This window comes from Capricornis sumatraensis, chromosome 8 (assembly GCF_032405125.1).
Source record: "Capricornis sumatraensis isolate serow.1 chromosome 8, serow.2, whole genome shotgun sequence".
NCBI lineage: Eukaryota > Metazoa > Chordata > Mammalia > Artiodactyla > Bovidae > Capricornis > Capricornis sumatraensis.
The window spans coordinates 93,079,903-93,214,687 of NC_091076.1; the positions used below are offsets into that span (position 1 = coordinate 93,079,903).

The window sequence follows — 134,785 nt, forward strand, 5'->3', positions numbered from 1 at the left end:
ATGTCTGTGCCTATGCATGCAGGTCCAGAGTCCCATGTGCATGGAGGCATGAGCCACAGTCCCACCTGAAGTCTGAACGAAGGGCTAGTAGATGTCTGCTGCTGCTGCTGCTGCTAAGTCGCTTCAGTCGTGTCCGACTCTGTGCGACCCCATAGACGGCAGCCCACCAGGCTCCCCCGTCCCTGGGATTCTCCAGGCAAGAACACTGGACTGGGTTGCCATTGCCTTCTCCAGTGCATGAAAGGGAAAAGTGAAAGTGAATTCGCTCAGTCGTGTCCAACTCTTAGCGACCCCATGGACTGCAGGCTACCAGGTTCCTCCGTCCATGGGATTCGTCAGGCAAAAGTACTGGAGTGGGGTGCCATTGCCTTCTCCAGTAGATGTTTGAGATATGTGATATTGAACACATGCAGGAACCTTGTGAGAGAGAGAGTGGGAAGTGGACAGAGGACGAGAGCGAGGCTGGACACCCTAAGACCTTTATGCTCCTTTCCCGTTAGTGTCCTCTCCTCAGTGCAGCTTCAGGCAGCAGGATGGGTCAATGATCTTGTGGGTCTAATCCAAACTCCCTGCAGGTACCAGCTGGCCGTGACCCAGCGGAAGGAGGGGGAGCCCAGCAGCACCAGCATCTATAATTTGAACGACCCCTGGAGCCCCACCCTGGACTTCAGTGACTTCATCAACAATGAGACCATTGCTGGGCAAGTGAGTCGAGAGGGAGCCTGTGGGGGTGAGGGAGGAGGAGGAGGGAGCAAGCACGAGCCTCCTCACTTTCTTCCAAGTCAGAATCCTCCAGGGGTCTTTAGGACTCACTAAGTGAACTGAACTGAACTGAACTGAAGGAAGAAAGTGTTATGATTTCACATTTTTCCTGGCTGATGAGCTCAGTCCTTCCATATGAGGCCACTGTGGGAGGCAGAGGTGTTCTTAGCAGTGCCTGACCTCATGATCTTCTTTCTTCCCCCACTAGGACTTGGTGGCCTGGGTGACAGCCGGTTTCCTGCACATCCCACATGCAGAGGACATTCCCAACACGGTGACAGTGGGGAATGGTGTGGGCTTCTTCTTGCGACCCTACAACTTCTTTGACCAGGAGCCCTCCATGGATTCTGCTGACTCCATCTACTTTCGGGAGGACCAGGATGCTGGGTCCTGTGAGGTCAACTCCTTGGCTTGCCTGTCCCAGGCTCCTGCCTGTGTCCCTGACCTCCCTACCTTCTCCCACGGGGGCTTCTCCCACAACCAGGTGGTTCTTGGAATGGGGAATGTGGCTGGGGCCCCAGAGCCAGGGAGTGTGGAGACGGGAGGGGACGGGCACTGAGCTGGGGAGCCTGTGCCCTCTTCTCCCTCCTCACACCCCGAGGTCCTCTCTTTCCCATCATCCTTCCTTGCCTCCCCTCCCTGCTGGGAGCATCCTGAATCTGTGATGCCTGAGACAGGAGCTTCTCAGTTCTGTGGATCCCAACCTGCTGGGTTCCTGTCACAGAAAGGAAAGGAATTGCCAGCAAGGATTCTGGAGTCATGGCTATACTTTCCCCAGAAGACTATTTTTTTAAAGTTTTTAAAAATCTTATTCTTTAAATAAGATATGATTCATATACCATGAAGTTCATGCTTTTAACATGTACAATTTAATGGGTTTTAATATATTCATAAAGTTGCATAACCATGACTACTATCTAATTCTAGAACATTTTCATCAGCCCACAAATAAACTCCAAATTGTGTTAACTGTGCTTTCTATTTCCCTCCAACCCCTTCCCAGTTCTACATAACCACTAAACCTTTCTGTCATGACCAACGTGCCTAGATCCTGGAAATTTCATATGATAGATTCAGGCAATGAGTGGTCTTTTGTGGTTGGCTTCTTTCCCTCAGTGTAGCATTTCTGAGGGACATCCATGCTGTAGCGTGAGTCAGTACATTACTTTATGGCCAAATAATATTCCATTGTATGGATAGACCATACTATGTTTCCACTTTTTGGTTATGATGGATAATGCTGCTATGAACATGGATAATGCTGCTATTGTGTACAAGTTTTCATGTGAGAGAATGCCTTCATTTCTCTTGGGCATATACCAGGGAATGGAATTGCTAGGTCATATGGTAAAGGACATCAACCCTGAATATTCATTGGAAGGACTGAAGCTGAAGCTCCAATACTTTGGCCACCTGATGCAAACAGTCAACTCATTGGAAAAGGCCCTGATGCTGGGAAAGATTGTGGGCAAGAGGATAAGGCAGTGACAGAGGATGAGATGGTTGGATGGCTCAATGGACATGAGTCTGCGCAGACGCCAGGAGCTAGTAAAGGACAGGGAAGCCTGGTGTGCTGCAATCCATGGGGTTGCAAAAAGTCAGACACGACTGGGCGACTGAACGACAAATGGTAATTCTGTGTTTACCCTTTTGAGGAATTACCAGGCACTTTTCCAAAGAAACTGTACCCTTTCCTTTCATTTTTTTGGTATGACATAGCATAAAACTTTTATTTCAGCTTTTATGCAACATACTTACACACATCATAAAATGTACCATTTGGCCACTAAAATTTTTTTTTCATTCATTCGTTTATTTTTGGCTGTGCTGGATCTTTGTTGCCGCACTGGTTTTTCTCTAGCTGTCGCGAGCGGGGGCTCCTCTCTAGTTGCAGAGCATGGGCCATAGGGCGCACAGGCTTCAGTAGCTGCAGCACATGGGCTGGGTAGTTGTGGCTCCCAGGCTCTAGAGCACAGGCTTAATCATTGTGGCCTATAGCCTTAGTCGCCCGCAGCATGTGGGATCTTCCACGCACCAGGGATCGAACCCATGTCTCCTACATCAGCAGGCAGATTCTTTACCAGTGAGCCACCAGGGAAACCCTCACTGGGCCATTTTTAAATGTACAGTTCAGTTACGTTAAGACCTACAGAAGCTTTCTTGGGTCTTTGCTGACTGGGTAAATCTCCTCTTCTGTACTGACTGGGTCTTAAACATGAAGGTGAGGCGTCTACAGACCACTTGTTCTCTGGAGCCCCAGGACAGGGTCCCCATAGGCCTGTGTCCCAGGTCTTATAAGGTGCTTCCTTCAACTCCCGGTCACCCTGCCGAGCTCCCTCCTTCTCTCTCCTTTCTTCTCTTTCTCTTCCCCCTCCCCTTGTTACTTGTTTCCACTCTGTGGTATTTTCCTCTGTGGTTCTAGGGGAAGTCCCTGCTGCCACAGGTTCCAAAATCCTCACCTCCCCATTTCCTCAGCTTTAGAGTCCTCCTCTGTCCCTGCGCTGAGGATGCCTCCGGCATACGGAGGTGTCCCAGTGGGGACAGTCCCACCTAGTCAAGCAACAGCCACCAGGGCCTCACATCCTGGCTGCCCCTCCCTGCCCATGGACTTCGGATGGACATAAATAAGAACTGGGACATTTTCCAGAAAGGAGTGTAGGGGCAGGAGTAAGGCCAGGGGCAGGTAGGCCTCAAAGACCGAGTTTCTCAGGTGCCTCCAGGCTAAAGGAACCCTTGTGGTGTCTGCATCTATAGTTTGCTTTATCCTGTCTAGTGTTTCCTTCTCGAGGGGGCTGTGAGGTCAGGAGGAGACGGGGTTCTTATCCCAGCTGGAAACCATGACTGCAGACCCAGCCCTCGGGGAGGACACTGGCAAGGGCAGGTCCTGGCAAGAGGAGAGTTCAGGGCACACAGATCTGGGTACAGCTCAGCCTGGGACCAGAAGGAAACCGGAAGTTCAGACTACGTGGAAATCCCGTCATTTCTCACAGGAGCTGCCTGGACCCAGACTCAACCAGGAATTAAGTTTTGGCAAAAGGACTTTCATAGAAAGACTTAAAAGTCACAGGAGGCACATTCTTGATTCAAGAATATCAGCAGCATATGGTGAAAAGTGGAGCTTCCCAGGTGGTGCTAGTGGTAAAGAACTCACCTGCCAATGTAGGTAGATGAAAGAGACACAGGTTCGATCCCTGGGTCGGGAAGATCCCCTGGAGGAGGAAAGGACAACCCATTCCAGTATTCTTGCCTGGAGAATCCCATAGACAGAGGAACCTGGCGGGCTGCAGTCCATAGGATTGCGCAGAGTTAACTTGGCATGCATGCACGCATGGTGAAAAGTGCTGACGGGAAGGGGTTAAAGGCGCAGCTGGTTTGCTATTGACGATTATTTTTATTTTGCTTCTCACCTCAGTGATTCAGCATTTCTTTACTCTCTCACCCCAGGTGAATGTCATATTTTGACTTTCTTGTGTTTTCTTGTTTAAAGAAATTTGAACCATGACAAGTAAAAATGCTCTCATCTTGCCCCCTAAAGATGGGCGGGGCGGGGTGGAGGAGGGTTAGGGTTGCTTCTCCTGGCTGGTCCACCTCTGCTTCTCCATATACAAGGCTGGGGAGAGGGGACCTGTGGCTCTAGGCTGACATCTGTGTGCGGGAGCTCCGCGGCTGATGCTCACTTGCTGACCAAGGAGTGTACAATAGGGCACCCCATTGGGGTCAGAGGGCACAAGGGAGGCTGCACACAGGGAGCACTCAAGAACAGTCATGGAGGAGGTGGCCCTGCTGGAAGGCTTTCCCGGGAACATACCTTTCATCCAAAAGAGAGAGGCAAGCGGCCTAGAGAGATCCAAAGGGTCAGAGCAGCAAAGATAGCAGGGAGCCTGGCGAGTGGGAGGAATGCTTGGGAATGTGGCCCCTCCGGGACCGTTGGACTTACACCTCAGGCACTTACACACTCACACACATACCCACACACACACAGTCGGTGTGAGCTCCCTGGCCTGGCATCTCAGGAGTGTCCGCCTCATGTCCTCGCCCTTCCACTTGGCCTGTGCCAAGGGGTGGCCAGGTTTTCTCCACTCAGGCCCTGCAGGTGGGTGTCTGCAGCTTCTGTTCCATCCCTCCTCCTTACCTCTGTGAAGGGAAAGAGCCTGTAGTGTTCTCAGCGGAGCTTGACTCTCAGTTACCCTCCCACTGAAAATTATTTTTCTTTAGCCAACTGCCCGTGCACCTCATTAAGAAGGGTTTATATTCTTTTTTTTTGGGGGGGTTATATTCTTAATTTGGGTGCACATATTGTTTAACATGGGGCTTTCCTGGTGGCTCAGAAGGTAAAGAATCTGCTTGCAATGCAGGAGACCTGGATTCGATCTCTGGGTCAGGAAGATCTCCTGGAGAAGGAAGTGGCAACCCACTCCAGTATTCTTGCCTGGAGAATTCCATGAACAGAGGAGCTTGGTGGACTACAGTCCATGAGGTTACAAAGAGTCAGACATGACTGAGCAACTAAGAAGCAGCAGCAGCAGCATTGTTTAAAGTATAAACTACTTTGTAAATAAAGTTGTTGATTAATAGAAGGAAATGAACACTGCAGGGACCTCCCTGGGGGTCCAGTGGCTAAGGCTCCACACTCCCAATGCAGGGGGACTGGGTTTGATCCCTGGTCAGGGAACTAGATCCCACATGCCACAGCTAAAGATCCCAAATGGTCTAATGAAGATAGCCAGTTCCATGTGCCACAACTAAGATCTCTCGCAGCCAAATAAATATTAAAAACAAACAAAAACAAAACAAACAAAAAAAACTACCCAAAGTCATTCTTGATGCTTGTAATAAAACAACAACAACAAACATACACCTTGGCCATAGTCCGTGGGCCAGGATATGATGGGGGAGCACCCCACTTTCTCAAGGACCCTCAAAGAATATGACATCTCAGCCTCTCCCACTTCTCCCATTGAATGGAGCCAGGGTGGTGGCAATGACCTGGGCTAGTGGATTTCCATCTGCTGCCTCGTTTACTCCTCACAACTGCCTTAAGAAGCAGATATTGCTATTCCCATTTTACAGATGAGGGCTCAAAGATTCGGAGGGATTAGGTAACTTGCCCCAAGTCACCTGACTGGTAGGCAGTGGGGCTGGGATCAAACCCAGGTCTTCATGGAATAATACCTGACTCCTCCCTCCACGCCATTGCTCTTTTCCACTGCCTGGCAGCCTGGTTAAATAATTAAACAATGTAATGCTTGAGAAGCACTTGGCACCTGATCCATGGGAAGTGACCCTCTAGGAGAAAAATCAGCACTCAGTGGACCAGAGCAGAAATCTGCAGTTGCCTTAAAGCAAAGCCTCTCAACCTTGACAGGACATTGAAATCACTGGGGAGCTTGTAAAACTCCACACACCCAGGCTGCATCTCAGCCCAATAAAATTAGAATTTCTGGAGGTGAAGCTCAGATATTGGCAGCTTTTTCCATTCCCCCCGTTGATTCTAACATGAAACCAAGGTTGAGAAAATCAAAGGACACCAGTTCAGTTGCAAACCTGCCAGAGGAGGCTGACCAGAGAATCTAAATAAGAATGTGGCTGTCTGAAGGCACTGAAAAGGAGCATTGCGGAGCCGCCCTGGCAGAGCCAGTCCACCAGTGTCTGGAGCAGATGGTCTGGCCTGCAGCTGGGTCGCGTCCAGCCCTGGAGGTGCGACAGCCACGTGGATGGAGACTCCAGCCCTCTCAAATCTCTCTCATGACCAGCTGCTGCTTCTGATTCGCAGCTCAGTGGGCCAGCTTCCCACCACATCTCAGTCATGGAGGGAAAACGGGCAAGTCAGTTGTAGCTCTTTTGTAGATGGTATGCATGTATCTCGTGTAAATTGGTATTCTGTAAATGTAAATTGATGTAAATTGATCATTGCTATTGCTTTGACAGTTATTGGAAATGGAGATTAGCCTTCAAGTGTTACTCTGGTAAATTTGGATTTTCCCTAAAAGACCATCCCTCTGGGGGAGCTGATGAGTGTGGTTTCTGATTTAGGCCCCTCCCTTGGACTCTGGTGAATTCACTAGGAAACCATCGTAGGGTACCCCACAGGACAACAGCCAGACTCCCCCGACACAGCACACACCTGCCTCGCCACAGACTTTGCATCTAACGTCCTGTGCACAGACTCACTGTGAACGAATTCCCACCTTCTTCCAACTGCCTCCACAGTTTTCCTTGCCCAAACTGCACTTTATAAATCTCCAGAGCATCCCACTGTCTTTAGGGCATTACAGATCGGGTACAGCAGCCCCCACCATCCTGATGCCCTGCCTGCTAGGTGCTCCCAACTGTGGGACCTTCCCCAATTAGGCTGTTCCCATCCACTCATGCCTCTGCCCATGAGCTCCCCTCCTCCTTTCCTCTGGTTCCTTCCTCTCTTCTTTATTGGGTGACGCTTTATTCATCCTCTAAAACCCAACTCAGAATATTATTCTGTCCCTCTTTCCCTGCTGATGGCTTTGTTCTCCCTGAACCGTTAGTTCTTCAGAAAGAACTGTACAATGGAGGTTCACACACTGAACTCTAGTTAATTATCGACACATTTCCTCCCCTTGCTTCCCTAGGGTTAGAACCATGTCCTGTTGGCCTTGGTGGCTTGGTGCCCAGCATGGTGGCATGCCCAGTGCTTGCGTGCGTGCATGCTTAGTCGCTTCAGTCATGTCTGACTCTGTCTGATTATGGGTGCTTAAAATGTATCTTTGTTGAAATCTGAACAGTGACAATTGTTACATTCAGTGATTCAAGTAAAAAACCATTTCATTTCCCATTTCTCCTTTGACTACCTCAAAAAAGAAAATCTAAAGAAGCCTGATGTCTGTGTAGTTGAAGCTATGGTTTTTCCAGTAGTCACATATGGATGTAAGAGTTGGACCAAAAAAAAGACTGAGCACCAGGAATTGATGCTTTTGAACTGTGGTGCTAGAGAAGACTCTTGAGTCTCTTGGACAGCAGGGAGATCAAACCAGTCAATCCTAAAGGAAATAAACCCTGAAGATTCATTGGAAGGACTGATGCTGAAGCAGAAGCTCCAGTACTTTGGCAACTTGATGTGAAGAGCCGACTCATTGGAAAAACTCCTGATGCTGGGAAAGATTGAAGGCAAAAGGAGAAGGGGGCAGCAGAGGATGAGATGGTTAGAGAGCATCACTGACTCAATGGACATGAATGTGAGCAAACTCAGGGAGATAGTGAAGGACAGGGAAGCCTGGTATGCTGCAGTCCATGGGGTCCCAAGGAACTGGACATGACTTAGCAACTGAACAACAACAAAAGAAGGCTTATGAGACTTCCCTGGCCATCCAGTGGTTAAGACTGAGCTCCCAGTGCAGGGGCATGGGTTCTACCACTGGTCGGGATAAGATCCTGCATGCCTCATCGTGTGGTAAAAAAAAATAATAAAAGAAGACGCCCAAAGATCCTGAGTGAATGATCACCCTGGCTGCACAGGCTAAGCTGGGACACAGGGCCAAAGGGCAATGCTGACACATTAGCCTGAGTATTTCCTTTCCAGATGAGAACTGCACTGCTGGAATCAACAGTCTAGCCAAGGTTGCAGGAGGGAGGGATGGGGCAGAAACGTTTCGGAGCAGGTGGATGTTGGTGGGCCTATAAACCTGTTTCCCATGCTGGGTTTTCCCTGAAACAGGCAGGAGGGGTCCAGAGCCTGGGATGGCATGGAGTGGGAAGGTTTGAAGCATAGACTGGACGTTGGACTCCAAGCAGTAGTAGTAGCGTCACTCAGTCATGTCCAACTCTTTGCAACCCCATGGACTGTAGCCTGCCAGGCTCCTCTGTCCATTGGGTTGTCCAGGCAAGAATATTGGAGTGGAGCCCCATTCCCTTCTCCAGAGGATATTCCCGATCCAGGGATCAAACCCAGGTCTTCTGCATTGCAGGCAGATTCTTTAACATGCTATAGAATTTGACATATACGTAGGAAAGATGTCTGTGAGGCAGCAGGGCAATGAGTTAAAGGTTTCCTCATTCTGTAACACGGTATAGTGTTTTATAGTGTAGTATCTGGAAACAGATTGCTAGGATTTGGAACTGGCAAGTATGTCCCTGAGCAAATTAACTTCTCTGTGCCTCATTTTCCTCACCTGTAAAATGGGAACAGTAATAAAAATCCCACTCAGGATTTTTATGAGGACTAAATGAATTAGCTCATGTAATTTTCCAATACTAGTTCTTGTGCATGCATGCATGGATGTTCAGTCACTTCAGTCATGTCCAACTCTTTGTGATCTTATTGACTGTAGCCCACCAGGCTTCCCTGTCCATGGATTCTCCAGGCAAGAATAATGGAATGGGTTGGCCGGCATTTCCTTTTCCAGGGGATCTTCCCGACTCAGGTATCAAACCCAGGTCTCCTACATTGCAGGTGGATTCTTTACCCACTGAGCCACTTGGGAAGCCCATACTAGTTCTTGGCATATAATAAATGCTCAATGAATGCTAGTTAGTGTTTGGTATCAGTTCAGTTCAGTTCAGTTCAATTCATTCGCTCAGTCGTGTCCAACTCTTTGTGACCCCATGAATCGCAGCACGCCAGGCCTCCCTGTCCATCACCATCTCCCGGAATTCACTCAGACTCACGTCCATTGAGTCCATGATGCCATCCAGCTATCTCATCCTCAGTCGTCCCCTTCTCCTCCTGCCCCCAATCCCTCCCAGCATCAGAGTCTTTTCCAATGAGTCAACTCTTCGCATCAGGTGGCCAAAGTACTGGAGCTTCAGCCTTAGCATCATTCCTTCCAAAGAAATCCCAGGGTTGATCTCCTTCAGAATGGACTGCTTGGATCTCCTTGCAGTCCAAGGGACACTCAAGAGTCTCCTCCAACACCACAGTTCAAATGCATCAATTCTTTGGCGCTCAGCCTTCTTCACAGTCCAACTCTCACATCCATACATGACCACAGGAAAAACCATAGCCTTGACTAGATGGACCTTAGTTGGCAAAGTAATGTCTCTGCTTTGGAATATGCTGTCTAGGTTGGTCATAACTTTTCTTCCAAGGAGCAAGCGTCTTTTAATTTCATGGCTGCAGTCACCATCTGCAGTGATTTTGGAGCCCCCCCCAAAATAAAGTCTGACACTGTTTCCACTGTTTCCCATCTATTTCCCATGAAGTAATGGGACTGGATGCCATGATCTTCATTTTCTGAATGTTGAGCTTTAAGCCAACATTTTCACTCTCCTCTTTCACTTTCAACAAGAGGCTTTTCAGTTCCTCTTCACTTTCTGCCATAAGGGTGGTGTCATCTGCATATCTGAGGTTATTGGTATTTCTCCCGGCAATCTTGATTCCAGCTTGTGTTTCCTCCAGCCCAGCGTTTCTCATGATGTATTCTGCAGAGAAGTTAAATAAGCAGGGTGACAATATACAGCCTTGACATACTTCTTTTCCTATTTGGAACCAGTCTGTTGTTCTATGTCCAGTTCCAACTGTTGCTTCCTGACCTGCATACAGATTTCTCAAGAGGCAGGTTAGGTGGTCTGGTATGCCCATCTCTTTCAGAATTTTCCACAGTTTATTGTGATCCACACAGTCAAAGGCTTTGGCATAGTCAATAAAGCAGAAATAGAGGTTGTTTCTGGAACTCTCTTGCTTTTTCCATGATCCAGCAGATGTTGGCAATTTGATCTCTGGTTCCTCTGCCTTTTCTAAAACCAGCTTGAACATCAGGGAGTTCACGGTTCACGTATTGCTGAAGCCTGGCTTGGAGAATTTTGAGCATTACTTTACTTTCCTAGCATGTGAGGTGAGTGCAATTGTGCGGTAGTTTGAGCATTCTTTGGCATTGCCTTTCTTTGGAATTGGAATGAAAACGGACCTTTTCCAGTCCTGTGGCCACTGCTGAGTTTTCCAAATTTGCTGGCATATTGAGTGCAGCACTTTCACAGCATCATCTTTCAATGTTTGATTTTTTTTTTAATTTAATTTTTTTTGACTGCACTGTCTGACCTGTGGGATCTTAGTTCCATGACCAGGGATCGAACCTATGCCCTTGCACAAGATCAACCCTAAATTCAAAGGATGGAGACATAAACTTCACATCTTGACAGGAAAAGAGGCAAAGTCACAATGCAAAGGATGTACGTCAGTAATGGGAGGAACCACTGCAACTGTCTTATGAAGTAACCATACTGACCCTAGGTATGCAAGCAGAATCAGTTCTGGTGACTAGAAGGGATGCTTTCTTGGCCTCAGAGCTCAGGATAACAGGGAAAGGGTAAAGGTATATGCAAAACAGGTGCAATGCAAGGTTTGAATATGCTAAGTGACCTAAGGCAGGAATCATTAAGGACTAGGGGAGTTCAGGTCTGACTGATCCTTTATGGCTGATGAGGGGTGGGTATCAGTGGGTTGGGAAGGCTTTATTGCTTGGCCTTGAAGTATGTTCAGAATCTGGATATGTGGAGATGGGAGGATTTCTATTCCAGATGAAGGAAATTTAGGTGAATCAAGGCATATTTGGGAAATTAGTATAGTGGGAATGAGGGGGTCCCAGAAAGAGAGCTGCAAGACATAAGGCTGGGAAGATAACTTGAGTTCAGACCCTGGGTGAGCTTGAGTTTGAACTTCATTCTGAAGGTAATGGGGAGCGATGGGATATTTTCCAGGTGATAAGTGGAAAGAACTGCACTGTAAGAAGGATCCTTTGCCTTTGCCAGTGGTCTGCAGGATGGCTCAGGTTGGGGAGTGAGAAAGGACATAGGCCATAGGCATTAGGGCACAGGCATTAGGTAATGAAGGAACCAGCAGGTCTAGGCAGGGGGATTGATGAGTGGCTGCCTGAAAAGAAAATCAGACAAGACCTGATGAGGTGTCAAGGATGATTCAAAGGTGGTCAGGCTCAGTGCCTGTAGGATGACAGAGGAGGAAGAGATGCATCTATAAAGCAGAGAAGTCTGGAGGAAGAACAGGTCTGGAAGGAACTCAGATCTGGGGGGTGTGTGAGGCTTCCTCAGTGGCTCAGTGGTAAAGAATCCACCTGCAATGCAGAAGCACAGGAGACTCAGGTTCAATCCCTGGGTTGGGAAGATCCCCTGGAGGAGGAAATGGCAACTCACTCCAGTATTCTTGCCTGGAGAATCCCATGGACAGGGAGCCTGGTGGGCTACAGTCATGGAGTCACAAAGAGTCGGACACAAGTGACTTAGCATGCATAGCATGAGGCAGCCAGTTGGGGTCCGAGAGGGTGGCCTAACATTAGATTGATGATGGGAGGAGAAAGAGGAGAAAGGAAAACAGAGCTTGCTGGAGCAACACTGAAAACAGTGAGTGTGTGTGTTTCAAGGCAGTTATCTGTCAAAAGCGTCAGTTGTGGCCAAAAGACTAACAAAGAGGAAGAATGAGAAAAGGTCAACCAGCAGATCTGACAGTGGGAAGGTCATGGTGACTTCCCAGTAGAGCAGAGGACGCTGAAGTTGCACAAAGCTGAGGAGGGAGCAACTCACATCCTGATCTCCGGAATTCAAGGTTGGAGAGATCCCCTGAACTTACACGACACTAGCACCTCCCTCCTTCCACTTCAAACGTACTATGGTGCAGAAAAACTAAAATATTCAAAATAAAACACATCTTTCCTTCTATCCTAAAGGAGGGAGGCACAATAGGCTCTTCTTGCCCTTCTCCCTCTCTCTCCCACTCTCTGGCTGGAGATCAGGCGCTGTCAGGACTCGTGTTTAGGGAGACAGGCGTTGGCGGGACAGACAGCTGTTTATTTCCTAGCAGAACCCTGCTGTGTTTTCATAGCTCAGAATAGTTCCTTGGCCCTCTCCAGGCCTGAGGGGAGGGGGAGAAACCTCATTGTTTGTTTTCATGACAATTCAGAGCCTCACCTCTTCCTTTTTCTCTGCATCATGGTTCTCATTTGGGAACTCTCAGAGGGGGTAAGGTGTGGGTTAACAGGGTCCAAGACTACTAATTTCCTAATTATGTCCTCTAGCTGGGCTCCGGAAGAGGGAAGGACTAATAACTGACTGTACAACGTGGGTGTTTTGGTTGGGATGAAAATTCTGAAAATTAAAGAAAGAGTTGATTAAAGGACTACAGGGCAGAGCTGGAAGAGGAAAACAGTAGGGGGAAGAGAATAGGGTGGAAGGAAAGACCCCCTCCCCCAGTCTGGATCACAGCTGGATGCCAGGCTGTCTGTAGGGAGCTGACCTCCACTTGAGAATTGGGGAGTGCTTCTCTGACTCCCCGTGCACCTCAGGTCTTGGCTGAGTCCTGGCAGCACCCAAGTTCGGAAGAAGCCCAGAGATGGAAGGAAGAACTGACTTCATTGAACAATCTTTCAAACTCTGAAGTTTTTGTTAACTATGTGGATACATTACTTTTGAAAATATTTTAATTAAAAAAGATATGCAAATACTATTGTACATAAAATAAACAACATGGACCTACTGGGAACCATATTCAATACCTTTTAATAACCTATGGAGGTGGAGGTTTAGTCGCTAAGTCGTTTCCACCTCTTGCAACCCCATGGACTGTAGCCTGTCGGGCTCCTCTGTCTATGAGATTCTCCAGGCAAGAATACTGGGAGATAATCTGAAAAAAATGACACACATAAATATATTTATAACAGAATCACTTTGCTGTATACCTGAAATGCTGTAAATCAACCATACCTCAGTGTAAAAAAATTCCCCAAAAAAGATATGAACATATTTATCTTTTTCCTACTGTAATAATGAATTATTTGCTTCTATCAAATAAAAGTCAGGCACCATATCATCGGAGCTACTTTCAAATGAGCACCCCAAACTCAAAGAATGTTAAAACAAAGGTGGGTGAGTATCAAGTCTCACTTTACAACTAATAAGAGTGAAACTCAGAGAACTCTAGTGACTTGGCTGAGGTCACACAGCTGTTTAATCATTCTCTCTTTTTTTTCCTTTTAATATTAGTGATGGCAATGGGGGAAGGACAGTCTCCTGGATTGCCTGCTATAAGCTTGAGAATATTTCTGAGTCTTCTTAGGAAAACCAAGATGCTCTTTCTGCCCCATACCCACCTTCTACCCCCCATCCCCTACCTCACTTCACTCCCCATCAGGCTGAGCTAAGGCTGCACAACTGATGTCTCTTCAATTTCCTCCCTTCCTTTAGTTCTTCCAAAGATTTCATGAGTTGAAGCAAGGAGGAATGCAGGTCAGGGTTGGATCCTTAGCTGGAGTCACCCTTCCCGTCTCCCCTCAGCCAGCCCCTCTTTGTCTCTGGAGTACAGACCAAGACAAAGAAGAAAATGAACTTTTTCCAAATAGTCCCAACCAGTTTTTTAGAGCTTTCCTTCCTTTGCTCCTGCCTCTGCCATGCAACATCAACAAAGTTTACCTCCTGGCAAGAAGGATGGAATTTGACAGATAGAATGTGTCCCAGCTGCTAGGGTGGTTTGGCACCACCAAGGGGCTGATGGAGAATGGGAAGTGTCTACCCTCTGGTGGTAAGGGAACTAGTTGACCATTTGTGAAAACAGGATAATCTCTGGAGGGAACAATAGCTTCTTTGGGAGGGGAAGGGGGTTTAAGGAAGAGGGAGGAGAGGAAAAAAATGGTCAGTCTGTACTTCCCATAACAGCTTGGATTGTTAGGGAAAACACTGATTGAAACCGCCCACCCTGGCCAGGCACGATAGTAACCATTTGCATGCATAATTTTATAACAGGAAGTCTTGGTAAGGAACACAGAACTAACAAGCCAAAACCAACCAGAAGAATTCGGGAAAGGTCAAAGGGGGACACCATGTGTCTACAAACCTCCCAGAATCCTCCTTGCTGGAATCCATCTTGGATGTGCAACACGTGCACCATCAGGAAGGACCCTGAGTCAGAATGATTGGCCAGAGACAACCCAGAAACTAACCCCATTACCACAAACCCCTCAAGACTGTGAGCCACGTGAAAAAGCTGTTCTCTTGGGTCCCTTTGCCCTGCTGCTCTCCACCTGGGTGCCTCTTCCCAGTAAAGTCTCTTGCTTTGTCAGCACATTCGTCTCTCTGGACAACTCATTTTTGAGTGTTAGACAACAGCCTGCTCCTGTTCCCTGGAAAGGGTCTCCCTTCCTGCAACAGGATGATTCATTTGATTTTAGTAGAAGGCAGACCCTGGGGTGACAAGAGGTAGGTAATGAGCCAAAGATTCTTAACTGTTTACTGTGAAGCCAGCATCCTGCAGCAATTTTCTGTGGACAAAATGTCCAGCTCATCCTGAGACATGAACCACGCTTCCCTGACCTAGTCAATAGAAGAACAGTTCAAGGTCCAGGCAGCTGAACTTTCCCACCATGCTGGAGATAAGTCAGCCATTTTCACTTGCTAACAATGATTAACCCACCTCTCCCTCCACCTGTTTTTACCAACATGTTTTTGTAAAAAAAAAAAAAAACAATCTGGGTTACTCACATCAAAGGTAACAGCAGCTGATCCAGCCAATTTCTGTCTGCCCCTCAACCCCATCCCCACCCCATGCCCCCATCACTGATCACTTTGGTAAGAAAAAAAGCACCCAAAAAGAAATTTGGTGGAGTGGGAGGAGAGTTCTTATTTTATTTTACTTTGGCTACACTGGGTCTTCATTGCTGCACACAGGCTTTCCTTAGCACAGGCTTAATTGCCCTGAGGCATGTAGGATTTTAGTTCCCCAAACCAGGGATCAAACCTGCATCCCCTGCATTGGAAGGTGAAGTCCTAACCACTGAACCACCAGGGAAGTCCCAAGAAATTAAAAAAAACAAACAAACCAACATTGTACATCTTGCGGTTACAGCTGTCACCCTTCAGAGACGTCTACATTGTACTCAAAGCCTTGGACTGAAGCTGGGTTTGACCTCCCTGCTACTATGTGCAGACAAGATCCATTCTAGTGATCATAGCTGACCAGAAAGGCAGCTCCTCTCTCAATAGGACCTAGAGCCCCAGCCACTAGAAAGGATTTGGCTGTAGATAAAGTCACAATCTCTTTTTGGTAATAAATGTAGTTTTTGGATGAGGTGCATGGTCAATTATGGTTCCTTCCCTTTTGCTTTCCTGTCAGCAAAGAAGCTTGTCTGAGTGAATGAGTCAACCTTGCTCTGGGAAGAAGGTGCCAGATACACTGGAACCAGCTGCTTTTAGTTAACGGCAGACCAGACTGTACTTTCTGGAACCTTGCCTTTATGTTCTTCCCAAACCAAGATCTCCAAGCCTCTGAATTTCTGTTTGTGCAGAGAGTGCCTGGGGAGTGCCCAGCTAATGTGCCTGGTGAAGAGGGAGGGACCTGTATAATTTTCCATCATCACTGTTTCCTAGACTCAGCAGTTGTTCCCCCAGAGAGCATTAAGAAGCCTTGAGTTACTAAACTAAATCTTGTCATATTATTTAGCTAAACTAAATCTTGTCATATTATTTGTATGACTTTGAAGCTCCTTAATAAACTAACATTTGTGTTCCAAAAAACCAAACAGTCTTGAGCCATCTCTGCCAAGGACAAAATAATAGGGAACTCACTGACATTTGTATAAATGGATTCTGTTTTCATCAAAGGATCCCGCACTGGACATAGTTAAGTAAATGGCTTCCCTGCCCCGCTAGAGACAGTGTGGAGATCCCTGAGGACAGCCAGGATTTAACTTTGAATTCCTCTGAGAGCCAGGCATGGTGCTTTGCTCAAGAAATGTTTGTTGAATTAAACTGGAGAACTTCTTGAAAGATGCCAGAAGCTGGAGGGAGATGATGGAATTCTCTCTCTGGAGATAGTTCTTTAAATGAGAATTCTCACCAAAACCTCCAGCCACTCAAATGCTTCTTCCACTGTATTCACCACAAATAGTCACAAGTCCCTGGAGGATTTGAAAGCTCCCAGTTTTTCTCTTCAGTTGGCTTTCTAGCAGGCTCAAGTTCTCGGGCTGGGGGCCTCACCTTTTTATGCACCTGATAAAAATTTGCTGGAGGCAGCAGGTAGGGGCTGGAAGTTAGAAAAGTAGAGACCAGCAAATAGTCTCATGATGTAGGCAACTGGTCCAGACAAGAGAGTCCCCCTGCCAGGCAGGCAATCTGTCAGAAAGACTCCCCAACTGCCCTGTGTGCCCAGAATGGGATATCAGGTCCATCTGCCCTCCTTATCAACTGGCTCATGCTCCCTGAGTTTCCCCCAGAAGATAGAGCTCTCCCCTGGCTCCCCATATGCTGAGCACGTGATGGTACCCCACCCAACTGAGGCTCCTAGCAGCCGGCAAAGGGTGGAGACCCAGATAGTGCCTCTAAATATGTTGTCAGAGCATCTGCCCAACTTGCCCTTGTCTCACCTCTGACCATAGAAACTTCAGTCCTGAGGGATCATTGCAATAGATACTCAATACTTTCTAGGAAGGCTTATCTCGTTAGAGGGAGGGGGTCACCTCTTCTATGGGGCCCACTCCCTGTGAACTGGCAGTCGTGACAGTGTAGAACACCCTCCCCCTCAACACCACAAGGACATCCACCATTTGCAGCCCACTCATGGCCACCAACACCACCATTACCCCAGCTCTCCCTGCAAGGGGTGGCAGGATAGGGATGCCTGGACCAGCAGAGACAGTAGAGTCAAAGGCAGTTAAATTCTGCTCGAGCTGAGGAGGAGCCCAGACGGGTGGGAATGAGACTCCAGATCATTTCTCCTGGATGAGGTTTTAATCATTTCCAGCATGGAATGTGGTCAACCTTTGCTACAAACTCGTTTGCTCTGAGTTTCTTTTCCCTGTCCCCAAACTACCCCTTACAAAGCAATTGTGGACTTGCTAAGGGAGAATTCAGGTGGATTTTAACAAGTTTTATTCCCACCGGCTCTTATCCTTGGAAGTGCATCAGTCTGTCACCTGACTCAGACCCTGCTCTCTTCAGTCCTAGGTCATGTGAGTGTGAGGTTTTGGTCTCTGTGCTGATGCAGGGTGGTTTCTGCCTGTAGGGGTGAGCAGGCAGCATTGCTTTGCATAACCTGATGTTTCTTACTTTATTTCTTGTCTACATCCATGGCTCTAATAGTACTGTTTTGACTTCTTGGTGATTATTCTTATCTATCTATCTGTATATCTCCAAGCACAAATGAAAGAAAACTCAAAGTACAAAGCCCTTTCCAGAGTCCCCAGTGCCCAGTTTGCTTGTTATTTTATTTAGAACCATGTATTCATCGCATGGTCCTCCCAGGGAGCTGAGCAGTAAAGAATCCGCCTGCCAATGCAGGAGATTCGGGTTCAATCCCTGGGTTGGGAAGATTCCCTGGAGAAGGAAATGGCAACCCACTCCAGTATTCTTGCTTAGGAAATCCCATGGAAGGAGGAGCCTGATGGGCTACAGTCCATGGAGTCACAAAGAGTCAGACACGACTTAGTGACTAAACGGCAGCAGCAGCAGTTTGTCATACTGTTTTTGACTAAGCCACCAAGCACAGACATATGCACTCTACTGCTTATACTTATGTGTTAAAACCCCAAAGGTCCTTCCTTTAAGGACGTTAAATGAACTAATCAGTGCATTGAAAGATGATTATTTTCTGGACCTAAGAGATACAGAGCCAATACTGGAAAGAGGGTTTGATCTCCCAAATCAGAAGCATTTTCCAGATCCTAGTGAAATTCAGAAATGTCCAGCAATGTGACAGTCCCCATGACAATAGAACTTATTATATTTTAAAATTTAACTATTTAAAAGTTGAATTGCTAGAGCACCAAGACTTTTCTTTGTTCCCAAATAAGTGCAATTGCAGGCAGGAAGTCAGACATCTTTGCAAGTACCATGGCTGATTTAGACTCTGTCCTGTGTCTCTGACCAGGTTTCAGAACCAGGAGGGCAACCCCTTGTACCGTCAGGCAGCAATGCCAAAGTTAATAATTGGCTGTGCCAGCCCATGGCTGATCAGGCTGTTTTTGTGTGCCGGTTTTTCTATTTTACGTAAATCACGCTTTACATGTTTGCATCAACCTTCTGGTGATGCACCTTTGATCAATAGATTTTAGACAAAAGTGGTTTTTGAGTCCAAAGATCAGGGCTGGGTTGGCCTGCAGACTGGATACAGGGTGTATAAAACAGAGAGGCAAGGCACAGGCTGATAGCAGAGCAATCACCACCCAGTCTGAAATAACTGCAAGGGCACAGCCGAAGGCTTCCTGAGTGAGGATGGAGAAGGGAATGAACGTTCTACATGACTTTGGGATCCAGTCAACACATTACCTCCAGGTGAATTACCAGAACTCCCAGGATTGGTTCATCTTGGTGTCTGTGATTGCAGATCTCAGGAATGCCTTTTATGTCCTCTTCCCCATTTGGTTCCATCTTCGAGAAGCTGTGGGCATCAAACTCCTCTGGGTAGCTGTGATTGGAGATTGGCTCAACCTCGTCTTTAAGTGGTGAGTAAGAGCCGGACAAAGAGGAAATCAGCAAAGAAAGAGGCTGGCATTGTCTTTGGAAATGTCTCTCCATCAGAAGTTGCTTTTTCATGCTATTCATGCAATTATAGTTTACTCCCCTCCTTTCTCTGGATCCTCTATAGAAAGAGAGAAGACAGAGAAAACCCTGTTAGTGAGTGAAGATACAGGAAAGGCTGTTTCATATGGATGCAAGGCCAGCTAGACCTAGTGAATTATAGGCTATAAGCAAAGAAACGCCATTTTTCTGTTTGCTTGTTTTTGTGTGTTTTGTTTGTTTTTATGGCTGCTCTGGGTCTTGGTAGCTGTGTGCAGGGTTTCTCGAGTTGGAGAGAGCAGGCTACTCTCTAGTTGGGATGCACGGGCTTCTTGTTGTGGTGGCTTCCCTTAATGTGGTGCACGGGCTCTAGAGCTCAGGCTTCAGGAATTCTGGCACGTGGGTTTGGTTGCTCGCAGCATGTGGAATCTTCCCGGAGCAGGGATCAAACTCATGTCCCCTGATTTGGCAGGTGAATTCTTAACCAATGGACTACCAGAGAAGTCTGAAACTCCATTTTATTACTTTGAAGCAGCATAGATGACACAAAGATAGATGTGTGAAGGAAGAAAGATGAGGTATGAAAAAAGGAAACAGGCAATTTCAAAACCTGTTGTGTGAGGTCATGAAAAGCAATTCAGACACCTCTCGTGTTCAGCCAGCTTTATGTCTTGGGCAACTCAGAGCAACTCTCTGAGTTTCTGTTTTATAATCTGTAAACCTAGATTATCTCTGGGATCTTAATAATTACTATAGTTATCAATGATTGTTGATCCTGTAGTATGGGCCAGGCCACATGCTAAGCACTTTTTTATAGGGTGTTACTAGTAAGAGACTAAGGCACTGAGTTAAGTGACTACAAAAACGTAGGTAGTAAATGTCAGAGGCAGGATTCAAGCTCAGGCAGGCTGACTTCATAGGCAAGGCTCTTAAGAATTATGTTATATCCAGTGCTGATAAACTGACTTTCAAAAGGTAAAGAAGCCCCAATTTTAGTATTTGCCAGTTTCTGCTGTGTCTATTGTCTAGTTATGACCACTTTCAAGCCAGCAATGGGTCTGGCTTGCAAAAACCCTGAATATTTTACAACTGTTAGCCAGTACCAGTTGACTCCAACACATCACTGTTTTGGTCTTTATTTCTTCATGTAGAAAATGAACAGTTTGGACCAGCTGCCCTCAGAGACTTTTACCAACCCTAAAATTATCTTTGTTCACAGTCAGGTGATTCTTAAGATCTCTTCTAGCTTTAATTTTCTTTGGCCATAAACAAGAAAAGTCTTGAACATTGTTATTGGGCTCAGAAGCCCAAGCCATACTGATGCGATTCTGAAATTTCTGTTGAAAAACCTACCAAGTTTTGTCTATAGCTTCCATTTTCTCTAACTTGGTAGAGGTCAGAGTTAGTGGCTGTCGCCAGTTTTAGTGAGAAGTCACTATTCCTCCATTGCAGAGCAAAAGAAGCATCCTGACTGACCTATCACACCTGTTTCCACAACAAAAAACATGCTTTTAAAGCCGAAGTGGTTGATTTGAGATATTCTGTTTCAAAGCCAGAGGATACAAAACAAGCAAATAGTAGCTATATATGTCCTTACAGAAAGTGATTCTGATGGAAATAGAGACCACATCTCCTGGAGGCTTGTCCCTGGGTCTGGGGCTCAGTCTCTGAAGTCCAGAAGAAACCCAAGACTATGGAGGCCTGAAGAAATGAGCTGTAGGATATGCAAATCTAAGTCACAAACTGTAGTCCCTAGGCATCCTTCTAGGGCAAATTCTTCTCAGGGTTTAAAAAAAAAAGTTACATAGCTGCTGTTAATCTGCCTGCCAATACAGGAGCCTCAGGAGATCTAGGTTCTATCCTTAGGTCAGGAAGATCTCCTCAAGGAGGAAACAGAAACCCACTCCACTATTTTTGCCTGCGAAATCCCATGGACAGAGGAACCTGGTGGGCTACAGTCCATGGGGTCACAAGAGTGGGACACGACTTAGCAACTAAACCACCAGTAGCTGCTGTTAATATGGTTTTGAGGATATGAGATTTATTTATTTATGTTTGAATAAATACTACCTCCAAAGGCAAAATTCACAAGTTCTGTAAAGGATGCTCCATAAACGTCTCCCTCCTCTGCTTTTCCCTAACAGCCCAGTTTCCCTTCTTGGAGGGGCTCGTGTTCTGGGTTGGATCTTATGGATCTTTCTCCTCAAGCTACTCTCTCTTCTTGAAGGTGTGGCATCGGGCCAAAGCATTCCTTCAGTAACTCCAGACCCTCGTTCTGCTTTTTCACAGGATTCTCTTTGGACAGCGCCCATACTGGTGGGTTTTGGACACTGACTACTACAGCAACACCTCGGTGCCGCTGATTAAGCAGTTCCCAGTCACCTGTGAGACCGGCCCAGGTGAGAGGCCCAGCCCTCATCCAGACAGAAGCTGGGTGGGCTGTGCTCATTTTGGACACCTGGTAACATTCGTGCTGGATGAAGCTGTCTTTGAAGGGGATGTGCGCAGAGCCACTCCTTCAAGCTCTGGTCATGGTCTTGGATTTGGTACAACTCCATCTGAATTCACTTCAGCAAGGCCTTCCAGAATAGCCTGTGACCGCCACTTTGGAATCTGCCTAATGTTTTCAGAACAGAAATTGCTAGTTCAGAGAGGCAAGGGCTCCCTCCCAGACAAAGGGCTCATGAGAGTAACTGTGCTGTGGCCCTTTGTCCAGGAAGGGAACACCATAGAGGCCTGAGCCCATGGTCATCCTTCCCAGAAGCCTGGCCAGGGAGATGTGTCCTCCCCAGCTGACCGTTCAGTCCCACACCCTGTCTGTACTTTGCTAGTTACACCCAGACAGGCCTTGTTCAGCCAAGTGATAGGTTTCATTTTTCAGTAAAAAGGAATATTCAACCCCTCCACTCCCCTGCAGGTCTCAGTGTTAGTTAGTTCCTAAACTCAGGGGCCCTATCCCTGACTCCCAGACTAGCGCGTTGTCCTTAGTTATTGTTTTCACAAAACCTTGATTCACTTTAGAGTATATTCACTCATTCAAATGTTATTTATCTAGTATCTGTACCAAACATTGTTCTAGGCACTTGAAATGCCTCAGTGAATAAAACAAAGATCCCGACCCTTGGGAATTCCCTGGGGGTTCGACAGCTCAGCACCTCACTCCGCGCTTTCACTGTGCGTGGCTGCTCAGCTGCTCAGTCATGTCCAACTCTTTGCGACCAGCTCTTTGGACTGTAGCCCGCCAGGCTCCTCTGTCCATGAAATTTTCCAGGCCAGAACACTGGGATGAGTTGCCATTTCCTCCTCCAGGGGATCTTCCCAACCCAGGAATCAAACCCAAGTCTCCGTCGGCTCCTGCACTGGCAGGCAGATTCTTTACCACTGAGCCGTCTGGGAAGCCCTCCCTGTGGTGGCTCAGGTTCAGTCCCTGGAACTAAGATCCCACAAGCTGTGTGGTGCAGCTGAAAAAAAAGGCTCCTACCCTTGCGGAGTTTATATTTAAATGAGATGTGTGTGTGATAAAAATTCATAATGCACAAGTAAAATATTTAGGATATTAGAAGAAGGAGGAGGAAGAGGAAGAAAGGCAAGGGTTTTATGTGGGGCTCCCTGGAAAGCAGACTCAGATGGATATCAGCACGCAGGAGGTGCTACATTCAAGAGCAGTACTTGTGGAAGGAAGGGATGGAAGCCACCTGGGCAGAAGTCTAATTGCCATTCAGTCTCAGCTAACCCCATAGGAGCTCTGAATTGACTCAAGGGGACGAGACCTTATACCCTAATAGAGATGACTGATTGGGTGCAGGATCCCCCCAGGGAAAGGGTAGTAATAGAGATGAGTGATTGGGTGCAGGGGCCCCCAGGGAAAGGGTAGTTTTGATCAAGATTGCTCTCATCAGCCCAGGGCAATGTCCAGTGAAGTCTGAGCACTGAGAGCCACCTGCAACCACACTCTCAACAACAGAAAGGAAAAATAAACTCTTCAGTCCAGAAAAGGAACTGGTGGCACAGGGCCCTCCACCTTTCAGGAAAAGGAGACCAGGAATAGCAATTGGATGCAGTGTTAAATAGAGCGGTCAGGGCAGGACTCACTGAAAAGGAGAAATCTGTGCAAAAACTTGAAGGAGGCAAGAGAATTAGCCAATAAATCCTGGAGGAAGAGGTGTCTGGATAGAAAGACCAATGTCACAGACACTGAGGAGGAAGTGTGTTTAAAGGAGAGCAAGGAGGCCAGCATGGTCAGAGCTGAGTGAGCAAAGAGAGTAGAAGAGAGGTAATGGAGGGCAGATCGATTTTCAATTTTATACCCAGCAGGGGGATTCTGTGTGTAATCTCTAGACTGTGTATAGACTGTCTAATCTCAAGAGCTGAGGCTTTCTTTGACTGTGCCACACACTGTTCTCCCAGAGCCTAGCACATTGCTGGTCATGTAGTAGGAGCTTAATAGATATGTGTTACATAGATAACTAAATAGGTAAATGAATGGATGGCAGGATGGGTAGATGGGTGCATGGCTGGATGGGTGGATGGACAATTGAATCAGCGGATGAAAAGTTAGATGGCTGGCTGGCTGGATGTAAAGATGGATAGATGTCTGGCTGGATAGATGGATGAAAAGATGGAAGAAAGGATGAGTGGATGGATGATGGATAGATGATGGCCCCTAGCAATCTCCCAGATGAAGATTTTTTGGCTTTGATTCATTCATTCATCTCTTTCCTATTCTTCAGGGAGTCCCTCTGGCCACGCCATGGGTACAGCAGGTGTATACTATGTGATGGTCACATCTACCCTCTCTATCTTTCGTGGAAAGAAAAAGCCAACCTACAGATTTCGGTAAGAACTCAGCTCTGGGTTGTGGGTGGTGGATAGCAGGAGGTGTCTCTCTCTGTAGCAGACATACCACTTGCTCTTCCTCCATGCCCCCTGCCCACCTCATGCCTTGGGGTGGTACTAATAAAAGTTGTGGCATTTCTGCTGGGAATGAACATTAGGGTCACAGAATGTTAGGGCTAGAAGGGACCCACATGGGCAACATCTAATTTTAGAGATCAGGAACAAGGCCTAACAGAAGAGGGCTTTCTCAAGATCAGCTAGTGAGGAAGAAGCAGGCGGTAAATAAAAGCCCATTTCTATACCAAACATTGTGATGCCCCATCCAGGTTAAAATAAACAAAGAAGCAGAAAACACCACTTTTACGGGGAATTCTGAGTATGCAGCTACTGAGCAAATCTTTCATTATGAAACATAAAATAGAGAGGTTGAAATTCACACACACAGGGGTTTACCACTTGCCACGGCTATCTTTGAAATTTTGAGTACAGTCTTCAATTTACGAAAAATTCCACTTATGTAACCTGAGTTTGCCAGGCTCCAGTGTTCCTGCTGAGGCCATTCTCTTTGGTGAAGGATCTATATCTGGATTTTCTTATGACTGCCTCTTCCATTGCAGGTGCTTGAATGTCATGTTGTGGTTGGGATTCTGGATCGTGCAACTGAATGTCTGCCTGTCACGAATCTACCTTGCTGCTCATTTTCCCCATCAAGTTGTTGCTGGAGTCTTGTCAGGTACCAGCTGCTCTGGTTCCCTCCCTCCAACCCCCACCTATACCATTCCTTCCTAATCAGGACAAAAAGCCAGCATTCTAGCCATGTTTTGTGTATAATCGATACCGTTAGTATTTCAGCGGGTTGGAAGTCAAGGGTGGGCAATTTAAATGACTTATTTCTATGGGAATGCCCAGATCTACACAATTAAGTGTGCTTCAGAAAAATGACAAGACAGCAAATTAACTCACCCAGTTGATTTTGCCTAAAATCTCTGAGATATTTTTACATTCTTTATTTCTTACAGCTCTTCAGTTGGAAGTGGGCCCTAGGTTAGGGTTAAGAAAACCTATCAAATTTAACAAATTAACACAATGTTCTTGGAAAGCTCTTTAGTTAAATAAATTCATTTGCAAACCTAATAGATACCCACAGCTGGTCTTTATCATAGGTTCTGTGTTTCAAATATGTTGTTTTCTTAGATCCAGCTAATTAGGGGCAGAAAAGACTTAGGTAAGCTAAGTGTAAGAAAGAATTTCTTGACTTTGTGGGAAACACTGGAATATAAGACCTTAGGGGAAACGCAGAATTTTTCCCCTGGAGACCTGAAAAAGCAGAGGAGAGCAGCATTCACAGAAGCATGTTGAGAACAAGAAAAATGATGACTTCCTGGCAACTATGAAATTAACACAGCATTATAGCACTGGGTTCCATGTTTGAGGAAGAGCCTGGAAGCTCATGTTACATGAAAGATCTGGGAAAGTTTAAGTCAGAAAGAAGAATAACTACCTTTATTTTTTGAGTTCCCAATCTGTTTTGTCTAGTCTTTTCCACCCCGTTTATTATTTTTTAATTGAAGTACAGTTGATGTACAATATCATGTTAGTTTCAGGTGTACAGCAGAGTGATTCAATATATATATATTCCTTTTCAGATTCTTTTCCCTTGTAGGTTATTATAAAGTACTGAGCAGAGTTCCCTGTGCTATATCAGTTCAGTTCAGTTCAATTCAGTCGCTCAGTCATGTCTGACTCTTTGCGACCCCATGAATCGCAGCACGCCAGGCCTCCCTGTCCATCACCAACTCCTGGAGTTCACTCAAACTCATGTCCATTGAGTCGGTGATGCCATCCAGCCATCTCATCCTCTGTCATCCCCTTCTCCTCCTGCCCCAAATCCCTCCCAGCATCAGGGTCTTTTCCAATGAATCAACTCTTCGCATCAGGTGGCCAAAGTATTGGAGTTTCAGCTTTAGCATCAGTCCTTCCAATGAACATCCAGACTGGTCTCCTTTAGGATGGACTGGCTGGATCTCCTTGCAGTCCAGGGGACTCTCAAGAGTCTTCTCCAACACCACAGTTCAAAAGCATCAATTCTTTGGTGCTCAGCTTTCTTCACAGTCCAACTCTCACATCCATACATGACCACTGGAAAAACCATAGTCTTGACTAGACGGACCTTTGTTGGCAAAGTAATGTCTCTACTTTTTAATATGCTATCTAAGTTGGTCATAACTTTCCTTCCAAGGAATAAGTGTCTTTTAATTTCATGGCTGCAGTCACCATCTGAAGTGATTTTGGAGCCCCCCAAAATAAAGTCTGACACTGTTTCCACTGTTTCCCCATCTATTTCCCATGAAGTGATGGGACCAGATGCCATGATCTTAGTTTCTGTGCTATATAGTAGGTCCTATATCTATTTTATATATAGTAGGGTGTATATGTTAATCTCAACCTCCTAATTTATCCCTCACCCCTGAGAATGAAAAAAAAAAGTGAAAGTGATAGTCACTCAGCTGTGTTGACTCTTTGCAACCCTGTGGACTGTAGCCCACCAGGCTCCTCTGTCCATGGAATTCTCCAGGCAAGAATACTGGAATGGGTAGACATTCTCTTCTCCAGGGGATCTTCAAATGTGTTTAAATGTGTTAACAGAGGCTCTAGAGTTACTTACAAACTCCTGCGAAAAGAATTGAGATCTATCAGTTCAGTTCAGTCCAATTGCTCAGTTGTGAGAGATAGGTTTTAGCACAGCACAAGGTACCTTCTAAATGATCAAATTCATGCAAAGATGAAATGGGCTGTCTGAGTGGGAGTGAGCTCTCCACCCTTGAGGGTATTCAAACAGAGACAGGAGGACCACCCCCGACCCTCCTCTCAACACAGGAAGTTTGCATGTGGTGGGAGGAAGTAACTGGCATATCTCTTCCATCTCAAAGAATCTATGGCTGAGGACAGGCTGGTATCACACATGGGAAAAAACCAAAAGACCCTCTGATCTGACCTCTGATTTAACTCCACAATGGTGGAACAGATGGCAGGTCACCCATTGCTCCAAACTCACCTCCAGCTGACGGGCCAGCATCTTCCCCAGTTCTCATGGTCATTCCTTCTTCCACTCAGGCATTGCGGTTGCTGAGACTTTCCGCCACATCCAGAGCATCTACAATGCCAGTCTCAAGAAGTACTTTCTCATCACCTGCTTCCTGTTCAGTTTCGCCATTGGATTTTACCTGCTGTTAAAGTGGCTGGGGGTCGACCTGCTGTGGACTCTAGAGAAAGCCAAGCGAAGGTGTGAGCGGCCAGAGTGGGTCCACATTGACACGACGCCCTTTGCTAGCCTCCTCAAGAATCTGGGGACCCTCTTTGGCTTGGGTCTGGCTCTCAACTCCAGCATGTACCAGGAGAGCTGCAAGGGCAAGCTCAGCAAGTCGTTCCCGTTTCGCCTCAGCTGCATCGTGGCCTCCCTCATCCTCCTGCACCTCTTTGACTCTTTGAAACCCCCCTCCCAAATTGAGCTGATCTTCTATGTCCTGTCCTTCTGCAAGAGTGCAGCGGTGCCCCTGGCATCTGTCAGCCTCATCCCCTACTGCCTCACCCGGGTGCTGCGCCAGCCCAACAAGAAGACTTTGTAAAGGGATGTGGAGTCTTCAGAATTGAAAGCCAATGACTCTGCCAAGGATTGAGGATGGTTAGGGCATTCTGCCAGCCCATCGTGAGACCAAAGTTACTAGAGTCAGCTCTGGTGGCCCCCCTTCCCCCTTTGCAATTCTAATTGTATTGGGTGATGTTTTATTGAAAAACTAGAGGAAGCTTTTATTTGAGAAAGCCTTATTGGAAGGTGGGTCATTCTGGATTGTTCCTGCAAAGGTGTGCTTTATTTTCTGTCCAGTACAAAGGCAAGACTTCTTGGTAGTAATAGTAGTTTGGTCTCTAAGTCATGTCCAGCTCTTGCGACCTCATAGACTGTATCCCACCAGGCTCCTCTGTCCATGGGATTCTCCAGGCAAGAATACTGGAGTGGGTTGCCATTTCCTTCTCCAGGGGATCTTCCCCACCCGGGAATCGAACCCCGGTCTCCTGCCTTGCAGGCAGATTCTTGACCAACTGAACTATGAGGGTAGGATCTGCTCATAATGCCAGGCTGGGAATCACAAGCGAATGTCCCTTTTTTTTTTTAATGACAACATGTTTAATTTATAAAAGTTACCTTGCAGATATGGAATATGTTTATGCTAAGAGTAAGACACCACTAAAAAGTCAGTTCTTTCTTAAATCTTCTAGCTAACAACTGCATTTACTACTCATGCTCATCATTACCCAGAAAAGGAGAAAGGAGCTGTGGATTTGGTGGGAAAGGATTGATTAAGGAGGATTTTTAAATATCTTGCATTCCCTGAAAATTGTATGTCAAACAATATCTTAATAACTTTGATTATATTCAAATCTTAAGGTAAAGGACTCTCAGCAATGGGGGACAACTTCAAGTGTAATTAATCAGTGGTTAGTGGAGTAATTCTGCTTGTATTTTTCTATTATATATCCATGGTCATTGTATTTACTGAGATTTCTGAATGGCTGTGGTGACCTGGATATTGTACTAGGTCAGAAACTTTGTACAAAGTCAGCTTATCCTCCATAACATTTAATCTTTCTCCTTACTAGCCCAGCTCTGCTTTCCCCAGAATTTCCCACTGATTTTACACCCACCCTGCTGGATCCTCAGATGCCTGAAGGCAACTCTGTAGTGGTGCTTTTGTATGTTTCAGTTAAGTTCTTAAATCTTAGGCAAAATGCAAAGGAGAGGGCCAGGATTCCTCTCTCCAGAAGGTCACTCCAATGTTACTTTTGATTTCTGGAGGGTAAATATGACTCCTTTCCGAATCCAAAACCAATCAAGAGCACATTCTTAGAGGAAAAGCCAACTCCTCCTCCTTGCCTGTTCTCTACTCTCAACTGATTTGCAGACTATGTTCTTTAAAAAAAATATTGAAGCCTATTTATTTGAGAGTACTTATTTTTTCTACTAATTATATAGATCACCATATATTATCATTCACACCAACCATCCTGGTCATAACATCTTTGCAAAGAAAAATATATACATGCAGTATTTTATTAAAACAACATTTTACTTAAGAATGAAGTCTTGTTGATTACTATATTTTAGAGGTAATGTGATCTGAAGCTTCTAATTCTGGCTCAGCTAAATTTCTAGCTCTTTCTCTATTTCCCTAAACAAATAATTTGGTTTCTGTGTACTTACATTTTCTTTTTGGAAAAGGAAGCTGTTTTGTCTTGGGTTGGGCAAGAAGTCCCAACAGGGCTGCAGAGACTTGTAAAGTGTCAACAAGGACATAGGCAGAGTTGAGCATATCAACATGGGCACAATATCATTGGCCAAGATGGAACATTAGTTACCAGACCACAGCGCAGCATGAGTTGCTTTATGGGCTCAAACTGCAACTTGAGAGCAGACAGGCAGGATCACTCCCAAACTAAGCAATCAGGGAATCTAAGTCGTAGTAGCAGAATAAGGCTGAGCTGACTTGGGAGTTCTCTGGTGGCTCAGTGGTTAGAACTCTGGCACAGGTTCCATCCTTGGTCTGGGAGCTGAGATCCCACACACTGTGCAGTGTTGCCCAAAGGATTAAAAAAAAAGTCTGAACAGACTATGGAATCCAATAGCCTGGTGTCAGCAAGGCTTTTGGTTACAGTTAAAGGAAGTCTGAACAGATCAAGTTATAGCAGCAAAGGATACTCAGAGATACTGAAAGTGTCGCTCCAGGATTTATTTCCTCCTGGGTGCAGGGTCCCAACCTCCAAAAGCCTTGACTCACCAGCATAACTCTGGATCTACTGAGAGTGAGAACTGATCATTCACTTCAGAATGCTAGGGACTTCCCTGGTGGTCCAATGGTTAAGAGTTCGCCCACCAATGCAGGAGACATGGGTTCCATCCCTGGTTTGGGAAGATCCCACATGCCTTGAGGCAAACAAGCCGATGTATCACAATTACTGAGCCCACACTCTAGAGCCTGTGAGCTGCAACTGTTGAGCCTGAGCACTGCAATTAGAAAGTAGTCCCCACTCACTCAGCTAGAGAAAGCCTGAGCACAGCAGCAGAAAATTACAGAAAGAAAAAGAACTTTGGGATGTGAATCTTTAGGGAAAGTTGAGTCCTGCTGCTGCTGCTGCTGCTGCGTCGCTTCAGTCGTGTCCGACTCTGCGACCCCAGAGACGGCAGCCCACCAGGCTCCCCCGTCCCTGGGATTCTCCAGGCAAGAATACTGGAGTGGGTTGCCATTTCCTTCTCCAATGCATGAAAGTGAAAAGTGAAAGTGAAGTCGCTCAGTCGTGTCCAACCCTCAGCGACCCCATGGACTGTAGCCCACCAGGCTCCTCCATCCATGGGATTTTCCAGGCAAGAGTACTGGACTGGGGTGCCATTGCCTTCTCCGAAAGTTGAGTCCTACGGAATTGTATTTCTTTGGGGTTGTTGCGGGGCGGCTAGCACCAGGCCCCTCTGAGATGCTAATGGTCTCATCAGGGGAGAAGAGAAATGGTCTTGTTCAGTTTGAATTGAACCCCACTGCTTGGGCATGCCCCTCATCCTGTATGGTTTATTTGCCCTCGAGGACCAAAGCCAGATTCTTTGCAATAGAGCTCTGGCAGAAAGTAAACAATGCCCATGCCCCCAGTAGTTGGTCAGGTTGATAAAGACACATAATAAAAGATGAAATTTGTGCTTAATATATGCCAGGCTCTGTTTTTACTTATACATTATACATTTTATTTATACAGTGAACACTCTTAATTCTCCCAATATCTCTGTAACGTGGGTGTTAGAATTTATCCTCACATTACACATGAAAAAGCACAGGGGCGTTAGGGAGCTGGTCCAGAATGGAGGAGCCAGTTTAAGAAGCAGGCAGTCTGACTCCAGAGTTCATCCTCTCTCCTCTACTCCATGGATGCCAGTAAGACTAGTGGCTGCGTTAAATCATCCTTCAGATACCAGACACAACTCATAACACAGACCACAGAGATTTTGATTTCTTGTGGCCAAAGGACATTATAAAACTTAGAGTGATCCTCCCAGTGAGCTAGTACTGGTTTCTAAGTATGAAGAGACCATTTTTCAAAGTTCATTCCATAAACTCACTATTGAAACAGGCATAAAAATATTAGTTAACAACAGTGTCTAAAATAACCTTAGCTCTTTCTTTTCTTTCTTCTAAGAAAGAGCTTAAGGCAAGTCCCTGGCAATCCAGTGGTTAGGACTCCTCCCTCTCACTGCTGAGGGCTCGGGTTCAATCCCTGGTCAGGCAACTGAAATCCCACAAGTCATGTGGTGTCACAAAAAAACAAAAGCAAGGGCCTAAACATCATGCTGAGCCTCTGGGTCAGAAACTAACTTACTATCTACAATCAAGATAACACAAGAAGAGAGAATTACCACAAATAAGTTTTGGTATAGATCTATATAAAAGGGTAGAAAGTAAAGAAATGCTGTGGAAGATTTTTAGATCAGAGATTCCACCAATGCAGGACTGCTATCTTTCACTGGGACAGGCAAAGGCTAGAAATGGGCAGCCCTAAAGGCTAAGAGGGCCTCCCTGGTGGCTCAGATGGTAAAGAGTCTGCATGCAGTGCAGGAGACTTGGGTTCAATTCCTGGGTGGGGAAGATCCCCTGGAGGAGGGCATGGCAACCCGCTCCAGTATTCTTGCCTGGAGAGTCCCATGGACAGAGGAGCCTGGTGGGCTACAATCCACGTGGTCTCAAAGAGTTGGACATGACTGAGCAGCTAACACAAAGGCTAAGAACTCGTGATAGGTAAAGCTGAGAAGAGTGTCAGCCCATGATCAATTTGTAAAATAACCAATGTATTAGCACATTTTGATCACAGATCTGCTCCTTATGTTACAGATATATGTTTACTTTAGACATGACTTGTGAATCCTCAGGATGGCAGTAAGTTTAAATGGCCAATAACCATTTTATTCTTTTTCTTTCTTTCTTTTTTTAAATCATGAAATTATGATAACACATTTACAGGAGACTTGGAAAACAGAACAAAGTTACATATAATTCTGCTAATATTACAATTATTTTTTAGGTATATAAATCAAGATTTTTAGTTGGAGTTTCAATAGAAAACTCTCAAAAATTAATAGAATAAATATGCAGAAAAGTAGAAGGATATAATAGGCTTGAAAAGCACCATGAGCCAATTCACTGTAATTAAGATTTATACAATTTTCACACAACAGTAGGATACAAATTCTATTCAAGTTTCCATAGACTGTAAATTAGGAGACATTGGGCCATATCCAGGGACATAAAATAAGATGCAAAGATTTTATGGTCTAAAGGTATTGAAATCATAGTCTATTCTCTTATTACTGTAGAATTAGGTTAGATCTATAGTATGCTAGATTTATGTTAGAATTATTATTAATTATAATAGAATTATGTTAAATCAATATCAAAAAATATTTGAAAATAATCCACAAGTTTGACCAAGGTCCACGTTATGTTATAACACAATTTGATAGATTGGTCTAGCAGTCTTTTCATTTTGAGGAAATGGGTTTAAGGATGATACAAACACACACACACACCATACAATTGTCTTCTTGGCCTAAGAAAGCAGACCCATTAAGAAAATGCAAATTCTGCCGCCTGAGCCAATGCTGCTTCACCATGGAGAGACCAAGGGCTTGAAGTTTTTGTTTCTGTTTTTTAACAAAATTTATAATAGATTTGAAAAATTTATAGCAACTTTATTGAGATGTAGTTCACATACTGTGTAATTACAAAGTGAACTATTCCAGGGTTTTTAGCATAGTCAGAGAATTGTACAACCACCACCACAAATTGATTTTAGAACATTTTCTGTCACTCCATAAAGAAACCCCACACCAGGACTTCCCTGGTGGTCCGCTGGATAAGAATCTACCTGCCAATGCAGAGGACACAGGTTTGATCCCTGGTCTGGGAAGATTCCACATTCCACCGAGCAAGTCAGCCTCTGTGCCACAACTACTGAGTCCAAACTTCTAGAACCCATGCTCTACAAGAGAAACCACCGCAATGAGAAGTCCACACACCTAGTAGCCTATGCTCACTGCAACTAGAGAAAGCCCACTGTAGCAATGAAGACTCAGCACAGCCAAAAATAAGTAATTAAAAAAAAAAGAAACCCCACACCCATTAGAAGTCACCTCCATCTCACCCCAACCTGCTCCACCCTCGGCCATCACTAATCTACTTTCTGTCTCACAAATCTGCCTGTTCTAGACATTTCATATGAATGGAATCACACAACAGGTGACCTTTGGGGTCTGGCTTCTTTCATTTAACATGATGTTTTCAAGGTTCATCTATGTTGTAACATGTATCAGTACTTCATTTCTTCTTATAGGCAAAGAATATTTCATTGTGTGGATAAATTTTGTTTATCCATTCCTTGGTTGATGGATATTTGGATTGATTCTACTTTGGGGCTACTATGAACAATACTGCTATGAACCTATGAACATCTGTGTACAGGTTTTTGTATAGGTGTATGATTTCATTTCTCTTGGGTATATCCCTAGGAGTGGAACTTCCAGGTCAAATGGCAACTCTATATCTAACCTTTTAAGGAACTGCTGCTGCTGCTGCTAAGTCGCTTCAGTCGTGTCCGACTCTGTGCGACCCCAGAGACAGCAGCCCACCAGGCTCCCCCGTCCCTGAGATTCTCCAGGCAAGAACACTGGAGTGGGTTGCCATTTCCTTCTCCAATGCATGAAAGTGAAAAGTGAAAGTGAAGTCGCTCAGTCGTGTCTGACTGTTTTCCTAAAGGTCTAGAAAGGAAAAGTTTCACAGTGCTCTTGGTTTTGCCATCTCTTTTGATTTCTTAGGACCACACCCTACATCAGAATTGTCTATTTGCTTTGGGAGGGTTTCAAAGCAATATTGATCAGGTGATCAGATTTACATGATGAAATATCAGTGGGCACCTCCCACTTTTGTTGGTAATGATTTATTGTTCCAAGAGTATTTCATTCAAAGACACATGGATATTTGAAGCTCCAGTCCTAATCAACCGACTAGTTGTTTGTAAACTGTCAAACTTTGCTGACTTGTTTTCTGAAAATCGTTACTTTAGCTGTTGAATTATTAAGGTTTATTGATTTGACTCTGCAGTAATTGCCAAACTAAGACAGATGCCTTTAAGGCACATATGTGTAAATAAAATACCATAATATCATTTGTATCCGGGAGTTTTTCAAAAGCCTCTTGAGAATGAAAAACACTCTATCCAAAGAGCCTTCTGATGATGTTATTTAGGAAAGAACTGCCTAGAAATGATATGACAAAGCAGTCAATAAGTCACTTCCATTAGGGAACCAAGAACCGAATTCATCTGGAAGAGAAATCAGCAGTCATATAGTCCAACGATGGGCAACCCAAAGCCCAAGACCTCATTGTAGAGCGAAAGGTAAAAAAGCTGCCTCTGGATTGCTGGCTTCTTAATAAAAAGAAAAAAAATTTAGAATATTTTTCTTTTTCCTGAATGGACCCTTATTTTTTTAAGGTGTTCACTATTAATTCTATTCAAAAAAATTTTTTTTCACTTCATAGATATAGAAATGAAGGTCTAGAGAGGTGAAACAGCTCTTTTAAGTCACAAGAGTAACCTCTCCTCAGGTCTCCTGCTTCTTAGTAGAGAACAAGCTCCTCTTTGCCTGACTCCAGCATTTACCTGAGCAGTGAGGTCAACAGGCAGCAGTTGCCACAGAAGTGAAAGACATAAGTGACTAGTGGAGCCAATATATTTGAACCAGGACCAGGGTCTGTGGAGAAAATTAAGCCACAGCTGTTGAATAACTGTGTTCAAGGTAGCCTGTTCCTAATTAAGTTATGTGGTCCTGTCTTCCTTTGCTTTCATAAATCTTTCCAGGGCAGAACTGTAACTACAACAAGAAACGACTTGATGTTTTTATGGGGATTTTTTAGCGTGAGGGTAGTTTTCCAGTCAGCAGCTGTTCAGTGCTTTCTTTTCTGCCGTCTTCTGGCTTTCTTCTTTTGATACTCACATTCCATGGTTATTGCCTTCCACTCAGCTCAACTGCACTTCAGTGTTTGATGGCTAACCGGATTTCTCTCATTCTGCGCCATTACAGAGTTGGGGATTCCAATTGTTTTGGGTTTTTTTAATTTTTATTTTGTTTATTTGGCTGAGCTGGGTCTTAGTTGTGGCATGAGGGCTCTTCATCTTAGTTGCAGCCTGTGGAATCTAGTTTCCTGATGAGGGATTGAACCCAAGCCCCTTGTATGAGGAGCATGGAGTCTTAGCCACTGGACCACCAGAGACATCCAGGGAATTCCAGTCTTGAAGAGCTGCAATTCTTCTCTCCAGACGGAAAAGAATGAAAATCTGATTCCTTCTTTTCCATGATGAAACTTTTTGGACTCTGGCTGTGGCACGCCACCTTGAAAAGAATGCCATCTTTTCACCTCTGTCTTTCCCTCCAGTCTCCTCCTTCAACCCCAGCCCATTGGCAAACCTGCCACTGATTCCTACTTGATCTCCCTAGTAAAGAACTCAAGGAAGCCTTTGGACAGGTATGAATAGGCTTAACTAATAGCCCACATAAATTATGTTACCAACCAGGGTTCTTGGCCTTCCCCAGTCAATACAGATTGACTAGAGGCTGGACAAGAAATGTAGGCAGGGCTACATTGGGGCCCTTGCTGCAGTACTGGGACAGCAAAAACAAGCAACACTTTCCCTTCCTTGTTTCCCAAGGAGGGGCGAGCTTGTCCTTTATATAAACTGAGGGTAGGGGTGCATCCAGGGGCTGGGCTGGCAGGGTGGCTTAGGTGGTTTGCCCATCCCTTTGGTGATGTTAAGTGCAGGGGACATGCGCAGTACCCTGCTTTTGATCCTGACAACCTGTGTTTGCTTCCAGCTTCTCAGAACTGGCAATTGGGATTTTTCGCCTTTCTGTAGCTTTCATTTGTTTATCTTTGGCTGCTTTGGGTCTTCGTGTCATGAATGGGCTTCTCTCTAGATGTGGTCTGTATTTTCAGCGCATGGACTTAGTTGCCCTGTGGCATGTGGAATCTCAGTTCTCTGACTAGGGATTGAAACCGCATCCCCTGCATTGGAAGGTGGATTCTTAACCACTGGATAACCAGGGAAGTCCCTTTCTGTGTCTTTTTATCTTGTTGTCCAGAATTTGCCCCAACTACACAGGCCTGCAGCTATTTTTATTCCCTTAAAGTTTCCTTGTATTTTATTACTCAGAGAGACGTTTGTCCAGGTGCAAGCACTGTAAGCACTACAACAAAGGGCCCCAGGTCTCAGCCTGTCTCTATGTCTTTATTTGTTTATATAATTTTATTTACTTATGGCTGTGCTGGGTCTTCATTGCTGCTTTGGCTGTGAGCAGGGGCTACTCTCTACTTGGGGTGCACGGGCTTCTCATTGTGGTGGCTTCTCTTGTTGCAGAGCATGGGCTCTAGGGTTCACAGGCTTCAGTAGTTGTAACGCGTGGGCTCCGTAGTGGTGGTTCACAGGCTCCAGATCACAGTCACAGTAGTTGTGGCACATGGGCCCGCTTGCTCCTCCACACGTGGGATCTTCCCAGACCAGGGATCGAACCTGTTTCTCTGGCTTTGGCAGGCAGATTCTTCACCACTGAGCCACCAGGGAAGCCCTGTCTCAATGTCGTTAGACTACCAATGCCCTCCTTACCAGTCCGTCTTGTCCTCCATACAATGACTGCAATGAAATGACAGAGGCATCATGCCTCCCTCCAGACCACAGAGAAACCACCATGGACACTGTGTCAGAGACTCCAAAGGGCTCCTTTGTTCTGGAAGAGCCTCAGGGGAGGCCCTCACTGTTGACAGGCATTAGAGCTGATTCAGGAAAAGCTGACGCAGCAGCTCCAGGCTTTGATTTGCTCCCCAGGTTTCGTCAGTAGGCTCGCTACTCACAGTGGCCGCCAAACTGTTATCTCCAGAACTCTGCCCTTTCTCATTTCCTACCTACAAAGCTCCACACAGCTGCATGATATGCTTCTAAGAAATTCCAAAGGGCAGGTGACCCCAAACATAATAACTGTCAGACCAGTGAGTTAATTTCTTAAGTTGAGGGTTGGCTGAACTCAACTCATTTCTAAGAAAAATAAACGGGGATTTCCCTGGTGGTCCAGTGGTTGAAGTTATGAGCTTCCTCTGCAGGAGGCACGGACTCCCTGGTTGGGAAACTAAGATGCTGCATGGTACAGCCACAAAAAAGAAAAAAAAAAAAGACCTGAGGAGGATTCTGCCACTTAGGGCTCTCTCACCTGAAAGGGCTCAAGGTTTCCAAGCTCCAAGTCATTACAGGTTTTCTTTGGGGAATTCCAATAATAATCAATCCTTGAGGAAGATTAACTGGGGGAAGAGATTTGAGGAAGAATAAGAAAGTGTTGGCGAAAAGCTTAATGAAAGGAAGAGTCAGGAATGAAAACAAGTTTTATTTTGGGCTGAGCCAGCTGGGAAGCCAAGGGCAGAGTAGATGAAGTTGGAATGTTCCATTCTTTACAGAGATAGGGGAGAGTTTCATACTGTTGCCCAAATACCATCATGTCCACACAAAATATCTAATCAACCAACACTTCTCCGCTGGGTGCCATTTTGCCTCCCAGGTGACATTTGATGGTGCCTGGGAATCCCAGGGACGGGGGAGCCTGGTGGGCTGCCATCTATGAGGTCACACGGAGTCGGACACGACTGACTCGACTTAGCAGCAGCAGCAGCAGGGGACATTTTTGGTCATCCAAACTGGAGGAGGGGGGCAGAAACTGGAGGGGTGCTACTAGTTTCTAGTGGGTAGAAGTCACATAAACTGTAAACACAACCCCCTCTCCCCGCAACAGATAATTATCTTGCCCCAAATGTTAATAGCACACCAGGATTGAGAAACCTTTTGACAAACCAGAAAAGGGGTGGCTCAATCACAGTTTATTCAAAAGAACTTTCCTCCAGCAGATGTTTTTCAACTCAATGTCAGGGCACCGCTGTGCCAAGGCGTCATTGTGGTGTACCAGGCAGCCCCTCTTTCAGTTCTCTCTGAGGTGAGAGATTTATCATTCTAAATTCTAAGACGTTTCCCTCCAATAAGGTCAACCTGTGAAAGTAACAGGAGTTGTAGCATCCGGGTTCCTGCAAGTAAAACCGCTCTTGACTCCAGGACTTTTCTAGAGACCCTGAAGCTGAATGTTTTTCTAGGGATCCACAGATGGGGACATGATTAAACACAGGATAAAAAGTGTAGATGGGTTGAGGGGTAACAGGGTCGGGGTCTGGCAGAGGCGGGGTCTGACAGGGCGCCACCAATTGTAAGAGTTTGGGAGACAAACTGCCCCCCTCCACCCAAAGGTTCTGGATGTACTTAACATGTTGTTAAATCACCAGGGAGAGGAAGGAGCAAAGCAAAACACATTCTTCGATGAACAAACAGAGAACATAGTTGAGACACACCGCGTAACACTGGTGCTTAACTCCGCTGAGCTAGGACTTGACTTCTTTGGAGAAGACAGAAGAAATGAGATTCGTCTTTGATGACTCATGACTACCAAATTCAGTGTCCGATACTGTTGGTGCAGGCTCCTCTTGTAATTCCTGTGAGCTGCTGATGAAAAAAAAGAATCCAAATTTGATTGTGTCTTACTGCCCAAGTTAAGACTGAGAAAGGAAAAAATTCATTCCAGGCCAAATAGCCTTCAGATGATAAGGTAAGAATTCACTAGAAAAAAAAAATGACTTTTAAAACGATGTGTAAACTTTAATAATAGTTCATTCCAGCGGATGTGTTTCCTTGTTTACTAGTTGTTAAAAATTAATTCATACTCAAGATAATATTATTTTAAAAAATACTTGATATACCCCTGAACTTGCCATAAATATCTATCCATCTCCTTCCTATTTTTTTCCCTTTCCTGTTTTCTCACAGCTCCATGCTGTTAGTTTCTTGCTATGACTGTCCAGTTTTCCATTCTGAACTCTTGCATTCCTAGGTTTTTTTGTTTGTTTTTTTTTTAAGTGTGAGTCTACTGTAGGCCTGACTTTGTGAAAGTAATTGAAGAAGTAATGTTATTTTGGTAAATATTTATTTGGGATCTCTGATACATTCTGGCCTCTGAAATCTAATTTCCTTCTCCCTCCCCATTAAAAAAATATATATCACCACCACTTGGCTGGTTATTGGTGAGCTCTCAGCAAGATCTGAGGATTGATGTGCCAGGGGTCTAATTCCAAACAAGTTTTTTTATTTTTTTTTGCCATGCCATGCAGCATGCAGGATCTTAGGCCTGAACCCAAGCCCCCTACAGTGGAATCACAGAGTGCTAACTACAGGACCATCAGGGAAGTTCCTCCAAACAGGTTTTAAAACTCAGCATGTCTTTTGAGCAAACTCCTGGAGACAGTGAAGGACAGGGAAGCCTGGCATGCTGCAGTCCATGGGTCACAAAGAGTCAGACAATGGCTTAGCGACTACACAACAAATGTCTTTTCTGCAACTCTTAGTCTCTCTAGATTCTAGAGCAAAGACTTCTGATGCCAGAGTTCATATTTTCCAGGCTTTGGGACATAACTGTGAAGATGTTTTGCTACAAAACCAAGCCCACTGGTTGATTTATAATTATCCACTTTCTGTGCTCAAATAGCTGTCGAAAGGGTCAGGCCCCAGAAGATATTACCATTACAACTTTACAGCAGTACACAACTTGCCAGTAATCCACAACCAACTTGACAGCAGTCGTACCACCGTCAACTCTGAACAACATTTTCCTTTCCTCAAGATCCGCCTCCAAACTTTTTTGCCCAACACACATTTTACACAGTTGCAAACTTTCCATTTGGTGTTCTTTGTCACTTAAAATAATCTACGCATTCCCTAGAGCCAGCAGAGGCTACATTCCCATCCTTGAAAATCGTTGCCTGGTATTTCCTCATGTCACTATACCATAATTTGCCGAGCCATTCCCTTATTTGGCGTTTGGCTGATTTCCAATTCTTCACTCTTATAAATAGCAGCACACGAACATCTTAATAAATCACATTTTTTTTCCCTTTTGGGTTATTTCCTTGGGGTATATTCCCCAAACTGATAATACTGGGTTAAAGGGTTTGAAAAGTTTCATGGCAGTTGTTACTCACTGCCAGAATGTTCTCTAGGCAGACTGTGGTATATTTAGGTTTTTCAGATGTTTAATGTTTCCCATGAAATACAATAAAGTTACCTTTTATCTTCTCTTATTTTTCCATAATCTTCAGTAGGGGAGGGAGTTACAAAATTTCAAAACAAAACAAAAATAAGGATGGAAGAAATCTATATAGAGATGAGCTCTTTTAAGCTAACTTGATACAATGCTACCCCACAAGTGCTGGAGTGAAACAGCTGTATTCCAGGCAGAATGGAAAATGACATTAAGGTTCTAGGAAGTCATGTCAGCTGAGGATATCTGAGGCTGAGATAGTTTCAGGGAAAAATTAAAGCTGGCAAGTGGCAAGATCAGGAAGACTTGATAAGGAGGGTGGGGAGAAAGGTAGGAAGTAAAAAGGAAGAATGGTGCTTTCTTGTCATTGCTGCTTTTGCGGTGATGGCACCAGCAGAGGGAGAAATAAGCTGATTTTGTGCCTTTGAGATTTAGATTAATCACCATCTGTAGGTGACTTCTAAGGATTGTGAATGCTTGAGGACCTTGGTCTCCTTGGTTTAAGAATCAAAACCAAAATAAAACAAAACAAAAATAACCTACTGAGTCATCCTTACCATCTGGGTTCCTGGAGCTAATAATAGTGATGATGATGGTGGTAGTGATGGTAATAATGACATGGTAAATGTGGTGGTGGTGATGGTGATTATGATGGTGGTGATGGTGGTGATGGTGGTGATGGTGGTGGTGATGATAATGGTGGTGACAGTGAGGTGCCTATCACTTTTCTGAAGACTTTACACATTTAACTTGTTTCATCCTCCCAATACCCTTTGTGATCCCCACTTTACAGATGAGGAGGCAGAATCGGAAAGCTAGGAAACTTCCTCAAAGTCACCAAATGAGTAAGCCAGATTCAAACCCAAGCAATTGACCACCATACCTGGGCTCTGACCACTGTACCATACTGCCCTAGGTGTTACAATAGAAAAATAGCTCGTGTATGGCTATGCAGTAGGATATACGCAATAGAATATCCAACTTTGGGGTCTTTAGAAAACGTCTGAATGTCAAAATTATTTCTGGTTCCTGTCTACTCATCTAAATTGAAACAATGTGCTATTCAAACATGTCTTGTTTAAATTTACGCTATCAGTGGGTCTGTGTGTATATATAGCAATATCATTTTAAGTGCCTAAGAAAAATGTTAGAAAATACACCAAAATGTTGGGTATTTTTTTCTTCTTTCCATGTTTCTATTTTTTCTCAATTGTTCTATACTAAGCAGGTGTTACCATTTTCCCCCACTCTTTATTTTGAAAAAAATTTTAAATAAATAAAGTACAATGAATTTCAATATATGCTTCATCTAAATCATCAACTTTTCGCATTTTGTCTTATTTGCCTATCACTCTCTCTCACTAGACACTTATAGGTATAGATAGACACATTTCTTATTTTTTTAATCATTTATTTAAGGGTAATTTGCAGACCTCTGAACTCCTTTGTTTTTAAGTACTTCACATAGCTCCTAAGAACAAAGACAGTCTCTTACACAACCACAGTCATATGCATTCCTTTTTCATCCGAAGAACTTCAGTTTAACAAAAACAAATAATTATAAATAAACGAAGGCAAACTAAACATTTTCTGTTTCAATACCTTGCACTCCCTGTTATAAGAACTTTCCTTACTCTCGGAAGCTCACCTGCCCTGCCTTATCCTTATCCTCATACCCAACCATGCCCCATCCCTGCTTGGGAAACTTCCAGAATACTTTTGACTTCCAGACATCTGTGAGCCCAAGTTTCCTGTCAGTGTTCTGAGTATCAGTGGTATCAATCTTGGTATCAATCTACGCACTTCCTTCTCTGAAAGTCAAAAGTTTGATCATTCAATTAATATAACACTTAGATTACTATGAAAGTTAATATTTTTATTTTGTTACTATAATAGAAACGTTAAAACTCTAAATATTTTCAATTATTTTTTCCATAAAATGTCTTATGGTTGCCAGTCAGGTAAGACGTGTCCATCTTTTTTTTTAATTGGTATTATTTTTAGTATTTATTTATCTATTGGCCACATTGGATGGTATGTGGGATCTTAATTCCCACGCCAGGGATCCCTTGCATTGGCAGAGTGATAATATTTTTTCAACTAGAACAATTTATTCATTTAACAAGTATTTATTGAACATCCACCACATCCCAGGCATTATTGGAACTAAACTATTAATACCTAGCACTTTGGAGCATTTATTATGGCCCTGAAACTTCAATTAATACCTGAATTAATTCTCACAACTATTACCATTCCCATTTTCCAGACAGGTAAACTGGGAAGTTAAGTAATTTGCTCAAGGTCCTGTAGCTCACTAGAATTCAGACCTAAACATCCACCTTCTGTCTAGAAGAGGCACCAGGCAATACTGCTGGGGGTGCCTTAAAGGGATCCTTGCCTTAGATAGGGTTGGTTGGGGTCAAGAGAGGGACCCAAAGGCAATTCCATTTTCCCAGCTTCTGGGCTCTAGCAGAGAAAATAGATAAAAGCAAGAAAAGTATGCCTCTGGGAGTGGGTAATTATTTCTGTAAAAACTGCCAATTGTCTTGGCCTTAAATTATCTTCTAGGATAGTCTTGGTGATTCTGCTCCTTCTGGCCGCTCCTCCTCTGTCTCCTGGGGTGGATTGCTCATCCTCCTTCAGCCCCGTGTCCAACGTTTCAAGGACTCAAAACTGTCTCAGGCCTCTTTTGGCCTCCTGTCTGGTCCGAGGTTTAAATTACCACCTGTGCCGTCTTCTGTTTACCCCTCCAGACGCCATCTCTGCCCTTTCTCCTCCCGCTCTGGGCTCTGGAGGCGACCCTGGATGGACTACCTCAGGCTCCCTTTCCCTGTGCTTCTGTTTGGGTTGTTTTGTTTTGATTTTTAATTTTCTTTCTTTTTGGCTGCACTGGGTCTTCCTTGCTGCTTGCGGGCTTTCTCTAGTTGCAGAGAGCTGGAGGCTACTCTTTGTCACGGCGAAGGGGCTGCTCACTGTGGTGGCTTCTCTGGCTTCAGTAGTTGTGGTGCCTGGGCTCAGGTGCTCCGCAGCATGTGGAATCCTCCCGGACCAGGGATCGAACCCATGTCCCCTGCATTGGCCGATTCCTGTCCACTGGACCATCAGGGAAGTCCCCATTTGGATGTTTCAGGTGGGAGGTGTAAACAAGAGACCAGAGGGGAGGAGGTGGGCCAGGGGATCTATTTCTGAAGGCAGTGTCCCTATACCAAAGTCCGCAGCTACTGTTAGGCTCCTCCCCTCTGCACACAGCTCTCTCTGACTTTCAGTAACGTTTCAGGCCGGGAAGGGTTCGTGGCTCCCCATTTGCAAGCCCCAGAACACTACTCTCTTTTGTAATAGATTTCCTTCAACCCGACTCACAATTTTATAAACAGCTCCTGTATTAAACTCTCCTCAAAGTAAACAATTGGAGCATACATCTGCTTCCTGCCGGACCTCTGCTTATCTCCCAGTGACTGTCAAATTAATTATCTCCTTCCAGAATAATCTCCACTGCTTTCTATTCTACTCACTTAAATTTCTCACAGTGCCTCACACTCAAAACACCCAAGCCTGGTATGGTGTGATAAAAAATATACGTGGTCTTTGTCCCTGGTTTTTGGCAGAGTTCCTAAAACCCTTGGAATTTCCAAGTGATAAGAGCAATAAAATTGTCTTGATATTCATAACAAATCCCTTTCAACCACACCCTAGTTTATGTTAATGAGGTGACTGTTGGTAAGGATGGGGTCTGCTTGCTAGGGGAACCAACCATTTGATTAGAAGGTTGGAACTTTCAGTCCCGCCCTCCTGACCTCCCAGGAAGTAAAAGGGACTGGAGGTTAGATCAACTGCCAACAGGCAACGATGTAATCATTCATGCCTACGTAATGCTACTGCTGCTGCTAAGTCGCTTGAGTCGTGTCCGACTCTATGCGACCCCATAGATGGCAGCCCACCAGGCTCCCCCATCCCTGGCATTCTCCAGGCAAGAACACTGGAGTGGGTTGCCATTTCCTTTTCCAATGCATGGAAGTGAAAAGTGAAAGTGAAGTTGCTCAGTCGTGTCCGACTCTTAACGACCCCAAGGACTGCAGCCCACCAGGCTCCTCTGTCCATGGGATTTTCCAGGCAAGAGTACTGGAATGGGGTGTCATTGCCTTCTCCAGCCTATGTAATGAAGCCTCCCTAAAAACCCAAAAGGATGGTCTTTGGAGAACTTTTGGGTTGGTGAACGCAAAGAGATCTGGGGAGAGGGGGGTGTGTGGAAAGAGCACGGAAGTTCCATGACTTTTCCCCATGCCTTGCCCTTGGCATCTATTCTGTCTGACTGTTTCTGAGTAAATATCCTATTATAATAAATCGGTAATTTAGTAAGTAAAGTGTTTCTCTGAGTTCTCTGAGCCACTTTAGCAAATTAATAGAACCTAAGGAAGGGCTTGATGGAACCTCTGATCTCTACCCAGTGGGTCAGAAGCACAGGTGCAAACTTGGGCTTAAGACTGCCCTCTGGGGACTTCCCTGGTCATTCAATGGTTAAAAATCCACCTTCCAATGCAAGGCACATGGGTTTGATCCCTGGTGCTGCAAATAAGACCTGGAGCAGCCAAAATAAATAAATAAATATATATATATATATACTGGCCTCTGGGGAAGCCACGAAGCTCAGCCTCCCTCCCCACTCCCCAAGAGAAAACTGGCCTCTGAATGGAGGGTTAAGAGGAGGACAATCTTGTAGAACTGAGCCCTTAAACCTCAGACTCCAGGTAGACAGCATCAGAATCGAATTGAGTTGTAGGACACCCAGGCTGTGTCCCAATAATTGCTTGTTGGATGTTTGGGGAAACACCCACATACACACATTGAAACTGGGTCCAGACCGTCCTCCGGGTCTGTGCACTACAGCCCGGTTCTTCCTGGCTTTTGCATGGCATTCTTCTCAAAACACTCTTCCTCCACTTCACACAGAAAATTCCTCCCCTTCAATATCACTTTCTCAAGGAAAGCACCCCTCACCCCAAGCCTAGATCAAGAGCCCCTGTTAATCCCATGCCTAGTCCCCCTCTCCCCTTCCTCTCTAGCTAGTGTCAGTGTGTGGCTTATAGAGCCACATCTGTCTTCTCCACTAGACTCTAACCCTGTGAGGGCAGTTTGCACCTGCTCGGAACACCACAGAAAGTGACTTCAGGAGAAGGCCTCTGAAAGTCTGTTGACTGATAGATGAAAAATAGACAGCTATTTGCTGGGAAAATAGTTGAAAAAAAAAAAAAACAGCTAACAAATTATAGATTTAAGTAACTTCAAGTGCCACAAATGACTCAACCAAGAAGACATTCTTAGGCTCCCAACTGAAAATTAGAAAGAGGCTGAAAACCCAAAGGACCAGTTAGACGATGGAGAAACTTTGGCCTCTGGGTTCCCAGGAGAGGTTTACTTCCCAGTAAGCGGAGAAGAAACTCTCGAAGCAGCTGATGACAAGGAAGTCATGATTAAGAGACTTGCTGCTATTTTTCAAGATAGACTGATTCCCAAAGATCCCAGGGCGAGACAGAGTGTGAACTGAATCCTGTTTAACCCTGAGGCTTTCAGGTAGGACGTGATCTTTTTGTTGAAGGTCACAGACTTCTTGGTGGTGACCTCTTGCCTCAGCCTCTGTGACATTCCAGTTCCCTGTCCCCTTTAGGATGCTTTGGACATCATAAAAGCAGAAAAAACATCCACGAACACCCAGTGATAACAGAACTCATTAGATAGTTGCACTTCAGTGTTTACATGTCTTAATACTATGGATGTCCATGCTCACCTTCCTCATCGCTGTATGTATTTTTATTACTTCCTTGTGTTCCCTTTCCAGGATTATCTGACACTCTCCTAGGTTCACAGCAGTTTTTTTGCCCCTATATCTTCGCAAGCTTACAGTAATTTTCAGAACCACGAGAAAAAATACTTCTCTCTCTGACCAGCCAAGATTAGGTTTCTGCATTGTAAATCATTTGATTCTGGACCAGGATATTATCCATATATATATCCATGGTTGTTCTATCCAACCCAAGCTCCTCTTTTCTGTTTAAATTTGACTTGCTACATCAATAGACTGTACAAATTCATCCCTTGGAGTCCAGTGTCTCTCACCATAACAGTGCATTCTACAATTTTACTGAGCCAAATCCTACTGTCTCATCATATGAATGTATGAGTGGTATTGACCAGGTCTGTTTCAAATATTAAAAATGTATGTGCGCTTTATCACATCTCATTATGACTAACAATGAGCTTTGGAGGTTTCCCCTGCAGAATATTTGGGTAATTCTTCATCTTAGAAAACTTTGGGGTTGATCCACTCTGAGATCTCCACACATATAATTTCTATTTATTGTGTGTGACCACTGATCTTGATCCATCTTTCCTGTTCTTGGTACAATTTCTACCTTTTTCCAGAACTATCCATCTCCCATTAATTTCTTGTGGTCACACTTTGCTAACTACACAGTAAAAAATGTATAAGCCTACTAATTTAATTTTAAAAATCCATATTTGTTGACACTCCTCTATTAATTAAAGCTAACATATTCTGGTATATTTATCCTTTTAAGAAATTATATGTCAACTTCTTTGTCTTGAGACTTTCACACATTCAACTCATTTCAGTTTAGTTCAGTTTAGTTCAGTTCAGTTCAGTCGCTCAGTCGTGTCCGACTCTTTGCAACCCCATGAATCGCAGCATGCCAGGCCTCCCTGTCCATCACCATCTCCCGGAGTTCACTCATACGTCCATCGAGTCGGTGATGCCATCCAGCCATCTCATCCTCTGTCAACTCATTTCAGTCAATCATAATTGTTTTTTTCTTTTTCAATGTCAAAACTGTTGCATTTTAGTCAATGGCTTCCTTATCCTTCTACCATTACCTGTCTGAAACCTTTGTTTTCTAGCCCTATCCTAAGTTTTCCTTACTCCAGGATGCAGAGTCATCCTTCAAGAAGTCTCAGGTCATTTCAGTGAGAGTCAGGGGTTGGCAGAAGTGCACCTCTTAATGGAATGCAGTCAGAAAAACATATTTCTGTTAAAGGTCATGACTTCACAATGATTTTTCCAATTAAAATTACATTTTTTTCTAATGCAAAATTTTTTATTTTACCTACAGCATTTCTGCTTAAAGTTTGATTCCTTCACCCACAACATAATCGTACTTCCTTCTCTTTTTTGTTTCTCATATTCCTTGGCAACTACCAATCATGCCATCTCTTTGTTGACAGTCATGTCCATTGGCTTGGTCTCTTTGTTCTTGTTGACCAACCTGTCCTTTTACCACGAACAGCAGGAAATACACACCCACACACATGTACCCAGACTCACTGGCCAGGGCAGCATTCTTCTTGGAAGCAGCCTCCTGAAGCCAGCAATCCATTTAAGACAATGACTCCTTCTGGAGTAAAATCATAAGAGAGTTTCAGAGAATGTTTAGTTAATATTCTTTTTCACTGAGTTGACATTTGAGAAGCTGCCATTTGTTCTCAAAGGGTATTTTAACTCAACCTTAAAAGATCATAGTTTCGGCTCTTCCTGATTATAAAAGTATCACACATAGGAATTACAAAGAAGACTGTTTCCGTAAGAAGTGTTGGCAACTATGGAAATTATAAAGACGACAATAAGAGTCCTCCAACCTCATTACCCAGAAGCAACTCCTGCTAACATTTTGAAATAAGAAGTATGGAATGAAACTGAAAGAGCTGCTGAACTTTGGACAAACAGTTCATCAGATTCATTAGAGATTTCTCTAAAACTTTTTTTAATATGAGAAATATTAAGAGCAGGTTGGGTTGTTATGCTTTTTCTGTTATTATTATCTTCAACTTACAGAGTTGTAATGAAAAGTCATCATTCTGATTTAAAAGTTTGTACTCCAGTATTCTTGCCTAGGAAATCCCACGGACAGAGGAGCCTGGTGGGCTACAGTCCATAGGATCACAAAAGAGTTGGGTCACGACTTAGCAACTAAGCAACAACGAAATGGATTAATAGACCTTAAAGGAAAATGCAAAATTGAAAAAGTTTGTCCTTTCATGAGAAAACATCTCCTGAGTTAAAATGCCCTTCCAATAAAAACAGCAGAACAAAAACTGTGGGGTCCAAAGGTCTCAGAATTTCCCTAATTTTTTTCTTTTTTGTTTAATATACTTTGTTTTCAGGTAGTTAAACTTAGTCAACTGTCCCATAAAAATCAGAAGACCTCTCTGATGTCTAGCTGGATAATTACAAACCTACTTTTTAATTAAAAAAATTAAAAGTTTAAGGGACTTCGCTGACATTCCAATGATTAAGATTGTGAGCTTTCACTGCAGGGGACACAGGTTCAACCCCTGGTCAGGGAAACTAGAGTCCACATGCCTTGAGGTGCGGCCAAACAAATACATGAATAAAACTTTAAGATCTAAGCTTACTTAGGTTCATTTTCCAAGAGAAAAGAATGGGGAAAGCTGAACTCTAGGCATGATATCCAGGACTGCTGTCAGCAGGGAAGCGTGGGAACAGACACACTGTGCTTGCATCCGTGTGCGCTATGTCACTTCAGTCCTGTCCGACTCTTTGTGACCCTATGGACGCCCACCAGTTTTCTCTGTCCGTGGGATTCTCTAAGCAAGAGCAGTGGAGTGGGTTGCCATGCCCTCCTCCAGGGGATCTCCCCGACCCAGGGATCGAACCTGTGTTTCTTAGGTTTCCTGCAACGGTAGGCTCTAAATAGCAGGTGGGTTCTTTACACTAGCGCCAGAGCTCCCCAAGTACCCCTGCTGTCCTGACACCTCCTTGGGGACCCCCCTTAACTCAGCCACAGCACTGAAGAGCACAGCAAGGCCCCCCAGGATTCTGCTCCTGCCCCTCTTGGATCGACACCATCCTTCAAGGCCAGGAGTGGCCCTTTATCCCTCTCTCTCCCTCACTCCCACATCCAGTGAGTCAGGAAATCCCAAGGGCTCTCTAACTTTAGAAGTGTATCCAAAACCCACCTTTTCCCATCTGCAGGAGGAACGGGAAGAAGCAAGGGGGTCTGTCAGGGAGCTGATGTTGTCGTCCAGGTCAGAGAAGATAGCATCAGCCCCCTGACAGACCCCCTTGCTTCTTGCCATTCCTCCTGCAGTGTTTTTCCATCAGAACAGCCATAGCGATTTTGGGGGGAGCGGGAGATGCACGGGGTCTTCACTGTGGCCTCCAGGGGCTTCTCTGTAGTTTCGGTGCTCTGACTTCTTGTCTAGTTGAGGTGCACAGGCTTAGTTGCCCTGGAGCATGTAGGATCTTACTAACAGTTCCCTGACCAGGGATGGAACCCGAGTCCCCTGCATTGGAAGGTGGATTCTTAACCACTGGACCACCAGGGAAGTCCCGATAGTGATTATTTTAAATTGAAAGCCAGACTCTGGGCCTTTGTGCTTAAGATGCTTCAGTGGGTGGGATGTCATTCAGAGTAAGAACTGCACTCCTCCTGGTTTGGTGGCAGTCGAAGGGGGGGAGTGGGGGGGTGGGGGGAGGGACAAAGGACCTCATCTTGTTCCTCTGCTTCCCCTACAGCCCCCACTCCTGCCACCGTGGCTCCTTGAGGTCCCTGGAGCAGATCAGGCGCACTTCAGCCTGAGGGCTTGGCAACAGCTCCTCCCCTGCCCCCATGCCCTACCCTCAGATACCCACCCACCTGATGCTCTCATCTCTGTCGAATCTTTGCTTGAATCTCATCTTCTCAACAAAGCCTTCCATGGACATCCGATTTAAAATTTCCATTCCATATTTTTCTCTCCCCGTTCTCACCCTCTGCATTCCTAATCCTCTTCTTTCCTGCTCCCTTTCTTTCATTTTCTCTTACTGATTAGATTCATTGTTTCTGATGTGTCCGCATTACTAAAAGATAATCTCTACTAGGGCAGGAACTGTTTTGTTCACTGGTGTATCCCAAGCACCTAAAATAATGCCTGGCACACAAAGGCACTCAATAAATACTTGTTGAAAATGCTTAGAGCTCACGCCATAGCAATTGGTAAATAATTTGAATATATCACATAAAAAGATCCTGTGAAACTAGCCTATAAAAAGCAGTCAAAGGAAAAAGAAATAACAAAGTGCATCAGGGGAAACACTTGTGGTTAGCAACTATTATAAAGCCAAAATGACGCTTCACAAAATTAGAGCATCCATCAGTCCCCCTATCCCCACTCCCACCCCAAATTACCTGGCTGAAGGAGGCATGGCCTTCGTGGTATAGAAAATACTGCTCTTTCTGCTACTTCAGTTCTCAGAATCATTTATAAACTATATCCTGCTTTATTTTCAGTCCATGACTTTCTTGAACAGTGTGTCTCTGTGACATTTTTTATTTTAGATGTTTCGAATCAGCTCTTGGAAGATTTCATAGTTCGTTGTCACGTAAAGCAGCTTTTCTTTCCTTGCAGTTCTCAGTTTCAATTTCTTACATCCTATTTTTTTCTCTTTCTTGAATTCTTCTCTTGTTTGGCTGGAGTTGATCCAACACACCAAAGCAAATTGTTTGTTTGTTCCAGAAAGGGAACACAAGCGGTAACCTTGCTGAGTTCTTGTCTGTCGAACAGTATCCCCGTTTTGTTCAGGTCTAGAATTTTGACAAGTTTATATTCCAGGTGATTACTGACGCCATCAGAGGCCAGTCTGCAGCCACAACTTTCTGCACACGTTACCCAAGCTCCCTCTGTATTCTCGGAGACTCCTTTCTCACAGTGGCTGTGAAATCACATCGAAACTGTTGAAGCCAGCTCTCCAAGATGGATATATTCTATCCTTGTCAGAAGTAGTGAGCAAGTTGAATGTGTGTCCATTACGTTATGAGTTCATTAGCCTATCTTCCCATAAAAGCCTGCTGTAAAGGATTTTATAAAAATTGGTCTTACAAAGCAAATTAGCTTAGAGCAAAGGTAACTAAAATAGCCAGAAATACAAAATGTTGCTGTTGTTTTTTGTCAATAATCAAGATGTGAAGGGGACTTCCTTGGTAGTCCAGTGGCTAAGACTCTGCACTCCCAATGCAGGGGGCCCGGGTTGGACCCTTGTCTGATCCCTGGTTGGGGGACTAGATCCCACATGCCACAACTAAGACCCAGTGCAACTAAATAAATACAAATAATTAAAAAAAAAAAAAGACATGAAAAGGGCTGTAGGGAGTCAAGAAGCTGAAAAAAAAAATGAGTTAAAGATGCAGAATTTCAGGAAGACTGAGAAAATTTGAGAGATGACCTGGAGGTAACATTCAAGCCTCAGCTTTTAAAAAGATGAAAAAAAGAAAAAATATCCCTTGTTGTCTTGCAGTAGCCCTTGATAACATCAATATAGAGGAATTCAGAGGTGTGGCGAGGGGAACCTGGGAAATGGGAATAACAAATGCTATTTTCTTTTTTGTGTGTGTTTGTTACATAAATTAAGTCATTTATTATTGGCTAGCCATGTTTCAGATGGTGAAACTTCTACTCGCCTTGGTATATGCCTCCCGTCGTCTCGTGGCAGACGTGACTGTGACTGCAGATGTGGGCTTAGAGGCACCAACAGCTACCATTTTCATACAGGAACCACAGTGCCACATCGCCACAACTCAGCTCTTCATTTCAGTTTCCTCTCCAGAAGGAGCAAGTGTGCTTGGTGTGCTGGCTGATGGTGATTTTCTTCACCATTCTTCCCAGGGAGGCATCAAAACAAGTCCCATATTTACCGATGACTCTGAACTTCTTAGGGTGTTTAGCCTCATCATTGCCAACTAAGCCTGAGCCCAGAGAGCTGGATGCCATTTTCTGGATTAAGTTAGGATTCAGCACTATTCAGAATCTCTAGTCTTGGTGGAATCAAGGGCATAAAATATCAAGCATCAACTTGACCAGGGCAGTGCTGTGCTTAGTCATTCAGTCGTGTCTGACTTTTTGCAACCCCATGGACTGCAGCCCACCAGGCTCCTCTGTCTATGGGGGTTCTCCAGGCAAGAATACTGGAGTGGGTTTTCATGCCCTCCTCCAAGGGATCTTCCCAACCCAGGGATCGAACCCAGTTCTCTCGCATTGCAAGCAGATTCTTTCCCATCTGAGCCACCAGGGAAGCCCAGAGAAGGGTTAAAACTCCCCAAAACACAAATGACAAATCCTTTCCAGAAGCCTGCACTTGTCTCTTGATTCCCTGTTGGCTTCTTGAGAACTGACTGCTCCATGTCCCACACACAAGATCTTCAGAAGCCGCAAGGGACCACAATGTGGAGCAGTCTGGCTGAATCAGCCCGGGCCCCTTTTATCTTTTTCCTGGCAGAGGCCTGGGCAACCCTAGGCTCACAGCACCCTCTGCTGTCAAATTCCAGAAACGGTGCCTTGGTGTTGAGACCGAGACTGCTAGAGGGCTCTGGTCTGGGGCGAAGAAGCAAATGACAAGAGCAGAAATTCAAAATTAGTTTTCATGCAAAACTTCAGGATGAGTTAATCTTGGTGGTAACAAGCAGCAAAGACACAGCCAAAGAAAATGGGACAGCGGAACTTTTCCAGCAAGACGGCTTTTCAGTCTTTTCCAAAGCTGAATGGAAATCCCGGACTCACCCACACCAGGAGCCAAAAGAGGCCAAGTACACTTTTTCGAGCACCATTTGTAAAACACATAGAATGTTGTCTTCGTAGAAATCGAACCCAGAGTAACAGAAAGGAGGAGACAGACAAGCTTAGCATTAAATGTAGGGAATTGGGGGCTTCTCTCTTGGACCCTGTAAGAATAAACTCCTGGCTTTCAGCATGATAATGTATGTACCTGCCCTAACAGAGGTGAAATTAAAGGCTACGTGGCAACATTGTAATGGAAGGTTTTCACTTCTATTTATAGCTTGTTTATTTGATCCTTTTTCCTTGCCAAAAGTACCAGACAGCCTTAAGATCCTTAAATGCCCCTGTCCTGAAATCACTTATTTAACCATAAGAGAGATGCTAGTTTATAAAAGATATCGGATATATATGTATACGTGCTAAGTCCCTTCAGTTGTGTCAGACTCTTTGCGACCCTATGGACTGTAGCCCTCCAGGCTCCTCTGCCCCTGGGATTTCCCAAGTAAGAAATGCTGGACTGGGTTTCTGTCCCCTCCTCCAGGGGATCTTCCCAACCCAGGGATTGAACCTGTGTCTCTTACATCTCCTGGCAGGCAGTTTCTTTACCACGAGCCACCTGGGAAGCCCTATATATATATAAATATATACATAATTTGCATGCTCTTTTAAAGTATATTACTAGTACTTATAGGCATGCATGCTAAGTCCCTTTATTCATGTCTGACTCTGTGCGGCTCCATGGACAGAGGAGCCTAGTCAGCTACAGGCTCCTCTGTCCATAGGCTTCTTCAAGCAAGAATACTGGAGTGGCATTATTAGAGGAATGCAAATCAAAACCACAATGAGGTACCACTTCACACCAGTCAGAATGGCTGCGATCCAAAGATCTGCAAGCAATAAATGCTGGAGAGGGTGTGGAGAAAAGGGAACCCTCCTACACTGTTGGTGGGAATGCAAACTAGTACAGCCACTTTGGAGAACAGTGTGGAGATTCCTTAAAAAATTGCAAATAGAACTACCTTATGACCCAGCAATCCCACTGCTGGGCATACACACCGAGGAAACCAGAATTGAAAGAGACACATGTACCCCAGTGTTCATCGCAGCACTGTTTATAATAGCCAGGACATGGAAGCAACCTAGATGTCCATCAGCAGATGAATAGATAAGAAAGCTGTGGTACATATACACAATGGAGTATTACTCAGCCGTTAAAAAGAATACATTTGAATCAGTTCTGATGAGATGGATGAAACTGGAGCCGATTATACACAGTGAAGTAAGCCAGAAAGAAAAACACCAATACAGTATACTAACACATATATATGGAATTTAGAAAGATGGCAATGATGACCCTGTATGCAAGACAGCAAAAAAGACACAGATGTGTATAACGGACTTTTGGACTCAGAGGGAGAGGGAGAGGGTGGGATGATTTGGGAGAATGGCATTGTGACATGTATACTATCATGTAAGAATCGAATCGCCAGTCTATGTCCGACGCAGGATACAGCATGTTTGGGGCTGGTGCACGGTGATGACCCAGAGAGATGTTATGGGGAGGGAGGTGGGAGGGGGATTCATATTTGGGAACGCATGTACACCCGTGGTGGATTCATGTCAATGTATGGCAAAACCAAAACAGTATTGTAAAGTAAAATAAAGTAAAAAAAAAAAAAAAAAAAGAATACTGGAGTGGGTTGCCATCTTTCCTCCAGGGGATCTTCCCAACCCAGGGATTGAACCTGAGTCTCTTATATCTCCTGCATTGGCAGGTGGGTTCTTTACCACTAGTACTTATATAACTACTTACTAATATATTCAGTTCAGTTCAGTCCCTCAGTCGTGTCCGAGTCTTTGCGACCCCATGAACGCAGCACGCCAGGCCGCCCTGTCCATCATCATCTCCCAAAGTTCACTCAGACTCACGTCCATCAAGTCCGTGATGCCATCCAGCCATCTCATCCTCGGTCGTCCCTTTCTCCTCCTGCCCCCAATCCCTCCCAGCATCAGAGTCTTTTCCAATGAGTCAACTCTTCGCATCAGGTGGCCAAAGTACTGGAGTTTCAGCTTTAGCATCATTCCTTCCAAAGAAATCCCAGGGTTGATCTCCTTCAGAAGGGACGGGTTGGATCTCCTTGCAGTCCAAGGGACTCTCAAGAGTCTTCTCCAACACCACAGTTCAAAAGCATCAATTCTTCGGTGCTCAGCCTTCTTCACAGTCCAACTCTCACATCCATACATGACCACAGGAAAAACCATAGCCTTGACTAGATGGACCTTAGTTGGCAAAGTAATGTCTCTGCTTTTGAATATGCTATCTAGGTTGGTCATAACTTTTCTTCCAAGGAGTAAGCGTCTTTTAATTTCATGGCTGCAGTCACCATCTGCAGTGATTTGGGAGCCCCCAAAAATAAAGTCTGACACTGTTTCCACTGTTTCCCCATCTATAGATATGCTGCTGAGAGGCCGTACCACATGGTGGGTAGGTAGATGAATTCAAGAGCCAGATTGCTGGTTCAACGTTGTGCCATGCCAGTTACTAGCTGTGTGACCTCAGGCAAGCTCCTTATCTCTCTGTGCCTCTGTATCCTCATCTCTAGTAACAAACTGTAGAAATGATCCCTGAAAGTATAATCTTTTTATCCTCATCTCTAAAGAGGATGACCATGTGATCATCTCATGGAGTTGTTTTGAGAATTGAACAAGTAATATTTATAAAGTGCTTAGAACCATGTCTGGCAGAACCATATACATTTAATACCAACTGGTAATTAAGCAATACTAAACAACAATAAAATAAAAATTAGGCGGTGGCACTGAGGTCTGCCTTTCACTATTTTTTAAATATTTATGTATTTTTTTAATTTTGTTGCGTGGGATCTTCGATCTTCATTGAGGTAGGCAGGATCTTTAGTTGCAGCATATGGGATCTAGTTCCCTGACCAGGAATTGAACCCCAGACCACTCCCTTGAGAGCACAGAGTCTTAGTTACTGGACCACCAGGAATTCCCCAGCCTTTCACTATTTGGAATTGCAATTAGCAGGGGTTTTTTTTAATCAAGTGTAACTTCCTTGTATTCATGAGATCTTTTTCAGACTATGTTTTTATCACCCTCTTTTTGCTGGGGTGTAACAAAGCATTTACCTTCTGTTAGTGGGGAGGGAGGGGAGCCTATGGGGACCAGAAGAGGCCTAGAAGTGGTGGGAGAGACTCATTTGGATGAAGAGCAACACAAGCTTCATGTCTTATTTTTTGCCTCCTTCTTATAACAGCCACATAAAAGGTACCAAAGTATGTGTGACTCTGACGAATTAATCCATCAGCCTCTTTAAGACCCCGGTCTTCTTCTGGGGCTGAGGACAGTTTGAAGTCCAGAATTTCATATAAAGAAGGAGCTTAGCAGTGACCATCTGGTTGCAAGGGAAACTAGCTGAGTTGTCTTAGAACAAACCAGCTTGGGAAATTCCCTGGTGGTCTAGTGGTTAGGGCTCAGGTGCTTTCACGGCCAAGGGCCTGGGTTCAATCCTTGGTCAGGGAACTAAGGTCCCACAAGACACACAGCACAGCTCCCCAGAAAAACCAAAAGAAACTAGTTTTCTTTGCCTATGAAGTGCTCTGCTGTGTTGAAATGACCTGGATGCTGGTGCCCAGGAGAGACTCCAGTCTTCCCAAGCCTCTGTTGTCACTGCTACAACCCTCCTTGCTTCTCTCCCCACCATTTTTCTCTCTTCTTCACCCTACTCCTTTCCTCTTTGTCTTAACAGAATGTATAATTTTACATTTATTTGCTTCTCTCCTTTAAAATGTCATTGAGAACAGTGATCACAGCTGTATTGTCCACTAGTGTGACCCAGTTCTCAGCAGTGTCTGGCACTCGCTACACTCTCAGTGAGTATCTCTTGAATATCTGAACAAATGAATTCTGGGATTGTTTATTATATGTCCAAACCAACCATAACAACAAGGAACTTTCATGGGGGTCTAGTAGCTAGGATTCCATGCTCCCAATACAGGGGGCTCGGGTTCGACCCTTGGTCAGGGACCGCATGCTGCAACCAAGAGCTCTCATGTCACAAGTGAAAGATCCTAGATGCTGCAATGAAGGTCAAAGATCCTGAGTGCCACAACTAGGACCCAGCATGACCAAATAAATAAATATTAAACAACAACAACAAAAAATGAGTTGGGCTTCCCTGGTAGCTCAGCTGGTAAAGAATCCGCCTGCAATGCAGGAGAACCCGGTTTGATTCCTGGGTTGGGAAGATTCCCTGGAGAAGGGATAGGCTACCCACTCCAGTATACTTGGGCTTCCCTGGTGACTCAGCTGGTAAAGAATCCTCCTGCAATGGGGGACCCCGGTTTTGATTACTGGGTTGGGAAGATCCCCTGAAGAAGGGAACTGTTACCCACTCCAGTATTTTGGCCTGGAGAATTTCATGGACTGTATAATCCATGGGGTTGCAAAGAGTCGGACATGACTGAGCAACTTTCACTTTCAAACAACAACAACAAAAACAAGTCAAGCGACATGGAAGAAAGAGGGAATTTTATTTTCGCAGAGGGAAGGTTTGATTCTGAAACACTTGGCTTTCAGCTTGGTGTTTGAGGATGAGCAGGGATGTTTACAGGAGGTCTTGGCTGCAGGTAGCTTCTGCAGGGAGTTCACGGAAGGGCTCAGCAGAAGACAGAGAATGCTCTCAGTTAGTGCCTCTTCTGCCCTGGACCCAGGCTCAGGTCAGTTTGCCAAGACCCGCTCTTGTTCCTTGACCTTGAGAGCCAGGCACTCTGCCAGCAGTAGTCTGCACAGAAGGTACAGACCTTTCTGGAAAAAAAAAAAAGGGAGAAAATGTCTCTATCACTCGTTCCCAAATAACCCTAGTTGCCCTCTGTCAAGGGCTCTTTAGTCATAGCTTGGATCCAATTCAGGAAAGGAATGGGCGACATAGAAGCTTTCTGCATGAGTGTTTCATTAGGGTATGTTGAGCTGCCTGTTTCCCAGCAGGGCCTTGAAGTTTATTTAAGTTCTTATGAAGGGAAAGACCTGGCATTCTAGCATAGCTTGGCCGACTCTCTGGTTTCCACTCAAGACTAAAGGGTGGGGTGCAGCTATAGAACATTTAGGCTGTCTCCTGCCCTGTGTCTGGCTTTCATCTGATGTCTTTTGTCTCTCATACTAAAATCTGATCCGGCACCTAAACGTGCATGCATAATTACAAAGGCGACCCTCACCTGGGTGTGAGCTGCAACATCTGTGTCTTCAGCAATTTATGGGTACTTGAGTCATAAAACCTTCTGAGCCCAGAGCCCCTTCTCACTATTTCTATGCTGTAAAAGTGGATTCTAGGGACTTCCCTGATGGTCCAGTGGTTAAGACTTCGCCTTCCAATGCAGGGGGTGCAGGGTGGGTTCGATCCCTGATCAGGGAGCTAATTTCACGGGCCTCATGGCCAAAAAACCCAAAACGTTAAACAGAAACAATATTGTAACAAGTTTAATAAGACTTTAAAAATGGTACAGATGGGAAAAAAAAAAAAAGTGGATTCTAACAATGTTCCAGAATATACAATCTATGTGTATGTATGGGTACCTAAAACTCTACCACATTTTATGCTAATTAATACCTATTATTCTCTTGGTCCTCTTTTAATGTTACTCTAATAAATGTTTAAACTCACTCTGCTTGATTTTCTGGTGAACCCCACAAAAGATAACCCATCCCTTCCCTTGAATATAAACTGTTCCTCTCCCTGGGGCGTTGGACTAGGGCCCCTCTGACAGGCATGAATGACATCACTGGCTCCAAAACTCCTGCTTTATTTTCCCTTCCTTCATACAACTAGTTAGTGTTTTCATGGAATTTGCTCAAATGTTGATGCACTTTCCTAATTGAGTTCTTTCTTTCTGAGGACATAGTGTTTATATCCCCACTTGCAGGTCAAGAAATTGAAAGTCAAAGAGAGTCTCAGCAGGGAAACCAGACACCCTGGGTTTTCCCGGAGACCATCCTGGTTTATGGGGGGGCTTCCCAGGTGGCACTAGTGGTGAAGAACCCGCCTGCCAATGCAGGAGACGCCAGAGATACGGGTTTGATCCCTGGGTTGGGAAGATCCCCTGTAGTAGGAAATGGCAACCCACTCCAGTATTCATGCCTGCAGAATCCCATGAGCAGAGGAGATTGGCAGATTACGGTTCATAGGGTTGCAAATAACTTAGTGACTTAGCACGCAGGCATACATCCTGCTTTGTGACTGTGGCTCCGGAGAGATGTGTAGAGCAACCCTTTCACTCTTAGAAATACACAAGTTTGGGGACTTCCCTGGTGGTCCAGTGGCTAAGGCTCTGGGCTCCCAGTGAAGGGGGCCCAGGTTCAATCCCTGGTCAGGGAACTGGATCCTACATGTGGCAACTAAGGTTTCGAATGCCAAAACTAAAGATGCCCCATGATGCAACCAAGGCCCAGCACAGTCAAATAAATAAATAATTTTTTAAAATTCCTTAAAAAAACAGTGCCCAACTGTTGTTTTTTAACGATATGGATAGTAAATGATATGGTCTAGTCTACATGATCAGAACTCACCTGAGTGGTGGCAAGCAGAGGCAACCCCAGTCCACTGCTCTTTTTAGTATGCCCCGAGGAAACAGAAATATAAAGGGATAGAGGGAGATGACACACACAAGAAAATGAACTCACTTGGGAATTCCCTGTGGACTAGTGGTTAGGACTCTGCACTTCCATTGCAGGGGCCCTGGGTTTGATCCCTGGTCAGGGAACTAGGATTCCAACAAGCCACACAGCCAAGCAAAACAAGACAAAATGATTCCACCTGGGTCTCTGCTCAAGGGAATCCTGCCTGAGTCCTTCTAAAAGTAAGGAGCCTTCTGTGAAGCAAATAATATTCCCCCAACTCTCATCAAAGATTCCATTTTGTACTGCATAACTTTTACACTATGTTGTTTTTTTTTTTAACATGACACTCATTTAGTTGAGAAAAGCAAGATGCAGAGGGGTGTACAGTGCGTTTCAAAAGAAGGAAGATTTATATCCATCTATTAAAAAAAATACTACCAGCTGATAGATAAGAAATTAGTGGTTGTCCCTGGCAGGGAAAATTGGGCAGGGGCAGGGTTGGAAAAAGACTTTTAGAAAACACATTTTGAGGGCTTTCCTCGTGATCCAGTGGTTAAGACACCGCACTTCCCATGCAGGGTACATGGGTTCAACCCCAGGTTAGGGAACTAAGACCCCACAGGATACACAGTGAGACAAAAAAAAAAAATTGTTTTAATGCCTTTCATGCCCCTCAGCAGCCTACTGATGCAACATCAATGCCCAAATTTTGCCTCTGGCCACTTCCCTGCAGCCTACTCTCCCACTCCTCTGCCTCCTGGCTCCAGCTGAAGTCTCAGGCTCCAGACTCTGATCCCTGACAAGTAGGCTGCCTTGTGGCTTTCAGTCTTACCAGATAAACTGTTTTAACTTCTTTCATTTGGGGAGAAAACTAATTGGATACCATCGTTCTCTACTTAGGGGCTCTTAAAACATGGAAAAATGTTATTCCCCACCAGAGCTGAATCTACCCTGAACTTTTTGGAGGTGTATCACACACACATGTAAGCACAGAACCTCATCAGGAGACTCAGGATTGAACCATAAGTTTGATTTGAAGGACCAGCACAGACACCATAACTGAGTGCCCCGTGATGGAAAACACAAGTGGTTGGGGGAGGGATTTGTTTATGCTTTGAAATGGAATGGCACATCAAAAAATTTCTTATTGGACTTCCTTAGCAGTCCAGTGGATAAAACTCTTGTGCTTCCAAGGCAGGAAGCACAGGTTTGATCCCTGGTTAGGGAACTAAGCTCGGTGGTAAAGAATTCACCTGCAATCAAGAGCCACAGGAGATGCAAGTTTGATCCCTGAGTCAGGAAGATCCCCTGGAGGAAGTATTCTTGCCTGGAGAATTCCCATGGACAGAGGAACCTGGCAGGCTACAGTCCATAGGGTCCCAAAGAGTTGGACAGGACTGAAGCGACTTAGCATGCACACTCAATTAATAGTATCCAAATGGTGCCATGGCTCCATAGGAACCCCTCAGGGACGTCCTGAGTGCCTTCAAAACTCCATGCCTCCACTTCCTTTCCCAGCCAGACCAATACAGCTTTCTTTCGTCCATTTCTGAATTGGGCTATATGTAAGGCTCATGAAGAAAAGCTTCGTTTAAACTAAAGACAAAAGTCTAGAAGCCACTGCACTAGGCAACCACTCAGTTCCTTCCAGCCAAATTCGATGACGCTGTGCTCCCTGCCTCCGTATCTCTAGCAAAACAGTAGCAGAACTTCTTCATGTGGGAATTTCACCTGAATAAACTTGTGGTGTGAACCAGAAGATGGACATCTAGTCTCAAGCTATTTGCTGATAGTTCCTGGGTTCAAGGGAAGATCCCCTGGAGGAGGGCATGGCAATCCACTCCAGTATTCTTGCCTAGAGAATCCCAAGGACAGAGGAGCCTGGCGGGCTACAGTCCATGGGTGGCAGAGTTGGAATGACTAAAGCGACTTAGCATGCATACACGCACGCTGGGTTCAGAGGAAGCTTCCCTTGGGCTCAGTCATAGCTCTCATATAACTAGGAAAGCACATGAGGTGCCTGCATCCAAATCCATCCACAGCAGCCTCATCCAGGAATGCGGCTCACCGGGGGGTGGCAGAAGGCCAACTGCTCCTACTGTGACAATCAATTCTCGATTTGCAGGTAAAGAGGAACAGAACATTGCTGCTGCTGCTGCTGCTGCTAAGTTGCTTCAGTCGTCTGAATCTGTGTGACCCCATAGACGGCAGCCCACCAGGCTCCACTGTCCCTGGGATTCTCCAGGCAAGAACACTGGAGTGGGTTGCCATTTCCTTCTCCAATGCATGAAAGTGAAAAATGAAAGTGAAGTCACTCAGTTGTGCCCGACTCTTAGCGACCCCATGGACTGCAGCCTACCAGGCTCCTTCATCCATGGGATTTTCCAGGCAAGAGTACTGCAGTGGGTTGCCATTGCCTTCTCCGGAACAGAACATTAGGTAATCAAAAATGACCTGTTGCTAGATCATCTCTAGGAATCCATACAGTGCTTTTTAAAACATTTCTCGCTAGGCTGGATCTTCACTGCTACACTCAGGCTTTCCCTGGCCGCAGTCAGTGGGCTTCTCATTGTACTGGCTTCTCTTATTGCAGAGCATGGGCTCCAGTGCATGACTGCAAAGTTGTGCTCACAGGCTTAGTTGCTCCTTGGCATGTAGAATCTTCCCGAACCAGGGATCAAACCCGTGTGCCTTGCGTTGGCAGGTGTTCTTAACCACTGGACCACCAGGGAAGTCTCACAAAGTGCTTTTTTGAGCATGTACTGCCATGTTACCAGTGAGAAAAGGGAAGGTTGAAAAGGCAAGGTAACTTTCCTAAGTGAGTAAATGACAGAATCAGATTTTTTTTTTTAGTTGTATTCTTAAATTGTGAACTAACCCCATGGAATAAAACATAAATGCAGGCCATAATGCAAAATTATTTAGCAAAGTGAAGTGTAAATCAGTCAGTCAAGTCTGACTCTGCAACTATATTGTCCATGGAATTCTCCAGGCCACAATACTGGACGGGTAGCCTTTCCTGTCTCCAGGGGATATTCCCAACCCAGGGACTGAAGCCAGGTCTCCTGCATTGCAGGCGGATTCTTTACCAGCTGAGCCACCATTAATAAGCAAAAGCCTATGTAAATGCCACCCAAGTCAAAAAACAGAATGTTGTCAGCATTCGAGAAACCACTCTTCCACCCACCCCCGCCTTGGGTCTCTGCTCTGTCCTGCTTCACTCCCTCCCCAGAGGTAAAAAATGCTGTCCTGACTTTAATCAATTTCTTGCTTTTCTCTATAGTTTAACCACCTGTAGGTGCACAAAGCCAGCATTTCTACTCAGGTCTGTGAAAATCCAAAGTCTATGCTCTTAACCTCAAGATAAAGTCTTAGAGCCTTAAAGTCTCATTTATCTCATATTAATAATGACCCCAGCTTTCTCTTGGTTAGTTTTGCCTGGTATCTCTTTCTATCCTTTTCCTGCCTCAGTAGCAGACTTAGAACATCTTTCTACAAATATTTTTGTGGACTCTTAACCTATTTACAGTCATTGATAGTTTTTAATTCTGAAACAAAAGACTAGGAAAAAAGTAAGAGAAAACAAGGAGATGGGAGTCTAAGTCCTAAGCCAAGCCTCCGGCCTGATTCATATCTCCGTGGGCAGCTGCATTTCTATACAAGGAAAGACTGCAGCTGGATTTAGATAAATTGATACAGTTCATCAACGTAACATTCACGGGTAGGGTATGACTAACAGGAGCCGAATAAGAAAGCTGTTTAAGACTCACAGACTTAACAGACTTGTTGCCACGGGGGTGGAGGGAGGCGGAGGATTGGGAGTTTGGGATTAGCAGATGCAAATTATTATATATAGAACGGATAAAGAGCAAGGTCCTACTGTGTAGCATAGAGAACTATATTCACTGTCCTGTGACAAACCATAATGGAAAAGACTATGAAAAAGAATGTATAGTTTGTATAACTGAATCACTCTGCTATATAGCAGAAATTAACACAACACTGAAAATCAATTATACTTGAATAAAATTTTTTTAAAAAAAGGGAAGAAAGCTGTTTATTCACAAAGACACTGACTGCATAAGCACACTGGAATACACTGCATAAATTCGTCACTTGTCATATAAATATACATGGTACCACAATCATTTCAAGTCAAACTATTTTATTGTCCCAGAGACTCCTTCTGCAGTCTCAGGAGGCCCGCTATCAACGGAGGACCAGCGAGGCGCCCGAGTCCTCACTCCTCTGCGCTCTGCGTGCTGACGTATTCCTGGAGAAGCGCCTGCACCTCTGCCCGCCGGCTCATCTTCGTGGCCTTGCCCTGAAAGCGGCCTTTCTTTCCAGCTCCCTTGCCTTCCAGCACCTCAGCCACCCTGGGGAGCAGACAGACAGTCAGGGGCGTCTCTGAGGGAAAAGTCACGGGAAAAACAAGGCCAGTCCTGAAGCTTTCCTCATGGGCTGAGGCGGAAGGGAGAGAAAAAGTAGAAGGCTTCTAGAAATAGTTGTACAGGGGCACAAAGATACATGTACCGTGTTGATTTCAAGAGTGAATAACTAGAAACAACAGAAGTGCCTAGAAATGGGCTAAATTATGGCAACCTCCAGGGAGCAGGGCAAGCATAATCAGGGGTAAAGAGCTATAGACCCGAAGGCCTGTGGGAACAGCAGTGAGTGAAGCAACTGGGGCTGAGTGAGAAGGGAGGGCTCGCGGCACTGGCTGAGCCTATGGCGTCTCAAGAGGTGGCCGGCGCTTACTTCCGCACAGACGCTACCCTGCAGGCATGTGGACACAGAAATGCAAGAGCATGCCCTTTCCCACCCCCACCATTTTTGAAAAAAGCTAGAACTCTATACATTTTTAAGTAAAAATCTAATTTTAAAAGGTAGCAATTAATTTTGAAAATTTAAAATAGTACACAGGCCAAACCAGTCTATCTGGTAGGCCTCATCTGGCTAACCGTCAGGAGACAGACAGGCCTCATCTGGCCATCTGTCAGGAACCTCTGCTCTAAATACTTCTGTTTTCCTTTAATATTTTACAATGAACATGTATTTATCAGAGCCATCAAGGACTTCAAAAACCCTAAATGCCACAAAGAATATGACATACTCCACCTCCATAACTAATTTAAAATAAGAAAATACAAAAAATAAAAGTCCAACACAATTCTAATTTTTCTATAATAACTACATCAATGCCTTTTTTGATTCAGGGTCAAAATCCTAATTTTTTCCCCCAAGTTTGTCTGTGCCTCTATTTTGTGGATGCCTTAAGCACCTATTTCATCTGCCTAGGGAGAATCCAAAACCTATACTCATGCATCATTTACGAATCTCAACTTCTAAAAGAAAAAACACCAAGTACATTAGATTTGGAGACAAAAAGTCCTGGGCTTGAGTCTCAGTTCTCTCACTTTAACAGTGAGATCTGAGGCACAGGACGTGCTGTCCCTCATATAGAAAAGTGGTGATGAAATGATGGAAAAGTGGTGATGGGAATGATGGTGGCGATCATTGTTTCTGCTCAGCCAACCTCACACGGCTGTGATGGGATCAACGTGATGCAGATGCAGTGGCCCCTTGCATTCACCAAGGGCTGTGTTAGCAGGTTAGGCTTACAGGCTCTCCCACCCGCACACAGCTGTCCAGAGAAAATTACCTGGGCCCCAGGGTCTCCACGGCCTCAGCTGGTCCTGCCAGTAAGAAGAGTCCAGCACCTTTCTCATCGCCTACAGTTAAGAAGAGGAGGGTCTCCTAGGACGGAAGACAAGAAGATCAGCCCTGATACTTAACGATATGCAGCCAAACCCCTCTAAACTGCACTCTTTTCAGCCTTAAGAACACATTTTTATCATATTGCTATATATCAACACACTGTACATCTTAGACAATGTGATACATCGATTGTACTTTAAAGAAAAACAGCTTTTCCCCCTAAACCACAAGTGATATTCCTGATGAATGATAAGACAGCCCCTTCATTCTGGGGGCCATAAGGGACAAGAAACTTTGACAGTGGCTTTAGGAACTCAGGTTGAACATTAAGTAGGGGGCAGAAGGCTGCTGACCATGATTAAGGATAAAATGCCTTTCATAATCTGACTCCTGCCAACCTCTGGAGCCTGGCCACCCCACTGCCCTCCTACACTGTGCCTGCCACTGCCTAAACCTCCGTGTTTCCCTCAGCCTGGCCGCCCTGGCTCCTGTGTCTGCCAACTCCTAAGCAGTCTTCTAGGCCCCTGCCCTGAAGCCTCCTGAGCCTGACAGAGAAGGCACTCCTCTCACTCTAGCATCGACCACCCTAAATTACAAACATCAGCATACATAGCTATCTTCCCAAATAAAAGTGAGCTCCTTGAGAATATGTACTCTCTACACAGAATTATGAAGAGAGATGTACACACTGCTTGGCCAAGAGTGAATATTTCAAAGAGTATTTTTGGAGTAAAGGCAAAAGAGAGACCTGGACAGTCAGGACCGGGAGGAACGCCTGCCTGAGGCAAAGGTAAACAGAAGGGATGGCCTTCTAGGGACCAAGCCAAGCCCCATATTTCTGAAATCAGGCCCTTGGCACACATAAATATGGGTGGTAGGGAGGAATTACAGTTCTGATAAAAGGAGTTCCAAAGCTGGTAAATGTCACAGTCCCAGAAAGGTCAATACCACTGACCAAGTCTGACACGTAAAACAGAGCCTGGCTCATGGTTAGTGTTAAGAAAATGTCACTGAATGAATTTCTGTTTCCTATTTTTCACATGTTCATGAAGAAGACACCTTGTAAGGTCTCTAACTAGGGTGGACAGAGAACCTCACGTTCCTCTTACCTCTGACCCAATCTCATTGGCGATGATATTCATGAACTCAGAATCGCCGTCCTTCCTAAAACCAAGGACACAGATGTGAGACCCAGGCTGCAAATGGGGCTGGGAAACTGCAGGAAGCCCAGCTCCTCCTACTGGCCTCCCCGCTGCCTTTCCTGCAAAGTGCCAAAGAAAGAGGGCAAACGGAGGGCCAGCCAGATGTCCTTCTCGGCCTGAGCACGTTACAATAAGCTTTGCTTTATGTTGTTTCTACTTCCCTTAAACAGGATTCTCCCGGGTAAGCGGAGAATTGTTAGATGGTAAAGGATCTGAGGCAAAGTGCTAAGAAAGTTACAGTGAAGATGTTTGTATCAAACCCAGGAAACCTGGAAGGGAAAACATTACTCAGGGTCTTCTCAGTCTTGAGAATACGAGAGGGGTGACCGGCCTCCCACTCCTGCACTCTGTGCAGGGAAGAGGCTGAGCCCAAAGCCCAGCACCCCCGGCCTGTCTCACCTGTGTAATGTGATCACACCTCCCCAGTCTGGGCTGCTCCTAAGGCTGTGGGCAAGGTGCACAGCCAGGTCTCTGAGCAGATTCAGGTTGTTCTGAAATGGATGCTGTCAGTCAGTCATCCGGCGGGGAAAGGGTAACCAGAGGGAGCACTGTCTTCTCCCCTGGCCCCTCACTGCTGACACACTGCACAGCCGGTCAGGTGAGGGAGGGGCTGAGTCTGGGAGCCTGTTCAGGCAGAGCCCACGCCCTTTCCACCCTCCATGGATAAATCACCTTCTGCAGGAGTTTGCTGGAGTTCTGCAGCTTCTTCACTGCTTCCACGTGGTCCTCTGCTCCACACCTGCAAGAGAAAGGTTCGTGGAGGCCTCCTCAGTTGCCCAACTGCTTCTGGTGTTGGGCATAAATCAACAATGCCCCTCTTGATGGTGTGTCTCCCTCCAGATGGGACCCGGGGACATTTCGAGGGGGCCTCAGGAGGTTGCGGGGAGAGGATATAAAGGAAGAAACCATTCTGTGTGCATCTGGCTAACTACCCAAAGCGCTGCAGCATTTATGACTGCATCTCACCTCCCAGATATAAGAGTATTCTGTCTCGCGTGCAGGTGGGCAGGCTACACTCTGGCTGCCCAGGAGCTAAGAGTCGAGCCTGGGAAAGGGGCGTACGTACTTCAGCAGAGCTGTGAGCGCCTTCTCAATGCCATGACTCCTCTCCATCCACTTCAGCACCCGGTTCCCAGCCAGGAAGATCAGGTTGGTTTTGTTCTTTTTCCCCTTCTCAGTGCCCAGAATTTTAATGACCTACATGAGACAAGAACGTAACATACACAGATATACATGGATAAGCCATAGCGGTGCTGGAGGGTAAAAGAGACCAAGATCTCCCCAAACAGCTCAGGAGCAATAATGGAGTGACTTCACTCAGGACCCCTCGGGTGTCCCCTCCGTCACTCCCAGCCCTGCTGTGATCCCCTACCCCTGACACCCTCTCTCCCATCCATTCAAGAGCCCTTTCTCACCTACCTGAAGGTCACTGAGATTTCTCACATGGGTCCCGCAACACATATTGGAATCAATGTTCTGGATGGTAACAACTCGAATAGGCCCAGCATGATCATCCGGCAAACCCCGGCCCCTCACCTGGAACGCGAGGAGAGGAGGAGGGCTGTCTGAATTTTGATGAGGAGCCCTCGGGTGGGCACTGTCCAGAAGCCACCCCGCTGGCTCTCCCCTCACCTGCTCCACCTCTGGATCATCCAGGCTCAGTTCTCGCACATTCACTGGCAGCCGATCTCGGATTTTTTCATTGACACTCTGCTCGATGGCAGCTACTTGCTCTGCAGTCACAGAGGGGCTGTCCAGCTCAATGACACTCCGGAGTCGCCCCAACTCCCTGCCAGAAGTAGAGTGGTCACAGGATGCTGATGGGGACGATGAACAGTATAAGGAAGATTATCATTTACAGAGCATGTTCATATAAATGCTGTTATTGAATCCTCACAAAAATGTCACAAGGCAGGGACTGTCTCTTCCATTTTACAGGTGAGGGGGTTAATACTAAGGAACATGATCAAGGTCATGCAGCTGGGATTCACCCTCTAGGTCACTGGGCTCCAAATTCTATGTTCACTCCTAAGCAAAGGCAGATGTTTCTCAGGGGGAAACACAAAGTCATCCACCACCCCATCTTCATGGGGACCAGGTGAGCACGGCAGATTTTATCTTCCTGCCCCTAACCCAAGAGGAGCTGGCAGTCAGGGACCCATGCCGGACAGTCCCCTGCTCACCATGATGTTGTCTTCAGCCCAAAAAGATCATCAGCAACCGCGGTGATGAGATGCTGCCCTGAACAGAGAGAGGAGACAGGAGAAGAGTAAAGAGCCCAGGCAGTCACACAATCCCCATGTCAATGTCATCCCAGAAATTCTGCTGAAGACCTGCTGGACACTGGGTAATACTCTTGAGAGATACTTTATTGAAAATCCTCAGAATTCTGCAAGCTTTATGACGCCATTTCATGAATGAGGAAATCGAGGCCTAGATAGATCAAATAAATGACTTGCCAAGGCAAGGTACTTCGTCAGAGGCAGGATTTGAACTCAGGTTCTCATTGAGCCACATCCATTGATTTGACAAAAAGAAAATTTTTTAGGCATTTTTTTGGTTTTGTTTTGAATTTTTGTTTTTTTCCTAGCTTCACCACACAACTTACAAGACCTCTCAGTTCTCCAACCAGGAACTGAACCTGGGTCACAGCCGTAAACCTGGAGCCCTTGCCAGTAGGCCACCAGGCAACTCCCCATTTGACAGAAATTTATCAAGTGCCTACACATAAAGGAACAGGGCTTGATACTAGAGATACGGTGTTATCCCTGATAGATGACAGTGAGGAGGCGGAAAAAAAGCAAGAGGAAAAGAAGGGCCAACTGTGAAAGCAAGGGGAACAAGACAGCCAAAGGCCTTGAAGGAGGAAACAAGCAGGGTATACTGAAGAAATCAATAGAAGGCCAGAATGCAGAGAGCAGGAAGCAGGGATACTGGATGAGGCTGGAGTAGGTAAGCACCAGCCCAGGCTGCTCTTACAGCCCATGACAAGATGTTTGGCTTTAGCATGAGATATAGGCAGCCTCTGAAAAGCTTGAAAGCTGGAAGCGGCTTGATCGGATTTTCAGTTTTAAATTATTCTGGCTGCTCTATGGAGAATGGGCTGCAAAGTAGCAAGACTGAATGTGGGGAGAGTAGCCAAAGGGCTATTACAGAGGGCGGGGGAAGAGATGGCGAGAGGTGGGACAAGGACAACGGCGTTGACAGTGAAAGTGGGCAGAGGAGTATTGAGAAAGTAAACTGACAGGACGCAGACTGACTGGCTATCCCTAAAGAGGGGTCTGAACAGACTCTGAGGATTCAAGCAACTGGGTAGATGCTGATGCCATGCACTAAACATAGAGAAGGCAAACGAAAAACTAGATCTGGGGGAGGGGGTGGCTTTTTAATTCCATTTTGGACATTTTGAGTATAAGAAGGCTATGAGACATATCCAGATGAAGATATCCAGTGGGAGTAAGTAACTTAAATCCAGCAGTTATTCTAATACTTTAACTGGTCATTTTGGAGGTTTCTTTTTTTTGGCTGTGCTTGGTTTTTGTCGCTCTGCGTGTGCTTTCTCTAGTTGTCATGAGCAGGGGCTACTTCCCTGTTGTGGTGCCCAGGCTTATTCACTGCGTCAGCTTCTCCTGTCGCAAAGCATAGGATCTAAAGTATGTGAGCTTCAGCAGTTGCAGCACATGGGCTCAGTAGCTGTGGTGCACGTGGAATCTTCCTAGACCAGGGATTGAACGTATTTCCCCCACATTGGCAGGCACTCTTAACTACTGAACCACGAGAGAAGTCTTGCTCATTTTGTGTTTATAACGTTTATCACGTCTTGCCAGAATCCTGATTCTGAATATGTCTGTCTCTTCTAAAAGGTTAACTCCTGGAGAACCCACACCATATCTCAATCATCTTGACATTCCCAAACAGCAACTGCCCCTGCTAGAGGTATCCCATCCCACCCATCTACCTGAATGCTGCTGCATGTGGTCAAACCTCCGTTCCCAGTCCACCCGGACTTGAACCTCAGTCCCAGGGGTCAGGGGCGTCTGGGTGAAATGATCAGCCTGGGTGCCCCGGCGAGTCACTCTCAGCACAGAGATGTCATTGATTGTACCACGGTCATCAGGCTGCATAAAGAAGTAAAGATAATCAGTGGTGGCAGGTAGGGCTTACCTAACTCCTGGAATCAAAGACTCTCCAGGGCAAGTATGTGAGAAACACACCCAAAATTTGAGATTCCCTAAGGGAGAAAGGCAACGCCAAGTGAGGTGGTCCATTTTGTTCCAGGAGGGAACTGTCTCTGTCCTCTTCACTCTGAACACCTGTATATTTTGGTCTTCAGAACAGAATAACAGAGTTAAACATTGTAACTATACCAAGGAAACTTTTAGTAAAACCCAAAGAACTTAACCCTCACTCTCATTGCTTGGTTTAGATTCTTCTCTTTCAACAGTTTCTAAAATGATCAGAATTTTTCTCCCTCCTTCCATTCTATCTTCTTCACTGCTACTAGGATTAAACTATAAAAATATGAAGTATTACAAAATACAACTGCTTACAAGACACTGTGCCTGCCCAAGAATACAATGTAAATAAGGCATGGTCCCTCATGCAAATAAAGAGTCTGGAAAAGATACAGACATGCTAACAGACAATTGCAAAATGACCTACAGCCTGCTATAGTTTAAAAAAGTACACTGCTCTAGAGAAGTTCAAAGGAAAGGGACCTAACAATCTTGGGAAATCAGGGAAGACTTCCTGGAAGAGGTGGTATATAAAATGAGACTCACTATGGATACCGGATATCACAGGTTTTCCTTCAGCAGATCAGAAAACCTCTGTGCTGGACAGTTTACTGAGTACGTTCTCTCACATAATTTCTTTGCCTAAGTACTTTTATAGCTCACCACAGCTTCCTGAATGAAGTTCACACACCTTAACACATTCTTCAAGGCCCTCTGAAATGGCCCCCACTTAGCTTTCCAAAGCTATCTCTAGCCTGTCATCAACACTTACCATAAGCTCCAACTATATGGGACTATTTGAAGTTAACCAGACTTGTCAGATTCTTTCAGGCTTCCCTGCCTTCGACTGTGCTACTCTCTCTGCTGGGAAAGCCTCTCTCACAATGCCCACCTTTGAGTGAGTATCCTCCTTTCTCAAGTTCTCACTGGATCTTGTCCCTACCCCATCACAGTACTGGTAAGTCTGCCCTCTCTTGTGCTGCTTCAGAGGAAACTTTTTCCTCTGTGCTAAACATGCTAATGGAATTCTGACCTCAGGTCCTTTGCACTTATTCTCCCTCCCTGGAAATACTTCCCCTCCCCCACCAGCACCACCAGATGACAGGAACGGCTTACCTCCCCCTTCCCTTAGTTCTTGACTAAACTAACTTGTCCTCTACCCAGGAGATCATCCCATCACTCTCTTTCCCTCAAACTTTAGTTTTCTTCATAGAACTTATCCGAGCTGGTATACTATTTATCTAGTAACCATTTTGTCTGTTTCCTCCAACAAATACACTATGTAGGCAGAAACACTTTCTCGTTCAACCTTTATCCTCAGAGTCTGGAACAATACCAAAGAGGATATTTTAAGGCTGGATAAGTATCCGTTGATAAGTATCTGTTGAGTGAACAAATGAGCTGAATTGAGCTAATTTCCAACTGTATTCATTACAGCTGAGACTGAGAGACAAAAGACACTTCTCACTGGGTGAGAAAGGAATTGAGGGCTTCCTGGGAAGGGAAGGGAGGGGAGGGGAGCGAGATGGGCCTGGTACCTGTCCCCCGCCCTCGGGGAAAAGCAGCGTGTCTTCCAGTACCACTTGGAAACCGCTCAGCACTTCCTTCTTGCCGTTGCTTCCTTCGGTGTGCAGCTCCGCGGGACGGCAGGAGACCACGGTGGTGGTGAACTGGGTGGAGAGGGATGCGAAAGTAAGCCGCGACCCCAACCCTCAGCGCACCGGACTGAATCCAGCTCGGCGCCCCCTCGCCCAGCACCGCCGCACCCGCTCGGAGCAACAGGTTTCCCGCCCCGCTGGCCGCACCTCTCTGGCGTAGCTGTCCCGCTGACACCGAAACGCCATCGCTGCTGTCTCCCGGGACGTGGGGATGCGCGCTCACCGAAACGCCCGGCGGCGGACGGAGAGCAAAGTGGGACAATCTTCACGCCGGACACGTCTCTGCGCAGGCGCAGCAGGGCAAAGAACGGGATGCGGTTTGGACAAATTTATATAAAACGCGACTTGCCGGCGCTCGGAATTGTTTAGCGACTGTTTGTGAAAAGGACCAGAAAAAAAAAAAAAAAAAACAACAAGACAAAACTGCTGTCTGAACTTGTCGAAGCACTTCGTTTGGCCCCTTTGGAGGGACATAATTCGGACCCGCAGAAGGCCGGTCGTTAGAAACGTGGATGGTACTGGTTTGAGAATACACACAGCAGCGCCGCCCAGTGGAATTATAATACAAGCCACATATATGCATAATATTTTTATTTAAATGACCATATCTAAATTTTTTCATCATGTAATGAGTATTTTAAAATAAGAGTTTCTCCCCCACCCCGTACAAAATTTTCGAAACCTGATGTGTATTTTACACTTACAGCACTTCTCAGTTGGGGCTATCAATATTTCAAGTACTCAGTAACCATGTGTGACCATTGCTACCTAATTGGACAGTGCAGATAAAGAGATTAAAAGAAGTTAAACTGCAATCAGTGTCTTAAAACGTTAAACGAGTTAAAAGTTTAGATTAACTTTCTTTCTGCTGTTTTGCTGCTAAGTGCTCAGTCGTGTCGGACTCTAGGACCCCATGGATTGTAGCCCACCAGGCTCCTCTGTCCATGGGATTTTTCCAGGCAGGAATACTGGAATGGATTGCCATTTCCTCCTCCAGGTTCTGTTCTTTTAAATTAACTAATAAAAAGCTTGAAGTCTCCAGATGCTTCAGAATTTAGGATTTTCCTGATTTTAGGCAGTAATGCAGACCATACCTATATGTTACCTAATGTATTCCATTTGGAATTCTGGAGCAACCCCTTGTGATCAAATGTATGAATATTTATACTGAGAAATAAATGCACTAAACCGAATAAACAAAGACTATAAATAGCCTAACATCATTTTAGGTCATGTTTTGATGCCAGATGAGTTTTGTTGTTAATTTTTTAAACTCATATTTTAGAACTTTTCAGTTTTCAGAATTGTAGGCGAAGAGAGATATGCTATACAAGTTCAGGTCCCAGCTTTGCCACTTACTGTAACCTGTTTGAGCACTATTAAGAAAAGACTTAATTATTTTATACGGTTGATATGAAGTTCAATTAAGATATAAAGTTTACTTAGATAATATATAAATACTGTGCTTAGTCACTCAGTTGTGTCTAACTCTTGCAACCCCATGGACTGTAGCCTGCTAGGCTCCTCTGTCCATGGGATTTCCGAGGCAAGAATACTGGAGTGGGTTGCCATCTCCTTCTCTAGTGGATCTTCCCAACCCAGGAATCGAAGCCAGGTCTCGTGAATTGCAGGCAAATTCTTTACTGAGGAAGGTTCTAAAAAGAAACATTAGTCACTAATGAACAATAAGCGATCTCATAATTTAAAGCAAATGAAACCAAGGAATTCCCTGGTGGTCCAGTGGTTAGGATCCTGCACTTTCATTGCTGAAGGCCTGGGTTCAATCCCTGGTTCGGGTACTAAGATTCTGCAAGCCTTGCAGGGCCGCTGGAAATAAAATAAATAAATCAAGCAAATCAAGCCAAGTATAATTTTATCTTGGCAAATACCTAAAAGGGTTTGGAGAATGGAGCACTCTTGGTGGTGGAAGTGAAAATCGGTATTTCATCTAAGAACAACTTAGCAACAGCTTTCAAAATGTTTACATGTATCTGCTCTTTGACCTAACAATTTCACTTCTAGAATTTACACTATATGTACTCCTTGGCAGTCCAGTGGTTAGGACTCAGTGGTTCCACTGCCAGGGCCCAGGTTCAATTCCTTGTGGGAGAACCAGGGTCCCACCTGGTTCTAGCAGGGGGTAGAGGTGAGGGGTGGTGTGGATTTACCCTACATGTTCTTGCCAAACATGTGAAGATGTACTTTTTAATGCAAGGAAATTTCAATTTTCACCTTCGTGAAAACTGAAAAAGACCAAATTGATAAGGAACCAGTTAAATTATGGAAAATATGTTCAACTGAATAACATAGAGCCATAAAGAAGAGTCAGATCTATGTACACTGACTTGGGAAGAACTCCAATATATATTAAGTGAAAAAAAGCAGGGTGCAAGATATATATAATAGTGTGAGCCCCACTACACATGCACACACTGCATTTGCCCATGCATGTGTTAAATCTTAATATATATTGTACTGTATATACACAATACAGGATACTGTTTATGTTCCAGACATGTTATATATTGTTTTATATATAATTATATAAATTATAGGTATTATATAATTTATAATATTATATATAGATATGTTTATTGAAGAAACTATTAACAGTGGTTACAGCTATTAAGAGAATACAAATCCTACTTTACATTGTACACCTTTCTATACATTTAATTTTTTAAACTGAGTCCATGAATTACTGATATAAATTTTGGTTTCTTTAAACAAATCTCAGTACTTTACCCTGAGTTCAAGGGCAAGGTTTGGGTATTGAATTTTGTTTAAGTCACAGTTTAAGTACACATTAGGTAATCAAAAAATGTTTATGGATGAATGGGGTAGCTGATGAATGGAGGAGTAAAGAGACATAGGCATTAACTAATGTAACAATTAGCTTTAAAAGTATAAAGATATTTCTGGAGTATGCAGGAAGCTGAAGTGGGTTTCTGGCTGATGCTAGAGATGGCAGTGTTAGCCATACCATGATAGACTGGATCCTGCTCTGAAGATCAGAGCATAGGTCTGGGCATGGAAAAGTTCCTCAGCTTGGTTACAAGTCTGCTCCCAACATCTTTGTTCTTCCAATCTCGACAGTAAGGGCCAGGACATCTGACACCCACCTCTCCACTGGAAAGGAGCTATAGAGGGGGAAGAGGCTTGCCTCCAGGAGGGAGAAGTACCAGAAGGAAAGAGACAGAGAACAGTTCCTAGAGATTTATTATAATCTATATGTTGTTTCTGTGGGTTTTACTTTAAGACATACACACACACAGGCTCAAATACTCAAGAAAGCCTTGATGAGTACAAATACAAAGATTATGGCCAATCCGTAGGAAGTCAAAGGCCCCATCTGTCTGCTCCTCTCCTATCCTGCCATCTGATACAGCAGCCATATCAAGTGCCTAAGAAAAAAAAAATAAAACATGAAGGAGGGAATTCCCTGGCAGTCCAGTGATTAAGACTCTGCACTTCCAATGCAGGGGGTGCAGGTTCAATTTCTGGTCAAGGAACTAGGACCCTACATGCTGCAGAGCACGGCAAATAATAATAATAAATAAAATGAAAGCAATGGAAGAAATTTAAAAAAAAAAATGACGGAAGACCCTTAATAAAAAGCTTCTAGGAAAGTTCAGAGATCTCAGAGGACGCTGGTACACCATCAAGGAGCTGACAGAGATGCAAGTCCTGGCTTGTTAGAGTGACTAGACGATAGCCACAGCTTCCTCTTCAGCTCTGCTGTCACAGAAAGTTAGTTACTTGTTGCATCGGCACTGTCAGAATCATCCTAGAGAAAAAAGAAGACAGAAACACCTGAAGAGTCTGCAGTGGACATCTGTGTTCACAAAAGCTGCTCACTCCCTCTGCTGCTGCTGCTCCTGCTGCTGCTGCTGGTACTAAGCCCACTAGGCTCGTCTGTCCCTGGGATTCTCTAGGCAAGAACACTGGAGTGGGTTGCCATTGCCTTCTCCAATGCATGAAAGTGAAAAGTGAAAGTGAAGTCGCTCAGTTGTGCCCGACTCTTAGCGACCCCATGGACTGCAGCCTACCATGCTCCTCCGTCCATGATATTTTCCAGGCAAGAGTACTGGAGCGGGGTGCCATTGCCTTCTCCGTCACTCCCTGTAACTCCCTCCAAAGTTTTCTTTGGTGATTTTCTAAATCACACAACTTCTAGGGAGCCTAACACAGAAGGATTTAAATTTTGGATGATAAAATAAGCCACTGGTACTCTAAGCAGCACTGTGCCATGAATCATTTAATATGAGAATTTCAACAACTGGTCCTTACAGCTGTATAGATAATAAACAGGGCCAGGCCTGCTCTAAAATGGAGAAGCAGAAGGGAAGAGATGGAAAGGAGGAAGGGCTTTCTGGGGTTTTCTAAAGCATTAAAGAAGGACATTTGACCTCCTGTGTCAAATTCAGATTTGGCTAACGTGCACTGAGAATTATGATATGCTAGAGACTGGGATCTTTCTAGTATCTTTATTTTTAAGGACAGAAAGGAAAGTGAAGGGTTAAGGAACAGGCTTTACTTACATCCAGATCATCCATTGCAGGGGGTGGTCCCTTGGTGCTGACCTTTTTCAAAAGCTGGTAGGAAGAGAAGAGGAGTCACAGGAGATAAGAGTGAAGGAAGAGCAACCTGCATATCAATGAACCATCGGAAAATGGCCCCAGGCAAACAGTTGCCCCAGTTTTAAAGCCCCTATAACACTGGAATAACTGGAGAAAAGTACATTGATCCCCTTTTTAAAAGGAAATTTAAACACACACACATACACACCCTAACAAATCTGGGTTAGTGTCTATTAGTGTTTTTGCAACTTGAATAAATAGTAGCTGAAATTCTGAAACCAAATATCTTATGCAATGTGCAAGTTATTGGGAAACAGTGATTTATTTTGTGATGTGAATTTTTAGACTGAATAGTTCGAGTTTCCCCTGAAGCTGTCTGGGTCATGAAAAATACACACACATATGTAAAGAAAACAGAAGAGAGAACAAGAATTACAGAAAAGTAGGAAAAGGTTTTGCCAAACTTCTTCAGAATACAGGCTCTGCTCTAAACAGTGAATAAATCTGTTTATAGTTTCACGGACAGAATATTCATTTCTTGCATCCCTACTAAACAATGCGCAAAACATATAAAGACTACCACACCAATAAGCAGCCTGCCGGGAAGCTCACATACTTCTGCCTAGCCTGATGACCCTGGAGGAGGGCATGGCAACCCACTCCAGTATTCTTGGAAGATCCCCATGGAGAGAGGAGCCTGGCAGGTTACAGTCTATGGGGTTGCAGAGTCAGACACGACTGAGTGACTAAGCAGAGCACAGCACAGTTGATGACAATCCTTGAGTGTGTGTGGAGGGGCACCAAAAATGATTGAGATGGGCAGAAAATGGAATTACCTCTGCATAATGCTCCACCTGAGCCAGCTCCACTTCTTCATCCCCTTCCCAGTCTCTCCAGTTATCAAAGTCCACAGACAACCACACTGGCTGCAGGAGAAAAGCACACATAGTCCCAGGTCAGGAAGGCAGCAGCAGAGGTGCACAGATGAGTGTGGACATGTGTGGGAGCATGTTTGGGGGAAAGAGAGTCATTGGGGGTATCATCTTTCCCCTTTGACTAACCCCTCCTCTGGGCTGCCATGTCAGCAGCAGCAGCAACAGCAAAGGTTGACCAAGAACTTACTAAGTGCCAAGCACGATGCCAGGCACTGTAGAGGATGGAAAAGCATAAACTCTGCCCTCCAGGAGCAGACTGACTAGAGAGATAACACATCTAGAAAGACAATTGTATCATAAAGCATCCTAGGAGTCAACAAAGCTGCATTCCCTGGAATCAGAGACAACTCTTGGAGGCTGATACTCTAGGTTCCCATGCTTAGACAGGGAAAGAAGTTGTTCACTCATTCACTGAACAGGTGTTTACTGAACACATACTATGTGATTCTGAGGTTGGCACTAGGATTATTAAAACATTTAATACTGAGTCCCAGCCAGCAAGAAGCCAAGTAAGGGGACTTCTCTGGTAGTCCAGTGGTTAAGAATCTACCTTGCGATGCAAGGGATGCAGATTTGATCTCTGATTGAGGAACTGAGATCCCACATGCCACGGAGCAACTAGGCCCACCAGCTACAACTACTGAAGCCTGCATGCTCTGCAGCCCACACGCCTCAACTAGAGTGTCCAGGCACCACAACAAAAGATCCTGCATGATGCCACAATGAAGATCCCACATGCCACAACTGGATCCAGCACAGCCAAATTAATAATAAAAATAAATTTATAAAAAGAAGTAGGGAAGGGAAATGTAAATAAATTATAATACACTGTGGAAAGCGTGACAGTGGCTTAGGGGGTAGTATGGGAAACCAGGCTTCTTGGGGTTTCAGGGCTCTGCCTTGAAGGATGAGCAGGGGTTAGGTGGGCAAAGGTAGTGATAATGGAGAGTTTCTAGGAACAAGGCACAGTAAGAGGTAAACAATAGCCTGGTGCGTGAAAAAGAGTTGCAAACAGTTTGCTGTGGCTGAAATGTGAAGTCCGAGGCAGAGAGTAAAGTGGTGTGAGGCTGCAGAAGGCAGGAATAGCAAAATCACAAGCTTATATACCACACTGCACTGTGGTGCTGAGACTTCAACCCAAACGGCAGAAGCTACACATTCAAATGCCTAAGCATGTCAGAGAGACAATGAAAAGAAGTGAAGTGAAGTGGACCACATGCCCTATTTAAAGCTCAAACTCCAGGCATTTGAGAATTTAGACCAATGTGGTCAGAGTCTTCAGTTTCCAAGAGAAGTTGAGAATCTGGATTTTTAGGTGAAATCTCTCTTTTTTTCTTAATCTCTCCTTTAAAAAAAAAATCCAGGTCTTTTATTTTCTTTACACCTTACTTGATGGGTTGCAACAGTTCAGGCTCCCTTTCACTGGTTCTCATGAAGTGTCCTTCTCTAGGCAGGGCAGGCGGGTGCTTCAGCTGAACTCAAGGACGTTTCTCTTTGGCTTCCTTCCATATTTCTTCACACATTTCAGGAAGCTACCTCAGCTCTTAGAATGCTTAATATGCTTTTGGCAAGAATCCTGCCCTTAACTTGTTTGTTTACAAAGATGCCAATAGCATGCTGGGTAACACTGTAGACTCTTCCAGTGTTGCTATGTTCCAATTGTAACATTTGCGGGGTATTCATTTTTGAATAGTGCCCCTTCCCTTTAGATCTACAACATCACCTTCCTTGTAGATTCACATGTATGTGGCCAAAGGAACAACTCCATGTTTCTAAAGGCCTAGAGAACACGTAGCGGGTGCCCCTCCTCTTTCCTTGTTGGTCATTTTGGTGAATTACTGGAAGACGGTGGTTCTGGCCAAGAGGTGAAATCTCCACATTTTTAAATGTAAGTAACCCTTCAAAATAATTTTCAACACTGAGAAGACTGCTAAAAGTGAAATCTGAGAGCCAGATCCAGCCAGCAGGCAGCCAATTTTCAACTTTTAGGGGAAAAGAAGCCACTGGAGGGTTTTAAGAGGAAGAGTGACAGGGTCAAATGTGTGTTTTGGACAGACCATGTTGAATGCAGAAGGGCTGAAAATATGCAATAAACCTCACCCAGAAATGGATAGGGCCTGAATTAGGAAGACATGAAATCATGGATTCAAGACTATTTAGGAGAGGACTTCCCTGGGGATCTAGTGGTTAATGGGTTCCATCCTTGGTTGTGGAACTAAGATCACACATGCTTCAGAGCAACTATGCCCTTGCACAACTAGAGTTCATGCACCCCAATGAAAGATCCTGCCTGCAGCAAGTAAGACCTGATGCAGACAAATAATTTTTTTAATGCATTATTTAGGAGGTCAAATAGGCAAGACCTGGTGAGTAACAGAATGTTTGTGGGAAAGGAGCCAAGGCTGATTCCCAGACCTAGCTTGGGTACCTGGGTACACAGAGCACATAGGAGAAAAAGCAGCCACTTCCCACACACCCACCTTGATATCCTCCTTGGTGAGCCTGGGCCAGGCCACCTTCTCCTTCCATTTCCTCACAAAGCAAGTAATGGAGCGGCCAGAGCGCTTATCCCGGGAGTCCTGCCAGATAGAGCTTCACTTTTAGGGTCCGAGGTTTAGAATGAATCTCCAGTTTCCCAAACAGCTTTCCCATCCAGTCCTTACTGTTCCACCCCACCCTTACCTTGCAGTTCACCTTGGCATAGAACTCAATCTCATTGTAAAACTCCACTCCATCAGGATTCTTGCAGCTGAGGAGACAATACTGCTAAAGAGATGAGGAAGGCTGAGAGTGGGGGGCAGCAGAGAAAGGAAAGATTCCCAGGAAGTGGGAGGGGGAGGGGGGCGGGGGTTACCTGAACACAATGCGGTGGTCTTCGATGAGCACGTGAACATCCGTGCTGTCCTCAACACAAAACTCCATGAACACATACTTGGGCCTGTCGTACCACAGGGTCCGGGCATGCTGCCTGAAGAGGAGTTGAGGTGGGGCTTCATAGCCGTGTGAGAGGGAAGGCAGGGAATTTGGGGAAGGTGGAGGGAAAACACAGTGACGTTTTATGCTACAGCACGGTCAAAGCGGGTCAAATAAGACTGAAGGGAGTGGAAGCGGGGCTGACAGGATTGGGGTGTGCGGTGAGGGGGAACCTGAGAAGAAGCGGAAAAGTGAGAGAGTAGAGAGGTAAGGGAGACATGGAGAATATTCAGGTCACAATTCTCTTCACCACCCCAAGGGTACAGACCCGGAGTCCAGGGCTTCCTTGGGACCTCACAGAACCTGGAGCGCCCAGAAAACATAGAGAAGCGACTCTCTAGTGAAAGTGGCGGCCAGAAGCACTTACCGTGCCATGGCTGCTCCCGCTGCCCTGCGGCGTTTGGAGTCCGAGGCAGGGGCTGCTATCTTTAGATCCTGGGGACGCCCCCAGCAGCTGCCTCTCCTTATATGGTCGGGGAAAGGGTTTAGAGGAACGGGAAACGTTGCCTAAGCCAAGGGATTCGCATTCTAAAGGGTCTCTGGGAGAGCACAGTCCCTGCAGACCTTCACATCTCGGGATCTCCAGAAATATACACGTTAGAACAGACGACCTGCCAGCCGGAACCAGAGGAAGGGCTAGAGGTCGATACACACGGATGGACTTGTCCTGGCTTCATTCACCTGTTTCTCCAATGCTCAGTATACTCAGCGCCCGACGCAAACCAGGCTCTCAATTTAAAAAACCATTGGCCAGAATTAAACACCGAAGGAAGTCGGGCCCCGGGTGACGGCTCAACTCGGTGACGTATGAGCCCCGCCCACCCGCTACCAGGGTTTCCCAGCTGGCGCGCCGTTGCCATGGCAGCAGGGGGGGCGCGGCTGACGTGCGGCGGCGTTTCCTGAAACATGGCGGCTGTCGAAGCGGCTGCGGACCCGGTAACGGGGCTGGTGGGCGCTGGACCAAAGGCGAAGGACGAAGAGGAGGAGGAAGAGGAGTCGCTGCCGCCGTGCGAGGCAGTGCGCTGGGCGCCAGTGGGGGCGGTGGCGGAGGCCGGGCCCGGGGCGGCGGTGTTCTCCGAAGAGGCGGCGGCCGAGGAGCCCGGAGTGGTCCCCGGCTCCCCGCCGGACTCCCCCGGCCGGACGCTGAGGCGGCTGCGGGCCGAGAGGCGGCGGTTGGACTCTGCGCTGCTCGCGCTGTCCTCGCATTTCGCGCAGGTGCAGTTCCGCTTGCGGCAGGTGGTGCGCGGGGCGCCGGCGGAGCAGCAGCGCCTCCTGCGCGAGCTCGAGGACTTCGCCTTCCGCGGCTGCCCTCACGTCCTGGGTTACGGGGGCTCGGAGGACCCCGCCAGCGATGATGGCGACGGGCTGCCGGGGGACCGACCACGGTTACGGGGCGAAGACCAGGTGAACAGCTGGGGCCGGGCCCCGAGGGATATGGGAATAGAAGGCTGGGTGGGTGGCGATGTTAACTCGAAAGCAGGTAGCATTGGTGAGGAACCGGCTAGTCTATGTGGGTATGCGTGTCCCAGAAGAGACCCGACAGAGACCAGACAGAGAGGCCTGGGAAGCTGATGATAAGAGGTGTCCACCAAAGGTGTGGAAAGAGATGCAGGTGTGATGACATAAAAGGGAAAAGAGGGATGAGCGAGAAGAGTATTCAGACAGCAGAGCAACCAGCTGAAACAATACTGCTCCCACTCACCTTGTCATTGCTTCCAGTACCTAAGTCTTGAGCACGTTTGCTGATAGAATACCCCGACCCCAGGGATTGAGAAAATTGGTTAGCGAAGAGCAAGCGAACTGAAATCCATGGAAATTTAGATCTACTCCTTATCTGTGCTTTCCTAGAATCTAGAGAATGTCTTTTATCTTCAGATTATCCTGTGTGAGAGCTTTGGTAAACAGTAAGGTCTCCGTAATTGAAAAAAATACAACTCCTGATTATATAAATTTACTAATGCTGGTATTTTTAAACTCCTTCCCATCCTACTTAATAACTAGATATTCTGAAGGAAGCACCTTTGGCAGCTGTACAAGATTCATTCAGTTAGCTGACACTAAGTACTGAGAATTTGTATGACATCCACAGGCAACATTTTCTTACAGTTTTTGAACCTCTGTAAGTGCATAATTGTAGATAGCTTGTAGCTTGTTGGGCTTTCTTTTTCCCACCTTTTTATTGTTTAGGTTACAATCCACATGTGGCTTTCTTCCCACTAAAATTGGTTTTAGCCAAGAAGACTTATCAGTAGCAGATATTGACTTGCTTATTTTAATCTGAATGTTTCCAGTACAATCCTGTGTTTGCTGTACCACCCTTCTCTCCACATACCCACAGCTCCTTGCACAAATCCCCAAATTGCCAGGCTTTTAAGGAACAAATAGGATAGAATTACTGTGGTTGGGCTCTGGTCAGGAGTGAGGAGCACCAAAGGTTCTCTGTGGAGGTTTGGCTGTTCATTTTTACTTTTGGAGACACAATACAGCTGAAAAAAAAAAAAAGTTTTGAGATCAAACACCTGATGTGCAGCTGCAGTCTTGTGTGCATATATTGACACGTGAACAAGTAGCACCAAAGTGGGGATGTGTTTGAACCAAATGATTTAGTATGTATCGGTTTCAGTTTTTCAGGTTTTTTAACCAGTATTTTATCTCAATTCATACTGGAAATTATTTGTTATTTCCTGTCTTGCACCAGAGCTCATTGTTCTCACCTAGTAAACTTGTTTGCCCATACTCCCGTAGATAGGTACTCAGTAATTACTGTCGCAGGTGAAGCGTTCAGCTGGTACACTCATGAAAATGGAATCAGTATCTATGACTGGTTTCTTTCTTCCTGGATTTCATAGCTTGGGAAGGCTTACAATGAAAGCAAAAGTTTGCTACTTCTTTCCCTTTGGGCCAGTTAAACAACTTTCACCATAAGAGTTCAGTATTTAGTTATGTGTCCTTCTGAACATGATTGAGTTCAGTAACATACAGCAAATGTATACTGAGAGCTTACCCTGTGCCAGACACTGAGCTTGGCCCTGGGGGTACAATCAAGGCCTTTGCCCTTAAGGAGTTCATAGAACTGGGGAGACAGACCCCTACACAGATCTTTAAAATGTAACATGAGCTGCCGTAAAAGTGTGTATAAAATACAGAGGATGTGGTCGGTTATGCCTGAGGAAATCGAGGAAACCTCTTAAAGGATATCTAGGCCTTCATTCAGTGGGGGAGAACAGGATTCTGAGAAAAAAACTGCGACTTTGGGAAAGGATTGGAGAGCAGTATCCCCCGAGAAAAGGCTTGCTTTTCTATTGGACAAAACTAAAGCAAGAGGCTTGCTTTTTTAAGTAGCTAAACAAAAGTTAATTTGTTATTTTTCATTTGTTCTCTCTCATACCTTACTTCTGGAGGCCTTGGTAAGTACCATTTTCAGATTAAATTTAATATCCTATAGATATCTAGGAGAAGGCAATGGCAACCCACTCCAGTACTCTTGCCGGGAAGGTCCCATGGATGGAGGAGCCTGGTAGGTTTGCAGTCCACAGGATTGCTAGGAGTCGGACATGACTTCGCTTTCACTTTTCACTTTCATGCATTGGAGAAGGAAATAGCAACCCATTCCAGTATTCTTGCCTGGAGAGTCCCAGGGACGGGAGAGCTGGGTGGGCTGCCGTCTATGGGGTCACACAGAGTCGGACACGACTGAAGCGACTTAGCAGTAGCATAGATATCTAGTTTAAAATGCAGAGTTACACCTGCAAATAATTTTCTGCTTTTGCTTTTTATACTCAAGAAAGACAAGGGAGGGGCTTCCTGGGCAGTCCAGTGACTGAGACACTGCAGTCCCATTGCAGGGTGTGTAGGGATCCCTCATGCTGCACAGTGCAGCAAAAAAAAAAAAAAAAAGGCAAGGAAGAATCAGTTTTTGAGAACATACTGGCAAGACTTTACCTCTCCAAAGAGTTTTTGTTTTGTTTTCTTGCCATACAGTACTGCATTTGGGATCATAGTTCCCCAGAGATTGAACCCACACCCCCTGCAGTGGAAGCACAGATTCCTAACCACTGGACCACCAGGGAAGAACCTCTCCAAAGGATTTTTAAGCATTTAAATGAAGAACTGATCCAGTGGCCAACAGTGAAAAAAGGAGTCACTGTTTAGGGAACCTTACCAGCCTTTTTTTTTTTTAAGAAAACTTATTACCTTCCCATCCCTATTACTTGGCTTTAGATTTTTTTTTCACTGCCTTAGGCACTTGCATTTATTCATTTGATTTTGCAATATATTGAAGGAGCTTCGACCTTAAAAAACTAGTTATGAGTTACCAAGCCGTTCTCTACACCCTTACCTCCAGATTCTCTTGCACAGTTTGGCTTCCACAACTGTTCAGGAGAATTGGCTATGGAGGATGGCATGTTTAATTCCTGGAAGGCTTCCTGGATGAAATAAATTGTGTCAATCTTAACTAGAACTTTGTGGGGTGGGAGGGGGAAGCAGTGTTAACAAAAGGCTCCATTGTATTCATATCCTATTTCCAGTGAAGGAGAAATTCTTAAAACACACATTTAATATAGTCTCCCGGATGAAATAATTCTTTTTGAGTAGTCAGTCTCATGAATTCTGTTGGAGAAGGCAATGGCACCCCACTCCAGTACCCTTGCCTGGAAAATCCCATGGATGGAGGAGCCTGGTGGGCTACAGTCCATGGGGTCGCTAAGAGTCGGACATGACTGAGTGACTTCACTTTCACTTTTCACTCTCATGCATTGGAGAAGGAAATGGCAACCCACTCCAGTGTTCTTGCCTGGAGAATCCCAGGGACGGGGGAGCCTGGTGGGCTGCTGTCTATGGGGTCGCACAGAGCTGGACACGACTGAAGCGACTTAGCAGCATCAGCATGAATTCTGTATTTCATTTGGGTTACTTGGGAGCATTTTACATTTTACTAGTTGTTGTTGGCTTAAGAGGATTCTTAATATGTTCTGACTTTTCCTTTTCCTGTGAAATCGACCTAAATCTTTTCCATTCTTAGAGTGAGCAGGAGAAACGGGAACGTCTGGAAACCCAAAGGGAGAAGCAAAAGGAACTGATCCTGCAGCTCAAAACCCAGCTCGATGACCTGGAAACATTTGCCTATCAAGAGGGCAATTATGACTCCCTTCCACAGTCCGTGGTCTTGGAAAGACAGCGGGTGAGCAGACCTTGAGGCTCCTCCTTTACTGCCTCGGGTTCCTCTGTCCCTTCCAGCATTCACAGGATAGCCCTTCCCATCTTGCTCACCCTCGGCCTCACCACTGGCCCAAATCAAAGGGAAATGTTACTACTACCTGGGACCAGTCTTTATTCACTCATGGAAACACAAGTGCCAAAGCTTTCTAATATGATGATGGAGCCTTTTTTTTTAAGTGGTGGTGGTTATTATTAATAGTCATATAATACAACAATAATTTCTTTCATTTGATCATTAAAACCATTCTACTTGGGCACTTCATAGTAGTTTTATAAACTAGTTTTTTCCCCTAGCACCCATTGAGAAATATTCCAGGACTCCTGACTTTAAAGCTGTATGTGCAACACCTGGGCAGACAGGTAAATCTGCTGGTCGGAATACAGCCTCTCCTGTGTGTTTGTCTTCCTGGAGCCGTGATGTGGCTGTTTTTCTGGCACAGCTGGAGTTATACATTATATGGTTTTCACATTGTTCCTCATATTGTCACTGGAATATTTTGGCTGTAACATGCCTGAGTATTTTGCAGAGCTTTTCCTTTAGTTGCCTAGAATAGCGTAAAGGGGGATGAGAAGGTCTAGAGACTAGGGGAAATCAGTATTTATTCTCTTGAAGGCCATGAGGGAATCTACTTATGGGGCTTTTGGGATCATCAGCCACTTTGGATCATTCACACTGTTGTTCTCCTAAGTGAAGGTTACCTGGCCAGGTAGAAAATTTGCAGCAAGAAGAGCCATTCTGTTGGAATTAAGTGTCCTTATGTCTATAAGAGAAGTAAAGGGCCTGTACCCTCACCTTGATCAGCAGTTGCACCATTTTGTCCACAAATTTGATTTCCATTTAAGGGTAGAAGGGAGGCGACTAGTCAAGATTCTCCTTCTCCCTAACCCTCTCACTGAAAATTCCAAAGGGTGTGCTCATGGCTTTGGTCTTGGTAGGTGATCATTGATGAGTTAATAAAGAAACTGGACATGAATCTGAATGAGGACCTCAGCTCACTGTCCACTGAGGAGCTTCGACAGCGTGTGGATGCTGCTGTGGCTCAAATCGTCAACCCAGCCCGAGTGAAAGAACAGCTGGTTGAGCAGCTGAAAACTCAGATCCGAGACCTTGAGATGTTCATCAACTTCATCCAAGGTCAGAGCAGATGGCTGGACGTCATCATAATTATATGTATTTTTGAGTACTAACACCTAATAGGGTCGGTCCTTGATGAACTGTTAAAAGAAGTTTGATCACTTGGTAAGGGAGCCAACACAGTGGCGTGGAAAGGACATGGATTTTAGAACCATAGAGTTAAAATCTCAGCCCTGTTGTTCACCAACTTCATGTCCTTCATGGACTAAAGAGGGTAGGCAGTTTCCTAACCTCTTTAGTCTGGCTCTCCTCCTCCATAAAATGATGATTCATGTTTCCTCCCCTGAGCAAATAGTTACTGAGTCAGCTAGTATATTGCTAGTCACTGTTCCACAGAATGAAATACTATTTGTAAAAGTCTTGTCACACGGTAGGCACTAGTAAATAGTATTTCTCCTTTAAAAACCTGCCAAAATGAGGCTAAACAAGGGTCTTCTCTTCATAACCTCTGATTGCAGATGAAGTAGGAAGCCCATTACAGACAGGGAGTGGACACTGTGAGTGCAAGGCTAGTGGGAAGACAGGAAGTGACTCCAGCAGAACTGGCAGCAGCAGACTGCCCCCAGGAAACAGCAAAAGTAAGTACAGCTTCCAGAATGGACAAATCTAGAGAGAGAGAAAGTGGACTAGCAGTTGCCTAGGCCTGGGGATTGGGGAGAAATGGGGAATGGAAAATGCCAATGCTACATGGTTTCGTTGGAAGAGGATGGTTGCACAACTCTGATTATTAAAAAACAAAACTGAATCATACACTTCTAATGGGTCAGTTGAATGTTATGTGAGTTATATCCCAAAATAGTTGTTATTAACCAAAATAGGTAAGTCCAGTGCCATCCTGGGTGGCTCTTGGCTTCATGCAGGACCTGTACTGTAGGTCAGAAGCCAGACTGAATCTCAGCTTCTAAGCTATAGGTGGCACGTCTGACCACTACAGCCTCTCACTGATGAGTTACTGTGTTTCCTACGCAGCGAAGGCAGAAGATGTGAAGAGAGTTCGGGAGACAGGGCTGCACCTGATGCAGCGAGCGCTGGCAGTGCTGCAGATCTTTGCCGTCAGCCAGTTCGGGTGTGCCACGGGCCAGATCCCGCAGCCCCTGTGGCCGAGGGGCCAGGGCGACAGGGACTACTCTCCCTTGCTGAAGAGGCTGGAGGCATCAGTAGACAGGGTGAAGCTGCTTGCCCTGAGACACCAGGCGCATGACCATATCATCAGCTCCGCCAGCCTCCAGGACCTGTCTCTGGGAGGCAAGGACGAGCTGACCATGGCTGTGCGGAAGGAGCTGACAGTGGCTGTGAGGGACCTGCTGGCCCACGGGCTGTACGCCCCCTCACCAGGGATGAGCCTCGTCATGGCCCCCATCGCCTGTCTTCTGCCTGCCTTCTCCTCGGCGCCCGAGGCCATGCACCCCTGGGAGCTCTTTGTAAAGTACTACCACGCTAAGAACGGCCGCGCGTATGTGGAATCCCCAGCCCGAAAGCTCTCACAGTCTTTCGCCCTGCCTGTCTCAGGAGGCACTGTGGTGACGCCCAAGCAGAGCCTCCTGACAGCCATCCACATGGTGCTGACGGAGCACGACCCTTTCAAGCGCAGTGCAGACTCGGAGCTGAAGGCCTTGGTGTGCCTGGCGCTGAATGAGCAGCGTCTTGTGTCCTGGATGAACCTCATCTGCAAGTCGGGGTCGCTCATCGAGCCCCACTACCAGCCCTGGAGCTACATGGCACACACAGGCTTTGAGAGCGCCCTCAACCTGCTCAGCCGCCTCAGCAGCCTCAAGTTCAGCCTCCCTGTAGACCTGGCTGTGCGCCAGCTCAAGAACATCAAAGACGCCTTTTGATGAGAGTGCCCTGGCACCAGACCAGCACCTTGCTCAGTGGGGATAGATGGCTCGTCTTCTAGGGTAAAAGCAAGGATTAGGAGGAGGGGCTAAAGACATTTTCACCAGCCAGATAATACAAAGTCTGTTTTCCCCATCAACTAAGCATCTCAGAAAGATATGCTGGAGACCCTCTTGTTAAAAGCTTCAGCCCTGGTGTGTGTGCACATATGAGCACATGTACTTGAGCCTGTGGAAAAGAAGTCAGTCATGGGTACACCTTCGTCATGCCACACCTGATTTTTAGAAAATCCAGGTTGCTGTAACCATTCTCTTCACAGTGGTGAGTGAGTTGTTGGTCCTGGAAGAGATTTAACTTGAGGCTCCTGTCAGTCACGTTGGGAGTCATCTTCCTTCACTTGAAGCAGGTTTGTGAGAGTCCTGGGTCAGAATTTAAATTCCTTTTGTGAATACCAATGGCTCTGTCTTCCTGAGCCCAGGATCGGGGGAGGCCATGTCTGTTCCATAGCTTCCTCTAAAGCCGGGAGTGAAAGTATCCGAGAACAGTATTTCTAAGGGTATTAACCACAATAGTTTTTTTTTCGTGGTGCCATAAAGCTTGTGGGATCTTAGTTCCCTGACCAGGGATTGAACCCAGGCCTATAGTGGCAAAAGTGCCACATCTTAACCACTGGACTGCCAGGCAATTTCCCATGGTTGATTCTAATATGAGCCCTTTTTCACATAGAGGTAAGAACTAAATTCTGTCCCTGACAAGGTAGTCATGGCCTAGGTGATGGTCTTTTAGTTTCAGAGCTCTTTTACAAGGACAGACACCACCTGGTACCATCTGCCCTGGCAAGTAACCTTTTCTCTGTGCACCTGCCAGCTCCCAAGAAGGAAATGTGGAGTCCTGGAGGCTGCTTGGTGGAGGAGGTCTGACCTCATGATAGTACTACAGCAGGGGTATGAACTGTGGCCGATCACTGGTGATGGAGAAGGGGCTGAGCATTTCCTTGTAAAACTGACTCTAGATTGGTCATATTTGGTCTGTTTTAGCGTTTTTCGTTCATATCTGCTATTCAGCTTGCATACTGCTCTGGGACTGACCAAAGATGAGCAAAGTGTATCACCTTCTGGAAAGCCAAATAGGTTCCCCAGCACTACTGATTCAGCATCATTTCATGTATTAAATTGCCAGCTGCACTTTGTGTCTGCACTGTTATGTAGTGCATTTTAACTTAATTTTGGGGGGTAAAATATTATTTAAGGTATATTCTTGGTAATTCATTAGAATGAGTCTTCCTTCATGTGAAACAGGATAAGTGTAAAATATTGTGGAAAATGATAACCTGTGATTGCTAATAAAATCATAGTATTTTGTGTAGCTTCTCTGCAAAGACCTTAGAGACCATTGGCTTTGGTTTATAAGTCTGTCTGAGTGCTGTCAGCCCATCTGATCCAGATCAGTATTTCCTTGAGTAATGTCTGGCTCCTAGCCTTTCTGCCTCTTCTCTGCCCTCTGCCCCAGATCAACTCAGCTTTGGTGGTATTGCCCCCACCCCTTGAAAAATTCATGAAACAGTGCCCTTGGCATTTTCATGTCATTCTGTTCAGGCCTGCAGTCCTGTCCCCACAGCAAATCTAATGACACATACCACTTTTGGATTTGGCACTTTTTTTTTTTGGTTTTGCTGGGTCTTAATCGGAGCATGTGGGATCTAGTTCCTGGGACTGAGACCAGGCCCCCTACATTAGGAGCTCAGAGTCTTCACTGGACCACCAGGAAGTCCCAGATTTGGCACTTCTAAATTGATTTGTCTGGGGCTTCTCTGGTGACTCAGTGGTAAACAATCCACCTGCTAACGCAGGAGACACTAGTTCAATCCCTATCCAGGAAGACCTCGCATACTCAGAGCAGCTAAGCCTGTGCACACAACTATTGAGGCTGTGGTCTAAAGCAGAGGAGCTGGAACTACTCAGCCCACGTACTGCAACTATTGAAGCCTGTGTGCCCTAGAGCCCATGTTCTACAACAAGAGAAACCACCACACTGAGAAATGCGCTCCACAACTAGAGAAAACACCCATGCAGCAAGGAAGACGCATCACAACCAAAACTAAAAAAAAATAAAATCATATTTTAAAACTCACTCATCTGGGTACCATTTCAGTCAGTCAGTTCAGTTGCTCAGTCATGTCTGGACTGCGGCACACCAGGCCTCCCTGTCCATCACCAACTCTCAGAGCTTGTTCAGACTCATGTCCATCAACTCAGTGATGCCATCCAATCATCTCATCCTCTGTTGTCCCCTTCTCCTCCTGCCTTCAATCTTTCCCAGCATCAGGGTCTTTTCCAAGGAGTCAGTTCTTTGCATCAGGTGGCCAAAGTATTGGAGCTTCAGCATCAGTCCTTCCAATGAATATTCAGGACTGATTTTCTTTAGGATTGACTGGCTTGATCTCCTTGCAGTCCAAGGCACTCTCAAGAGTCTTCTCCAACACCACAGTTCAAAAGCATCAATTCTTCGGTGCTTAGTTTTCTTTATGGTCCACTCACATCCATACATGACTACTGGAAAAAACATAATGTTGTTTAGGGTGGGTGATAAGTGCTGTAGCCAGTATAATCCTCACAAAAACTTAACTGGTATGAAGGCTTTTATGCTAGCATCATGAGAAGCATTTTGTGTGTGTGTCTTCCAAATTTAATTCTCGCTACTTGTAAGGCAGAACAATATTATCCCCATTTTTGTAGTTGAGGAAACCTTACTGCAGATAGGATTAAATATTTTGTTCCCATTTACTTGTTGGAAGAGCTGGGATTTGAACTCAAGTTGCCCCAATCCAAATCCTATTATCTTTATACTGTTATGTTACCTCATTACATCAGGCTGCTTCGAAATCTTTTGTTCCTCTCTCTCCTTTATCCACTCCATCACTTCACCGTCACTCTGGGGACATCAAGGTATTTTCCACATACCTGCCAGAAATTTCAGCTGCCAAATGACTGGATTGTAGGGAGATGGACAGCCATTGTTGTGCCAAGTGCTTCATGAAACTTAAAGACGTGTAGAGACAGACAAACATGCCAGCCATCACACATCTACTAGTCACTGGTAACATCTGCAGTATAACTGAGGACAGAAGTCTCTGCTTGGCTTGGAGTGGGGCAGACAGGATGAAGGAGGAGAGAGAGAACTGTCAGCTCAGGTCTAAGGCTAGGCAAGATCAAAAGGGAGCCGTGGATATGTATCCAGTGAAAGTGCAGGGTCCATGGTATGATCTGCAAGGTGTTAAAGATTCCCAAAGTGCTCTGCCTTCGTTCATTCACTACTGACCACACACCAACTGCTTGGGCCAGGCTAGGTGCTCAAGACTTACCTCTCTCTGCCTTCAAGGAACAAGATTTAGCAAAGGAGACACCAAAACGATTGGAGATTTTAGTACCTTGTTAAATTGCTGGGATCTATCCTGTTTTTTATTTAGTAGCTCTGGGGTGGGGCCTCAGAAGTTGCATTTCTAACAAGTTCCCACACTTGTTACAGTTACACTGATCCTGCTGGTCTAGGGATCACACTCTGACAACCACTGTCCCAAACCAACTGAAATATGTTCTACAATAAATTAAGTGTGGACTGGATTGCTGAGGGAGCATAGAGAAGGAAGAGATGAATTCTGCCTGGGAGAATTCTACAGTGGCCTTGAAGGATGGATTGGGTAGGATTTTGCCTGGCTACAGAGGAGGCGAAGAATAAAGAAACATGAAACAGCCTGAGTGAAGACCCTGGGCTCAGAAGAGATTGGATCTTTGAGTAGTTGAGCTGGCTGGAACCTGGGGGGATGTGAAGGGTGGTGTGGAGGAGACAGGAACTTATACTGCAAGGAAGACAGGAAGGGAGAGTTCAAACTTTGGTTTGAGCCAACAAAGGATTTCAGGCAGATGAAGAGGCAGTACTGAAGTAGTGTGTTTAAGACTTTCCTGGCAGTACGATGAATAACACACTGCCTGCCAATTCAGGGGACACAGATTCAATCCCGGTCCAGGAAGATTCCACATGCCACAGAACAACTAACGAAGCCTGTGTGCCACAACTACTGAGCCTGAGCTCTAGGGCCCACAAGCCACAACTACTGAAGCCCACACACCCAGAACGTGTGCTCCACAAGAGAAGCCACCATCATGTGAAGCCCATGCACCACAACTAAAGAGTAGCCCCCCACTCTCCACAACTAGAGAAAGCCCACACAGCAATGAAGACCCAGTGCAGCCAAAAATAAACAATTATTTTTTTAAAGAGTTGTGTTTAGAGAAGTTTCTCAAAATAAGACCTGTAGCTCATGACTCCACTCCAGACCTGAATTGGAGTCTCTTCAGTTGGCGATGCATATTTAATAAATATCCCAAGCAATTTTGATCCACCCAAAGATTTGAGGAGGGACTGGAGAAAACTGAAGCTGGATCAGTTAGGGTGCTGGTGGAAAAAAATTGATTTAAAAGGTGAAATTCACAGGATTTAGTTACTAATTTGATTTGGAGAGTTTAGCATGTGAGAAGAGTTCAAGGCAATGGTAAGATTTCAGGGTTTTGTTTCTATTTTCCAAGAGAGAAACAGCAAAAGACACAGAAGCAAATAAGGGAGCTGAAAGAAGACCATGGAGGTGGAAATGGACAGGTTGTGTGGTGCAGCGCCAAAAGCACAGGCTTGGAAATGGGGGTGCCATGCTCTGTGGCACCAGTTTTGTGACTTTGCTGCTCTAAAACTGTCCTCTAATCTTTGAGAGGCCCAACTAGATAACCTCTGAGGTCCTTTCCAACTCTAAAACATCATATTCTGAGTTAAAACATTTTAATTTAATATAAAAATGTAAGTTCAGTTTAGTTCAGTCGCTCAGTCGTGTCCGACTCTTTGTGACCCCATGAATCGCAGCACGCCAGGCCTCCCTGTCCATCACCATCTCCCAAAGTTCACTCAGACTCACGTCCATCAAGTCAGTGATGCCATCCAGCCATCTCATCCTCGGTCATCCCCTTCTCCTGCCCCCAATCCCTCCCAGCATCAGAGTCTTTTCCAATGAGTCAACTCTTCCCATGAGGTGGCCAAAGTACTGGAGTTTCAGCTTTAGCATCATTCCTTCCAAAGAAATCCCAAGGTTGATCTCCTTGCAGTCCAAGGGACTCTCAAGAGTCTCCTCCAACACCACAGTTAAAAAGCATCAATTCTTCGGCGCTCAGCCTTCTTTATAGTCCAACTCTCACATCCATACATGACCACAGGAAAAACCATAGCCTTGACTGGATGGACCTTAGTTGGCAAAGTAATGTCTCTGCTTTTGAATATACTATCTAGGTTGGTCATAACTTTTCTTCCAAGGAGTAAGCATCTTTTAATTTCATGGCTGCAGTCACCATCTGCAGTGATTTGGGAGCCCAAAAAAATAAAGTCTGACACTGTTTCCACTGTTTCCCCATCTATTTCCCATGAAGTGATGGGACCAGATGCCATGATCTTCGTTTTCTGAATGTTGAGCTTTAAGCCAACTTTTTCACTCTCCTCTTTCACTTTCATCAAGAGGCTTTTTAGCTCCTCTTCACTTTCTGCCATAAGGGTGGTGTCATCTGCATATCTGAGGTTATTGATATTTCTCCGGCAATCTTGATTCCAGCTTGTGTTTCTTCCAGCCCAGCGTTTCTCATGATGTACTCTGCATAGAAGTTAAATAAGCAGGGTGACAATATACAGCCTTGACATACTCCTTTTCCTATTTGGAACCAGTCTGTTGTTCCATGTCCAGTTCTAACTGTTGCTTCCTGAAAATTAGAGATACCAAGGGAACATTTCATGCAAAGATGGGCTCGATAAAGGACAGAAATGGTATGGACCTAACAGAAGCAGAAGATATTAAGAAGAGGTGGCAAGAATACACAGAAGAACTGTACAAAAAAGATCTTCACAACCCAGATAATCATGATGATGTGATCACTAATCTAGAGCCAGACATCTTGGAAAGTGAAGTCAAATGGGCCTTAGAAAGCATCACTTCGAACAAAGCTAGTGGAGGTGATGGAATTCCAGTTGAGCTGTTTCAAATCCTGAAAGATGATGCTGTGAAAGTGCTGCACTCAATATGTCAGCAAATTTGGAAAACTCAGCAGTGGCCACAGGACTGGAAAAGGTCCGTTTTCATTCCAATCCCAAAGAAAGGCAATGCAAAAGAACGCTCAAACTACCACACAACTGCACTCATCTCACATGCTAGTAAAGTAATGCTCAAAATTCTCCAAGCCAGGCTTCAGCAAAATGTGAACTGTGAACTCCCTGATGTTCAAGCTGGTTTTAGAAAAGGCAGAGGAACCAGAGATTAAATTGCCAACATCCGCTGGATCATGGAAAAAGCAAGAGAGTTCCAGAAAAACATCTATTTCTGCTTTATTGACTATGCCAAAGCCTTTGACTGTGTGGATCACAATAAACTGTGGAAAAAAATGTAAGTATTGATACATAATTAGGGTGATAAACCATTGAAATGAAGTCCTGAGGGCTGCAGGGAAAATTGGTCCCCAAAGAGTCTCGAGAGAAGAAATGATGAAACCCTGATTGTTCCCATGGCTTGCCCAAGACCTACAGATTTGTAAGTGTTCAGATAAGCAAAAACTGTAAGATGGTTTCTCTTGAACTTGGAAGACAACTGCATTGGGAGTGTGGAGTCTTAGCCACTGGACCACCAGGGAGTCCCTGAAGAGTTTTCTTTGGCAAACAGTCTCATGGTCTAAGAGCTTCGCTGGTGGCTTAGAGGGTAAAGAATCCATCTGTGATGAAAGCGGGAAACCTGAGTTCGATCCCTGCAAGATCAAACTGGAGGAAGGAAGATCCCCTGGAGAAGGTAATGACAACCCACTCTAGTATTCTTGTCTGGAAAATCCCATGGACAGAGGAGCCTGGCAGGCTACAGTCCAGGGGTCGCAAAGCGTCAGACATGACGGAGCAACTAACACTTTGCTTTTGCTTTGCTTTTTGCTCAGTTACTTACTAGTTGTGGACTTGGGGCAAATTACTCAACCTCTCCAAACTACAGTATCTTCAACTGTAGAACAGAGATAACAGTATCTCCTAGTATTGTTATGAGGATCAAAAGATAATGTACGTAAATACATTACCTTGTCCTGACACAAGGCATGCAGCTCCTAGCATCACTATAATCATCTTTCACCTCTCTCTCTTTTATTTTGGAGAAGGAAATGGCAAGCCACTCCAGTACTCTTGTCTGGAAAATCCCATGGATGGAGGAGCCTGGTAGGCTACAATCTATGGGGTCGCAAAGAGTCGGACACGACTGAGCGACTTCACCTCACCTCACCTCACCTTTTATTTTAGTCGGTTTCTGACATAGCTAAACTCTAAAGGTTGAGGGCAAGCACCCTCGTTTGGTTGATCTTCGTCTCGTCATTATGCCTAAGAGTGCACACAGTTGGCACTAATAAATGTCTTATTTTGTTTCTGATTCTTCCAAGGCAAAAAAGGAAATTTCAAACTGTGTCTCCCCACCCTCTAGCGCCAGAGAAAGGACCTACAACAGGTGGAGCAGCGGAGCAGCTGTTTCCATCTTAAAAGCCTTCCGCGAGAGACAAAATTCCTTTGCCCCGTCTACTGCTGGAGCTGCTAATAAAGTTTGATTTGAATAAACGAGCCGCCAGACTTTACTTTCCCCTCAAGAGCTTCTTCCTCCTTCAACACAGATTCTAAGCGCCTCGGAAGAGGCGGGGAGAAGCCCAAGGAGGCGGGACAGGAAGTGAGATTACGCTCCTCGGGGTGAAAGGTTAGCGGAAGTGCCCTTTCTTCCTTTTTGCTGTAGTCCCGAGTGGTAGCTACCGGTGAGTAGTGGCTGTGGTTGGGGTTTCCAATCCGCCGCCATCCGCGGCCTAGGGGTCGAGTTGCGGGGTGGTGCGTGGTGCTTTCCCTTCTCCGGTCTCTGGCGGCTTCCTACCAGGTCCTGTTCTGCGAGCAGGGCCCGCAGGCAACCTGAACCAAGACGGCAGTGAGCGCAGCTGAAGTTCCGGGGCCCACAGCCTGAGCTGGCGGATTTCTGAGCGACCCCTTCTCCTTCCTCTGCAGAAATGGGCAAGTTCATGAAACCCGGGAAGGTGGTACTGGTCCTGGCCGGTCGCTACTCCGGACGCAAAGCGGTCATCGTGAAGGTACCAGCCCCCCGGGCCTGTGCGCCTTTATCCCTTGAATGGGCTGGGCTGGGCTGGCGGGCAGCTTGAAATTCAAGACCCAGTTTGGGGGCATTACTCCCTGAGCATTGCGGGGCGGGGGGGTTGTGAATGCATGAGACCTTTTGAGAAAGACGCAAAATAAACTAGAGTTCAGTGGGGTAGTTAACAGCTAACGCTGTCCTCTGTCAGAGAGGCTTTTAATAATAGTAATGGCCAAGGTTTATGAACTCTTGCTTGGCCCGTGGCACTGTCTTATAGGTGTCGTCATGTCCAGTCCTTACAGTTACTGCAGGGTTGCTTTCTATTGCAGAGGTTTAGAGGTGTAGAGTTTCACCTGTGCCGCTGCAAGGGACTCCGTGAAAAGAGGAGAAATTTTTTCTAGTCCAAATAGTCACTTAGCATAACCTAGCTCTTCGGTATTTGCTTTCTGCCTACGTCTCCAGTCTTTTATGACATTTCCCTAAGCTCTGGTGCCCTATATCACTGTTTTTAACTGGGGCGCCCTTGTTTCCCCTTGGTTCCCCTTCCTCCATCTCCCACATCCTGTCTCTACCCCTGGAGGAGATAAGAGTAAAGTCCTGAGAACTGGTGCTTGACATATAGCAGTCACTAATTATAATTGTTCATTGTCGTTACAATTTAAGTCTTTTACTTCCCAGGCACCCTGCCTTCCCAGTGGGAAAGATACCTCCCTTTTCACTGTTACTTTTTGGGCATCTAGCATAGCACTTAGAATGTTTGCTGTGTGGTTTTTACAGTAATGGGTCTGAGAGGCCTAGGGACAGGGTTATTCTAGCACAGGGCCTAAATGGCTGGTAACATGTAATTCTTGCTCCTTCAGAACATTGATGACGGCACCTCAGACCGACCCTACAGCCATGCTCTGGTGGCTGGAATTGATCGCTATCCCCGCAAAGTGACAGCTGCCATGGGCAAGAAGAAAATCGCCAAGAGGTCAAAGATCAAGTCTTTTGTGAAAGTTTATAATTATAATCACCTCATGCCCACAAGGTGAGCATCTCAAGAATGGAAATGAAAATGATTTCTCTTTTCCCCTTCTCTGCCCTACTGAATAAGACGACAACCTGGTGGCCACTGTAGTGTGGGGAGAGACATCATTTTGAATTTGTCATTGGCAGTGGTTTCCAGTATTGTCTCTTTTACTGTTCACTTTGGGCTTCCCTGGAGGCTCAGAGGTTAAAGCATTTGCCTGCAATGTGGGAGACCTGGGTTCGATCCCTGGGTCGGGAAGATCCCCTGGAGAAGGAAATGGCAACCCATTCCAGTACTCTTGCCTGGAGAATCCCATGGACGGAGGAGCCTGGTGGGCTACAGTCCACGGGGTCGCAAAGAGTTGGACACGACTGAGCGACTTCACTGTTCACTTTCCTGTGAAAACACTTCTGAAGTGTCTTCCCTGACTTGGCCAAGCTTAGGTGTTAAGGAGAGATTGTTCCATTTGTTTGCAGCCACAGTAAAACAGGATCTGGCCTGCCCTCTTTCTCTCTCAAGGATAATAGTATTATAGGATAGGGCTGTTGTGGGAAATTGAGAGAAGGAAGCATGAAGTTTTTCAGTGGTTTGAATCTGTGTAGATGATTTTGTTAAAATTGGATGTTTCCAGAAAATGTCATCGGGACTTTAGCCTGTGTTGATAACTCCTGTAGAGTCAGGCGGTAACATGCCAGTGTCCCAGGAGTGGGATGGAGGGGAGGGGGCCCTGGCGGCCTGTGGGCTGCTCCTACCTTCCTGCCATTGTCCCCAGATACTCTGTGGATATCCCCTTGGACAAAACTGTTGTCAACAAGGATGTCTTCAGAGACCCTGCTCTCAAACGCAAGGCCCGACGAGAGGCAAAGGTCAAGTTTGAGGAGAGGTAAGAAGGCTTTGGTAGTGAATGTTGGAGTGTGGTTTCACTGTCCTCCATGAAGACAGTTTTGTCTTCTGTGATTCCTGCTCTCATTTGTGTCTTTTTTCTTCCCCCCTCCAGATACAAGACTGGCAAGAACAAATGGTTCTTCCAGAAGCTGCGGTTTTAGGTCTGTCTCAGTTAATAAAAATACTTTAAAAGTGTGCATGTGTCTGCCTATTTCCTGTGTTATTAAACTGGAAAATGACATTGGTGCATGAGGGACTGTGGGAAAATGTAAAATAAAAGCTATGTCTGCTTTTATGAGACATGGGCTACTTCTGTCCTCAGCCTCATAATCCTTTAATGGTCTGACTGAATGGGTAGAATGTGATACTGTCCTGTTTCCCCAGAAGAGCTATCTGGACAGTTTTACGTGTGAACTTGTTTAAGCTTCCCTGGCTTCCACCCCATTACATGTTTAGAGAACCCTCCACACACACACACGTACATTGTAACATCTGAAGACCCCTCTAAGAGCACACCATCTCCTTTGGATTGAGAACTGCTGAATTGTGGTTTGTTGAACCCCTGTGCCAGATTTATTCAAGTGCTATTTGGAAGAGAACCACACTGGAGAACTGCTGTAGATGGGATGGACAGCAGCAATGAAGGCTTGAGCCACAGTGCCACCATTCCTGGTTGCATAAGGGAGAGATCCCAAATGGTCTGGCAAGAAAGGGGTTTAGACTCTGACTTGGCACCACTGGACTGCAGAAAAGGCATTTGGCCCTTTTAGCTGACATTTCACCTCTCATTGGGTACTTAACTGTGACCAGGTTTTCCTGATGAAATAGGCTCTCTAGCCAAGCTGGTTCTAAGCTACTAAATGGACTAGGATTCAAATAGGCCTACTTGCCAAGCCTCAAACTTGGCATACTTACATGAGGAGTACAGGGATTGAGAAAGGGGCCCAAAATAGTGGGAAACCCTGGATTGGGTGAAAATACAAGACATCCTGCAGTATTTAATTTGGATTTGACTCACCTTTGAGTGCTGAATGGCTCTATGAAATTCTCCAGGCAAGAATACAGGGGGGGAAAAAAAGAATACACGTGGGGACCCATTCCCTTCTCCAGGGGATCTTCTCAACCAAAGGATCAAACCCAGGTCTCCTGCATTACAGGCAGATTCTTTACCAGGGAAGCCCTGGATGTCTCCAGTAAGTGTTAACAGCTTGCCTACTCAAGAGTCACAAATGGAACCAAAATATAAACCCTCTGTGGCAAAAATTCAAGTACTTGGATATTTGTATCACTTCTAGCAGTGGGACTTAGGGCAAGTTTCTATACTGTGTCTTACAAATTTAGAATCTCATCTGTAGAATGGAAAAAAAAACAACTTTGAGGGGTCATTTTGAAGGTTAATTCATGAAAAGCAGAATTGGACATGTAACAGCTCTCAAATGCTGGCTATTACCACAGTTTGGCGAACTTGGGGCTTTTATCTGTCATGGTCATGCAATTATCAACATCTGCATGTTCTGGGTAACATTCTAAGCCATTAACAAAGCAGACAAAATTCTACGAATAGGCCTGTACTGGGATTGCTATGCTGGAAGAAACGGCTGATTTGGGCCAGCATTCAGTTTGTATTTGCTTGTAGGGTAACTTACCCGAGCCTTCATAGCTGGGGGAAGTCAACTTTGAAGGCCAGGAAGCCACCCAGGGGTGGAGTGTGGGAGGGGCAGGGACTTCAATGAAAGGAAAGTGAAAGCAAACAGCCTGCATAAGGAAGAAGTGTCTTCCAGGCTCCGGTGGGCGAGAACAAAGCTCCTCAAAGTTCAAGCAAGTTTTCGTTACTGGGGACTCTGCCAATGTGTGCCCAGCTCTTGCCAACCGGATCCCAGACTGTGTCGGTGAGGAGGAGGGTTTTTGGGGGTGGGAAGAATCAGAGGAGCGCCCCCTTTGGCCAGAAATCTACCGGTTTCTCAGAGTCTAGCAAGCAAGCAAGCCTCTTCTTGGTTTTTTGGAGTCTAGCAAGCAAGCCTCTTCCTGCCCATCTCTTAGACCTGCAGAAGGTCCAGGGAGAGACCAGCTGGGATGACATCTCTAGGGTGTTGGTCCTCTAACTGCCTCAGACAGTTCTAAAAACTGCACCACAGGAGATCATGAATTCCTTGTGTGGATGTGCATTTTTCTGGAGAAAGAATCCATCATTTTCATTATATACTCAAAAAGGTAATGTGACCCCTAAAAATTCAGGAATTACTCACACCTTTATCTCCTGAGATCTTCCTTAACAAATTCCTCCCCTCCTTACATTTCCATTTCAGCTTAACCTAGGACTCTCTTCAGGATGAAGGGAAGAAGTGTTCCTCTTCTGAGACCTAACCCCCACCCCCCCTACCCCCGTCTGCTCTGGTCCCCCCTTTCCCAACCCATGAATGCCCCGGCTCACGATAGACTAAGCCCTCTGCTGGCTGGTCCTCTGTTTCAGCCTGTCCAACTTTGATCACCAGTGCCTGGCATGCAGTAGGCACTCAGTAAACATCTGTTGAATGAATGAATCTCATCTAAATTCTTCAGCCTTTCTCACCCTCATACTATCCCAATCTGTTACAAATACATAGATCTCTTTCTAGGAAATGTTTCATCTGCCTCTCAAATGTAGGAAAAAAGACCCCAGACTTTAGAGCCAGCCTGACTGGTTTCAGAACCTGGTTCCTCCAATTGTGGGGCCCTGGGCAAGTTACTAGCCTCTCTGCTGCTGCTGCTGCTAAGTCACTTCAGTCGTGTCCGACCCTGTCCGACCCCATAGACGGCAGCCCACCAGGCTCCTCCATCCCTGGGATTCTCCAGGCAAGAACACTGGAGTGGGTTGCCATTTCCTTCTCCAATGCAGGAAAGTGAAAAGTGAAAGTGAGGCTGTTCAGTCATGTCCAACTCTTAGCGACCCCATGGACTGCAGCCTACCAGGCTCCTCCGTCCATGGAATTTTCCAGGCAAGAGTACTAGAGTGGGGTACAATTATATAAGTCCTATACCCTTATCCGTATGGTGGGAATAGCAGTAACACTTCCACAGACGAATACCTATCTGCAAGAATTAAACTAAATAATCCCTAAAATACACAGTGAACACTGAGCACTCTGCTTGGCATATACTAAGTGCTCAGTACCTGTTCATTATTGTTAAAAGTACCAACATTTTCAGAACCCCAGTTCCCCAGGACGATCTTGATTCACCCCCACCTCACTCCTACCACTCTGCTAAAACTGCTTTCTCTCTTTTTAAAATTATTTTATTTATTTTTGACTGTGCTGGGTCTTCGTTGTTCCAAGCAGACTCTAGTTGCGGTGAGTGGGGGGCTACTCTCTAGTTGCGGGATGCCGGCTTCTCATTGCAGTGGCTTCCCCTGTGGCAGAACGCCGGCTCTAGGTGTATGGGCTCAGAAGTTGTGGCTCTGGGCTCTAGAGCACAGGCCAAGTAGTTGTGGCTTAGTTGCTCCGAGGTATGTGGGATCTTTCCAGATCAAGGATCGAACCTGAGTCCCCTACATTGGCAAGTGGATTATTTTTAAATGTATTTATTTTTAACTGGAGTATAATTGCTTTACAACATTGTATTGGTTTTTATCATACATCAATATGAATCAGCCGTAAGTATATGTATGTCCCCTTCCTCTTGAACCTCGCTCTCCCATCTGCCACCCCATGCCACCCCTCTAGGTTGTCATAGAGCACTGGATTTGAGCTCCCCACATCATACAGCAAATTTCCACTGGCTATCAAATTTTACATATGGTAATGTATACATTTCAATGCTACTCTCTCAATTCATCCCAGGCAGGCAAATTCTTAACTACTGGACCACCAAGGAAGTCCTAAAACTGCTCTCTTAGAGGGACTTTCCTCTTAAACAGGAAATAAGGAAGGTGGTTTCAGAAAACTGTAATTCTGAAAAATCACCCCGAGAGGAAGCCACAGTGGTGGGAAGATGATGCACTCTGGCACAAATTGCAGTCAATTAGGGATCCTTTTTCAGATTCAAGTTAGAAGTGAGAGTTCAGATAAGTGAGACCACCATTGCTGCTTTGAACACCCCAAAAGGGGGAGTGGTTTCATTGGAACTGGAAAAAAGGAGCTTCAGTCAGTCAGTTCAGTCGCTCAGTCGTATCCAACTCTTTGCAACCCCATGGACTTCAGCATGCCAGGCTTCCCTTTCCATCACCAACTCCTGGAGTTTGCTCAAACTCATGTCTGTTGAGTTGGTGATGCCATCCAACCGTCTCATCCTGTGTCACCCGCTTCTCCTCCTGCCTTTAATCTTTCCCAGCATCTGGGGCTTTTCTGATGTGTCAGCTCTTCACATCAGATGGCCAGTTGGAGCTTCAGCTTTAGCCTCATTCCTTCCAGTGAATATTCAGGGTTGATTTCTTTTAGAATTCATTGGTTTGATCTCCTTGCTGTCCAAGGGACTCACAAGAGTCTTCTTCAACACAATTTGAAACCATCCATTCTTTGGTGCTCAGATTGCTTTATGGTCTAACTCTCACATCCGTACATGACTACTGGAAAAACCATAGTTTTGACTAGATGGACCTTTGTTGGCAAAGTAATGTCCCTGCAGAGATAAAAGTCAAAAGAGGCACAGCACTTTCAGTGGTAGCAGCAGCTTCAGGTCTCGGTCCAGTTCTGCCTCCAGTCTGGGCTCGAGCACCAGCACAGGCTCCATCAGTGGCTCCAGCTCACCTTCAGCATCAAACTGCTCAGGAAGTTCCAGCATGTTCCCCAGCTCCAGCTCCAGCAGCTCCTCTGGCTCTCCAAGTCCTTCTTGGCACAGACATGACAACAGGTGGCGTTCACGCTCCAAATGTAAACCAGCTGAAAGAGATGAAAAGGAAAGGAAAAGAACCCTTCCCCTAAACCCACCAAAGAACACCTGGGGAGGCTCACCAGGAATGTGATCAAGGATCACATCATGAAGATATTCTCCACCTCTGGGAAAATTAAAATGACATATGCCTGTAGAAAGCATCCACCCCCATCTGTTTAAAGGCTGTGCCTATGCATGAGTTTGAAAATCCACATGAGACTGAGAAGGCGCTGAAGCTCATGGACAGAGAATAAATCAACGACCAGGACATCATGGCTACTGCTTCTACGGCCCCTTGGCCTTGGCTACCCCCAGGCAATCCCCCCCACCTGCCCCTGAAGAATGCTGCCACTGCTTCCCACATGGCGCAGGTCCAAGGATGGAGAAGGTCATGTTCCCCTCGACAGACTCAAGTCCCTGGTGCTCCCACGATCCCGTTCTCCCGGGGCTGCCGCCACGACAAGAGACACTCTAGTTCCAGCTCCTCCCGATAATCAGGCCCACTGAAGCTCTACCCCATCCAACTCATTTCTGTCACTTTTCTAGCCGAAGAAGGATTGGTAGGAAAGAAATCCCTCCTCAGGGGCAGTGAAGGGAGCAGTTGAGATGTTCCCCGGGCAGCGGAGCTCCAGCTGCAGAGTGTTGTGGGTTTGGTTTGGTTGGCGACTTGCTTGTAATGATCCCCTCCTGTTTTCTAGCTAGAAAGCTTCCACATTTCTAGTTCCCGAGAGTCGGTTTGGTGGCAAAGCCAACAGAGATGAGCAGGGGGCTCCTAGTGATGGGTCAACGCCAGCCTGGGAGCGCGTTTTCCCATTCTACAGATGACTTGGAAGCCTGTGGAGTCCCACAGGAAAGGACATGCTTTTACACAATGGCCATTCCTGTTAGCCTGGCCCTACTCCCCTGCCTGAGTCCTCTTCTGACCTCTAGGGTAAGATATCTCCAGTTATCTACCCAAATGGTTCTTTTTAGACGTGTGCGTGCATACACCACCACCACCACCACCACCCCCGCCCCACGTCTCCCTCTCTTTCTGAAATTGGTAAGTTGAGAGCCAGGTGTGCCAGGTCACCACAGAACCCCTACACTGTTGGTATTCGTGGTGGTCCTGCAGGTTATCTTGGCAACGTGTACATGGCTTTTCTGGCTTTTATTGTACAATCAGTACTATAAATTTTCTGTTTTGAGTTTTATAACTTTGTAGCATTTTAGATAATGTGTTTGTTGAGTGGAGTAAAATAATTATGTTGAATAAACCTAGAATTAGAGTTCAAAAAAAAAAAAATCACCCTAAATTCGTTGCTGAGAGACAACCTCTATTAATGGCATTGTGATGTCTATCTTCCAAGAATTTTTTTGCATTTCTATACTTTAATAAATATCTTCATGAGTTAAAATGTTTAAAATCAACAGACTAGGAAGAATATAGGCAATTTTATATTTTGATTTTTTGGTTTATTGTGAGCATTTCATGTTAAATGTTCCTCTTTACTATGTGTTTTAATTGCTATGTAATATTTTATATGGGCTTTACCAGGTGGCTCAGTGGTAAAGAATCCACTTGCCAATGCAGAAGATGTAGGAGATGCCAGTTCAATCCCTGGGTCAGGAAGATCCCCTGGAGGAGGAAATGGCAACCCACTCCAGTGTTCTTGCCTGAAAAATCCCATGGACAGAAGAGCCTGGCGGGCTACAGGCCATGGGATCACAAACAGTCAGACAGACTAAGCACATAGCACCTAATATTTTATATTGAATTGTTTCTCTCCTGTTGGCCATGTAGATATCTTTTTTTTTTTTTCTGTTGTAAACAAGGCTACAGTAATCATTCTTGTATGTGTGCCGACCTTTCCTTATGATAAGCAGGACTATTTTTTGAGGATTTTTTGCTCAATCTCAGAGGTCACTATCATGCCTCCTGGCAGAAGGCCTGTTAGCAGCGCTGTGCCCAGCCCAGGCTCTTCCTCCTTCAGCGTGTTGTTCTTCATGCCTGCTCTCCCTCCGGTTTCACTAGCCTCTCTTCTGCTTTCTCCTCAGCTGGTTCTACCTTGTTCCCTGATCTCTTAGTGTTGGATGCCCCAGAAATCAGCACTTGAACCCCTTCTTGTTAATCTCATTTAGTTTATGACCTTAAATATCTCTGCATGGATAACTCTCATGTTTATACACATGGCCTATATCAATGGTAAAGAATCTGCCTGCCAATGCAGGAGATGCAGGTTTGATCCCTGGGTTGGGAAGATCTCCTGGAGAAGGAAATGACTGGTGGCTCAGATGGTAAAGAATCTGTCTGCAATGCAGGAGACCTGGGTTAGGAGGATCCCCTGGAGAAGGAAATAGCAACCTACTCCAGTATTCTTGCCTGGAGAATCCCATGGACAGAGGAGCCTGGTAGGCTACAGTGCATGGGGTCACAAAGAGTCAGACAGGAGTGAGCACAAATACACACATACACATATGGCTCATCCCCTAGAATGTAAAAACTCCACAGTGAAGTTTTCTCTGTTTGGTTCACTACTGTATCCCCAGAGCCTAGAGTAGGGTCCGGCACACAGTAGATGCCTCATAGTTGATAGTTGTATGAGTGAATATGAAGCAAATGAAGGAGGGGACTTCCCTGTAGCCCTCTTTTTCTTTCGCTGTTTTCTTTTTCTTCTTCCTTTGTGTCTCTGACACTACCTAATTCTGGCCCTGGCCCTGTCCTGACTATAGCCTCTTTTTCCTCTCAGCATTCCTCTACCTGCGTGCATGCTAAGCTGCTTCAGTCGTGTCTGACTCTTTGCAACCCTATGCAAAGAGCTTGCAACTGTAGCCCACCAAGATCCTCTGTCCATGGGATTCTCCAGGCAAGAATACTGGAGTGGGTTGCCATTTCCTCCTCCAGGGGATCTTCCCAACCCAGGGATGGAACCTGTGTCTCATGCATTGGCAGGTGGTTTCTTTACCCCTAGGGCCAGCTGAGAATCCTCTACGTTCATTTATCTTTCCTGAAAACTGACTAGGTATCTTGGAAGATTTTTTTTTTTTTTTCTGCTGTGCTGCACAGTATACAGAATCTTAGTTCCCTGACTGGGGATCAAACCCCCGCCCTCTCCAGGGGTAGCATGGATTCTTAACCACTGGACTGTCAGGGAAGTCCCAAAGATCAGTCATTCTGTCTCTGGATGAGTTCTTCCATGTTTTTGGCTTCTATCATTAGCACATACTGTTCTAACCCAGAGTCCTATCCACCAAGTCCTGTTCCTGACACCATGTGTCTTCAATACCCTTGGGTTTGACTCACTTTTGCCCACTAAGGGTATTTTTTGTTATTTTTGGTCCCACTGCATGACTTGCAATAGGACATAACCAGATGAAGGGGGAACATATTTTCCTTTTTTTTTTTTTCATTGTTATGTCTCCAGAGTCTATAATATAGGACTGCATGGCACAGAGCATAAAATCTATATCAGCGGTCCTCAACCTCCAGGATCTAATGCTTGATGATATGAGGTGGAGCCGATGTAATAATAATAGAAATAGTGTTAGTCACTCAGTCATGTCTGATTCTTTGCAACCAATGGACTATAGCCAGTCAGGATTCTCCAGGCAAGAATACTGGAGTGGGTTGCCATGCCCACCTTCAGGAGGATCTTCCCAACCCAGGGATCAGATCCGGGTCTCCTGCATTGCAGGCAGATTCTTTACCGTCTGAGCCACTAGGGAAGCCCCAATAGAAATAAAGAGCATAATAAATGTAATGCGCATGAATTGTCCCCAAATCATCCTCCTCCCCAGTCCACGGAAAAATTGTCTTCCGTGAAACTGGTTCCTGGTGCCAAAAAGGTTGGGGACCACTAGCTTAGAGGATCTTAGTCCCCTGACCAGGGATTGAACCCGGGCCATGGCATTGAAAGCCCAGAATCTTAACCACTAGACCACCAGGAAACTTCCCTATTATTTAACCTTAACGGATCTCAGGTTCCTTAACTATCAAATGGGGATTATTAAATACAAAACATTTAACATAACACTCATCAGATGCCATAAACTACTTTTACAAATAAAATTATACATAGGTAGAAATTGGTATCCCCATTTTATAGATGAAACCAAGGTACAGAGAGTTAAACAACTTGCCCATTGTCTTGCAGTAGTAAGAACAGCTGGATGTAAGTCCTGGAGGTTTGGCCCCAGAATTTATGTTCTTAATTGTCACGTTACACTACCTGCCAATACTGCTATGATGACTACAGACAGCATGAGATTTTACTGTAGGGGTGGTCAGGTTCTAAACTTCACAAATAAGGAGGAGAATGCATTTGTTGTTGTTATCGTTCAGTACCTAAGTCATGTCTGATTCTGCGACCCTATGGACTACAGCATGCCAGGCCTCCAGGTCCACCACTGTCTCCCAGTTTTGCCCAAGTTTACATCCACTGAATCGGTGATACTGTCCAACAATCTCATCCTCTGCCTCCCTCTTCTCCTTTTCTCCTTCAATCCTTCCCAGCATCAGGGTCTTTTCCAGTGAATTGGCTGTTCACATCAGGGAGCCAAAATACGGGAGCTTCAGCTTCAGCATTCTGAAGAATGCTTGCATATAGTCAAATGAACCTCAAATCATTAATTCACTCCTAAGTATCCAGAATTTACAGTCTCAATGAGCTCAATGTAAAATGGATAGAAATTTTTTTTTTTTCAGTTGAGCACCGGACAGATATTGGCAGGTGCCAGTATTATAACTTGGTGCCAATGTTATAATGTTAAATTATATGTTATAATGTTAAAGAAATAAATAGCATGTATAACTGAATTCAAGTGCAGGTTGCTCAGTCGTGTCCAACTCTTTGCAACCCCATGGACTATACAGTCCATGGAATTCTCCAGGCCAGAATACTGGAGTGGGTAGCCTTTCCCTTCTCCAGGAGATCTTCCCAACCCAGGAATTGAACCGGGGTCTCCTGCATTACAGGCGGATTCTTTATCAAGTGAGCTATCAGGGAAGTCCTGAATTCAAGTAAATCACTATAATTAGCCTTTGTTGTCCTTGAAAAGTCTGAAGTTTTGGCTGGGAATTGGAGATAGGAAGCAGTTTCGTGATACTTAAATGGGATGGAGGCCAACTGTGCCTGGCATTTAGCAGGTCCCCAATAACTACTGGCTCTCTTCCCTTGCCTGTTGGGTCAATGACATTATACGAAACCCTTGAACACCCACGTCTGCAACCTCAGCACTGTCTCTCCAGTCTGTCCCCTTTGTCTCCTTAATACAACATCCAGAGTCTGGGGGCTTTTCCTCAAGGGACATACTCACCCGCACGTGTTTCTTGTGCCCATCGCCAGAGGCTCAGGTCAGCTCCTGTCACATCTGTGAGAATTAGAGCTGCAGAATCTGGGCTTGTTTCCTCGTTCCACAGTTCCTGCTGCTCCAGTTCATCCTGCCATCACTGTCAGATAGAAATCTCTTTTTTTTTTAGTATAGTTGATTTGCAGTGTTGTATTAGCTTCAGGTATATAACAAAGTAATTCACTTATACATATATACATATTCTTTTTCAGAGTCTTCTCTATTACAGGTTATTATAAGATATTGAATAGAGTTCCCTGCGTGATATAAGAGGTCCTTGTTGTTTATCTATTTTCTTCATAGTAATGTGCATCTGCTAATCCCAAACTCCTAATTTATCTCTCCCTCACCCCTTTCCTCCTTTGGTAACTGTAAGTTTGTTCTTTATGTCTGTCTTCACTTTGTCAAAAATTCATTTGTATCTTTTTTTTTCAGATTCCATATATAAATGATATTATATGATATTTGTCTTTTTCATCTGATTTACATCATTTAGTGTGATAATCTCTAAGTCCATCCATGTTGCTGCAAGATGGCGTTACTTCATTCTTTTTATGACTAATACTCCATTGTGTGTATAAAATATCTTTATCCAAATTCATCTCTTGGTGGACACTTAACTTGCTTCAATGTCGTGGTTATTGTAAATAGTGCTCCTATGAACGTTAGGCTGCATGTGTCAGTGAAAACTCTACAAATTAGAGTTTTCATCTTTTCCGGATATATGTCCAGAAACAACATTGCCAGATGATATGGGTAATTCTATTTTTAGTTGTTTATTTTTTGGCGGCCTCAGGGTCAGTTCTTAGTTGCAGCCTGTGGGGTCTTCCTTGCATCATGAGGCTCATTCATTGAGGCACATGGACTCCAGTTGTGGCGAAAGGGCTCAGTAGTTGCAGCACACGGGCTTAGTTCCTCAACCAGAGATCAACCCACATCCCCTGCCACTGGACCACCAGGGAAGCCCCTATTTTTCGTTTTTCAAAGAACCTCCATACTGTTTTCCATATTGGTTGCACCAATTTACATTTCCTGCAACAGTGCAGGAGGGTTCTCTTTTCTCCATACCCTCTCCAGCATTTATTATTCATAGACTTTTCTATGATGGCCATTCTGACCTTGTCTGAAGTCATTGTAATTTTGATTTGCATTTTTCTAATAATTAGTGATGCTGAGCATTTTTTTCATGTGCCTCCTGGCCATCTGTATGTCTTCTTCAGAGAAATGTCTATATAGGTTTTCTGCCCATTTTTTGATGGGCAAATTGAGCTCTTTTAAACACTATATCCATTACCTCACTCCCCTTTTCAGAAATCTTCACTAGTTCTCCATTTCCCTGCTGATAAACTTCCCTTCTTGAATATTTTTTAAAATGGTATTAAGAAGTTTTTAAAAATAAATAAATTTACTTATTTAAAGCTACGTATTGAATAGCCTTGCCAATTACTAGGTTTTCAAACTATATGTATAATTAGATCAAGATTTAAAGCAGAAGTAAAAAGAGGATCGGTTAAGGACTGAATCCAATTCAAGAATGCATTTTATTTTTAAAGTCAAGCCATCTTTTTTCCAATAAAAAAATCCAGGTTTCTGATTTCCCTTAGAAATGGGACGATATAGGATACTGAAACCACATTGCATGTGAAGAAAACTTGGCTAGAGCCAAGATGGGGTTGCCACTCTAGTGGGGACATGCTGTCTCCAGGATGTCAGAGTCCCCACCTCCCCACATGACACTACATAGACTCCCCTGACTCATGGATGTCATCTCGCTGCCCCTGAGAATCACTGATTATTTCTCACTACTCATTACCCAGCATTACTTGATCAAGCCCTAGGTTGCGTCTGCTTAAAACAGAGTGAGCTCACCCTGAATGATTCAGCACCCTCTGTAATATGCTTCTGTTATGTCGTTCGTTCACTTCATTCATTTACTCAACACACAATTTACTGAATGCCTGTTTTGTGCTGGGGACACAGAGATGGCCAGGACAGAGTCCCGTCCTTCCTAGTGAGCTCACATTTCCCTGAGCTGACCTTATTTATCAGGCTTCCAACTGCAGGGTGAGCGATCCACCCCACAAACAAAGGTGCATTTATTCCTATCCCTGGTGTCATTCCCCTGGCCATTTGTCAGCTCTCACTCTCTCTCTGGACCTGCCCCAAATCACGCCCAGTCTGAAAGGCTGCTTGGCACAGTGGAAAGGGTGGCAGTCATGGGACAGGCTGGGAGATCTTGGGTAAATTACTCCCCTATTTTGACTTTGATTTCTTCACTGTAAAGCACAGATTAAGAGTCTGGAGTCAGACTGCCTAGGGCCAGATGACTGTGGGCAAGTCATCTGATCTCTCTGAACTACAGTTTCCTCCTCTGCAAAATAAGGGTAAGAGTGTATTTATTTCATAAGTTTGTTGCAAGATGTGAGCAATATAATTCATATAAAGGTCTTAGCACAGTACCTGATATACAGTAAGTGCCTAATAAATGTTAGCTGATAGTCTTATCTTACAACTCTAAGACCCTATTCCTCCTCTAGGTCTCTCTTGTGTTAACCCCTATAGGACGGTCCCTCCTCCAAATTCCTGCTGTCCTCCACCATCAATTGTGTGATTGTGAACCGTTTTGAGTACCATTTTATACAGGCCTGAGGGCTGGACCTTTGTCTTCACTGCCCTGTGTCATGCCCAGTCCCTCATAGCAAGAGCTCAATCGATGTTTTCTGTTTTGTTTTGGACTGTGCTGGGTCTTCACTTGTGGTGCACGCAGGTTCAATAGTTGTGGCACGTGGGCTTAGTTTCCTTACTACCTGTGGACCTCAGTTCCCAGACCAGAGGTCAAGCCCGCGTCCCCTGCATTGGAAAGTGGATTCTCAACCACCAGACTCACGAGGAAAGTCCCTTGATCAGCATTTGTTAAACTCTAGGGCTCCAGGAATGACCCAGCCATGGCTGCTGCAAAGGCTCCTGCCCTTCAGAGCAGCTGAGATGAGGGCATTCAGGCTGGGCCAGGACAAGCCCAGGCCAGGGTAAATGGGTTGGGTTGTTCTCAAGCTGAGCATCAGCCCTGCTCTTGGAGAGTCCTGAAGAGCACAGCACCCTTCCCCTGGCTCATTCATTCTCTGGTTGTTTCCCTCTGCTCCAACAGGCTCTCCAGGCCCTTCAGGAGGAACAGGCCAGACTAAAGATGAGGCTGCAGGAGCTGCAGAGGAATCTCAGGGACTGCCCCCAAGGCAAGGTAAGGTTCGAGGGGGTGTGGCCTTGCAGAGAAAGTTGCTGCTGCTGCTGCTGCTAAGTCACTTCAGTAGTGTCTGACTCTGTAATTTCACTCCTGCACTGCCATTTCCTTTCTGTGTGACCTTATCCACTTATTCACTTACTCCACTTCTTCATCCAGCTCTCATTTCAGGATTAATTCCTGGCACTCAGCATCAGTCACATATAATCGGGGGTGCTTACCTCCTGGGAGGGAGTTGGGGGCTCTCCCCAACCTTGAAGTCTGCATCACCCTCTCCTCCCCTACCTGCAGGTCCCATTCCCTGTGCCCGAGTCCCCCCTGGTGTTCCGAGGACACTTTCAGAAGGGCAAGGCAATGGCCAAGTCTGTGGTTTCCCATGTGCGGATTTGTTACCCTCTGCCTGGAGGCTCTGCTCTGGTGACCTTTGATGACCCCAATGGTGAGCTCCAGGAAGCCCGGGGAGGGAGGCTGGGAGGCTTCCTAGGACCAATCCTGCTCCCCTTCCCCAGTGGCCAAGCAGGTGCTGCAGCAAAAGGAGCATCAGATCAATGTGGAAGGGTTCCGGCTGAGGGTTCAAGTCCAGCCCCTGGAGCTACCCATGCTGACCACCATCCAGGTGACAGAATGGCAGGGCCCTGGGCCCTGCAGGGGGCCCCATGCACTGGGCACAAGGGCGTTGGGCTGTGCCTGGGACCACTTCCTCTTGTCTTTCCCCAGGTGTCCAGCCAGATGAATGACCAGAGAGTGCTGGTCAGTGGGTTTCCTGCTGGGCTCAAGCTAAGTGAGGAAGAGCTGCTGGACAAGCTGGAGATCTTCTTTGGCAAGACCAAGAATGGAGGTGGTGATGTGGAGATGAGGGAACTGCTGCAAGGAGGTGTCATGCTGGGCTTTACTGAGGTTGGAGGTAAGGGCCTTGCTGGTGGGATGAGATCCGGGGCATCAGGCCACGGGAAGGGAGAGCCCTGGATGCTGAAGGTCTCCTGCTCCGTCCCTGCAGTGGCCCAGCACCTGTGCCAGGTGGGCCAGTTCATGGTGTCACTGGGTAAACAGCAGTCCTGTCTGAGAGTCTCTCCCTATATGAGTGGGAAGATCCAGAAGGCCGAGGTAAGTGGGAAGATGAGGATGGCGACTGGGCCAGGCCACCTGTCTGCATGCCAGAAACTTGCCCAAGGAGGGAATCACTGCCCCAAAACCCCACTGACCTATTCGCTTCCTACTTCTCCAGGCCTCTTGTCCCCTCCCATACTCCCAGGGTCACCACCTGTGCCAACCTCTGCCCCCTCCCAAGCCCAACCCGCATGAGCCTTTGCCCGTCTCCTGGCTCCCTTTCCAGGTCAGGCCCCAGCCTGTGCCCCAGTCGGTGCTGGTGCTCAACATTCCTGATGTCCTGGATGGCCCGGAACTACAAGACATCCTGGAGATCCACTTCCAGAAACCCACTCGTGGAGGCGGGGAGGTGGAAGCTGTGACAGTCGTGCCCCCGGGACAGAGAGGCCTCGCAGTCTTCACTTCGAAGTCAGGCTAGGAGCCCGCCTTACTCATTAAGCCCACCCCTCTGCCAAGGCTCTTAAACCAGGTTGGGGCTGGAGGCACGTACAGGAGAAAGTGATGACGCTGGTCAACGGAGGGAGGGATTAGGAGCGGTGAAATGCTGCCTGAGAACAGTAAAAGTGCCCGCATGGCGTGATCCTCTTCCTCATTTCACTTGATGAAAGGAAACTTGATCGGGGCATAGGAGGGTGGGGGAGGGGGAAACCCCAGCCTTCCGCTAGCTGTGCTGGCCTTCCACGAGCTCACCTTCCCCTTCACTATCAGAGGCAGGATCCAGGACGCAGGGTTTGGCGTTTTATTGACACAAACACAAAGGCAGCTTCGGTAATGGGGTGGGTACACACAAGCGAAAACAATCGCACTTCACATGTTATTCGGCCTCATTCAGATGATGAAGAGGCTGAGCCCCTCCCCCTCACCTCCCATTGGCAGTGGCTCGGGCAATAACCCTCCCTTATCCCAGATCCCAGGGCAGAGAGAGCTACTGTACCCCCTGCCCCAGGAAGTCCCCACTTTGGTTCCAGCGGCCCAGGTCCTAAACCACCCCACTTTGAACCCTTATTCTATCTCCTTACCCATGTAAACAAAGTCTGGGGCTGACTAAAAAGCTGCCTCCCTGCTCTGAGGAGGCAGTGGGCCTCCCTCGACGACAGGAGGAATGTGCTTTGATTTTTACATTGGTCCCAGAACAAGACACAGATGGCATCGTCTCTCAGAGCTCTGGCTGGTAAATGCCACACTTAGCTGCAAGGTTGGGAAAGCTCCCCCGCCTCTTTCTCCTCCACCACCACAGAGAAACGACGGCCCCAGAGACAGGACAGGCCCCAGGCCCCAGGAGGCTAGGGGCTGGCCCCCCACCCACTGGCACACACACAGATTTTTGGCAGTGTTGTGGGACTGGGGAGCAGCGAAACCCCAGCTCCAGCAGAACAAGGAAGGCACTGGGGAGGACGGTGGGGGGAGGAGGTATGAGGCAGGGACCCCCACATACACAAGCAAGGTTTCCTTTGCTAAGGCACTGAGAGCAAATCCAGAGAACTCAGTGAAGGGCTGAGGGGGCTCCAAGTCCCTCCCACGGAGAGGGGCAGATTTGACTCCCGCCCCAGTTGGAAGAGGCACCTCTGGTTGAGAGCGTCAGAACACCTGGAGGTGGGAAAAGCCCGATTGTGCTCGAGAAGCTGGCGACAGGACGAGGCCTTGCGACAAGGGGGGCGCTGGCTGGCCCGGGTTGAAGGGACACTAGGGCAACACAGGGACATGCTGGATTTACATAGATTGGCCCCATATCCTGAGCTGACATTTCAATTCTTTGGGGAGGTGTGGGGCAGGGGCATGGCGGGTGATGACGGGTAGGCGGAAGCACACAGAACAAGACAGGAAGGGACTGGCTAACCTTAATCTTGGCACAAAAGCAGCACAGTGGGCCTGGGGAAAGGGTGGGGGCAGGAAGCAGCTGGCCTCCCTCTGACCCTCCCTGTCCCCTTGGCGGGGCCCAGACATCCAAGTGGTCACTTCCCAACCTCTTCAGAGGGCAGGAAGGTGGGAGGGGGAAGCCCTGACTAAAGAGAAAGAACAGGGCACGAAAGAGGCCATCGCCACGGGGGCCTTGCGGGGAGAGAGGGCAACGTGCGGCGACGGAGGATGGACCGAACAGTGAGGGTCTGGTGGCCAACAGCACACGGCTTCCTAACTTCCCTCTTTCCCGGGCCCCGAGGGCTACCTAGCCCCCAGCCTAGTTCTCCTTCTCTGGCCCAGGCACTAGGAGGACTTTGCCCACATTCTTCTTCTCCTGCATCTGCTTCATGGCATCCGCCACCTGGAGAGGAAGACAAGACTCTGCTTTCAGCACCATCTGGCTCTTCTAAGAGCCAGCCTAAAGGGGTCAGCCCTCCCCCTCCTCCCTGGACTCCTCCTCTGGGGACCCCCAAGCCTTCCTGGGTGTCCTACCCAGGCCCTCCATGCAGAGCCACCACACTCACCTTCTCAAAGGGCCACACGGAGTCAATACGGGGCTTGATGTGGCCCTGGTTATATAGAGCAAGGAGGCGGGTCACCACACCGCTGACCAGCTCCACCTCGCCCTCCAGGTAGCCCAGGTGGAAGCCACACACAGCTCGGTTGGCCGGCAGCAGCTGCAGAGCCGTCACACTGAACTGATTCCACCATGTGCGCGCCAGGGCCATCAGGTTCCGCTTGGGGCCCGTCAGCAAGTTGGCCATTCCTGAGGCATAAAGACACACAACTGTGCATCCAGGGGCCAGGCACATCCCAGCGTGTCTGGATTCATGCTCATCTGCCCACTGCGGGCCCCTTCAATTATCCATGCCTGCACCAGGAGTGCCAGGAGAACCTTCTACCACCTGCTGGCTACCTGGCCCAACCGACTCAAAGACTGCTCTGAGCTTTACTTACTTATTTTGGGTGTGAAGTAGTTTTTTAAATGAAAATGCAGCTGGCCCAAGAAGCCCAGGAAGTAGAACAGGGGAAAGCAGACAGGCTGATATTGTATCAGGAATAATCCCCAAACAAAACCACAGAACACCGTTTTGCTATGACTCATGAAAGAGAAGGACAGTAGGTACACCCAGGAGGCAGCAACCTGAATGCAATAACCAGGACCATCCTAACAGCGATGCTTACTCAGAGCACCGGAGTCTCCACACCTTCTGCCTTCAAAAGCCCCGGGCCCCAAATATCCCACCCCTCAGACCCACAATGCTTCCACAAACTCCCCCTTCATCTCTGGCCCATTCACTTACCATAAGTGACTACTTTGCCCATGGGTTTGAGGAGGTTGTAGCCCTTGGCAGTATCTGACCCACCCAGAGGGTCCATGACAATGTCCACACCTGTCAGAGAGTAGGAGGCCCAAGAACAGCATTAGGAGCCACAGACCCAGAGACGCCCCCCCTCCCTAGTCCTATGCCACCCAAGCCCTTCCCATTCCCTGAGACCTTTGGGGGAGATCTTCTTGATCTCATCCACGTAGTCAGTCGTGTGGTAATCAATGGGGTGTGTGACTCCGTTCTCCTTCAGCACCTCGTGCTTGCTGGCTGAGGCTGTTCCGAACACGGTCACATTCTCCACTGTTCGGCACAGCTGCAAGGCAGCCATACCCACACCCCCTAAAGCAAGACACTTTCATAAGGAGGGGATATGGGTCGCCTAGCCACCACTCCCCATTCCCACTTCTCAAGGATCCAGCTCATCATTTTGCCTAGGTTCATCCTGAGGCTTTCTTCCATCATCCCATGTCTAATTTCCAAGACTGACAACTGAGGGGAGGGTGACTGGCAAGGAGGGGGTGCTGGGCGGGGGCACGTTGCTATGGATAGCACACCAGGTTGGACCTGGTGCCTGAAAGTTACCATGGCAACAACACTGCAGAGGCCTCGGGCACCATAGGCTGAGGCAGCCAGTGTTGCCATGACAACAGTCCAGACATGCAGCAGGGAAGGGGGCTGGAAGGAAATCTGAGTGGGATAAGGGAAGCGGATAAATGGAGGGTGCCTGTCACCTGCAGCCATGTGTACCAAGACGCTGTGGCCAGGCCGTAGGTTGCCAAAGTCAAAGAGGACCATGTAGGCTGTGATATAATTGACCAGCAAGGCAGCAGCTTCTTCAAAAGTCATGGCCTCAGGCATCAGGAATGTCTGGGCCGAAGGCACAGTCACCTCCTCCTGCCACATGCCTGACCGGATCAACACCATCACTCGGTCCCCTATCTTGAAGAATGGAAAAAGAGACTGAATCACTTTGCTGTATACCAGAAACTAACACAACATTGTACGTCAACTATAATTTAAATAAATAAAGAGCATCATTCATTCACTCATTCATTCACCTGTTAGTAATTTACGACATTCCACTGTGCACAAGGCCCTCTTCTTGGCAATGAACTAATAGTACAAGCAGCAGCAGGGCTCAGAGTAATGGTTGTAACAGTAACAGTAATAATACCATCAAAAACAATAACAATGTATCTTTATTGACTGTTTACCAAGGGTCAGGGCCTATTGTAATCACTATATATAAACACTTAAAACTCAGGTCAGCTCCCTGAGGAAGATACTAGCCTTATCTCCACTTACAAATCTTACACTTTACTATTGTGTAAGAAGCATATAGTTGGGGCAGCATAAAATACTGGTGAAGATATCAAACTGCTCTGGCTATAAAAAAAAATGGCTCCATTGTTTGCTGACAGTATGATCTGGGGCAAATAAACACTGTCTAACCTTTTTGCGCCCCAGGTTTCCTATCTGTAAAACAGGGCAGTTAATGAGGATTAAGTGGCAAAAATATATATATATATCATTCAGTGATTTTTTTAGCCTAATATCTGGCACACAGTAAGAACTTGGTAGTGCTAGCCAATAATCATGACGACGATGATGACAATACCAGAAGCAAGGAGAGGCAGTCACCAATCTTAAAACTGAAGGAATAGGGCAGTATGTGCTAAGGGCCATATGGAAGTCCAAGTAAAGGTCTCTGAGTAGCACCCAGGGCTCAGAAGGAACCTTCACCCAGTGACTGGGGAAAGGAGCAGTGGACAAGGAGAGCTACCCACACCATCCCATCTATCAGGAAAAGACATCACTCTTCTCCTTCCCCAGGCCCTCAGCCAATGCACAAGAGCCTCCTAGCAGGGGGGAAAGGGAGCAAAGAAAACAGGAGCTTCCCCTCCAGTTTAACAACCAGGGTCAAGGGGAGGACAGGGGAAAGGGGGCAGTCTGTGGAGGAAAGCCTCTCATGGTTCTCTGAAGAGCGTGGAGAGGGAGGTGTGGGATCTGTTCCAGGACAATCTGAGTCTGTCTTGGATCCTGCCAGGAATGATGGGAATTCGGCATAGTAACCAGACTTGAGATCCATGGGGTAGGGGGATGGGACACCCACACATACCCTTTTTTCATGTCCTCAAACCCCCACACTCCACTGAGGAGGAGTACAGAGGGCAGACTAGCATCTTTCTTCACAAGCACTGGCCTGATGAGGTCTGGGAAATGGCCTCCCCAGGACTCAGGACTAGCGGACTCAGAAATAACCATCGAGAGCTGAGAAAAGTGTACTGGTCAGTCTAGGTGGTGGCCAGTCCCAGATTTGGTCCAGAACAAGATCCACTCACCAAGGCTAATGTTCATCCCTCAGCCCAGGACCCCTCCCCAGCTCAGATATCAGAAGCGAGGAAGGGCTCTCCCCTCAGAATTCAGCCTCTTACATCAGATTCTTACTCTGGACAGGATATCCTGTATTTTCAAAGTGGAAAGTGTGGGGAGAAGGGGTTAGGTAGTTGGCCTTGAGCAGTAACATGAACTAAAACTACCCCCATCAAAAAAAAAAAAAAATTCCTCTTAGCACCTTCTCAGAGTAGGATTAGTTAGAAGTCAGGGGAAAGGGTGGAGTGGAAGCTGAATCCAGGGAGAAGCCCTTTAAGGAGGAAGGCGATGTATGCTTGGACAATAAATCCAAAATTTTCAGCTCTGGGATCTGGGGCCCATAGGTCTGGCAAGATGAAGTCTGCCTTTCGTGAGTCTCTCAAGCAGGGGCCTGATTTGAAAAGAAAACCCCTCAACAAACGACATGCAGAGGCCTTGTTACCCCAGGTCTCTCAAAGAGTTGATCATTTGGATCTATTCGGTGTCTGGGGTTTTGGCCAAGATTAATGATAAACAACAAGGAGACACAGACCGGCAGAGCTGGGCCAACCTGCTCACGGTGCCACACCCCCACCCCCTTCCCCGGTCCAAATGGGCACCGGCCCGGTTTCTGAGGCGAAGGTCCCCTCCGAGGAAGGTAGAGGTGGGTTCTGCCCCAAGTTCCCAAGGGCGGCGCCCCTGGGGTCGTGGTCCGCTTGGCTGAGTCACGGGCGGAGGAGATATTGCAGTCACGGGAGACAGAGAGCCCAAGACAAAGATCCAGACACCCAATCTCGCCTTCCGCCCCCCCAAAGCAGTCCCCACTCCTACCCCTACCCCCACGATCAGTGGAAGGCCGGTATGCGGGGAAGCGGGTGGCGGACTCCCTCTCCTCCATGATGGGCGTGCCTGTCTCCCCGGCCGGGCTCTGGGAGGGGCAGCCTCACACCCCCACAGACCACGGGGCAGCATGTGACTAGCGCTCTGGCACGGCCCCGAGCCCCCGCCCAACTCCGACTACAGAGCTCTTCAAGCTTCCTCGGCAGGGGTGGGGGGAAAGCCCTCCCCTCCACCGTCACTCAGAGTCACAGACGACAATTACCCGCGGAGAGTTCAGGGGGCAAGGGTACCGAATAGGTTTCGTGGGTGGTGGGAGTTGGGGGCGCGGGGGGCGGGGGGCGGCCGGGAAGCTCACTGAGCGCATGCGCATAGGCTCCTTATTGTTTTCCCACCCACCCAGCACCACCTCGGCTTCTGGGCGGCGGCCACGATTAAAACGTTTAGGGAGCCGGCAAGGGTTCCATCTCAACCCCCACTCCCCAGTATAAGTCCAGTTCTCCAGGAACCTCAGAGCACAGTCTCCTGTCCTGTGCTTTTCCGAGCCCGTCTACCCGGGTTCGTGCCAGTTTCCCCCAGCTCTGCCACACCCCCGGCGCCCGCCCACTTGTGCCCCACTGCCCGGTAGCCTGCGCCAGCCTCTCCCCGCCCTGCCCCGCTCACCTTGCGGTCGTTTACGCCCTCGCCCACAGCGATCACCACGCCCGCGCCCTCCATGCCGGGAGTGACGGGCAGCGGCGGGAGCCGATCGTACAGCCCCTGCCGGGCCATAAGGTCAGCGAAGTTGAGCCCGCAGGCCTTGACGCGCAGAGTCAGCTGGCCGGTCCCCGGGGCTGGGGGCGCGGCCGGCCGGGTCTGCAGCTTCACCTTGTCGTAGCCGCCGAAGCCCGTGAGCACCAAACAGCGCAGCAGCGGCGGCGGCGGCGAAGGGGCGGCGGGCCCCTCGGAGGCCGCAGACGGCTGAGCGTCGCCGGCTGCCTCCGCCTTCGGGGGCTGCGAAGAGGCATCTTCTCCAGCCCCTGCCTCGGCCGCCGCCACCGCGGTGGCCGCCTCGGCTACCTCTCTCTCGGCGGACATGGCTGAGATTCCCGACGTGGGCGCACAGCTGGACGGAGAGTGCACCGCTGGGGAAGGCGGGGCGCGTCAGGACTAGCGCAGGCTGAGGACTCCGAGCGGGCGGGGTGGGGCGCCGAGACGGGGGCGGGGCCTCGTGCGCCGACTTAAAGGGCCAGGGCCACCCGGCAGGTGCGGCGGGAGCGCGAGAAGGGGAGAGGAGCTTATGAGTACGGACTCATCCGAGATCACTCTTGGGATCAGGAAGACTGCGAATTAATTTATGTATTCATGACAAATAAGTTTTAAAATATACTGAGGGACAGTCTGAAGGACGATCCCAAAACCTGGTCTTTTTACCTAACACTGAGCTTACGTCAGATGTGGGGAGCCAGCCACCTGTGGAGCGGAACTCGACCCAGCTGGTCCTCAGGCTCTGACACTACCCATATGTGATCCACTCTTTGTGTTCTTGCAGTGGCAAAGCTGGAGCAGGGTGATCGAGCCATCTATCTTTGTTAAAGCTCTGTGCCTCAATTGTTCCTTCCGTAAAATGGAAATGATGTTGCTTGTTCCAGTTTTCCTTACAAGGTAAAGATACAATTAAATTGAGTATCCTCTATTTAAAGAAACGCTTTTGAAAGGTAAAAGATGCCAGACACATGCAAAACAGGTTTGATTAATGTTAGGCTCCGAATCAAGCCTGAAATGATTTTAGAGTTTGTCTCTGGTCCCAGCAGGGCTGTCACCCTGGGCAGTTCTGTCTTCCTCTTCTTTCTCTCTTCTCCGCGAAGCATCCACCAGAGGACGCAGCTTCCTCAAAACCTTCCACCCTGCGCTTGGCTGGAGAAACTCAGTCCATGCTTTCCTGCTAGTCCGGGCCCGCGGTTAAGTCACTGCAGCCCCAGACCCGACAGGCCGTTGCCATGGAAACGGAAAGCCATGACGTCACCATTGTCCTGGTAGGTGTGTTGGGAGTTCTTTCCTACATATCCTCAAGACTCCCTGACGGGACTTGAGAGTGGAGGAGAGACACTAAACCAAAAAGACTCCTTTCCCCCCCTACCTTCTCGCGCCCCCTTCAGTTCAGAAAATGGATGGGTGCCCCTGCGCGTGTCCTCAGTAACACACCGACGTTCACGCGTGGGCACGCAGAAGGCCCAAGCCTCATGCGTGTGCAGCTCCCACCCTACCTCTCAGAACTTTCCCCGAACTCCGCCCCAATCCCAGGCGGGAGGAAGTGAAGTCAGTCAAACAACCCCGCTCAGCGGCCCCAAATCTGCAGGAGACCTATCACTCCGCGCGCCAGAACCCTGTTCCTGGGCCCCGGGCCCCGCCCCTCTCCTCTGGGCCCCGCCCCCGGCAGCGAGGTTGGGAGGCGGGGCCGGGGGCGCGGCCGCCGGGTTGGGGGCGGGGCGGAGGGGGGGCCGCGGCCCCGGGCGGGGGCTCGGCGCGGGCCCGAGAGATGCCGGTGTCGGCGGCCCGAGCGGCTGCAGCTGCAGCGACGGGGGAGGCGGCAGCGGAGCGCGGGAGGGGGGCTGCGCGGGGGGCCGGCGCGTAGCCGGGACTATGGAGGGGCAGAGCGGCCGCTGCAAGATCGTGGTGGTGGGGGACGCGGAGTGCGGCAAGACGGCTCTGCTGCAGGTGTTCGCCAAGGACGCCTACCCCGGGGTGAGGAACCGGCGTCTTGGGAGGGGGGCGCTGGGGCCGGGGCGTTGGGTGACTGGGGCCTGGGGGATGGACGGAAATGGGTGCTGGGGTAACCAGGGATCCAAGAGAGGGGTTTGGAGGACTGGGGAAGGCGTTAGGGTTTCTGGAAAGACTGCAGAGGTTTGGGGTGGGAGGAATTGGGGAGTAGGGTGAGATGAATGGGGCTTGGAAGAACCAGAGGATCCCGGAGGGGGCGCCAGGGAAATGTCGAGGGGGGTGGTCTTAGGCATTGGAAAGAGGAAGAATTAGGGCCTGAAAGGACCGAGAGTGGGGTCCGGGAGCCTGGCAGAAATTCCGCTGAGGCAGCCGCTCCCGGGATCTCCCTTGCCCAACACCGGACCAACTTGGGTCCTGGGGCTGGGCTACATGGGATGTGGAAACTAGGAGTGCATTTGTCTGGGTTGAGGACTGGAGGATCTCATCTTGACCCATTCGTGTCTGCAGAGTTACGTCCCCACCGTGTTTGAGAACTACACCGCGAGCTTTGAGATCGACAAGCGCCGCATTGAGCTCAACATGTGGGACACTTCAGGTAGCCAAGTCCCTCGGGGTCACCCTGACTTCCAGGCCTCCCAGTAATCCTTCCCTGGACTAGATCCTTAGGCTCTCGTTCAACCCAGCCCGTCCATCCAATTCTAGGAGGAAGGAAAATCAATATTCTGCTTAAAGCCAGGGAAACTGAGGCAGAGCTTTCAGACACCTTGACCTGAAGGAGAAAGCCTGTCCCCTCAGCTGGATTCTGCATACCTGGGAAAGTTGGGAAGGAATGACTTTTATTTTGGAACATATTTCTTAGGAGATAAGGCTGGGTTTAGAAAAGACATTTAGAATTTCTTGGGGTGAGGGGGTACAGCAGGAAACTGCTTCTCTAGACTGAACTGTAGAAATCCAAGATCAGTTTCCAGGAGGAGAGTGAAAGAGCTCTGCCCCTGCCCATTCATCTCCAAAAAGGGAGGGTGTTTTGTTTTAAATTTTTGCTTGGCTCCCCTGGAGAGCTATAGAAGATGTCTGTCAAAGCCCAGAAAGCACATGCAAAATTTTGTGAGAATGTTAAATGATTTCATGAGCTTCTCAAAGACCCAGAAGAGATTAAGAATGATTACTTTTAGAGAACCCCCTAGGGAAGTGAAAAGCTTATTTCTGCCCCCTAACCTCCCTTCTGTCTGCTCTCCTTGGAGAAACAGACTCCTTGATGGGGACTAATACCTGCTCTTTCCCATTCTCTGCTCAGCATGCCTTAACTGCCAGGATTGCTAAGGTCTCCCATTCCCTTCCAGGCTTTCCTCACTCTCAGGACCCTCGTCTGTCCCCTCCCTCACTGTCTTCCCTCAGGTTCCTCTTACTATGATAACGTCCGGCCTCTGGCCTATCCTGACTCGGACGCTGTGCTCATCTGCTTCGACATTAGCCGACCGGAAACACTGGACAGTGTCCTCAAGAAGGTGGGAGTCTGGGGAAGCAGGACAGCTAGACTGAGGGGGACAGGGAAACACATGGGCCAGGAGGAGGGAGTTAAAGCTGAGCATGGCCATTAGGGAGAAAGTGTGTGACACCCTCAACTTTTCTCATCCTCCCTGACTTCCTGGAAGTCAGTCCTAGAGCTGGATATGGCATCTGGGGGACATGGGGGACAACAGGGAGAAGTACTCAAGGGATTACTTGTCCTTGGATGTGGGAGCCCCTGGATGGAGGAGATGGGAATGCTGCTGCTGGAGCTCAGGAAAGCCCCTGTGGTGTCCTCTGCAGGCCCCTATTTCCATGAGAAAAGCCCTTGGTGAATGGACAGAAGTCAGCTAAGGCAGCCCCAGTTCTCAGTTGCAGTTGTGGGAAGAGAGGGTGGGATTGGTCTGTTCCCAGGAACAAATTTGGGAAAGCGAGTGGGAATGGGAAGATTCCAAGCTAGCCAACCCTGCATGGCCCCCACCCTTGCCTTCTTCTTTCCCTTCTCCCACAGCTGTGCGTGCTTTTCAGCCCAAGCCCACCAGTGTCACCTGCTTGCTTAATTACATGGGAGAGACTAGAGGGGTGCATGATTCCGGCATGCTGTGAGCCAGGGGGGTGGTTCTTACATGTTGTGCCTCCTTCTACCCCTGCATAACTTTGTTTTCTTGCTCCAAATAGTGGCAAGGGGAGACTCAAGAGTTTTGCCCCAATGCCAAGGTTGTGCTGGTTGGCTGTAAACTGGACATGCGGACTGACCTGGCCACACTGAGGGAGCTGTCCAAGCAGAGGCTTATCCCTGTTACACATGAGCAGGTGGGCCTCTTGATCTGTGACCTAAGACCTCTCACCTCTGCCCCTCCCAGCCTCTTTTCTGAAAACACCCTATTTGGCTATTCCCTTGCCCTGGCCTCTGACCTGATCCCTTAACCCCCTGCCCTAGCTTCCTTGCCCCTTGCTGAACTGCAGGCTAAGTCCCATGACCCTCTCCACTCACTCCATTCTTCCAGGGCACCGTGCTGGCCAAGCAGGTGGGGGCTGTGTCCTATGTAGAGTGCTCTTCCCGGTCCTCTGAGCGCAGCGTCAGAGATGTCTTCCACGTGGCCACCGTGGCCTCCCTTGGCCGTGGCCACAGGCAGCTGCGCCGTACTGACTCACGCCGGGGACTACAGCGATCTGCTCAGCTGGCAGGACGGCCAGACCGGGGGAATGGGAATGGGAACGGAAACGAGGGCGAGATACACAAGGATAGAGCCAAGAGCTGCAACCTCATGTGAGGGGTCCTGTGGGAGGAGGCGGGGGGCCTGGGGCACAGTTGTCCCACTGCTGGTCCTGGCTTCCTGATCTCCTGACTCTGTTTGGGACTTTAGGGCAGGCGAATGAACAGTTCTTCCTGACAAGGGAGTTGGAGGCAGAAGGGTGCCACTGTTCCCCACATCCTCATTCCGCTCCTGTCCAAGGCAAGTTGAGGGAACTAGCAGAGCAGGCATCTGGGCTGCGGGCTGGGATGGGGCCAGGGGTCTGGGGAAGCCAGCAGCAAGCAGTGACCTTGGTTGAGTCTCAATGTATGAGGGGTGCCTTCCTCCCCACCTCCAGCCCCCATATCCTGGTCCTGGCACTCTTCCCCAAGGAAAGTGTCCACTCGCTGACCTTCCTTCTTCCTCTCCTCTCACTTCCACAGCTGTTCTCACTCATCCTAACCTCCAGGCAACATGCACTAAATTAAAAAGCAAATTGAGAAGCCTCTCTCTCTCCCCCTGCCCCCTTCTACCCACCAGTCCTAGCTCCCTCCTTCCCTTCCCCCAGTAGAGTCCAAATAAAGCCCATGTCCATGGAAAATGACTGTGGGTTTAGTTTTGTTGCTTTCTTAAAAAACAACAACAACCATCTACCAGTGTCTAGTAGCTGGAGGGAAAGTTAGGCTTCAGGAAGAACTTCCCTGTCGATGTCCGCAGATGGGGCAGAGGAAAAAGCTGTGGGCTGGATCAGCAATGTTCTTCTAGGAGCCAGAGGTGGGAGAGAGAGGTGTCTTGGGACTATTCATTTGTTAATGAGCCAGACAATCCTAACGCCATTAGGGGGTTTTAAAGTGCAATGTGCAATTCATTACTCAGCCCAACTGGGGTCCCCTGCTAATGTGGGAGGGGACCTGCTGAAGTGGTCCAGGACCCTTGATCACTATCTCCAGCCCCAACTTGGAATCAGCTGGTGCCCTGGGAGCTCTGGGGTAGGAGGACATTAAAAGCCTCTGCATCCAGCTGACCCCATGCAGAGTGAAGTTTCCCAAGGGGACAGTCATTTGATTCTGGGATCTCCTTGGTGGCTGGGGCAGGGGCTGAATCCATCTTTCCATCCTGAGCAACTTGATTTTGGAGGGAGCACAAGATGAGAGTTGAGGGTCACACCTCCTCAACCTCGGCTAGAGAAGGAAAGCCAGTGGAGGGACTGGCCAGAGTACTTGTAGTCAAGAAAGACAGTGCTGGTCTGTTTTCTCCGGAGTCTGGTTTCGCATTGTCCTGTATTCCCTCCCTGGCTCTGATCCCACTGGCCTCTTTTCGGTGACATTCTCCCCCAGGAACCATCCACGGCTCTCCCCTCCCCCAGCCCCAGCCCATTCTTGAGACACTTCTGGGAGAGAACACAGACCTTACCCTCCCATCTGCTGGGATCCCCCCCTTCTAATTCACAGCCCCTCCCTCCCTCATTCATTCAGCAAGTGTGTACTGAGCACCAACTGTGTGCCTGACACTGGCTTGGGATTCTGAAAGGACTAGTCTCTATACTCTGGAGGCCAGCCCAGCGGGGAAGAGAGGTACCCCCGGTGTGATGGTGCCTCAGGTGTGGGAGCTCCTTACTGCCTCAGAAGCCCATCCTCTGAGCCAGGTCCTTGAGGGTTGAAGAGGAGTTTGCCAGGCAGGGAAGGGGTAGGAAAGGCACTCTGAGTGGAGGATGCAGCATGTGTGAGCACGTGGAGATGAGGAAGAGCATGGCATGTTTGCAGCTGCCATGGCGGGGAGAGAGGAAGATAAGGCTGGGAAGGTACATCAATGCAGGCCCCACAAAGGCACCAGGAGTTCATTCTGGGGATGTGAGGTGGCCAAAGAGGTTTCAAGCGGAAAATGAAGTGACCAGATTTGGTTTTTTAGATAGATGGTTGTTTGGATGAGGTGACCCAGGGTGGGGGTGGGGGGCCGGCTGGGGGGTTTGGCTCTGTGATGCTATTAAAGCTGTTAAAATAGCTTCTCCCTTGGGACTTCCCTGGTGGCCCAGTGGTGAAGACTGCTTCCACTGCAGGGTGCATGAGTTCCGTTCCTGGTCAGGGAACTAAGATCCTGCATGTTGCATTGTGTGGCCAAATAAATAGCTTCTCCCTTCCCTTTGCCAGCGTCCAGTCTTGAGAGGAAAGGAAATCCCCACCCTCTCCTGGCTTGTCAGACACTCCATATTCTCCCTCTTCCTCTGAGACCCTGTCCATCTCAGCCAGTCTCCTCAAGGATTCTGGGACAGCTTCAAGGGCACTGGGTACCCTACCCTCTGAAACTGAGACCTGCCTAGGGGCTAACTCCAAGATCCTCTGCAAGTCCTGGACTGAGGCTGCTGGAGAGAGCTGGGGCCCAGCTCTGTGGATCTCAGTCTGGCCCTAGAGGCCTGACCCTTCCCCCACAGGGGCCTGACTACCATTGTCTTGGGATTTGGGGGCTGTGACTTCTCATCACTTTGGTACAAAGCAGGCTCAAGCCTGTAGCCACCAAAGTACATCCCAACCTCCCTCTCCTGCAGGGCTCAGGGAACGCAAATGCATTTCAATATCCGCCTAAAGCAAACATAATTAGGAAGATAAATCAGCTGGAGGAACCCCCAAAGTTTAATACATTTCCAGTACCACCGGGAACAGATTTTTGTCCCCTCTGCAGGTCTGGGCTGTCAGATGTTTTATTTCCAAGGAGGAGGCTGTGCCTCTGGGCTGAGGAGCCCAAAGGATAGGAGGAGAGAATGGGACTGTTTCTCTTCCTAGATCCTCAAAGGCCCGTGCGGGCCAGAATAGGGGGGACCTACCCCCACCCCAGATGCAGAAGTCAGACCCAGCTTCCTCCCCTGCAGCTGTTTCCCCCACAAATTAGACACCCGTTTGGGAAACAATGTAGCCTCGTTAATCATTTAATGAAATAAACAACTAATCACACTGTGATGCCGCCAGTGTTTCTTAACACACTCCCCCGCCCTCAATCAGCCTGCCCTGGAGGGAGGAGGGGAAGGAAGGGATGGCAGAGGGGAAGAGCCTACGGCTGACAGAGGGTCATTCCCCTCAGGACCCCAACCTTTCCAGAAGGGACGGTCATGGAAAGTGCTTGAGATCTAGAGGCAGAGGTCCAAGGGTCTGGGTCCCCACTCTGCTGCTGCTTCCCTGGGGAGCCTTTGGGGAGCCCTGCACACATCTGAACCTCGGTTTTCACACATGGAAAAGGGAGCTGATGGTCACATCTGCCTCACTGCGCTGTTGAGGATTCAGAGAGAAGAAAGAATGTACAAAAGTTGTTTGACCCTTTGGATCAGACCCCTTTGGGTCTGAGCTGCTGTCAAGCTTTATTATTTACAACTCCAGGATTGAGTGTCTCTAAAGCAGGCCTGATGGAAGCAGGAAAAGCTTCTTGGAGCAGCCCTCTTGTGCTGGGCTTCAGGCTGGAGGAAGACCAGAAGACAGGAAGGGGAGCTCAGATGTCTCCACACCTATCCTGAGGGCCAGAGAGAGTGCTCTAGGGACTCTTCCAAAGGCTGATGTCCTTTGGTCCCCATTTTTCTGAACTCCCCTCATTACTACCTTTTCTGAAGTCTGGGTGAGGGCCCCATGTTGCCATAGTAACCCCACTCCAGATACACGCAGAGTGGTCGGAGGTGGGGGCTAAGGTCACGTCCCTGAGGTTCCTGGTGGATGCCAGAACCCTGGCAGGTGATCCTAGTACAGCTGTCTCCTTTGCTCCACTCTCTTCCCCAGGAAAGGGGTTCAGCTCTTCAGAGCACCCCCCAGTTCCCTCTCTGCCAACAAAGGAGTTTCTTCTACACAGTGCAGCCCCCTCCCCCACTTCCCCCTTCCAGCTGGGTTCCCAGGTCTCTCTCCATTTCTAGCCAACCCTCTACTCCTTCTCCTCAAGGCTGGAAATGAGGGTCAGAGAGAGGGGAGGCTCCCAGTCTAGGCATGTGGGGTGATTGCCGAACAGTTACCCGCCCCCCCAACCCCCCCTCCCCTGCTCCCCAGCAGCCAAAGAGACAAGAGGGACACATACATGAGTGTTCCTCCCCACCAAGAAAATGCCTCTGCTGTTGACTCCTAAATAACAGATGTCTGTCTGCATATTAATGGGATTGGACGAATAATTGGTGAGTTTTTCATTCAGTGTCAGAATGAACCCGGAGGCCTTATGTTCATGCACACAGACACCCACTCACCCCGAATATCCCCTTCCCCCAGAGCACAATGAGACAGACGCAGATGCTGGCAAGCTTGACCCACAAAGGGGAGGGGCAGACAAGGAAGTGGGAGGGGGTGTCTGCAGGAAGGGGACTGCCACAGTCTGGGTCTGTCAGTTTTCTCCCTCTTGACTGCTATCTCACCACCCTCCCACCCCCACCAGGGGCAAAAGCTTGCATCTGTGACATTTCACCATCATGCCAAAGGGGCCCAGAGGAAGGTGGGACCTGAAGGTAGGGAGGGGGGAGGCAGGTTCTGCCCCAGGCAAGCAACAAAGCAGTGGCCTCCTTCACCAAGGTTGTACCTAAATGAACCTGGAATCAGGGGCCTCCATACCCTGCTTTAGCCTCTGTGCCAGAGAGCGATGAGCGAGCGAGGTGGAGATTTTTGAGTCAGACAGCTGCCATTTGGCAGCTGGGCGCTCTTGTGCAATTTCCCCAGCCTCTCTGAGCCTGTCTCTAAGATCACTGCCTCCAACAATTGAAAGGATGGAATGAGGCAACATGTATCATGTGTCTGTTCTAGTGCCTGGTTTATAAACTGCCCCCCACCCCACCCTAACAATCCCCTAAACACACCAAGACAGTTTCAAAATTGCTCCCTCTCCTGCCAGACCCACCCTCATTAGGGCAGGGGTTAATTAGAAGTTTAGTAATTATCCTAGCTGCCTAGAAACCAGGAGGAAAAAGTACAGAGAGGAGCAGGAACATAGAGAGATTAGATAGACACAGGAGAGAGAGAATTGATGAAATCCAAGGCCTAGAACAGAAGGAAGGAGACCACAGAGAGGTAGAGCGGCAAGCTGGGAATGGAAAAGGTGTGGCAGGCCAGTGGAGTGAAGCCTGAAATGAGAGTCTAGAATTGAGACTATAGATTCTAGAAGCCCCAGCTCTGTCATGAACTTGCTGTTTGACTTTAGCAAGTCTCATCCCCTCTTAGCATCTTAGTCTCCTCATCTGTAAAATGAGGGGGTTGCTTTGCTCTTGGGGTCCCTTCTCATTGTGTGAGAACAGGAGTTGCAGTGGCGGGGAGAGGGGACAGGGGAGGGGAGGGGGGCTCCCCCCTCCCCCCCAACTTACTATGGCCCATCAGTCACTCTTGCTCTGTGTCCTCTTTCCCTTGGTAAATGGATCTGCTGCGCCAGCAAACAACTGTCCATTGTGTCCTAATGAGGGACGAGCAGGGAAAACCAATCACTTATGATGCAAATGAGCGGCGGCTGCGGCCTCCTCGCTTTCACTGAGTGCTGTATTCTGCAGCGGCGGCAGTGCCCCGGTTGGGCCTTTCTCCCCAGCCTCAGTTCCCATCTGGTCCTGCTGGAGGAGGGGGCGGGCCCAGACTGGCCTTCCCATTGTCATTCTTTGCCACTCCCAGCAAGAGGGCTCCACCCTCACAGCCTCCCAGAGGCCCAGCTTCTCTCTCCTCATCCAAGAGCTCCCAGGGCAGCTCCATTCTTGTTTTTAACTAAAGTGAAACCCACATAAGGTGACACTAACCATTTTAAGGTGTACAGCTCCGTGGCATGCAGTGCATTCACGGTGTAGTGCAACCACCGCCTCTCTAGGCAAGGGTGTCATGCTCTTCTGTCCCTCTCCACACCCCCCGGGCTCCAGAGGCACAGGGAAGCTGCCGAGGCCTCAGCAAAGAGTTGAGGAGTAACGGAGGTTGGTGTTGGGCTAAAGGCTGAGAAAAGCCCAGAGCTGGCCTGGGGGTGCGAAGACAAAGCCTGTGCTTTAGGATGGATCCTGGGGAGAGATATCAGGCTTTGGTGGGAAGCAAGAGATTATCACTGTCTTCTCCAGCACAGCTGTGGGACCACATCTTTAGGGAAAGGGCTCTTGTTTTTTAAATTAATTAATTAGGCTGTGTCAGGCCCACGGGCTTACTTGCCCTAGGGCATGCGGGATCTGAGTTCCCGAATTGGGAGTTGAACCTACTTCCCTGCATTGGAAGGCCGATTCTTAACCCCTGGACCATCAAGGAAGTCCCAGGAAATGGCCTCTTGAATTCCTGTAGAGATTATTTTTCTGACCTTGGGTTAGAAACCAGAGGCTCCAGCACAAATTTTGGTTTCCATGGCTTTCACAGCCTCTGTGTGCTTGCTAGACGATGATCCCACCAGAAGGCTTCTCACCCTGGCAGCTGCAGAGTGCCCTGAGACAGCCTCCAAAGCCCTTTGCCTCCAGGAGACCTCCCCTCACCAGACCCCAGGCTTCACCAAGGGAAGATTTTTCTCTCCACTTGGGACTAGTTATATTGCAGAGTCCCACAGCCTAACAGCTGGGAAGACCCACATAAGTAGTCATTTGAGTTTCTCCTGCCATTTGGCTTGAGATTGTTTTCAAGAGAAGATGGTAAACATCTGCTTACCTGTGTCTGTTATCTTTGGATTCACCTCATTCCTGCCTCCAGCCCCTGCTCCAATCTGGGACATGTGGTGATGTTTAAAAAAAAAAAAAACAAACACAAAATCTCTTCTGGAACTAACCAGTGGCAACTGCTACAGGATTGCAGAGGAAAAGCTTTACAGGGTCACAAACTTTCTTTTATCTTTCCGTATCCCTACTCCCCCAGAATCCACTCTCTCTCAGACAAAACAGCTCAGACACCACAATGAGAGCATTTTCATCTGTGCTCTAATGAATAGGGAGTCCTGGGTTAGTCAGTTCTAGGTGTGCCATCAATTCACTGGGTGACCTTTGACCAGACACTGGATACTTCAGTTTTTGTTTTGCTGCGTGGTGCAGCTTGCAGGATCTTAGTTTCCCCAACCAGGGACTAAATCCCGGGCCTCAGCAGTGCAAGCACCAAGTCCCAGTCACTACATCACCAGGGAATTCCCATGGACCTGTTTTATCACTTATAAAGTGAGGATAACAATCTCTATCCTAGTGATCTCCTAGGGAGCCAGCAAGGAGAGAGAAATAATGGTTGCGGCAGTGCTTTGAACTTGCAAGATTATAGTGAGCATCCTAGTTATTTCTCCAGTGATGGTGGCACAGCAGCTTATCTGTTGCAAGTATTCAGTCTGTGGAGGCCCTGCTGGAGGACACATGGATGGGGAAATACCTTCTTTGGGAAGGTAGTGGTTTGACTCATCACAAAGCAGTGGGCTTCATGAGATCAAGGAGGAAATCTGTAGGTGTGGGCTTAGAAGAGGAAGAGGGATTCTTGGACATTTGGATCTCTCATACTGTTTCTGGAATGAATTTGGGTGCTAGAAAAATGGGTGGGAGGGACTGAAAGAAATTAGCACTCTCAGTGGCAGAATGTGGCTGGTTTTCTTGCAGGGGGGGGTCAGCAGTTGGATAAGGCCTTTACTCAATGAGTCTATTCATTTATCCTTTACCCATTCATTCAGCAAATACTCATTGAGTACCCAACAAGGTATCCCTAAGAACAGAGCTAGGTTATAACAAAGATAAAATGATACTAATCCTGCCCATAAGGACCTTCTTGTCAAATAGAGAACATAGAATATGTACAGAATAACTTAGAAAGTATCAATAAAACTTCTGGGATGTTTGGGGATGGTGGTGGCGGGGGAGGGATTCTCGCCTGGAAGAGGTGGGAAAGGCTCTGTGGAGGAGGTGGGGTGGGCAATATTGGGGCCTGCAGAGATGACAGAACAGGACACACTGAAGACAAGACAGAATGTGAGCAGAAATCTGTGAATCCTCATATATGGTGGCTAGGGTACCTGAAAGACACAGCAGGTGAGGCACTGATGAGGATGGGCTTCAGCTTGGAAGGGACAGTCTGAGGCGTGGTAGGTCAGAGAAATACATCCTTAGAAGACTTTCCAACTCTTCTTCTGGACCCTTCCCCCAATTCTGCTAGTTGAAGGTGAACTGGGACTTCTGGAATCTTCTGACTTTCCACTTGGCCAAATCCTATCCAAGCTCCAAGGGTCAGTTTGAGATGTTTTGCCCCTAATACTAAGCCAGTGGTTCTCAAACTTGAGCAGCTTTTTGTTTTAATAGTTATTTGTTTGGCTTCACTGGGTCTTAGTTTTGGCACACAGGATCTTCCATCTTTAATTGCAGCATGTAGGATCTAGCTCCCTGACCAGGGATAGAATCCTTGAGCTTGTTTTGGAATTATTGCTTTCCTCATGGTGTTTCTGATTCAGTGGGTCTGAAGTGAGTCCCTGGAATTTGCTATCTAACAAGTTCCTAGAGGATGCAGTTTCCGCCCTCCCCCATCCCCCATCAGGGGCTCATGGCTTGGTTTGAGAATCATTGCACTAAGATTGCATGCCAAACAGCCTTATCATTCTCGGTCTCTGAAACTAGGTCTCAAAGCTCCTGTTTGCCAGCCTTCATAATGTGGACATGTGAGGTGCCCCGCAGCAGGCAGAGCTCACCACACAGCCCCCAAAGGACTTCTGAACCAGAAAATGCTATTCTTTTTTTCCCCCTGGCTGTGCTGGGTCTTCCTTGTGGAGCACTGGCTCTAGAGCATATTGGCTTCTTTGGTTGTGGCGCGCGGGCTTAGTTGCCCCACAGCACGTGGGACTTTAGTTCCTCACTTAGAGATCAAACATGCGTTCTCTGCATTAGAAGGCCGATTCTTAACCACTCGAACACCAGGCAAGTCCCCCAGAAGATACAATTCTGCAAAGGTAATCAGTGGCTTCCTTGCTCCACCCATTGAATAGTAAACAATTAGAATGCCAGGAATGGATCTTTCCTCCACTCTTCCACAAGCCTAGAACATAAGAGTCCACCATAGAACCGGGACGTAGTCATCCCTCAATCATTAACCTTGTTATCATCTCCTAGGACTGGTTCCCAGCACAGTTTAGCTTTACACAAATCTTTGTTTGAATCAAACCTCTGCCACCTCCTTCTGTACTGTAACCTTGGGCAGGCTGCTTGACCTCTCAAAATGTCATTTTTAAGTTGGGAATAGAGCCTGGCACTTTGTAGGAGTGCTGCAAATGATCAGTCACTTATGATTATTTATTTGGCCACATCGGGCCTTAGTTGCAGCATGCAGGACCTTGATTGCACATTCTCTAGCTGTGGCTCCGGTTCAGTTGTGGCACACAGGTTTAGTTGTTCCATGGTATGTTGGGAATCTCAGTTCCCAGACCAGGGAT

The 134,785-nt window shown here is 46.8% G+C and overlaps 9 protein-coding genes and 1 pseudogene across 19 annotated transcripts in view; 7 read left to right on the plus strand and 3 right to left on the minus strand.

Moving 5' to 3' along the window:
* Positions 1–2,531, plus strand: part of LOC138084187 (primary amine oxidase, lung isozyme-like) — a 12,124-nt gene extending 9,593 nt beyond the window's left edge. Inside the window, exons 3-4 of one of the 7 annotated variants that reach the window (XM_068978342.1) lie at positions 23–196; positions 576–651. In XM_068978342.1, coding sequence (XP_068834443.1) covers positions 23–155 — 133 coding nt within the window. In that variant the 3' untranslated portion in view covers positions 156–196; positions 576–651. Of the gene's footprint in view, positions 706–970 lie in introns of those variants that run through there. The other 6 variants (XM_068978340.1, XM_068978339.1, XM_068978344.1 and 3 more) reach the window with 6 other exon arrangements.
* A 16,337-nt stretch (positions 2,532–18,868) lies between these two features.
* G6PC1 (glucose-6-phosphatase catalytic subunit 1) lies at positions 18,869–30,769 on the plus strand. 3 transcript variants are annotated; one of them, XM_068976198.1, is made up of 6 exons: positions 18,895–19,166; positions 21,511–21,620; positions 22,808–22,813; positions 24,035–24,057; positions 24,675–24,790; positions 27,172–27,312. In XM_068976198.1, the coding sequence occupies exons 1-6, from the start codon at positions 18,937–18,939 to the stop codon at positions 27,185–27,187; spliced, it is 501 nt and encodes a 166-aa protein (XP_068832299.1). In that variant the 5' UTR covers positions 18,895–18,936; the 3' UTR covers positions 27,188–27,312. The 3 variants fall into 3 exon arrangements, with proteins under 3 accessions (XP_068832298.1, XP_068832299.1, XP_068832297.1); XM_068976197.1 differs by lacking the exon at positions 22,808–22,813 and having other exon boundaries at positions 18,869–18,996; positions 23,952–24,057; positions 27,172–30,769; XM_068976196.1 differs by lacking the exon at positions 22,808–22,813 and having other exon boundaries at positions 23,952–24,057; positions 27,172–30,769.
* A 32,928-nt stretch (positions 30,770–63,697) lies between these two features.
* On the minus strand, positions 63,698–72,582 carry AARSD1 (alanyl-tRNA synthetase domain containing 1). The gene is made up of 12 exons (XM_068976881.1): positions 72,470–72,582; positions 72,203–72,334; positions 70,388–70,547; positions 68,613–68,670; positions 68,062–68,218; positions 67,849–67,965; positions 67,496–67,626; positions 67,102–67,168; positions 66,829–66,920; positions 66,337–66,391; positions 65,172–65,266; positions 63,698–63,885 (listed from the first exon to the last, which is right to left on the minus strand). Exons 1-12 carry the CDS (start codon positions 72,506–72,508, stop codon positions 63,750–63,752), a joined length of 1,239 nt encoding a protein of 412 aa, XP_068832982.1. The 5' UTR covers positions 72,509–72,582; the 3' UTR covers positions 63,698–63,749.
* Positions 72,583–75,641: 3,059 nt separating this feature from the next.
* On the minus strand, positions 75,642–81,540 carry PTGES3L (prostaglandin E synthase 3 like). Of its 2 annotated transcripts, XM_068976882.1 has the most exons (7): positions 81,178–81,540; positions 80,692–80,805; positions 80,520–80,586; positions 80,318–80,416; positions 77,739–77,828; positions 76,864–76,917; positions 75,642–76,109 (listed from the first exon to the last, which is right to left on the minus strand). In XM_068976882.1, the coding sequence occupies exons 1-7, from the start codon at positions 81,183–81,185 to the stop codon at positions 76,074–76,076; spliced, it is 468 nt and encodes a 155-aa protein (XP_068832983.1). In that variant the 5' UTR covers positions 81,186–81,540; the 3' UTR covers positions 75,642–76,073. The 2 variants fall into 2 exon arrangements, with proteins under 2 accessions (XP_068832983.1, XP_068832984.1); XM_068976883.1 differs by lacking the exon at positions 81,178–81,540 and having other exon boundaries at positions 80,692–80,823.
* A 176-nt stretch (positions 81,541–81,716) lies between these two features.
* Positions 81,717–90,287, plus strand: RUNDC1 (RUN domain containing 1). Its single transcript, XM_068978111.1, has 5 exons — positions 81,717–82,214; positions 85,834–85,992; positions 86,967–87,165; positions 87,624–87,743; positions 88,135–90,287. Exons 1-5 carry the CDS (start codon positions 81,717–81,719, stop codon positions 88,998–89,000), a joined length of 1,842 nt encoding a protein of 613 aa, XP_068834212.1. The 3' UTR covers positions 89,001–90,287.
* Positions 90,288–96,784: 6,497 nt separating this feature from the next.
* RPL27 (ribosomal protein L27) lies at positions 96,785–99,274 on the plus strand. 2 transcript variants are annotated; one of them, XM_068977243.1, is made up of 5 exons: positions 96,785–96,851; positions 97,093–97,175; positions 98,038–98,207; positions 98,962–99,072; positions 99,187–99,274. In XM_068977243.1, the coding sequence occupies exons 2-5, from the start codon at positions 97,095–97,097 to the stop codon at positions 99,233–99,235; spliced, it is 411 nt and encodes a 136-aa protein (XP_068833344.1). In that variant the 5' UTR covers positions 96,785–96,851; positions 97,093–97,094; the 3' UTR covers positions 99,236–99,274. The 2 variants fall into 2 exon arrangements, with proteins under 2 accessions (XP_068833344.1, XP_068833343.1); XM_068977242.1 differs by having other exon boundaries at positions 96,829–96,851; positions 96,986–97,175.
* A 1,575-nt stretch (positions 99,275–100,849) lies between these two features.
* On the plus strand, positions 100,850–114,104 carry IFI35 (interferon induced protein 35). The gene is made up of 7 exons (XM_068978253.1): positions 100,850–100,963; positions 112,396–112,485; positions 112,777–112,924; positions 112,995–113,101; positions 113,203–113,389; positions 113,483–113,589; positions 113,819–114,104. The coding sequence occupies exons 1-7, from the start codon at positions 100,922–100,924 to the stop codon at positions 114,008–114,010; spliced, it is 873 nt and encodes a 290-aa protein (XP_068834354.1). The 5' UTR covers positions 100,850–100,921; the 3' UTR covers positions 114,011–114,104.
* Positions 102,695–104,416, plus strand: LOC138082757 (RNA-binding protein with serine-rich domain 1-like; annotated as a pseudogene).
* A 308-nt stretch (positions 114,105–114,412) lies between the features above and the next one.
* VAT1 (vesicle amine transport 1) lies at positions 114,413–121,107 on the minus strand. The gene is made up of 6 exons (XM_068976852.1): positions 120,675–121,107; positions 117,554–117,761; positions 116,991–117,161; positions 116,796–116,885; positions 116,016–116,257; positions 114,413–115,852 (listed from the first exon to the last, which is right to left on the minus strand). Exons 1-6 carry the CDS (start codon positions 121,086–121,088, stop codon positions 115,769–115,771), a joined length of 1,209 nt encoding a protein of 402 aa, XP_068832953.1. The 5' UTR covers positions 121,089–121,107; the 3' UTR covers positions 114,413–115,768.
* Positions 121,108–122,633: 1,526 nt separating this feature from the next.
* RND2 (Rho family GTPase 2) lies at positions 122,634–125,491 on the plus strand. The gene is made up of 5 exons (XM_068976853.1): positions 122,634–122,735; positions 123,219–123,306; positions 124,107–124,216; positions 124,896–125,030; positions 125,225–125,491. Exons 1-5 carry the CDS (start codon positions 122,634–122,636, stop codon positions 125,489–125,491), a joined length of 702 nt encoding a protein of 233 aa, XP_068832954.1.
* Positions 125,492–134,785: the final 9,294 nt, after the last annotated feature.

What these genes read in the sequence shown, in the direction of transcription:
- G6PC1 (XM_068976196.1), top strand. Translation starts at nt 18,937, where the DNA reads ATGGAGAAGGGAATGAACGTTCTACATGACTTTGGGATCCAGTCAACA. An exon ending in CACCTGTGAGACCGGCCCAG is followed by an intron (nt 21,621 to 23,951) that starts GTGAGAGGCCCA and finishes CCTATTCTTCAG; the next exon opens with GGAGTCCCTCTGGCCACGCC. An exon ending in TGTTGCTGGAGTCTTGTCAG is followed by an intron (nt 24,791 to 27,171) that starts GTACCAGCTGCT and finishes TCTTCCACTCAG; the next exon opens with GCATTGCGGTTGCTGAGACT.
- AARSD1 (XM_068976881.1), bottom strand. Translation starts at nt 72,508, where the DNA reads ATGGCGTTTCGGTGTCAGCGGGACAGCTACGCCAGAGAG. An exon ending in GGGCTGAAGACAACATCATG is followed by an intron (nt 68,219 to 68,612) that starts GTGAGCAGGGGA and finishes TACTTCTGGCAG; the next exon opens with GGAGTTGGGGCGACTCCGGA. An exon ending in CCAGCAAACTCCTGCAGAAG is followed by an intron (nt 66,921 to 67,101) that starts GTGATTTATCCA and finishes CATCCATTTCAG; the next exon opens with AACAACCTGAATCTGCTCAG.
- PTGES3L (XM_068976882.1), bottom strand. An exon ending in ATGCCAAGGTGAACTGCAAG is followed by an intron (nt 80,417 to 80,519) that starts GTAAGGGTGGGG and finishes TCTATCTGGCAG; the next exon opens with GACTCCCGGGATAAGCGCTC. An exon ending in CTGCAATGGATGATCTGGAT is followed by an intron (nt 76,110 to 76,863) that starts GTAAGTAAAGCC and finishes TTTTTTCTCTAG; the next exon opens with GATGATTCTGACAGTGCCGA.
- RUNDC1 (XM_068978111.1), top strand. Translation starts at nt 81,717, where the DNA reads ATGGCGGCTGTCGAAGCGGCTGCGGACCCGGTAACGGGGCTGGTGGGC. An exon ending in TGGTCTTGGAAAGACAGCGG is followed by an intron (nt 85,993 to 86,966) that starts GTGAGCAGACCT and finishes TGGTCTTGGTAG; the next exon opens with GTGATCATTGATGAGTTAAT. An exon ending in GCCCCCAGGAAACAGCAAAA is followed by an intron (nt 87,744 to 88,134) that starts GTAAGTACAGCT and finishes TTTCCTACGCAG; the next exon opens with CGAAGGCAGAAGATGTGAAG.
- RPL27 (XM_068977243.1), top strand. Translation starts at nt 97,095, where the DNA reads ATGGGCAAGTTCATGAAACCCGGGAAGGTGGTACTGGTCCTGGCCGGT. An exon ending in GCAAAGCGGTCATCGTGAAG is followed by an intron (nt 97,176 to 98,037) that starts GTACCAGCCCCC and finishes TTGCTCCTTCAG; the next exon opens with AACATTGATGACGGCACCTC. An exon ending in AATCACCTCATGCCCACAAG is followed by an intron (nt 98,208 to 98,961) that starts GTGAGCATCTCA and finishes CATTGTCCCCAG; the next exon opens with ATACTCTGTGGATATCCCCT.
- IFI35 (XM_068978253.1), top strand. Translation starts at nt 100,922, where the DNA reads ATGTGTGCCCAGCTCTTGCCAACCGGATCCCAGACTGTGTCG. An exon ending in CCGGATCCCAGACTGTGTCG is followed by an intron (nt 100,964 to 112,395) that starts GTGAGGAGGAGG and finishes CTGCTCCAACAG; the next exon opens with GCTCTCCAGGCCCTTCAGGA. An exon ending in GGGCTTTACTGAGGTTGGAG is followed by an intron (nt 113,390 to 113,482) that starts GTAAGGGCCTTG and finishes CCGTCCCTGCAG; the next exon opens with TGGCCCAGCACCTGTGCCAG.
- VAT1 (XM_068976852.1), bottom strand. Translation starts at nt 121,088, where the DNA reads ATGTCCGCCGAGAGAGAGGTAGCCGAGGCGGCCACCGCGGTGGCGGCG. An exon ending in CTTGGTACACATGGCTGCAG is followed by an intron (nt 117,162 to 117,553) that starts GTGACAGGCACC and finishes GTCTTGCTTTAG; the next exon opens with GGGGTGTGGGTATGGCTGCC. An exon ending in CCGTGTGGCCCTTTGAGAAG is followed by an intron (nt 115,853 to 116,015) that starts GTGAGTGTGGTG and finishes CTTCCTCTCCAG; the next exon opens with GTGGCGGATGCCATGAAGCA.
- RND2 (XM_068976853.1), top strand. Translation starts at nt 122,634, where the DNA reads ATGGAGGGGCAGAGCGGCCGCTGCAAGATCGTGGTGGTGGGGGACGCG. An exon ending in CAACATGTGGGACACTTCAG is followed by an intron (nt 123,307 to 124,106) that starts GTAGCCAAGTCC and finishes GTCTTCCCTCAG; the next exon opens with GTTCCTCTTACTATGATAAC. An exon ending in TCCCTGTTACACATGAGCAG is followed by an intron (nt 125,031 to 125,224) that starts GTGGGCCTCTTG and finishes CCATTCTTCCAG; the next exon opens with GGCACCGTGCTGGCCAAGCA.